Source organism: Muntiacus reevesi, chromosome 3 (assembly GCF_963930625.1).
Source record: "Muntiacus reevesi chromosome 3, mMunRee1.1, whole genome shotgun sequence".
NCBI lineage: Eukaryota > Metazoa > Chordata > Mammalia > Artiodactyla > Cervidae > Muntiacus > Muntiacus reevesi.
The window spans coordinates 26,923,381-27,067,559 of record NC_089251.1 but is presented as its reverse complement, the minus strand read 5'-3'; the positions used below and the strand labels follow the sequence as shown (position 1 = coordinate 27,067,559).

General features: G+C 38.0%; 1 protein-coding gene across 7 annotated transcripts; it reads left to right on the top strand.

Moving 5' to 3' along the window:
* The first annotated feature begins 37,605 nt into the window (after positions 1-37,605).
* On the top strand, positions 37,606-133,253 carry PUM2 (pumilio RNA binding family member 2). Of its 7 annotated transcripts, none has more exons than XM_065928624.1 (21): positions 37,606-37,741; positions 62,135-62,203; positions 69,367-69,475; positions 72,212-72,399; positions 72,962-73,131; positions 76,088-76,358; positions 76,601-76,694; positions 85,538-85,663; positions 88,585-88,727; positions 90,218-90,347; positions 101,804-101,947; positions 102,063-102,353; positions 106,379-106,615; positions 121,005-121,272; positions 122,109-122,238; positions 123,388-123,516; positions 126,922-127,059; positions 127,735-127,860; positions 128,102-128,223; positions 128,928-129,120; positions 130,308-133,253. In XM_065928624.1, exons 2-21 carry the CDS (start codon positions 62,153-62,155, stop codon positions 130,437-130,439), a joined length of 3,192 nt encoding a protein of 1,063 aa, XP_065784696.1. In that variant the 5' UTR covers positions 37,606-37,741; positions 62,135-62,152; the 3' UTR covers positions 130,440-133,253. The 7 variants fall into 7 exon arrangements, with proteins under 7 accessions (XP_065784696.1, XP_065784694.1, XP_065784699.1 ...); XM_065928622.1 differs by having other exon boundaries at positions 123,388-123,522; XM_065928623.1 differs by lacking the exon at positions 37,606-37,741 and adding an exon at positions 57,524-57,542 and having other exon boundaries at positions 123,388-123,522.
* Positions 133,254-144,179: the final 10,926 nt, after the last annotated feature.

Here is a 144,179-nt window from a genome sequence, read left to right as displayed (position 1 = left end):
TAGACAAAGATATACATCAGATGTTACATTTTGAGTACATGTCAAGAGTTAAAGGAAACCATGCCTAAAGGATTAAAAGAAACCACAAGATAATGTCTCATGAAATAGAATATCAATAAAGAGAAAGAAATCATAAAAAAGAAATGCTAAAAGTAGTCCCTCAGGCCAAAATGAAAGGTCACTAGCTAGTAACTCAAATTCCCATGAAGAAATAAAGAACACTGGTAAAAGTAATAACATAGATAAATGTAAAAATATATATCTTAATGTATTTTTTTGTCTTTACATCTTCCTTTTTCCTACCTAATTTAAAAGATAATCACACACACACACACACACACACACAAAGACAATCACAGATGGTGCTGGGGCACTGGATAGATACATGAAAAAGAATAAATTTGGGCTTGCATTTCATACCATATGCAAAAAAATAACCCAAAATGAATCAAGCACCTAAATGTAGGAGCTAAAAGTATAAAACTCTTAGATGGAAACATACTTGTAAATCTTCATGACCTTGGATTAAGCAATGATTTCTTAAATATGCCACCAAAAGTACAAGCTACAAAAGAAAAAAATAAATAAAAATAAATAGGATTTGATCAAAATTTGTACATCAAAGGACACTATCTTGAAAGTGAAAAGACAACCCACAGAAAGAGAGAAAATATTTGCAAACAGTATATCCAATAAGAGTCCAGACCCAAAATACATAAAGAACTCTTAAAATCCAACAACAAAAGACAACCCATTTTTAAAATGGGTGAAGGATTTGAATACACATTTCTTCAAAGAGGACATTCAAATGGCCACCAGGGACATAAAAGATGTCCAACATCACTAGTCATTAGAAATGCAAATCAAAACCACAATGAGATACCTGATCACACCTACTAGGATGGCTACAAGTAAAAAACAAAAATAAGAAATATTGAGGAGGATGCAGAGAAATTCACACATTCAATACAATTGAATCTTCACCCGTTCCTCACATAGGAATATAAAATGGTACAGCTTCTGTGGAAACCAGTTTGAAGTTCCTCAAAAATTTAAAGATTAAGTTACCACATGACCCACAAAGTCCATTTCCAGACACATAACCACTAGAATTAAAAAATTATATTCACACAAAAACTTATATATGAATTTTTATAGCAGATTATTCTTTTAGCCAAACAGAAAAAACAACTCAAATGTTTATCAATTCATGAATGGATAAATAAAGTGTGGCATACCCATACAGTAAGAATATGATTCAGCCAAAAAAAGAATGAAATACTAATACATGTTAGTATATTGATAAACCCTGAGAGTATTATGCTAAGTGAAAGAAGCCAGACACAAAAGGCCACAAGAGGAGTCAGACATAAATGCCACTGTGACTGCATTTATATAAATCATCCAGAATAGGTAAATCCATAGGAAGTGGATTATTAGTTACCAGGGACTGAGAAATAACTGCTTTAATGTGAATGAGGCTTCTTTGAGGGGCAATGAGAATATTTTGGAGTTAGATAGTACTGATGACTATACAATATTATGACTATACTAAACAGTTAAAATGGTAAATTTTATATATGGATTTTGTCTCAATTTTTTTTAGTTAAAAAAAAATTAGCTGCTGAGCTTTGGAAGGGGAATATACAAGTTCAGGGTCCCAAAGCCTGAGTTCTGTTAGCTTTAAGGAAAATCTACCCTGTCTCTCCAACACCAAGCTAGCAGGAAGTCCAGTCTTTTCCTGTGGTTCTCCTCGTCAGTTAGCCACCATGTCCCTGGGCTGTTTACTGCTGTCGGTCTTCTTGTCCACCAGCTACTCTGCTGGAAGAGTGGAAAAGCAGACCTGCCCCTCACGGTCAGATGCTGCAGACAGCACAGCAGGTAGGAATCAACGCACAGTTTGGGAAAAAGAAACTAGGGACAGAATTAAAGTTTTAAAGATGGGACCAGGGGACTAAGACCTCTTGGATCAAGAGCCCTGTTCCTCAGAGCCACATCACTTATTTAGCATCTTGGCAAGCAGAAAGTATCTGTTGTGCTACGATGAAGTCAACCTCCTCGGTCCCCAGTCATGTCTCCCATCTTATTGATTACTTCAAACTATCTTTGTTATTTTCTTATACAAGGGGTATCACCTAGCTGGAGGTCATAGACCTGCATATGCCTTGGGAAAACATCTTGGTGTGTACATAAGAAGCATTCTGAGCTTGCGCTGACCTGGTGTTCCCAGGTTCACATTATGTTTTTCCTTAGCTTAGCAGGGCATGACAACCCCAACTGATCAACCAGATGTACTTTTATTTGGGTTATGCTGTATTGCTATATTTTGCTTTTATTCTTTTCCCATGGTGATTTTCTTATGGTTTAGCCAGAGCAACAGGCAGCTGACTATTAACCCCTGCGGTCAGACCCTCATAATTACTACAGAGAGCCCTGTCTGCATCATGTACCCACAAGTACCCAGAAAATGCAGTGCTGTGGATACATGAGTGTTTATAAATGCACACTTTGTATCTAAAACAAACTAAATATTAACATATCCTCTGTGAGGCATTATCTTAACCCCCTCATGAGCTACGGGAAGTAGAGCGTTGGCAGGGCCCTGGAGCTGAGCTGACCCAACAACATCCTGTTTACTGGTGCCGACAGTACAGGGCAGTACAGACTCCTGGTCTGGAGCTAGCCAGTGACTCCAGCCATGCTGGGTGGTGACTATAGACTCCATGCACATTAGTGAACTCTGGTCTCAACAGAACAGATCAAGACCAAAGTGGCCATGTCAGATGGCCCTTCCAGAGATTTCTCCCTCTTCTGAATTCCAGTACTCTTGCCTGGAAAATCCCAGGGATGGAGGAGCCTGGTAGGCTATAGTCCATGGGGTCGCAAAGAGTCAGACATGACTGAGCGACTTCACTTTCACTTTCTTTCACTTTCCAAACTTCAGTAGCTTCTGTAGCCCTTCCATGGCACTTACCACTTTCTCTTTCATTTTCTAAGTATTTGTCTCCTTTTTTAGCTTCTCCTCTCAGACCCTGATGCTGGGAAAGAATGAAGGTGGGAGGAGAAGGGGACGACAGAGGATGAGATGGTTGGATGGCATCACCAACTCAATGGACATGAGTTTGAGTAAACTCCGGGAGTTGGTGATGGACAGGGAGGCCTCGCATGCTGCAGTCCATAGAGTTGCAAAGTCAGACACGACTGAGTGTCTAAACTGAACTGAACTCACCAGGTGAGCTCTTGAAGATGGAAATAGGTCTCATTTGTTTCTGTATCTCTTACAGTTGAGTCCAGCTATAGAGATCATGAAACTTTTCCTGGAGGGGTGAGAGAATGAATGAATGAGTGAGCAAGTAAAGAAATCTATTAGAGCTAAGCGAATGAGTCAAAGTATGAATAAGAGCTTGTGTGAATGCACAACCTCCCCACTAAGCTCTGAATTCAGAGATCAGTCTGAGAACCAAGTGATGGTGTCCATGGACTGTCTGGGATTTTATTAATACTACTTGGGTTGCCTGGGTGAGGTGGGAAGGAGCTTGGAAAGAGCTATCAGCACTACACAGCCTTGGGGAAGCGGCCCTGAGAAGCTCAGGGTAAGGAGACAGTAGAACGTACCCCTGGGCAGAGCCCCCAAAGATGCTACCTGGAACAGACCAGAAGAGGTTTGACTGGTCCTTCTCATTGCTGACCGGACAGCTCTCAGCACAGGCTCGTCTGTGTGGTCCCTGATCCATGCAGGGTGATTCAACCTCTTTCCCTCCCATGAGCTTGGAAGTGCCCACACCTAATGAGAAGTTTAAACAAGGCTCCTGCTAGGTCCTTGTACAGAAGTGCATGCCTCTCTTGCTCCCTGAATGTCAAGGATCCTGACCCCCGTGTGCCTCAGTCTCCAGATGGTCAGCCCCACGTCCTTTTTTCCTCCATACCCAACCCTGGCTATATAGAAACCCTGGGCTGACCTGGCTTATGGAACCGGTCCTCACCCCTCTGCCTTCTCAGCCCTTTGTCCATATATTCTACCTCCAACTTGACCCCTGTGCCCAGCTATGACTTGTGCTTTGGACCTTCCCAGAAGGAACATAAGAAGGAGCAGATAAGTGAGATGTTAAAGATGTTCTACCTCTTCTACTTGATCAGAGAAAAGACCAGGGTGGGTGTTTATGGAGGGAGTTTGTTCTTCACTTACCAAGAAACTCCATAGTAGGTGGAGGGAGGGTGGAGAAGAACCTATGTAAAGATAAGAGGGTCTGAGAACCTGGGCCAGACAATGCACTAGGCTCAGAGGGAAGGAAGGACGAAAAGAAAAAGCACCTGCAATTTCAGTACCCTGCATGCTGTCACATGTTGACATGTGTTCCTGAAGTCTTTTTCCCCTGCATATATGTTCTGTTAATTTATAAATACCAGATTATACTGGATATACTATTTTTGTTATTGTGGCAAATATACTTCACATAAAATTTACCATTTTAAGTATTTCAAGTGTAAAATTCAGTGGCATTGTGTATGTGCTAAATTATTTCAGTTTTGTCCAACTCTTTGCGACCTTGTAGACTATAGCCTGCCAGGCTCCTCTGTCCATGGGATTCTCCAGACAAGAATACTGGATTGGGTTGCCATGCTTTCCTCCAGAAGATCTTCCCTGACCCAGGGATCAAACCCACATCTCTTATATCTCCTGCATTGACAGGTGGACTCTTTACCCCTAGCGCCACCTGGGAAGCCCCTCAGTGGTGTTAGTTAAGTCCATTCAAACTGTTGTGAGACCTTTTACTATCACCCATCTCCAGAACTTTTTTATCTTCCCAGCCTGAAACTCTGTCCCTTAAACACTAACTCTCCCTTCCCTGCCTCTGCACTGTTGTTTAACCTTTTGTTTTGTTTTCACTTAAAAATACCTTAAGAGTTGTCTTCAGTGGCTTTCCCATGACTATTCTCAATAACAAACTAGAACTTTCTTTCTCTGGGTCTCAGCCCATGTGACAGGTTGGCTCAGCCATGGCGCCCTCTTGGTAGGAGATGTCAGCATGAGTTAACCAGCTAGCATTAAAGGAAACTAAAATTTTGATCAAGAGTCTTCCGGGCGTATATCTACTGAACACATCTTCCATCTGGCCTAAAGCTTAGCCTGGCCATCCCTCAGCCACTTTGGTGACACCACATTGCCTCCCCACAGTGGCAACCTACTGATTTCTCCACAAGGACGAAGGGCATCCTGCTACAGAGCATGCAAGAACGTCCAGATCTTTTCCATTCTAAATGGGGATTTGGGAGAGCACTAGCTCGGGTTCTGCCTCTAAACAATTATACCATTTGGACATTTGCAGGGTCTGTCCCCATTTGCCAAGGTCACTGCGCATACTTTTCTCCTCCCAGAGTTCCCAACAGGGAGCAGGGTAGAAAACCCTTTTGTTTTCAGTTTTCCTTTTAATCTGCGTATCTATCTAGCTCCCGCATCTGATATGGAGATAGGAAGAGGAAGTCCAGACACATATGCCCAACCTCTTGTTTCTCTTATCTCTCTGTTATCCTCCCTATATACCCCTGGGCCAAAGAGCTCAGCTCTCCAACTCCAGTCCGGGTGGAACATCCTGTCCTTCTTCATCCCTCTGGCTAGAAGCCTTGTGGGAGCAGTAGCCATGGACTGAATGGAAGCTTTTCTTCTTTAAGGGAGATACTCTGTGGTGAGTATATCAAGCTTATTCCTTGAAATGAGAGCTAGAGAACATCCAGAAAGCATGTGTGTTTGCGCTTAGTCATTCAGTTGTGTTTGACTTTTTGCAACCCCATGGACTGTAGCCTACCAGGCTCCTCTGTCCATGGGATTTTCCAGACAAAAATACTGCAGTGAGCTGCCATGCCCTCCTCCAGAGGATCTTCCCGACCCAGGGATTAAACCTACATTTCTTGCTTCTTCTACATTGGCAGGTAGATTGTTTACCACTAGCGCCACCTGGGAAACCCAGAGGGCATCCAGAAAGTAGAGGTTACCAAAGACATTGCTTCAAGATCTCCAAGTACTACCCTCACCCATGACAAATAAGCAAGATCTCAGCAGGCCAGGGAGGCCCCATTCTGTGCTACTTTAAGGGGAAGATGGCAGAGTCTGATGAAGGGTGGGCCAGCTACTAGAGAAACAAACACTTATTCTGTTTTGCCAAATTTAAAGAAAAAGGAAAAACCGAAATGAGACAAATTTTTGAAAAATGAAAAGAGAGAGAAATTTGGAGAAACCAGATGCCCACAAAGCCTCAGGGCCCAACTTTCCATCAGGGACATCATGGCTGTTGCTGAAATGAGAGCAGTCAGGCTTGTGGAATTGTGGGTGAGCGGGGCTGGCCTTGCATTGGCCCATGTGTGCAGTTTTGCCTAGGCCAGCCGCCAGAAGCTCCATTCCTGGCCTTCCCAGTCTCCAACCAGGGAAGTTGTATTTCTTCTGTAAATGGTGTTTCTTAGACCTTGCCCCTTGCTGGGCTTCCACCTTCTTTTGGAAGGAATAGGAGCCGCAGAGCTAGCCATGTCAGCTCAGCTAAACCAGGAGGAATGGACTAGTTCTGCAGATTGGTGTGGCTGAGCTCAGAGCAAGTGACCCCAGGATCCAGGGATCTTCAGGATGCTGGTCAGGGGCAGTGACTTGCTACCAAAGGCCCTGGTCTCCCAAGCGCAGGTCCTCAAACTCCTCTTGGCTAGGGCTGTTCTCAGAGTCCAGAGGAGCTGAGGCTGCCCCTGGGTGGTCACAGCTTTGAAGCTGGCCTGTGTATGCATGTGTGTGTACATGTGTGTGTGTGTGTGTGCCTGTGTACATATGTGTGTGCATGTAAGTATGTCTGCATGTTTGGATGTGTGCATGAATATAAGTATAGTATAGGGGAGTTGAGGGAGAGGCATGGGTTGCAATTGGGGCCTGACCTCAAGTAAGTACTCTGTTGTAGGGATTTGCTCCCAGTATGCCCCGTCTCCCACCATTATTCCATATTTTCCCCTTCATCTGGAAAAACTTAGTTTCTCTTGGCCAGACCATGCACATTGCCTTCAGGAATGCAGACCCAGGCACACTGCTCAGATGCAGCCTCTTTGACCTGTGGTCACACGGAGACTTTGGGGTTCTCACACATGGGGTCTCACACACCCAGGCAACCAGGCCCAGGTGAGGCTTCCAGGTGGGGTGGGATGGAGCAGCCCTGGGTCCAGCCTGGGCTTTTGACACCCTGGACAACCTAAGAGCCTGTATTTCCTGGAAGAATCCTTTCAAAAGCACCCTGGGACATGAACGGTGGGAATAAGGCCCAGTTCCAATTTCTAAGGCTCTGGAGCCCTTGAGAGAGCAGGGGAAAGGGACTGTCAACTCAGAGATCTTGAGGAGGGCCCGGCTCTTCTCTGAACCCGAAACACCCCATCTGTTCAAAGTCGTTCAGTGGCTACTGTGTCTCTCTGCTGCCCTCTCTACTGGGCGTGGTGTTCCTACCTCACCCCATCTATCCTACCCCCAACCTCACCCCCAGACAGAGGCAGAGCACTGGCAGAAGCTGGGAGGGTGGACACTGGGTCTGGACTGTGAGTTGCTGCCCTCTAGTGGGCCCAGAGGGAGGGAAGGAGAGAGAACTAAATAGAAAGGAGAGAGTTGGGGAGAGGGAAAGGACAGGGAAAGGGAGAGAGAAAGGCCTCAAAGCAAAGAAGGGTAGAGGAGGTTGGGGTGGGGGAGGACACCGGAGATGGAGCAAGCTGAAGAGGAGAGGTCTCCGTGTGGGCATCTCTGCCCCTGGGCAGCGCTCTTTCCCACCACATGGTCCATGTTCCCACCTGACTTGTACACCAGCCACGGAGAGCTCTATCTGGTTGACTGCGACCAGGGCTCTCACTCAACTCCAAGAGCTCCAACCAAGATGGGAATTCCTGAACCCAGTGGGGTTTTTGCTGGGTCAGTCCAGGTGTTTCCTCTTGAGAGGCCTCCTCCGAACAGCAGGTGCCCAGCAGGTCAGCTAGGGTTTCATTTCTCTATGCCTCCAACTGCCCCATTGATCCCTCTGATTTCCACTTTGCCTTCATGTTTCTGCTAAATCTATATTTCTGTCCTTGAACTTCCTCCAGAGCTTCAGACCTATACACCCAGCTGTCTACTGGATTATCCACCTGCCTGTCCCTTAAACACTTCAAAACTCCACACATCTGAAACAGAACTCATCACCTTCCCCAGGCCCACTCTTCCTACCAGCCCTGCCAAGATTCCTTAATCATTCTCCATTTTTTCTAAGAGGAAGACTCTTTTGGCCACCAAGGTCACCCTCAGGAAGGACAGGTTTATTACCCAAATGCTAGGAGTGCTGCTGGCAGAAAGCCCTCAGCTGTCCATCTCCCTCAGGGATATTGTCAGCAGCAGGGACCCGTCTTAGCTATGCCCACTCCTTTCCCAGTGAGGTCTACATCCAAAGAACCATCACTGTGGGAACCCAAAGCCCCGCCCCAGTGCTGGGGTCGGCACAGTTCTGCAGGGTCATCCATGTAGGGTCAGCTGGGCTTGCTGTTGAGGTTGCATTGTGGCTCACTTGTCCATCTTCCCATCCTGCTTCCTTTCCTTCCCTCCTCCAGGTGCTGATGCCAAGAGTGCTACCTAATCAACCTGTGGAACTGGAATCTGTCTCAGAAGCCCCTTTCCAGGAAATGCATTCTGGGCGCAAACCTGAGTCCTGGCCAAAGTCTCCTCCTCCCCGCCCACAATCAAGAAGACCAGGCCAGTCTTCCTTGCCATATGTTCCAGGTCCCGCCACATCCCTCACACCCTCTGATCCCCTCCACAGATGCACTCACCCTCAGTTCCTTCCAGCACAGGGAGCCAGATTCATCTTCCAAAGCACCACCCTCCTCCCCAGAGATGCACTTTAACTCCAGCCCGCATACCTCACTCAGGGGTCCCCATTGTCTGAGACAAACTATCTCAAAGCCTTTCCCTCACTAGACCCACACATCCTCCCTGGGCCACCCAGACAGGCCCCACCACACTCCCAGAGCAGGCCAGCCAGGGGCCTGGTCCCATGTTGGAGCAGGAGGCCGGGTGGTACAGACTTTAGCCCTGCCTGGTTGCTCATAGTAACGGGAAGGAATCTCTGTGTCTGAGTCTGCCACTCAAGAGGCCCCTCTCTGGGCTGCGATGATTAACAGTCGTGAGCGGCGCCAGGATCCATGAATCACAGGCAGAGATGGACGCCGGGAGCAGGGTCAGGGCACAAAGGCAGTAACTCAGGTTCCCCCAGCCTCATACGGTCTGCCCCTCACACAGTCCCCGGGCCCGAGTGAGGACCCGGGACAGGCCTGTGCCCAGTGAGAAGTGAGGATGAGGCTGGTGCTCTTCTCTGACAAACGACTCATTGTTTCTTTCCTCATCATCTAGACTTTTCTTTCTCTTACAGAATTGAACTTTATAGAGTCAGATCCTGTGACACTGACTAGGTCATATTGAAAGGTTGTTGCTCAACGAAAAGACACCGGGATTCTTGGCCTCCAGAGGAGAATAATTCAATCCAGGGCCAGAGCCTTGTCTTTGTGTAATAAAGTTTTTGTGTAATAAAGCTTTTGTGTAATAAAGTTTTATTAAAGTATAAAGGAGATAGAGAAAGCTTCTGACTTAGGCATCAGAAGGGGGCAGAAAGAATACCCCCCTGCTAGTCTTCAGCTGGGTGTTATATAGTCACTAGCAGTCTGTTAATGAAAGAAAGGAATGTTTTGCATCAGGCCCCTCATCCATAAGATGTATTTTGGGATAATCTTGGCACAAGACAATTCATCCCACGCCATAAAACAATTGACTTGTATCTTGTAGAAGGGCAGATTACCATACAAATAGTTTCGTTTACAAAGATTAGGGGGACAATATCTGAGTACGACATAATGGTTTGTCAAGTAGGTTCTGAGCCTGGGGTAAATGCACAATACATTAACATAGCTTAAGACAAACATTTTCTTTTTTTTTTTTTAAGACAAATATTTTCATAAGAAAAATTAATTGGTTAACTCAAGGTTTGAGAGTAGTTAAAACCTCATGTGAAACCAGGTGTCATTATGGCAACACAGTATTTTAAGAGAAACCTTTTAAATTTATATAGAGAAAGAAAAAAAATATCGCTAGTTTGTTTCCTCCTGCCACTTAAGAGAGATAAAAATGTCTAACACTTGCAGCCTATTTCCTCCATTTGGAGACCCCTGGTCTTCCTGCCTGTTACCCCCTCAATATATTTATCTTACTATCTCATATGTAAAATCAAGCCCTTAAAAGTCACTCAGTCTTAATCAGAATTCTTTTTCTTTCTATATTTTTGCAGGTTTTCATTTCTAACTTTGACGGGTATATAAAAATTGCTTTAATTTTTGCTCTTTACACTGTGTTTTTGAAAGAATAATGTATTTGCTCTTTGTTCTGTGAGTTTTGAAATGGAATTTAGACAAAATGATAAAATTCTGCTCTTTTAAAAATTAATGTACATTTTCACTTTCATAAATTATAGAAGCATTTTGCTTATAAATGAAAAAGATGTGTATATACAAATCCAAACTTTTAAAAGAACACTTCATTTTGATGTGATTTTCAAGGAGTTGTGTGCCTCTTCCATTATTTAATTGATTCTTAGTGTTCTTCCTAAATATTTTATCTTTATTTCCAAGGATTCTGGTTCCACGTTAAAATTAGGGCTCAGAGTGACCTGCTTAAAAAACCCAGTTATATTCTTTACTTAGAAAAGACATCCAAATAAAGGTTCTTTAAATCAATTAGTAACATATGTTTACATGTATGTTTATGTATGCTTGAAAATTTTATGGAGGGATACAGAAGAAAATGTTAACTATTGTTGCCTCTAAGGAGTGAGATTGAAGAGTGAATATATGGTTCTGTGGTTGCTGGCCTTTCTGCTGGCAAGTATGGTCAAAGGGATATTTTTTTTATAGCCATCTTATTTGTAATTTTATTTATTCATTCATTTATTTTTGGCCGTGCTGGGTCTTTCCTGCTGCTTGGGCTTTTTTCTAGTTGTGGCAAGTGGGGGCTACTCTCCAGTTGCAATGTGCAAGTTTCTCATTAGGCTGGCTTTTCTGGTTGCAGAGCAAGTGTTCTAGGGAGCTCAGGTTTCAGCAGTTGTGGCACATGGGTTCAGTAATTGAAGTTCCCAGGTTCTAGAGCACAGGCTCAATAGTTGTAGCACATGGGCTTAGTTGCTCCATGGTACGTGGAATCTTCCTGGACCAGGGATCAAACCCTGTGTCTCCTGCATTGAAAGGTGGATACTTTACCACTGAGCCGCCAAGGAAGCCCCGGTGTTTGTTTTTCATGTGGTTACTAAATCAGAAATCTCCTTGGCTGGCGTAACTTTGTAGTTGCAGAGAGACAAAGTACAGGGCATTCAATTTTTCATGTGAATTGCAGTGAAGATGATATATCCTTAAGCCAGCAGCTGGAACAATGACTTCCTTCGCAGGCCAGTTCTGTGGTGTTAGGGGAACCATACCCGGAAGCTCGGCCCCCAGTCTGCCCCTCCTGCCCTTCCAATTATTTTATAATCACCTAGCTCCCCTATATTAAGTCTCTTTCTATTTCAGTTGTCTGGAGTCATTTTCATTATCTGCAACCATACCTTAAACTGACACAGTGGGTAGAGAGGAGAGTTACAAGTGTCAGAGGTGCTCTTCATATGATATTACCAATGTCAATACCAATGGGTATGTTTGCATGATTTACCCCCCAAGAATGGACAAGATGATCTCACCCAGATTCTGTCTTTGCACAGCAATACTGGTCCCCTCCTTGTCTTAGTTTCTCTGCCTCTTCAACAAGATATCTCTGCTCATGTATTAGTCAGGACTGTTTAGTTGTGAGTGACAGAAACTGTTAATTCAGTATACTACAGGCAAAAAAAAAATATATATATATATATTTATATATACACACACACATATATTTAGGTATGTATATATATAATGTTAGACACAACCAAACAGCAAGAAGGGTTAGGATAGATCCATCTCTTCCTCTCTTCCCCTTAACTTTCTTTCTCTCACTGTTTTCCTGTCTCTCTGTCATGCAAATCTGTATATGTTAGCTTTTTCTCTCCCAGGCTGGCTGTCACCTACAAAAATGTCATTATGACTGTTGGCAGCTCTTGGCTCATATCATCATAATTTGTAAGAGAAAGGAGAGGGAGCTTCCTCCCTCAACTTCGGTTTGAAAAAGCCGCAGGGAATAATTCTGACTGAATTAATTTGGTTCACATGCTTGTCCTTTGGATAAATCACTATATCATGAGAGTGGCTTAGCCTGATTCAAGCAGGGTCTGTCACTGGAAAAGGTGAAACGATGCAAATGACTACAATAATGTGAACTACCGGATGCTTAACACTCAAACAATCCTATCTTTATAGGTATATATATATACACACACACACAGTTCTAATAATGGTCGTGCTTAGAAATACATTCAGTATGATAGATTGTTCCAAAAACAGCTGCAATATTTCTCTCCATGTGCCCATGTCTTCAGACAGTCCTAGTGACATACTGGTAAACTGATTCTCTGAAGAAAAAAAAAAAGCCCTGGTTGGTAGCATTTCCCAATTTCCATGGTATAAATGTTCCCACTGTGGGTGATTTCAAACCATGAGCTGCTTAACAACTAGTGTGCAAAACTCCTGGAAATTTAGCAATCAGTTCTCAAACTCTCATCACTCCATGCCCTCCCGTAGCAGCTTAGGGTTTGGCCTTATGTCACCTGGGGTGACAACAGCAAACTTGAAGCCAGCAGAGGCTTAATAAGTGCTTCCATGTTGAAGCTCGCCCTCTCTCACTCCCCTTGGAATCCTGACATCAACCGCACAAATGAAGTAGGTGATTGAGAGGGGTGGTGAGAGACACAAAACTGTCCTTTTCTCCTAGCCAACAGCTAGAGATGTGAGGCGTTATTGGCCTCCAGAACTGGAGGAAAGCCATAGAAGCTTATGTGAACCCAGCGAAGGCTCATGGAACTATCCACTGAACCCAGCTTAAACTGCTGACCCACAGAATCATTGATTTATCATTGTTGTTGTTGATTCGTCGCTAAGTCATGTCCGACTTTTTTGTGACCCCATGTACTGTAACTCGCCAGACTCCTCGGTCTATGGGTTTTACCAGGCAACAGTACCAGCGTGGGTTGCCATTTCCTTTTTCAAGGGATCTTCCCTGACCCAAGGATCAAACCCCTCTCTCCTACATTGGCAGGCAGATTCTTTACCACTGAGCCACCTGGGAAGTCCATATATCCTGCTGCAGAAGCTAAAAAATATTCCTCAAACTCCCTTCCAGCTTGGGTGTGGACATATGATCTTGGTTCTGCCAAACAGATGCATTTACCTTTTGAATCAGAGAGCTGTGATGTGAAGAAGTAGGAAACCCATTTGGTTTATTAGTGGTGACAGTTCTAGGGACAGTGTCAGTATCATTGGTGTGGGCAATGCAAACTTCAGGGTTTCTCCCAGTATCGTCATCACATAATCTCTATGTTATGATCTGGAATATTGTCCCTGTCTTCATATCCTTCAAGCCTAGTTTTTCAGTCTTCTCTCCTTCCTAACACACACAATACTCCTACCACCAGTTCTATAGAGTTTAATGGGCAACAGAGAAGCTCTGTGGTCCAACTGCCTGGGTTTAAACCTGAACTTAATCACTAATTGGCTGTGTGACCTTGAGAAAGTTCCCTAACCTCTCTATGCAATTTTTTCATCATCATGGCTATTAGCCATAGTATCATAGTATCAACTGTAGTATCATGGTATCAACCATAGTATCAATCACATAGTATCAATGTGGGGTTAACCATAAAATGGTAATACTATAGTAATAGATACATTACCATAAAATACATAGTAAATGATACTATGACAACAGTTATTATTGTTGTCATAAAGGTTGTGTTAAGTATTACATTGGTTTCATACAAGCAAAAAATTTCAAATGATAGTTGGCAAAGTTTAAATGCTTAACAAATGCTGTGTATGTGTTCAAGTCACTCAGCGGTGTCCAACTCTTTGCAACCCCATGGACTGTAGCCCAGCAGGCTCCTCTGTTCATAGGATTTTCCAGGCAAGAACGCTAGAGTTGCCATTAATAAATGCTAATAAAATTAATAAAAGTTGCCACTAATAAATGTTAGTATTGCTTTATTACTTAATGTCATAGTAATAAATCTTTTTATGCATAAATCAGTTTCTGTTGCTTACAACTAAGAATGCTGCCAAAAACAATGTCACCAATAGAGAGTTTGTAGCATAACTTGCTAAACAAGAGTTGTAAGATTCAGCTATTTATTAAATTTCAAGTGAGCCACTTGGCTGCTAAATGCTCTGTTGACAGGGGGTATTCACTTTGTCCAGGTCCTTCACAGCCATTGTTGGGATCTGCTCTGTCTTAACAGCTCATCTGCTATTGCTGCAGGTGTAAGAAGCATGGGGAAAGCTTTGATACTCCAGCACTACTCTGGAGCCACAGGGCACCAGAGAAGATGTCTTGAGGCATTTTGCCTAAATGTGTCATGCAGGCATTTCTACATTTCTATGCTGAATCATGCTGCTTTCATGATGGGGGAATTCTATGACTTGATGTGCTTTCATGGGCCTTCCCTATGGAAGTAAACACAAGTTCCTCCACCCTCATATCTAGAGTTCTCTTGTCTCCACATGACTCTGGTCCCAATATGTGCATGTATGTGTTACTGCAGGTCCTCCAAGGAGCAGATACCAAGATAAAATGTACAGAAAATTTATCAAAAGAAATTTCAGTGAAAGAAAATGAGGAGGAAGTCAGGAAAGGTGGGAAGAGATGTCAGTCCATGATATATGTCTGACCTGCAGTGAAGTAGAAAGTCTAGGAAGGAAGAAAAGTTGGGAGGAAGTTTGCTGTTCAGTTAGAAAGAAAGTTGAGTGGGGATTTCTCAGGCCACAGTCACTCTTCCAGGAGTCCTCTATCTCTCAGGAATAGAGTACCTGGGCCTGAGTACCCCAGCTTACTCAGTAATTGGCTGGGAGAGGTTGTGAGAAGCACAGCCCCACGAACCTGCAGAAATGGATATTAGAGGAAGGGGGAACTTTTCAATATAACATCCTGCTACAATTTGCTAGACATAATGAGAAAAAAAAAGCTAGTTCCTTTACCATATGTGGGGCTTCCCTGGTAACTCAGGTGGTAAGGAATCCACCTGCAATTTCAGGAGACCCCAGTTCAATTTCTGGGTCAGGAAGGTCCCCTGGAAAAGGGATAGGCTACCCACTCTAGTATTCCTGGGCTTCTCTTGTGGCTCAGCTGGTAAAGAATCCGCCTGCAATGTGGGAGACCTGGGTTTGATCTCTGGGTTGGGAAGATCCCCTGGAGAAGGGAAAGGCTACCTACTCCAGTATTCTGGCCTAGAGAATTGTAGAGTCAGACATGACTGAGCGACTTCACTTTCACTTTACTATATGTAATTTTTTTTTAATCTAGATGGATTAAAGAGATTATGCAAAAAGGTTATAAAAGAATGTGAAGAAAATTTGGAAGAATTAAAAGACAGAAATATATGGGGAAAAGATGTCTGAATTATAAATAGGAAAAAGAAGATATAGCTACCAGAGTCGAAAGTGATTCTCTCCGGGATAGAAGTGAGAGGAGTGGAAAGGAGTGGAACCAAGATTTGTAATATTTTGACTTTTTAAACAAGTAAATAAAAATAAAGTTAGTTCATGGACTTCCCTGGTGATACAGTGGCTCTAGGCTTTCAGTGCAAGGGGCACAGTTTTGATCCCTGGTCAGGGAACTAAGATCCCACAAGCTGCACAGCAGAGGCAAAAAAAATTTTTTTAATTTAAAAACAAAAGTTAATTCAAAAAAGAGAGTAAGAGGACATTACATACTACTTTTTCAACAAATTTAAAATTTAGGGAAAACGGATGACTTATATGCTAAACCATTAAATAAATTAAAGCAGAAGTTTAAAAAATTATAAGAAAAAAAAGTCTAGGTGACTTTATAGGAACAGTCTGTCAAATTTCAAACAATAGATCATTGTAATACAAATTATCCATCCTAAAGGAGATCAGTCCTGGATGTTCTTTGGAAGGATTGATGCTGAAGCTGAGACTCCAATACTTTGGCCACTTCATGCGAAGAGGTGACTCATTGGAAAAGATCCTGATGCTGGGAGGGATTGGGGGCAGGAGGAGAAGGGGACGACAGAGGATGAGATGGCTGGATGGGATCACCGACTTGATGGGCATGAGTTTGAGTAAACTCTGGGAGTTGGTGATGCACAGGGAGGCCTGGTGTGCTGTGATTCATGGGGTCACAGAGTCGGACATGACAGTGACTGAACAGAACTGAACTGAATACAAATTATCAGAGAAAAGGAAGAACTGGAAACATTGCCCAAATTATTTGATGAGGTTAGAATAGTCTTACCACCACCAGATAAGAACAGGTCAAGAAAGAAAAATTTTAAAGTTAATCCCATCTATGAACACAGATGCATATTTTCTGAAAGTAATGTTAGAAAATTGAATCCAACATGTGTCTTTTATTTTTTTTGGTTCATCATGATAAAAATTGGTTTATCTCACCAACGCAAAGATGTCTAAATTTCAGAAAGCTTATTATAATTAATTTACCATATTAACTCATTAAGTGAAAAAAAAATACTATCTCAACAGCTGCAGGAAACTGACATTTGCTAGAATTTAATACTGCAAACTGGGGCTTCTCACAGTCCCTCCTCGAGTTTGATAATTCGCTTGAATAGCTCACAGAATGCAGGGAAGCACTAGTTTACCAGTTTATAATAACGAACATAACGAAGGATGTGGATGAACAGTCAGATGAAGAGGCAAGGTACATAGGCAAGGTCTGGAAGAGTTCCCAGTACCAGAACTTCTGTCTCCATGGAGTTGGGGTGCACCACCCCATCCCAACCCAGGAGCTCCCTGAAGCCAGTACCTTAGGGATTGTTTTGGAGGCTTCATCACCTAGGAATGATGGGTAGTTCACTCAATCTCTAGTCCCTATCCCCTCCCTGGAGAATAAGGTTTGGGGCTGAGTTCTAAGCTTCTGATCATGCTTAGTCTTTCTAGTGACCCAGAAGCTCACCCAGAGTTCACTGAATTAAAACAAAAGATGCCTGGAGAAGGAAATGGCAACTCACTCCAGTATTCTTGCCTGGAAAAGTTCATGGACAGAGGAGTCTGGCAGGCTGCAGTCCATGGGGTTACATGACTGAGCATTTGTGCATGAGGGTGGAGGGAGATGTCTTGGTAGCAATAAACTGGTAGAACTAAAAAATAAAATAAATAAAACAAAAGATGCTCCCATCACCCAGGAAATTCCAAGGGATTTGGGAGCTCTGCTAAGAGGCTCTTATCAACCCCCATCACTTAGGAAATTGCAAGGATTTTAAGAGCTCTGTGTCAAGAATGGGGTCAGAGACCAAATAATAGCACAAAAGATGTTCTTCACACCTTTATTACTCAAGCAATGACAAGGGTTTTAGGAACTTTGCGGAACTGTGATCAAAGACCAAATACTAGCAGAAGCTGAAGGCTGAGACCAATACATGTTTTTCTTAGTATTTCACATATACCATTCTTCTTTCATCCTTACAGTGATTTATGTAGTTGACAATCCTCCATATTTACTTTCTATTTATTTCTACTTTATTTTTTTTTATTATATATTATAATTATTTATTATTTCTTTCTATTTATTTCTAGTTACTGTTAATAAAATTGCTGTGTGGTTTCTGTCACCTGATTGGACTGTGACAGACAACCTGGGACTTACAATTGATAGCTGGAATGGGAGGCAGTCTTGTGGAACTGAGCCCTTAACCTGTGGGGTCTGTTAGTGTCAGAATTAAATTGAAGGACACGCAGTTGGTGTACATCAAAAACTAGAGAATTAAAAAAAAAAAAAAATAGAGAATTGCTTGGTGTGGAAAATCCCTCACCTTCGGTGTCAGTGGTAGTGTGAGTAGTAGTAAAGGAAACAGGAATCTTTTTTAGCATAAAAAAATTTATTTCCTTTATGAAATTTCATATTCAGCCAAACTAAGAGACGTAAAATCCACAACTCAAAAATGCGTAAATGCTACCAAAAGCTGCTAAATTTACTTCAGAATCTTTATGAAGGTAATACACTGTGAAAGCCTCTAGAGTATTGAAGTGAAATGCAAACCAGCCCCAGGGTAACAGATCCCAGAAACCCCAGCATGAAGACTTCCTTTAGGTAAAAGGCTCAACCTGAGGTGATGAGTTGGTATCGCTCACGCACAACAGCTGTGTTACTTACAGGCTCCCCGGGTGGTGCTAGTGATAAGGAATCTGTCTTCCAAAGCAGGAGACATCGGTTCAAAATTCGAGTTGGAAAGATCCCCTAGAGAAGGAAATGGCAACCCACTCCAGTATTCTTGACTGGAAAATTCCATAGACAGAGGAGCCTGGCAGGTTACAGTCCATGAGGTCCAGTAGAGTCAGACACAACTGAGCATGCACACATGCATGGTAGTTAGTGAGGACAGGAGAGAAACTTTTTTGAGAAAAGTGAAACAACTTAGTAACAACTAACATGAGAAAAACATTAACAAAACTTTGTCCCTTGAAACAAATAAGTCAACAAGGGAAGTTCAAAGGCAGCAAGCATTAATTCAAAGGACAAAAAAAAAAAAAAGACAAGAAATTGCCGCAAAACTTACCAGCTTCGAGGAATCACCTGTTTGCCAAGAAACAGGTGAAAATTTTGACTGAACATGTGGCCATTACTTTCAAAGACTTAACAAAGAAATAGACTCAATAAGGAAGAATGAATAAAATAAATATGTAGTCCCAGAGAAGAAATGGTCAGAAAACAAGAGAAAATGATCTTGCACATTTGCAGAACTCAGAAAAGAGGTACAAGAAAAAAAAAAGAAAAAGAAAAAAAAAAAATCACAGAAATCAAAACAAAAGTAGAGAAGTAACAGGGAAGTGGGGGTAAAAATACAGAAAAAGTGCTTGAGAATAGAGATCAAACAAGCACAGAAAATGCAAAGAAATAATTTCTAAATAAATCCTAAAGACACTGATACACAGAGAAAACAGTAGATGCAACAAGCACAGAATTGGAGTCCCCAAAGAAGGAAAACAATATCATAGAGCTGGACAAATTGTGCAAGAAGTTCCTGAAATAAAAGGCAACTTGACATACTGTGCACCAGGGGAAGTAGACACAAAGTGGTCAGTAAGTGCTGGGACATATTACATATTAAAAATAAAGTAGCAATCCCTCTTCCTCTTTCTTTTCCCTTTCCCTTCTCATCAGTTTGGTCCAGAAGTCATTTGGTGACACTGAGCAAAACAGGCATGCACAGTGGTGGTCAGGGGTGGTGGGATAGACTACTGCAGCAGCAGCACTGGGGCATCAGCTGAGTAAGGAGGACATCTGGGTGGAAGAGTTCAGTGAACAGAATGTGTCCTCCCAAATTCATATGTTGAAATCCCACTCGCAATGTGATGGTATTAGGAGTTGGAGCTTTGGGAGGTGATTAGGTCATGAGGGTTACGCCTTCATGAGTGGGGTTAGTGCCCTTGAAAATAAAAGGGACTCCAGAGAGCTCCCTCCCTCTGTTTCCATGACACAGTGAGAAGAAGGCAGTCTGCAATCTGGAAGAAGGTCCTCACCAGAACCAACCCTGCTAGTACCCTGATCTCAGACATCCAGTTTCCAGAACTATGAGAAACTCGTCTCTGTTGTTTATATACCACCCAGTCCAAGGCACTGTGGACTTCAAAAAAAATATTCACAACCTAAACATTGAGAGTTACATTGCATTCAGTGGAAATTTTTAGGACTTTAGCCCAGGAAGTAGCATTTCAAGCAACCCTGAGAAAACTGCTCTGAGGAGGTGAAGGGGGGACCTAGGTTATTTAGAAGTTCTGCAACAAAGGGCAGGTAGTCTGAATATCAAAAGATTGTTGCTAATTAAAGAAAATGGGATATCCCAGGTTAATGAACTTAGCACTTTTGTACGTATGGGAAAAGATGCAAGAGTCTGGGCTCACTGAAATCATTCCTCTGATATGCACTTCACCTGTTTGAGGTCAGTATCCTGTGTTTTCACATCCTGAGTTTCCTCAGGGCTCACCATAGGGAGTGATTGCAATCTGATAGCTGCTAGATAGCAAGTATTCTGTTCCTTCTTGAGGGTCCTCAGCGCTCACTGGCTTACATTCAATTCAGTTCAGTCGCTCAGCTGTGTCTGACTCTTTGTGATCCCATGCACTGCAGCACACCAGGCCTTCCTGTCCATCACCAACTTCTAGAGTTTACCCAAACTCATGTCCATTGAGTTGGTGATGCCATCCCACCATCTCATCCTCTGTCGTCCCCTTTTCCTCCCGCCTTCTATCTTTCCCAGCATTAGGGTCTTTTCCAATGAGTCAGCTCTTCACCTGATAGGTGCTTACATTGGAGGGTTACAATCACTGATGACTGTGATATCCTTGTTTACCGATATGGCAGGAAATATTGCATTTCTCAACACTTTGTTATAGCAACCTGAACTAAGACAAAAGTGACTAGTCCTGGGAGGCTGGAGCCTAAGGAAGGAGCTGCATGGGGAACAGCTGGCTTGCAAAGGGTGTCCCAGCCTGAGTGGAGTAAGGTGAGGGTCCATGTAGGAGCCTAAGTGGATGAGGAGGACTTCCTTGTGGTGGGACAGCTCAGCACTGGGTGTTGAGCCCGAGCAGCATGAGAATGGCCTCAGCACAGATGAGAGGCAGACAAGCATCATATGTTTTGTCCTGCCCAGGGCCTGGGGCCATGAGGTGCAGGCAGGGTTAAAGGGCTGTGCATACTCAGCAAAGCGCACACATGGCAACACCAACGTGTAGGTGACAAGAAAGGCAGACACGGAGCCACGGATAGGGGAGATATCAATGGACATCACCTCTGGCCCCTGGACTCAGGAACCCAGGTGCTTAGCTCAGCACAGCACCTAGCACCCAGCATGACCGGGAGACCACAGACTGCTCAGACTATGGGGCTGGTCCCACGGCTGTCCATGGGGATCAACACAAATGCAGAGACACGAAGGTGCCAGAGTTGATCAGGAACCCTGTGTTGCAGGCCAATTTCCATCCCTTCCCAGGGTCCCACCCCCAGGCTCTGGTCTGCCACCCTCTCACTTTGATTTCTCCTCCCCATCCCAGGACTTCAGTAGAAGCTGCCTTGGGTTGATCAGAAGTAGATGATTTGAACCACCTGCAAGAGTTAATGACCACAGCAGCCCAAGGGCGTTTGAATCAGAGATAAGCAGGTGACTCTGAAGACTCCGGTTCCTGCTCTAGGCTCTGTGTCTGGCACCTCACTGACTCAGACTTATGTAAACTCAGCACACAGTTTCCCAGGACATCTCAGCCAAGTTCCAGAAAGGACAGGTTTTCATGCAAGCTCCCAGGATTCACTCTCTATAAAGCCATTGGTGAAAAACTCATTGAAGAGGATTCTGAACTTAAAATGTAAACTCCAAACAATCGCAGATGGAAGGACAGAGTTCTTTGTAAGGGTAAATCAGCAAAGATATTAGGAGGCACTCCTTCTGGGTCAGACGGCATGGGATGAGGGTTGCAGGTGAGAAAGCTACAGAATCAGATGAAGAAGATATGGACAGGACTGGAAAGGGGTGTTTTCATCAGTCACACCTGGATAAGGGTTTCAGCCGTTTCAGAGATTGGAGGATTCTATCACAGAGTGGTAATATATTTTCTCTGCCATGGTGGAAATGTTCTCTCTCTGCACCAATACAGCAGCACTAGGAACACGTAGCTAATGAGCACTTGAAATGTGACTGGTGCAGCTGAGGATCTGTATTTTTTTATTTTATTTAACTTTCATTCATGAAAATATTTAAATAGGCCTATGTGGCTAGTGGCGACCACAGCAGACAGCTCAGCTCTACAGAATTGGTGACCACTGTCTAATTGACTGCTGGGGTACTGGGTGAGTTGTTTTGGTTATTTTCAACTGTCTCAGATAATAATAATTTTAAAAAGTAATTCAGATACAATTTCTAGTTAAAGAATCCTTCTTAATTCGTGTAAGTCGAGTCTGCAGAGTTTTGGAGTCACCTGTAGGCAAGTTAAGTGAAGTCATCTGCTGCTCGTGGTCCAGACGGTGGTGTCCAGAGTGGGGGGAGTAAATGAGGAAGTGCTCCCCAATGGGCATTACTAGAGCACAATGATGACCAGTCCCTGTCTTGTGTAATGAAGAAGCTTGGTGAATAGGTAAAGTGCCACGGAGATTCCCCAGTGGAGTAGAATTCCCCAGGGATCGTGTCCCCACCTACACCTGCAGCGAGGGTACCTCTCCCTGGCCTCAGTACCAGCGCCCCTCATGCAAAGGCCACAGCTCCCAAGAAAGTTCTCCCGTGTCCAAAGCTGCTGCCTGAGGTGTTGGAGGAGCTGGGTTCCAGGTACAAACATTCCTGATTTTGTGAAATACTTTACCACCCCAGCCCTGGAGCAACCCTACTTGTTTCACCCAAATGCTCAGACTTCAGCTACTTCTGGATGTCATGAGAGGTTATTAAAAAAAAAAAAAAAATCAAACTAATTTCTAACAATCATGAGATCTTCCTCTACCTCCCACATCCCTCCCTCTCTCTGAGGTGGAAGCTCTTTGGGTAAGCCTCTCTTCAGGTATTTTGAGGCCCTCTGGAATGCCTTATTGCCTGTGGTTTACCCTTCCTGTCACTCACTAGCTTCCCCCACCTGAAGCACTGAGGTTCAGGCACATCCCTGGTGCCCAGATTCTGCAAATGCCAACCTCTGGCCAGGCCTGCTACAGATCTGAGCTCTTGCTGAAGAATCATATATAAATATGGCTTTAAAAAAAACAAAGTGCTGTGCCCAGAACTCAGACTGTTCTTAAAGGGAAACGGAAAATGCCAAAAGCCCAGTAGATGCCTCTCTCCTCTCTGATGTCAGAGAATAGCAGGGTTGGAAGCCTCCCCAGAGATGACCCAAAGTAATTCCATCATTCTCCTTGAGAGGACAGCCTCAGACTCACTGGGTTGGTCATTGCCAGAACTCAGGATGGGTTGCATGGGCCCGGCAGGGAGTACCATATTCTGGAAACCAGATCCCATCAGCCATGGCATGTTCTTAGCCTCACCATCTGGTTTCAGACATCCACCCAATTGTATACACCTCCTCTCGCTACCAGGGAGAAGACAGTTATCACACAAGTGCTCTCACTCCCAAAGTCCTACAGAAGTCCGGGTTGATCCTGAGGCCCCATGCCTGAGGGTGAATGAGTGAGACCACCTCAGGGTGGTCACGCCCTGCTAGAAACTCTGTGGATCTCCCACTGCCTTCCAGGCTTGAGTCAGGACTGGGTTCTGGGTGTCAGCAGCAAGGCACCATTCTAAATTCTCAACACCATTGACTGGTTTATAAGAAGGCTCCCGAGATGTCTTCACCCATGACCAGCACCCCCAAACCCCCTGCCCTGAAGAAACACACCTGGTTCCATTGTCTGTGTCCCCACCAGGCACATGCATGCATGTTTAGTCGCTCAGTCATGTCCGACTCTTGCGAGTCCATAGACTGTAGCCTGCCATGGGATTCTGTCCATGAGAATCTGTCCATAGGATTCTCCAGGTGAGAATACTGGAGTGGGTTGCCATGTCCTTCTCCAGGGGATCTTTCCAACCCAGGGATCGAACCTAGGTCTCCTGCATTGCAGTCAGACTCTTTACCGACTGAGCTACAAGGGAAGCCAGCAAACCACAAAGCCAATGTCCAGGCCAGGCTCCAGGGCAGCGAGGGGAGAGTCTGTCAGCAGGTGGAGCTCTGGGTACAACACACAGGGCAGCAGGTGAAGGAGCCGACCCTCCGGCATTCTGGGGGTGAGCAGCAGTTAGGGGGAGGAGCCGAGGGGTCCTCCTGGTGAGGAGCACTGGTAGGAACCTCCAGAGGCTGCCTGGTGCCTCCTTGGGTCAGCAGCACCTTGGTGACCCAGGCAGCGCCGATCCCTGCTGGAGGAGGGGAGGCAGCCATGATACCTCAGCTGCTTCCCTCACAGAGAAAAGGGAGACTGAGGGGGTCTGAAACATGAAGGGGGTCTGGGCACTCTCCTGAGCCAACTTGGCTCCCTCCCTACAGTCCACATCCCAGAATCTTCAGCTCCTAGAACAATCCTCCAAGGGAACGGTCCTCCACCTTGTTGGCACCAGGGACCGGTTTTGTGGAAGACAGTTTTCCCATGGATGGGGTGGGGTAGAGTTGGCTTGGGGATGATTCAAGTGCATGCACTACAGCCCTCCAGGTTCCTCTGTCCATGGAATTCTCCAAGTAAAAATACTGGAGTGGGTAGCCATCCCATCTCAGGGGATCTTCCTGACCTAGGGATCGAACCCTGGTCTCCTGCATTGCAAGCAGGTTTTTTGTTTTTGTTTTTTTACTGTCTGAGCCACCGGGGAAGCCCCTATTATTACATCAACTCCACCTCAGATCATCAGGCATTAGATCCTGGAGGTTGGGGGCACCTGCTCTAAGGCCTAAAATCGTGCTTGGCACATAGCATGTACTCAGGAAATATTTGCCCAATGAATGGGTGACTCTGAAAGTTAGACTCTACTCACCTGCTGCTGCTGATTTCCTGGCAAAACAAGGTTGCAGCTTCTATCTTTGTGTGCTGGGACAAGGTCTTGTACCCTCATTGCCTCAGTCCCTGGTCCCTGGGCCTTTGCAAGAACTCTGGCACCATCACAGTGCCCTTTCCGCAAGTCTCACTCGGCATGGACAGAATCAGGACTTGGGAAGCCTCCAAGATTCTCTAGTATGGGCAGAATTTTGACAAGTCTGGGCAGAATCCTGGAGTCACTCCTGTCAGACAGGTTTAGATGGCTCCATTTCACAGAGCCTGCACTCCTAAACAGTGGCATAAACATCTCACAGCCCTCCCTCATCTCAAATGCCCTTTCATGGGACAGCTGCCAGCTGCAGTGCGGACAAAAGTGGAGCCAGACAGCACCCTCCTTGACGGCTTCCCTTCAGAGGGTTGGGAGGAAATCCCCATGAAAGCTTTCTCCCCTGAGATGCTTAGGTGAGCATGAACAGACACTGTCTATGATGAATTCATCCATTCACTCCACACACTGTGCTCATGAGCCTTCATGTCAGGCACTATCCCAGGAGCTGGGGGCCAGCACTCAAGACCACAAAGTCCCCACCCTCATGGAGCTTACACTGTTGTGCGGGAAGACCGATGATAAATAATTCTTGGGACGGTGCTGTGCTACATGCCAAGAAGAAAAATCAATCAGAGTAAGGAGATACAGAATGACTGCGTGGGAAGTGTATGTGTGTGTGTGTGTGTGTGTGTGTGTGTGATCTAAGGAAGTGTCTTCAGAGATCTTTCAGAGAAAAGTGGATTTGAACAGAGACCTGGAGAAAGTGAGGAAGTGAGCTATGAGTGTATCTGGGGAGAAATGGTCCAGGCGGAGGAGTTAAAAACACAAAGATCCTGAAGCAATAGTGTCTGGTGTGTTTTAGGACCGGCCCAGCATCCAGAGTGGCTCAAGTGCAGGTGAAAGGAGTAGGTCTGAGACATAGCTGGGAGCCAGATTACGAATGCCATGGTAAAAACTTGGATTTATTCCAAGTGACACAGGCAGCTATCGAAGGGTTCTGAGCAGAGGAGAGACATGATCCAACTTGAGTTATGAAAGGGACGCACTTGCTGCTGGGTGCCGAATAGACTAGGGCAGGGCAAGGGTGAAGGTAGGGAGACGAGGTTTTGCAATGATCCAGCTGAGGGATGATGGTAGCCCAGACCATGGTGGTTAGTGGTCATCATGGAAAGAGTAAGAAATGGGTGGAATCTGAGTATATTTCAAAGGCGAACCAACAGGATTTTTCTGACAGATTGCATGTGTGGTATTAGAGAAAGATAAAAGTCAAAGATGACTCCAGGGATGACTCAGACTGTTGATCCGAACAAAGAGGAAGAAAGAAGCTGCCGCGAGGAATTGCCTTGCACCCTGGGATCTTGTATTTCTCTGAGAAGGAAATGAAAATCAGGACATGCCGAGGATCTTGACTTAGCGATTTTAGCCCACTGAAGATGGTGACCCTGCAAAGGTGTTGATGGGCATGTAAGTGCAATAGTGGCACAGTGAAGACAGGACACTGCTGGTGGGCATATGGGTGCAGACGCAGGTTAGCACACGTACACGGGTGTGTATCATGAGATGCATGTACCACCGTAAGGCACACTGAGAATCTCATTAAAGCAGGAGCCTGAAAGAGCATTTACTCATCTTAATTTTAACTAATGTATGCACTAGTCTTCGACTTGAACAGTTCAATAAGATTCACTCAGCTCTGTATTATCTATAGCGAAATCTTGAGATTATGTGGAACTGTGTGTAGACACTAAAAGGATTAGTTGAAAACGAGGAGCACAAACTGAGGAAGGAGGACCACAATCTATTCACTGTAGATTCCCATGGACATTGAATTATAAACACTGGCCAGAAGGTTCTGATCTTTGCCCTCAGTTTCTCTTCACTTAGAAGCTGGTAAAAATGTGTAACTAATGTGGCCAAGAGATTAATGTCTTCCCCTCAGGATTCCTCCATGTCCAACTTTGGGGCCCACACTGAGATTGTCCCAACTGATGTAGTTTGCTCCAGGGTGTTTTACCTGGTTTTTTTGTTTGTTTGTTTGTTTTTTGGCCACACTGCAGGGCATGCGGGATCTTAGTTCCCAGACGGGGGAGTGTCTGGTGTCTGGCCCCTGGTGTCTGGCCCCTGGTGTCTGGACCAGGGATCCAACCCATTCCACGCCCCCTCCCCTCCCCTTGTGCAATGGAAGGGCGGAGTCTTTAACCACTGGATTGTCCGGATAGTCCCTGGGACATTAACTTCTTGCTTCAAACCATTTGTTACTATTCATGGCCAAGGATTCTTAGTTTTTGCTTATGTCTGTATTTCAAAGGAGAATTTGTTTCTGTCTAATATGTTCTATGAAATGCTGAATGTTGGCTCTATTTATTGACCAGGCGACAGGGTAGTTCGGTGTTGGATAAGTTCTCTAGGATCAGCCCTCTCTGTGAGCATCAGAGATGTGGGTAGATGCAGGGGGAACTTAAAGTCCCTTTGACACAGGCAGCACACCGGGGACCATGAACACTGAGGGTGAGTGAATAGGAAAAACTCTTTGTTTCCTCTGCGTGTGTGCTAAGTCGCTTCAGTTACATCCGACTCTTTATGACCCTATGGACCGTAGCCTGCCAGGCTCCTGTCCATGGGATTCTCCAGGCAAGAATACTGAAGTGCGTGGCCATGCGCTCTGCCAGGGGATCTTCCCAAACCAGGGACTGAACCTGCATCTCTTACGTCTCCTGCATTGACAGGCGGGTTCTTTACCACGAGAGCCATCTGGGAAGCCTTTGTTTCCTCTATGTACCAACTAAAGAAAAAAACCTCTTTTCTCCCTCTGTTACTCTTAATATTTCACTTCTTGTCACCAAATATGTGTGTGTGGGGCGAGGGGTATAGTTCTCACACCAAGCAATTCTCCAGTTCTCTCTGGATGTTAACTGGTGTCCTATTAACATAATTCATTCAATTCTGACACTCTCTACCCAGTGTTAGGGCAGACTCTGCAGGTTAAGGGCCAGTCCCAGAAGACTTGCTCCACCCTCCCCCACTTCAGGTGTCAATCACAGGTCCAGGCTGTCACCTGTGCTTCTGGCCTACTGGCTACAAATCAGAGGTTCCCAGGTTTCCACAATGAGCTCCTTGGCTTCGATAATTTACTGGAGAGGCTCACAAAAGTCAGAAAAATAGTTTACTAGTTTTACTAGTTATTACTGGTAAATAGATTATCAGTTTATTTATAAAGGAATACTTCTCAGAACAGCCAGGTGGTAGGGATGCCTAGGATGGGGCACAGAGAAAGGGGTGCAGAGTTTCCACACCCTCTCCACATGTGCCATCCTCTGGCACCCCAACATCTTCACCAACCCGGAATTTCCCCAAACCCCAGTTGTTTAGGGCTTTTGGAGGCTTCATTTGTAGACAAGATTGCTTAAATTATTGAAGTTGGTGATTGAATTCAACCTTCAGTCCCTCCTAGTTCTGCTGGAGCTCAAGGGGTGGGGTTGAAAGTTTCAATCTTTTATCTTGATTACCCAGTCAGTTGCCCTGGCAACCAGTCAACCTCCATCCTTAGAAGGTTTCCAAAAGTCACTTTCATAAATGTAAACTCACGTGTGGTTGAAAGGGACTTGTTATGAATAGCTAAAGAAACCTTTATTTCTCTTTTCATGTAGAAAATTCCAAGGGTTTTAGGAGCTCTATGCCAGGAATGCAGCCTACAAGCAAATATATATTTCTTTTTTTTTTTTCTTTTTTTTTTTTTTAATTTTATTTTATTAGTTGGAGGCCAATTACTTCACAACATTTCAGTGGGTTTTGTCATACATTGACACGAATCAGCCATTGAGTTACACGTATTCCCCATCCCGATCCCCCCTCCCACCTCCCTCTCCACCCGACTCCTCTGGGTCCTCCCAGTGCACCAGGCCCGAGCACTCGTCTCATGCATCCCACCTGGGCTAGTGATCTGATTCACCATAGATAATATACATGCTGTTCTTTTGAAACATCCCACCCTCACCTTCTCCCACGGAGTTCAAAAGTCTGTTCTGTACTTCTGTGTTTCTTTTTCTGTTTTGCATATAGGGTTATCGTTACCATCTTTCTAAATTCCATATATATGTGTTAGTATGCTGTAATGTTCTTTATCTTTCTGGCTTACTTCACTCTGTATAATGGGCTCCAGTTTCGTCCATCTCATTAGAACTGATTCAAATGAATTCTTTTTATCGGCTGAGTAATATTCCATGGTGTATATGTACCACAGCTTCCTTATCCATTCATCTGCGGATGGGCATCTAGGCTGCTTCCATGTCCTGGCTATTATAAACAGTGCTGCGATGAACATTGGGGTGCACGTGTCTCTTTCAGATCTGGTTTCCTCGGTGTGTATGCCCAGAAGTGGTATTGCTGGGTCATATGGCAGTTCTATTTCCAGTTTTTTAAGAAATCTCCACACTGTTTTCCATAGTGGCTGTACTAGTTTGCATTCCCACCAACAGTGTAAGAGGGTTCCCTTTTCTCCACACCCTCTCCAGCATTTATTGCTTGTAGACTTTTGGATAGCAGCCAACCTGACTGGCGTGTAATGGTATCTCATTGTGGTTTTGATTTGCATTTCTCTAATAATGAGTGATGTTGAGCATTTTTTCGTGTGTTTGTTAGCCATCTGTATGTCTTCTTTGGAGAAATGTCTGTTTAGTTCTTTGGCCCATTTTTTGATTGGGTCATTTATTTTTCTGGAATTGAGCTTCAAGAGTTGCTTGTATATTTTTGAGATTAATCCTTTGTCTGTTTCTTCATTTGCTATTATTTTCTCCCAATCTGAGGGCTGTCTTTTCACCTTACTTATAGTTTCCTTTGTAGTGCAAAAGCTTTTAAGTTTCATTAGGTCCCATTTGTTTAGTTTTGCTTTTATTTCCAATATTCTGGGAGGTGGGTCATAGAGGATCCTGCTGAGATTTCTTAATATAAATCACAATTTCACAGTGAGCCTGGTGTAGTACCAGAACATTCTCAATAATATTCTATATGTTTTTTTCTCATGGAAAAAACATGCATTTCTCGTTTAATGACAAAATGAGAAAATACAATCTACTTTCAAAATCTCCATCCCTGGCAATCTATAAAGCAGAAGATTCTAGTAGATTTTCATAGACACTATGGACAGATGGTTATTTATTTTTGAATTTATGAGCATAGTTTGACTCCCTGACTCACCTCACTGCCTCAGAAATCACCCCAATGGAATGCAAGGCAGACTTTAGGAATTATGGAAGTCTGAGATAGTACAAGGTCTCTTGTTCCAGTTCTGCCCTTGCCTTGGTCAGAGACATTGGATAAAGTCAGATCTCACAGTCTCTAGGATCTACCCTTCTTATTTTAAGCGAAGAAGACTGTTACTCTCCATGATGCCCAAATGGCCAGGATTTCCCTCTGAAAAACCATGAAAAGCTGGGAGAACCCCACCCTATTCAGGCATGTTTATATTCAGGGATATGCCTCTGGCTCTCCTAATATTCAGTTGGCCTCTCCTTCAAGGGCAACAGAATGCATGAGATCACAACTGCCTTGGCTTTAGGCACAAACATTTAGAGAACACAAGCAAATAAACCCATAGCCACCACAGCTTATCCAAGCTAGAACAAGTGTTCCCAGAACCCAAAACATACCACAACCCAGATCTCCGTTGTTTAATTGCCTGTCATGGAAGAGCAATTGGCAGTCAAGCTTTAGTTGACAGCAGCAGTGGGAGGGTGGGGTGCGGATGAGGGGTTGAGGGAGGGGGCAGCATGGAGTGTCTTTATTTTGTATCAGTTTTAGGGCAAGGAGTGGAATTCAAGCCATGTGTTCCTTAGAATACCATTGTGGAAAAGACTTTGAGATTGGAAATAAAAGCTTTGGAGAAATGCTATGCTTGAGACTAGAGGCTTCACTTTGAGAGCAAGGGATTAATCCATGCTATGGAAATTCAGCAGATAAAGAACATCTAAGAAAAATTTCTCTTCGTAATTTTGAAAATAAGAAATGTTATAAACCACGCCTCTTGCTGTGTGCTCATGCTTAGTCACTCGGTTGTGTCCAACTCTTTGTGACTCCACTGCCTGCCGGCCTCTTCTGTCCATGGAATTTTTTAGGCACGGATACTGGAGTGGGTTGCCATTTCCTTCTCTGGGGGATTTTCCTGACCCAGGGATTCAACTTATGTCTCCTACATTGGCAGGCAGATTCTTTACCACTGAGCCACTAGGGAAGCCCAAACCCACACCTCTACAACTATACAATTCCTTAAGAAATTTGGCTCTGTCCTAGAAGGGGAAGGTGGCTTATTTCAGCTGTGTATGGACTGGTCAGGGTCTTGCTCCACTTTAATGGTGAGACAGGACTCTAATAGATGAGGATGCAATGATGGGGCAAGCCAGGAAGCAAAGTGCTTGTCACCATAGGTCACCATCTTCAGGACACTCTTAATTAACAGAACAAGCTGAAGCCCAGGTGAGAGGAATAGACCTTTCACCCAGTGTCACTGGCCTTGGCAGAGAACATTCAACAGACTCTCTACTGAGTAACCAGAATCTAGATCATGCAGCAAAAAAAAAAAAAAAAAAAAAAATCAACTTAGTGCTGCCTGAGCTCTTTCCCTCTCCCACCCTGGTTTCCTGGGGCTACAGAAAAGTGGCTTCAAACTATACCCAGTACTCAAACTACAGTTTTGAAGGGAAGACATCTTAGTCCCAGATGAGTGAGAACAGTATCAGAGATTTTACTGGCAGTCACTCAAAGCAAAAGAGAGCCTGCAAGTTCTACCCAGGGTGAGTATGAATAGCAAGAAAATAAAAGTGGTCTTTCCATTAGGCAAATGTACCACAGGGGGCAAGACAGGGAGGAATACATCACACAAAAGACAGCAAATCTCTCTGAGTAACCATAATCAAAGAACAGAAGCACTACTTAATAAAAACTTGTACATGAATGTTCACAGCAGTATACTGATAAAAGGTGGCAACAACCCAGATGTCTATCAATTGAATGGATAAATAAAATGTGGTATATCTTTGCAATGAAATTATTTGGCCATAAAAAGGAATGAAGTATTGACACAGGCTACAGCATAGATGAACCTTGAAACATTATGCTAAGTGAAAGAATTCAGTCACATACAAAAAACCCCACATTCATTGATATAAAATGTCCAGAATAGGCAAACTATATACACAGATAAAAAGTGAGTTAGTGGTTGCTTAGAGCTAGGAGATATGAGGGTGCATAGAGTGGTAGCCTAACGGTATGTTTTATTTTTAAAGTGAAGTAAATATCCTAAAATTGACTGGGCTAATGACTGCAAATATCTGTGGATAAACTAAGACCTATTCAATTGTACATGTTAAACAGGCAAACTGTATGACCTGTGAGTCATAGCTTAATAAAACTGCTTTAAAAATAAGAGCCAGCAAAGTTTCTAAGAAGAGAAACAAAACAAAAAGTAAGATTCAGAAAAAACTGACAATGAAGGCATGAGAAAAGAGCGTTAGAAAAGAAACAGCCACACTTTCTGTAAATGTTTATGTTATACTTTAATACCATGACTTCAAGAATATAAGTTCCAGATGATGTATCAACTCAGGCCCAGTCAGGAAAATAGAGACCACATTAATTACTTTAACAGAGAGTTTAACACAGGGAATTGGTTAAACTGGCATTCAAGAGCTGAAAGGGTGAGTGAGATAGCACAGAGTTATAAATACCAGGAGACTTGGACCTCCTTGGAGTGTGCACCCCAGTTACTCCTACTCAGGAGTTTAGAAAAGAGGCCCCAGGAGCTGCGCCTTAGACCTCTGTCTGAGGCGGGGCCCTGACCAGCGGCTGTGTACAACTTTGAAGGGTGAACTGTCCAGTTCTGGGAGTGTGCAAAGGAGTTAGAAATGAGAACCAACTTCTACAGTTGAGCTGAAGTGCTCTTTTGAGATCATTCTGAGAGGAATAACATGAGAACTAGAAGGGGCAAAAAGCCTCTCCTTTCTCTGACCTTTTAATCTCTCTCCAAGTGCCCACAATTGGTAATGTCTACCTCGGGGAGCCAGCTGGTAAAGAAGTGCTGTTTGCAGAATCCCAGCCTAAGCATCACAAAGTTTGGAGCTGAAAGACAACAGATTAACACTCAATACAGATGAGGATAACAATCTAAAATGAGATGAAAAGGAAGACTGGAGGATTGAGGAAACCCTGAAACCAAAACAGCATCGCAACACTGCACCATTGTACCATTTGACTGAAAGCTGAATTAATAACTTGATGAAAAGGCTTGATTTAAATATAATGAATTCTCAAGAAAAAGACAAAGATATTAAAGAAATTAGAAAGGAGATGACGCATGTGGAGGACAAGTTTTGTTTGTTTTTCAAAAATTCTTTTTAGGGAATTCCCTGGCAGTTCAGTGGTTAAGATTCAGAGCTTTCACTGCTGGGGGCCCATGTTCAATTCTGGTTGGGGAACTAAGATCCTGCAACCACATAAATTCTTTTAAATAGTATCTTTACATTAGTTTTACAATAGTAGTGGTACAAAATGTTTCAAATAAGAATAATCATTGTCCCTGAAGTAGAGAATCCATCAAAGATCACAGAAATAATATTCAGAGCTATTACACACAATAATTTCCCTGAAATGATTAAAAAACCTCAACTTCCAAATATCAAGGTTATGTTTTAATATCAGGAAAATATGTTAGAGACTGATTGACTGTGAGATACATTGTTGTTAAGACACTGATGTTCAAAAGTACAGAAAAAATTCTTAAGTAGGTTAAAATCAAATCTGCCTCAGGTTTTCCACAAGACTTTTCACTAAAAGCAATGTTTGCAAAGTCCTGAGGGGAAAAACAGCAAGACCCAAGAATAGTTGTTGCTTGAGTTTAAATAAAACAGGAAGACATTTTCAAGCATGAAATAACTTAGGGAATAGGAAATTATCATAAAGACTGCAAATGGACACAAATTCTCTGAAGCTTCTCTCATCAAAAGGTAAAGTCTATTTCTTTATCTTTTAAATCCATGCTGGCTTATAACTTGCTTTGACCAATGACTTGGAAGGGACACTATATAAGGTCCAAGCCTAAGCCTCAGGGGACAGTGCCACTTCTAAACTCCCTCTCCGAGAGATGAACAAGCCTGAGCAAGCTTGCGGGAGGGGCTACAAAGGGCCTCGGCTGACCACCAGATCGGAGCCCAGGCTCCCTGGTCAGCCACTAGCCAAATGCAATCACATAGGTGAGTCCAGGAGACATCAGCTGAAACTCCCAGTTGAATGCAGCCCATCTGACTAACCCACAGAAGTGGGATATAGGAAAAGATCATTGAGGATGGTTTATAACCCAAGTAGAGACTGATATGGGCTTCCAAGTTGGCTCAGTGGTAAAGAACCTGCCTGCAATGCAGGAGATATGGGTTTGATCCCTGGGTTTGGAAGATCCCCTGGAGAAGGAAACGGCAACCCACTCCAGTATTCTTGCCTGGGAAATTCCTTGGACAGAGGAGCCTGGCAGTCTACAGTCCATGGGTCTCGAGAGTCAGACATGATTTAGAGACTAAACAACAACAACAAGAGACTGATCCATGACAAAATCCATACTACTAAATCAAAATGAAGTCAGAAATGAAGAAGCAATAAACAATAATAAATACTTTTAACTGAAAAGGGTGTAGAAACAAGGGAGCCCTCTTAGACTGTTGGCAGGAATGTAAATTGGTGTAGCCACTCAGGAGAACAGTATGGAGGAGACTCATCAAAAAACTAAAAATAGAGCTAGCATATGATCCAGCAATCCTGCTCCTGGGCATACATATCCAGAGAAAACACTAATTTAAAAACATACATGCGCCCCAATGTTCATAGTAGCACTATTTACAATAGCCAAGATATTGAAGCAACCTAAGTGTCCATTGACAGATGAATGGGTAAAGAAGATGTGGTATATATGTAAAATGGAATATAACTCAGCTATGAAAAAGAGCAGAATAATGCCATTTGCAGCAACATGGATGGACCTAGAGATTATCATACTAAGTGAAGTAAGTCTGACAGAGAAAGACAAATATCATGTGATATCACTCATGTAGAATCTAAAAAAATATATATACAAATGAACTTATTTACAAAGTAGAAATAGACTCACAGACATAGAAATAAACTTACAGTTACCAAAAGGGGAAATGGGGGGCAGGGGGGTAGAATAAATTATGAGTTTGGGATTAGCAGATACATATTACTATATAAACTAGATAACAACAGGATCCTACTCTATAGCACAGGGAACTATACCCAGGATCTTGTAATATACTATGAGGGAAAGGAATCCGAAAAAAACAACAACATATATATATATATATATATATATATATATATATATGAGTCACTTTCTATACACCAGAAACTAACACAATATTGTAAATTAACTAAGCTTTAATTAAAAAACTAAAGAAAAATACATTTAAATGCTGAAATTAAGACAAATCAGTATGGAAATGATTTATTAATATAGCATGTCAATGTTATAAACCCTGAGAAAGTGAAAAATCATATAAGCAAAAAATTAGGAAGTGCAGGACAGAGGTAGAAGGAACTGAAAGTGTGCAGATCTATCTTTCATAGCAGGGAACTCATACCAATACTGAAGCATGTAGTTTGAAAAAGTTACTCTGCCCTATTAATGATTTTTATAATTGTGTTTAACCTTCGAGAAACTTCTCACGAGTCAGTTTCTCTTGCAGTAAAGAAACACGCATCTGAGTAGATCCTTCAGTTAAATTTAAGACTAAATTCAACACTGTACTTTAAAAACATGTGCAGATTGAGCTTACCACTGTTACAATCACTCTATGTATGTAGCTCTCTATCCACCTTTCTATCTGTATTTATCTATGTAATAATGGTGTTCACCAACCATGGTTATTTGTAGTATTTCTGAGATATTAAAATTGGGGTGATTTGAGCTTTTCTTTAGGATTCCCTGATAGCTCAGTTGGTAAAGAATCTGCCTGCAGTGCAGGAGACTCTGGTTCAATTCCTGGGTTGTGAAGATCCACTGGAGAAGGGATAGACTACTCACTCCAGTTTTCCTGGAGCTTTTCTTTATTTCTTGAAGCTTCTATAAAAGGCTTAAATGATTTTTATTAAAACCACAAAGTTATAAAAGGAGTTTACAAGAAGTTTCTTGAGCGAGCAGTCCCAGTGGAAAGCAGGTATTTGCATAAGGAATACTGAAATAGCATTATGCTGTAAAATGTGATCTAAGCTGGTGGTTCTCAATTGCTACATAGCATAACCACTGAGGAGCTTTTTAAAACCATCAGTGTCTCCGCTCAGACCCATTAAATAAAAATCTCTGGGATGGGGCCTGGAAATTAAGATCTTTAAAATGTTGACCAGGTGATTCTGACATGCAACTATAGTTGAGAAGCACTTGTCTCAACAGGCCACATAGACATAACCCTTAGATGCAATGCATGTGGCTGGAATGCAAAGGACAATTGTTCATCCTATGCCTTCTCTGTGCCACCAGATATGTTAGTTACTCTAGAAGAGGAGAATGAACACTCTTGAGTAGGCTACTTGACCCCAGTCTAGGTTCCCTTGTGGTCTAAGATGCCTGACAGCAGGAACTGAGGCAACATGCTTTCTTGCTGTCTTATACATTCAGAAGGAGAGACTGGCTCCTTACAGAGCCCCCCGACCCCCACCCCAAAGTTCTGAGTTGGCACCTTTGTGTCTCATTGGCTTTAAATGGATGACACACCCATTGCTGAAATAGTTCCTACTGAGATGGAATTATTATGATAGGATCACCAATGCTTCTTCAAATTCATTGTGTAGAGGAATTGCCTGGGAATCTTGTTAAAACGATTTTGATTCACTAAGTTCTGGACTGGGGCCAAGATTCTGCATTTCTAATGAGCTTCCAGATGATTAAAATGTCTGTCATGCATCACTGTCAATGACACGTACACTGACCACCTTAAATATCAAGCACACCTGATATTTACAGCAGCTGAGGCTGAACACAGGAAGGCTAACAAAAGAGCCTGCTACAGATATCCAGACTTGGGAAGCAGCCGCGAGAGAGAATCCCTGGCCTAGCAGAACACCCGAGTTTCCTTTGTGTTTACCGGGCCAAGTACAGAGGTTAGAGGGGTGGGGGGGCAGCCCCCCGCATAAGTCCACTTAAGGGGTTCACTTTTCCACACTCGTGTCCCCGCCCGCCCCTCCCACCGTCTTCCTTCGGGGTGAGGATAAGGGTGAAACCTAAGGGCCTGGACTACTGGTCCGGGTCTTGTGGGCGCCGGCACCCCGAAAGTGAGAGGACTGCACCGCGGTGGGGAGGGCGCTGACACCCTCACAAGGAAGTCGGGGTGTGCGGGGAAGAACAATGAACTACTGGACAGGAAGCGCAAGGCCAGCGAGTTCGAAAGACTAGGCCCCACGCGGGAAGACGGACACGACAGCAGCGTTCGAAGACACCACGCCTGCGCTGCCCGAGCCCGGCGCGCGCTCCCGCCCGCCGCCTCAGCCGAGCTCAGGTCCAGCCGCGAGCTCGCAAGGTGAGGGCGGAGACGCAGACGCTGGAGGGACGGCCGAAACGCGCGAGCGCGGAGAGCGTGCGCACGCGCAGAGCTGCCGCCGGCGGGCGCCTGGAGCGCGGGAGAAGCGTCGGAAGCCACTGAGAGGAGTGGCACCGTGGTGAGCACTCCCGCCCCGCCACCGCCTCCCTCCCTTCCCTTTTCTCCCGGAGTGCTTTGCGCGCGCCCGGTGGGCGGGGGGGAGGGGAGGGGAGGCGGCGGTGGCAGCCATGTTGTTGTGAGTCTCTGTGTCTCACCCTCGGTACTTCGGTGGTTCGGAGGAGGAGGGGGAGGAGAAGGAGGAGGTGGGGTGGGGGGGAGGGAGGTAGGTGGAGAAAGAAGATCTTGCCGCCACCGAAGGCGGAGGAGGGGGAGGACGGCCAAGAGCGACGCCGCCGTGTGCCCAACGGTCGGTGTCCCCGGCTGAGGCAGCGCGGCCGCAGCAGCCCCGTAAGTCAGTCGCGCTTGCACCCCTCTCCCCGTGCTCTGGCGCCGCGGGGCGGCTCCCCGGGCTTTGTGTGGCGGTCTCGGCTGGGGGCAGCCCGCCGGCGGGAGGGCGGACGGGGCCCGCAGGCAACTCTGGACGGCCGCGGCCTGGGGCCCGCTCGCACAATGCAGGGGGAGGAGGGGTGCCGGAAGGGGGTGTGCGCCCGGCGTGTGTGTGTTGGGGGGGGAGTGCTCACGCCTTTCCCGCTTCCTTTCCTCCCCGCGTCTGAGCCTCGCGGAGTTTGCGGGGGAAGTGGGGGGCCCTCCCGTCTCTTTCTGGGTCCCAGGGTTAGAGATCGAGCTGTCCGCCTGCCCAGCCCTTAAAGGCTCGGAACGTGCGGGGGGAGAGCGGCCGGGTGGATCCCGAGAAGCATGCTGCGAGTTGGAAGTGGGCGAAGAGGAAGGAGCGGGTTTATGAAAACAAGTGTGGGGATGAATGCTTGAGATCCCGAGCGTGTCCAGGAAAAGCTTCCGGCAGACAGGTGTAGGGACGAAAGGGACGGTGTATGGCTTATGGGTTCGTTGTGTTAGGTGCTATTGGTGAGGAGTGTTGTGTTTTTGTTAACTGGAACCGATATCGAGACTCAGGGAAATGTGTAAAAATTAAAACCAAAGAAGAGATTAAAACTTCACTCATTTTAGCCATTGTTTTGCATCTGAACTGGGCCAAGTTTGGGGAACATGTTAAATTTTTTTTTGCCCAAACACACGTGTTAAAGTTAGTGTTAACTTCCGAGACCACAGGTAGGGAAAACCAACTTTTCTTAGCTTTTCATTCTGACACATTTAAACGTTTGAATGGGATGGGAATTGCGGGGTTAATCTTGTATAATAAGACAACCGTGTTAAAATCTGGACTTAGTTCTTTGTGAGATTTTAGCTTAAAAATTGGTGACAGACTTAGGGGCAAAGGGTTTTTTTGGGGGGAGGGGAAGCTGTACTAGAAAAAAGCTTTTAAATGTTTGAGAGAAATGTAGTACTTGGAAAGGTATTGTATATCAAGAACATTTTAATAAAGGGTGTTACCTAAGAATTTCAGTAGACTTGTTTACTGCTTAGATTCGTGTTTGATAGGTGACTCTTCACCATGTGACCTGGAGCACTGGAGGATGATTTAAGGATTTCTGGCCAGGAATCCGGTTAAAAACACAAACATAAAAGAGTTGTAATTGGCTAAGTTTCTGTTCTTAGTTTTTTAATACCCTGCTTGAAAAAAAAAATGATTTGCTTTTTATCTGTACAGTCGTCCTAAATAGTTGCTGGCGTTTCCCTTATTTCAAGCATGTCTTTTAAAAGCCCAATTTCTGGTGACATTGAGTTGTTTGTAATTGTCTTTTGGTGTTCCAGAGGGCGGGTTTTGTATGAGATAAGCCATATTAAAAAAAAAAAAATTAAAGTTATATTTCAGAATCCTGGTTCTTCAGTTTTTAAAGTTCATTTTTGTTATTTGCACAATAACTCTTCAGGTTACATTTACAATTAACAAATATCTTCAAACAATTTAAACTTTAATTTTAATACATAATTTTCTTATTTTGAGTCTAAAGTTCTCCTAGATGTTTTATATTAATAAAATTTCAGCTTTTTAAAGCCTAAATACTGCCACATTTAAATTGATCATACAAGGTTGTCACTTTAATAGGTCAGTTTTTTTAGGCATTACAAGTATGTAATAAGCCAAATAAGCAGTCTTAATACAGATACTAATATTAGGATTTTGTTTCTCTTAAACCTTCCATACTTGTTTATAAATCTTTCCGGTGTTGAAAGATAATTTATCTTCCTATGTAGTTTACTTCCTGTGTAGGTACTATCCACGTTAACAGAAGTCATTACTTTCAGAGATTAAGGCCAGGTGTGACATCCAAAGCCAGTCTTCTCTGTGACCAGACTGCCTCCTTTTTATTGATACTGATAGGATCTTCATAGTTTTAAGTGGAGGTTGGGTCTGTCTTCTAGATTCAAGTTCTTTGTACTTTGTAATTCAGCGACCTTTGAATTTGTTGGGTTTCTAAGACAGGAAAACACTCTGTATTTTTTCATGTTTTTATAACTTGTGGATACCTACTTGAAATATCTGAATGGCTTTGTTTAGCTTGCATTCACAGTTTGAGGCCATTTTACTGACAGGTATGATTAAGATAATAATTGTACATGTAACATTGTAAATTGACTTGTTACATACTAGATTTTTTGCTGTCTTTTAGAAAGCATAAAAATAGTCTGACTTGCTCCTATTGTCCCACCTTCTCACTTTTCCTTTTGATGAGTTTATAAGAAGGAGCTGATCAAGTATATGGCTCAGCCCCTTTCCCCTTTCTCTTTGGGGGCCTGCCCCCTTGCAGAAAGCACTCTGCTTCTTCCTGAGGTCACCAGTGATAGACTCTGTCCCTTTCTGGAGGAGGACTGTGGTTGACCAGTGCTACCTGTGACTGGATTAGGATAATTATGAAGTGTGGTTGTTAGGATGCTGTCTTGGTCTAGGTTTAGATTTTGCTTTTCAGAAATAAAGGAGCTATATGGATTACCATCAGTCTTAACTCCTATGTCTCTCACTCCTGAATTCTGATGTGGCGGGAAAAAGGTTTCTTCAAACCCTATGATGTGGTGGGAAAAAGGTTTCTTCAAACCCTATTATTTAGAAATTAATACTTAAATAGTGATTTTTATATTTAGCAATATAGATAGAAGACATTTTTATTTAGTTGTTGCTTTTGTAGTAGAAAAAGTGAATTTACAGAGAAATAATATCTCACACTTTTCCAGTGAAATGCTGTATAGAATTATTACATAGGTAGGTGCATGATACATGCTGCTGCTTCTCAGATTTTCATATAGCAATATGCTTAGAGACATATCACAGATTTTCACTTCTTATTCTCTTACCATTATCTTGTGAGGAGATAAAAGATTTTACAGCACTGAAAAACTTCCAGATTGTGTCCACCTTACATACATACTCCAGAATTTTACCATACCTGTCAGATACAAAAGCACCTAAGAAGTGTGAAGGGAAAAGGGATAGTTAGGGTGTCAGAACACTTTAACCGGAAGTGGGACAGAAAAGGCAGTCATTTTCACCTACCTAGGATGATATGTGTATTTGGATCGCAAAATTCTGCTTCCTGGAAGAGTTCTGGTGAAGTTGACTGTAAATTGACAGTACAAAACCATCTACTCAGTGCCTGCCTAGGAGAATAAAATCTGTAGCTGACTTCCAGAGTACGTAAAAAATAGTGTGAGAAGGGGTTGGTTTTTTTAAGTCCCCCCAAAAAAGTATGTGAGACTTAATTTTAGAGATGTCTTTGTGGTTTCTGTTTGTGGAACATTTTATGTCAAGAGTAGCAAGTTCTAGATCTCTTAAGTGGTGATCTCTGATTTTAGACACTGTTTCTGAAAGGCTTACTAGGGAATCAGTGGGAGATAGTCTTTCACTGTATAAAATGGTTTTCTTCATTCTGACATTAAAAGAAAGTAAATGAATAGCTTCCTGGGTGGCTCAGTGGTTAAAAAAAAAAAAAAAAAAACTGCCTGCCAATGCAGAAGACATGGGTTCAATCCCTGAGTGGGGAAGATCCCTTGGAGAAGGAAATGGCAACCCACTCCAGTATTCTTGCCTAGAGAATTGCAGGGACAGAGACGAGCCTGGTGGGCTACAGTTCATGAGGTTGCAAAGAGTTGGACATGACTGAGTGACTAAGACACACACACATAGTATTTTATTAACACTTTTAGCGTGATTAAATGCAAAAACATTACACTTTCCATGGCAAAACCTGAGTCATTTAAAACTGATTCAGCATAACCAGAATTAAGATTTGAAATGTAGAGAATTTAGAAATTCAGGGTTTCCTATGATGTTTTCTTGGACCACCTTGCAGTAGGAATAATAATTGATTGCTTTTCATCCAATTTGTGTTTGTGCATCCTCAGTCTTCATTTAAACTCTAAATTATGTGGCGCCTATACAAGCAAAAATAGGAGTACTCAAAGATAAATCGTTTGCTAATTTTTATCCCAAGTCTGGTTAAGAAGGTACCCATGGAGTATTAATTCCCATTCAGTCCATTTGTTACTCTGGATAGTCTAAGTTGTATCATTTCATCAAGCTAGAGTATCAGAAACTTGCCTTCATTTTTTGAGGTTTGCAGGCAGGCCTGTCATGTGCTACAGTGTTTAGATGTTGGTGGGGGCAGTGGTCTCTGGTCTTACTGTTTTACTGCAACTATAAGGTTATGTTTACAGTGGAGAGGAAGTTGATAAAACTCATGTTTACACAGTGCAATACACTAAGTGCCACCCTAGGTGGTGGTGCAGAAGTGCTGTGGACTCAGGTAGGTAGACACTGCGGGGGGTCAGGAGAAGCTTTCCAGGAGAGGTCAAGTGGACTGTAAGAAGACTTAGAAATGTTAATTTAGTCAAGAGATGGGTGAAATGGCATTTAGCCAGAGGGATTAGTGTGTGTAGTGACCCAGATAGGGAGAATGGCAGAGCTAGAAGGGGAGGTAGGGACCCACTGGATTTAAGGGCCATTTTAAATTTGAACAATTCTGTGCAGACTTTGGAGATAATGTCTTGGAAAGATTTAGACCATTATTGTCCAGGAACCCATAACATATACTGTGAGTCGCTTTCCCTGGATTGTGTTAGAGGAGTTAGACACATGACTTTCCCTGAAGGATTGGCTAAAAAATGAGATTATGAAACCTTGCATCTGCTAAGCAAGTCGTTGAGTATATTTTCTGTTACAACTCTTGAGTTCTCTATAATACTGTATATAAGAATTTTCTTTTAAAGCTTAGTGTTAGAAATAAGATTACCTCATAAAAAAAAAAAGAAAGGTTGCCTCCAAGGAACTGGATACTGAGAGTTTCATTGTATAATATACTGTGTCCCCCCATCTTTATGACTTTAGAAGTTAAACTTGAGTTTACTACTTTTGTTATTTAATATTTGCTTAGGTATTTTCCTAAGATTAGTTTTTGTTGTGTACATTTCCTATGAATCACTTGATATGTCTTCCAAAATTTTTTATTTTGTGTAGAGTGAATTTCATTTAGATTATACTCAACTATTTCTACCACAGGCACTTTTTCTGGTATGTACCTTGAAACTGGTAGTCCTTGAAACTAACATACATTTGGTTTCTCTTTTCAGAAACTGCAGTGTAGGTGCTTTTGAGTTTTTGTTGTTTTCTAAGTGAGAGCTTAGGGTTTGTTTTACTTCTGTATCTTTAGGAAATTGGTATGGTCATCTCAATTTAAAGTGATTGGGAAGCAGATCATGAGTCCAAGGCTTGTTCTTGAATATTTGAGGAACCTGTTTAAAAAAAAAAACAGTTCATACTCATCACCTAAAAGATTTCCTTATATTTAATTCAAAAATTTGCACTGCTCATGTTTTTCTTACACTGTTCATGATAGTCACAGTAAACTAAGCAGTTAAAACACTAAACTGTCACAGGTTATGACTTTTCCTAGAGAAAAGTTAAGAAAATTGAAATAGATAACTCATTCATTTTTCTTTTTTTTGGACTAAACTAGAATGACTGCTTCTCAAAATATCATCTTTTGTGTTAACATGTTTATAGAAAGTTACAGTCATACTAGGTTAAAGTGAAGTAGATTTATTTATTTATGCATGTGTACTTGCCACACTTCAGGGCTTGTGGAATCTTAGTTCCCCAACCAGCGATGAAACGTAGGCCCTCAGCAGATGAAGTGCGGAGTTCTAACCACTGGACTGCTAGAGGATTCCCAGTTAAGCAGTTTTAATTGTGGGACATCTCAGAGCCTTTACTATGCTAATATCACAAAGAATGGATTCCAGAATGACCTTGTGCTAAGCTTGCAAAAGAACAAATGGGTGCTGGGGAGCAGTGTGTTCTAAGTGTGTTGGACAAGGAACCTCTTATTTTAAAGAATGCTGTGCGTTGGTGATTAAGAAACACACTTTGGAAAATTTTTGTCTGAAGAAGAAAATCTTCTAAAAGTTGCACTTAAATCTGCTGCTTAAAATGGTTTTTGCTTTTTCCAGTTGTCTCGTACCACGAATTCAAATGATTTCCTTTAATTCTCTGTTAAAACCTAATTAAGATTTTTTTAGTTATTTCCCCTTGGTGCTATGTTGCCTCTAATTGATAATGTGTAACAATTGAAAATTTCTAGATCACCATTGGAGACAGATCTTCATCTGTTGGGCATTCAACCTAGTACTAAAATAAATTGAAAGTAGCACAAAATTGCTTGTACTCTGTTTTGTGATAAAGTTTCTAAACTGTAATAGATTTAAACTGTATTAATATAGAACCTTTTTTAAAAAAACAATTTATTTTGCTTACAAGCCTTAGAACACAGAAATACAAAAGCCTGAAGCCAGCAGTACCCAGTCTCTTACCAAACTTGGGTGTTTATTTTTTCATACTCCACACAAACATATACATTGCCCCTCTTTTATTAAACAAAACATGGATCAGATTACACACCTCAGGCAACCTGGTGTTTTTATTTAATATCATGGATATTTTACTGTATTAGTACATGTAAGTTTAATTTTAATAACTTGTAATACTGCATGACTTTATTTTTGCTAACCCATTTTTTTTGTTTGTTTAGGTTCTTTTTTTAACTATGCAAGCAAATGTTGCAGTAAATACCATTATTCAGTTCATCCTTTTATGTTGTTTGTATAAGTTAAATTGTCAGAAGAGAAATAACTGTGTCAAAGGATTATATATTGATTCTCAAACAGGAAAAAAATATGTTTACTCATTATGATTTGTTAATACACTAGAGAGGACTTATATTGCAGTTTTACATGTTATCTAGTCTCCACAATAACGTTATGAGGGAAACATTGTTACTGTCATTTGCAAACGGGAAAACAGAAGCAGAGAGTTCAAGTGCTTTGAGTTCATTTAGGTACTTAGAGGCAAACATGGTACCATATTATAGATCTTCTAGTTCTGGTTTCTGTTTCTGTTATGCCATGATGAATGATACAAAACTTTTAGTTGGAAAATCACTAGGGTCCTTGTGAATTAAACCCTTGTACAAAAAAGATCTTCATGACCCAGATAATCACGATGGTGTGATCACTCGCCTAAAACCAGACATCCTGGAATGTGAAGTCCAGTGGGTCTTAGGAAGCATCACTACGAACAAAGCTAGTGGAGGTGATGGAATTCCAGTTGAACTATTTCAAATCCTGGAAGATGATGCTGTGAAAGTGCTGCACTCAATATGCCAGCAAATTTGGAAAACTCAGCAATGGCCACAGGACTGGAAAAGGTCAGTTTTCATTCCAATCCCAAAGAAAGGCAATCCCAAAGAATGCTCAAACTACCGCACAACTGCACTCATCTCACGTGCTAGTAAAGTAATGCTCAAAATTCTCCAAGCCAGGCTTCAGCAATACGTGAACCGTGAACTTCCAGATGTTCAAGGTGGTTTTAGAAAAGGCAGAGGAACAAGAGATCAAATTGCCAACATCCGCTGGATCATTGAGAAAGCAAGAGAGTTCCAGAAAACATCTATTTCTGCTTTATTGACTATGCCCAAGCCTTTGACTGTGAATTACAATAAACTGGAAAATTCTGAAAGAGATGGGAATACTAGACCACCTGACCTGCCTGTATGCAGGTCAGGAAGCAACAGTTAGAACTGGACATGAAACAACAGACTGGTTCCAAATAGGAAAAGGAATGCATCAAGGCTGTATATTGTCACCCTGCTTATTTAACTTATATGCAGACTGCATCATGAGAAACGCTGGGCTGGAGGAAGCACAAGCTGGAATCAAGATTGCAGGGAGAAATGTCAATAACCTCAGATATGCAGATGACACCATCCTTATGGCAGATAACCTCAGATATGCAGATGACACCATCCTTATGGCAGAAAGTGAAGAAGAACTAAAAAGCCTCTTGATGAAAGTGAAAGAAGAGAGTGAAGAAGTTGGCTTAAAGCTCAACTTTCAGAAAACTAAGATCATGGAATCTGGTCTCAATCACTTCATGGCAAATAGATGGGGAAACGGTGGCTGACTTTATATTTTGGGGCTCCAGAATCACTACAGATGGTGATTACAGCCATGAAATTAAAAGACGCTTAGTCCTTAGAAGGAAAGCTATGACCAGCCTAGACAGCATGTTAAAAAGCAGAGACATGACTTTGGCAACAAAGGTCCGTCTAGTCAAGGCTATGGTTTCTCCAGTGGTCATGTATGGATGTGAGAGTTGGACTATAAAGAAAGCTGAGTGCCACATAATTGATGCTTTTGAACTGTGGTGTTGGAGAAGACTCTTGAGAGTCCCTTGGACTGCAAGGAGATCCAACCAGTCCATCCTAAAGATCATCAGTTTTGGGTGTTCATTGGAAGGACTGATGTTGAAGCTGAAACTCCAATACTTTGGCCACCTGATGCGAAGAGCTGACTCATTTGAAAAGACCCTGATGCTGGGAAAGATTGATGGCAGGAGGGGAAGGGGACAACAGAGGATGAGATGGTTGGGTGGTATCACTGACTCAATGGACATGGGTTTGAGTGGACTCTGGGAGTTGGTGGTGGACAGGGAGGTCTGGTATGCTGTGGTTCGTGGGGTCACAGAGTTCAGACACGACTGAGCAACTGAACTGAACTGATACAGGTGGTATGGTATGTATAAGGGTCTCAACCCTATCTGCAAAGGGAAGCATTACTTGGAGAACGGAAGGAAAGAAAGAAAGAAAGTGAAGTTGTTCAGTCGTGTCCGACTCTTTGCAACCCCGTGGACTGTAGTCTACCAGGCTCTTCCATCTATAGGATTCTCCAGGCAAGAATACTGGAGTGGGTTGCCATTTCCTTCTCCAGGGGATCTTCCCAACCCAGGGATCAAACCCGGGTCTCCCATATTGCAGGCAGACGCTTTACCCTCCGAGCCACCAGGCAAGCCTCCCCAAATTTGTGCCTGTCTCCCTTCTAGGACTAATTCAGATAAGTCTTAGATAGGTGGGATGTGTTTGTAGTTTTCAAACCTATCTAGAGCCTCATGCACTATGAGGATATGATAACCAGTGACCTTAACACTGAGATGCTCATATCCCTGAGGGGTACATGAAGAATTTTCAAAATGTTAGCACGTTTAGTTTTCTGAGGGTCAATTAACAGGTCCTCGCTATATGTATGGGAAAAAACACATCTTTGATCCATCACCCATCTTATTTTAGTGTATTCTACCCCAGGTGGTCTTCCCTAGTGGCTCAGATGGTAAAGAATCTGCCTGCAGTGCAGGAGACCTGGGTTCGATGCAAGTGAATGATTAACACCCCAGGTATTAAGCCTTTGAGAGTCCAAACTTAGAGGTAGCTTCCTGTAGTGATTAAACTTACTGATTCACATTGATGATAGAATGAGATAATAGCCTAGAACTGGAGTGTTTTGGCTTTCTTTGGGAATTTCTGAATTAGATCAGTGATGGTCTTGAGTGGTAGAAGTAATTGTGAATTTTTCTTAAGCCAGTTCCCCTCTTCTTCCCTAACCTTTTGTCAAAGAATACTTACAAAGCAAAGAACAATACTGTGAAATGTTTTGAAAACTAGAAATATGTAAATCATACTGTAAAATATGTTGAATTTTAATGTATAGTTTCTTTTGCTCCTTTTTTTTTGAACACTTTGGAAAGTATATCGAAGAATTAGGGTGAAAAAGTAAGTGCTAACCAGAAGTGCAATTCCTTTAAATCAGATGATAGAATATTTAGATCTACAAATTGGGTTTCCTTTTTTTTTTTTAACCTAAAATATCATGAAGATGTGTCTAGAGGTAATTGCTATAGAAGGTGTGCTTGTACATGTTAATTGTTTCATAACATTTTTAAAACCCTTAGAAGTTTACAGATAAGGGGCAGGATTGAACTTGGGCCCCAGAGGAGTGAAAGCAGCAAGTCGTAACCATTGGTTCTTCAGGGAATTCTGGAGAATATTTTCTTTTAAGTGATACTTAATTTACTGAAAAGATGTTTTTCTGTTATGTTTCTTTATAACTCATGATACCTTTTTCATGTATAGATGTATGTATATTTGAGTTCTACCATATAAAACATTGTTTTCCAAGCCGACTTAACCTAGTGATTTTTAACATGTATATATTTTAAATGTTTTTAAGATATAAGTATTCAAAGAGTATAGAACTATAAAAAAAATCATGAATATCTCTTCCCTGACATGACCATTATTAGCGGTTGTATCACTCTATTTTCCATGTATACATACGTATGCATGTGTCCTGATTTTACAGAAGTGGAAAGATAGAATCACTGGTTTTTACCTTGACTTTTCACTTAATAGTCTAAAATTTTTTCCATGTATGCATAAATACACCCATCTCATGCTTTTAATGGGTGTATAGCTGATAATTTTATCATTTTCTTTCCCTCCTTATTACAGTATTTAGTATCCTTTTGGTCTCCTCCCTCATGACTGTTAACATTTCACAGAACACTAGCACAACCAGAACAGTATGCAAAATTGTGGTACATGATTCTGATGCAGTTTTAAATTCTCATGGGTAAGATGATATTAATACATTGAAAAATACACATTAAATGTCAGGAGAATTGAGAAAAAGATTATTTGGAGAAGGTTTTAAAGGAGAAAGTGGCATTTGAGCCAAACAAATCAAAAGAATTGTAGGATTTGCACATGAAGAGATAAAATGACAGGGCTGTCCAGGGGACTGGAATAGTTCAACAAGAGGAAAGTTGGAGAAGAGAGTGATGGTTTATGCTTGGTTGGTGTGGAAAATAGCATGGTGCTTTTGGAGTCTTCATATTCTTGAATCCTCTGCCATTTTAATAGCTTTGTCTACTAGGGTGGAGAAGTTGAGCACAGTTTTCTTGTTTGTAATTAGGAATACAATACCTACTTTGCTGGATTGTTGTGGGAATTAAATATAACATGCCTACTGTGATCACTGGGCTAAAATCAAGTGCTCAGTAAATTCTGTTTTCTCTTTAAGGGATGGTGTCTGATAGAAATTAGTCTAGAGAGGTTTATCCTCATTTGGAAATAGTTCTTTGTTGTTGTTGTTTTTAGTTTCATATACTCCTTGTCAAAACTGCAGTTGAGGAAATAGGTGATGTTAGGTTTAAACAACAGCTTGGATCATAAGTCAGTTAATCTTGTAGAGAGTAACCCCCTTTACAAGCTGCAGTTGATAAATGTTTTGTCTCAAGGTGTGTGGGAGGGTATCCAAAACTTACCTATCCCTCAGAGCCCAGCTTAAATACTTAACAAGGGTTTAAATGCTTCACAAGGCTGCTGGTCATATTGTTATCTTGTTAAAATTACTATGGAAGTTTTCAAACTCAAGTAGAATAGTATAGTATACCTTGGAGTACTAGATCATCCATGTGCAACGTTGTGTGAAATCTTTATACCTATATTTTACTTTTTTAAAATATTTCAAAGCAAATCCCAGACAATAGCTAGTTTAAGCATAAATTCTCATGCTTATGCGAACTTAGTAAAAAATACAATCTTACTATTATTACTGCTAATAAAATTCCTTAATATCATCTAATACCCATTCTATATTTAGATTTCTCTGATTTTCTCAGAAGTCTTTTTTATAGTTGGTTTGTTAGAATCAGGATTCAAGCAAAGTTTATACAATATATTTGACTTTTAAGCCTGTAGTTTATATAATAGTCCTTCCTCTCCCCTCCTCATAACAAAATTTCATAGATAGTGAAATGAAGGTGAATTTTTTTCTTTTTTCCATATTCTGGATTGGGCAGTTGCATCCTTGTGTTATCTATTGATTTTGCATGTTCTCTTTCTCATATTTCTAATAAATCAGTATTTAGATCTAGCAGCTTTCTTAGATTGGTGTTTACTGATTTACTTTTTTTAAAAAAGCAGTTTTCTTCATTTTTTATTACATGTATCATGAGGCGTATAAATGCTAGTTCCACTTTCAGAATGATGGCATATTATATATAAAAACATTAACTTAGAAATACTGCTTTTTGAGGTGACTCATTTAATAATTTGCATTGGACATTTCACATGTATCTTGGTCTGATTAGAACCATTTTGAGTTATCTAATAGTTATCTTCATTTTCCATCTAAGTTATTTGACCTACTGCTCTCAGGTGATATGTAAAAGCATCAAAAACTAGCATTGAGGTTGTTTTAGTGTGTAGATTTTCTTTGAGCAGTATTCTGTTTTTCAAAAAGAAATTTCAATAATCAGTGTTTTATTTCTTAACCAATTGAGAGAATGCCTTGTAGTATAAGAGACTTTGTAAGGACTAAATATAGTGATTCTCCTTTGGGAGAATTCTAAGGAAAAAGTACCTCACCTTGCAGCTGCAAGTATGTAAGTATGTATTTATCCCCATTATGTCTCCTTGAGAATATGTCTGAGATTGTGCCTCAAAGAGCTACAAGTTTTCTTGCACATAAATATTTGGTAAATTTTTATTTAATGTCTTAATGCTTGTGTTGGAACAATCTTAATTTCTAATCTTAGAAGATTTAAGCTAGGGTCTTTGAAGATTTCTAGTTTCTGGGAGTCTGTATATAGATAACACATTTTTTTGGCCAGGTTTTATTCAAAACGTAAAATTTGACTTTTCCTTAATATACAGTACTGTTCTTGATGGTGGTAAAACAAATATGTCATTCTCCCATGAAGTACATGGACAAATGAGTAGCATATATCAAAAAAAATTTGTGGCTTCTGGCTCAGCCACCACCTCAGTGACTTGTTCAACACCTCTGAAAAAGTGTGTGGCTCAGTTTGTTCCCCCAGATAAATAACAAATGACTAGATGTTGATGGTGATTCCTAGAGACTTCAGATGTTAAGTTGGTGAAAGCTAATAGTCTACCAGAAACAAACACAAACCTGGATTTAGTTTACCTTTGTCATACGGATAAGAAGAGGCATTGCTAAACAAATTAATTTTGTTGGAAAATTTGTGAAAGTGATTTCCTGTGCTGAAGAGATTAAGGTATTCTTAAGGACTTTAGTGCCTGTTTTCAATGCTCAGAAGCTCAGTTGTGTCCGACTCTTTGCGACCCCATGAACTATATAGCCCACCAAGGTTCCTCTGTCCATGGGATTCTCCAGGCAAGAATACTGGAGTGGGCTACCGTTTCTTTCTCCCCTGTTTTCAGTGGATACTGCTAATTTATGCTCAATGATTATGTTTGTTAAAATCAATCCAAGGAGTTTGACTACTGTAGGGATATTTTATAAGCAGCTTAAGTTACTCTTTGTGTATATTGACTTACATCAGTCAATTAAGTTTTCATGTACTTTGTTCTTGTAGTTGATTCTTGGGGTAGCAACAGCCTCTATATATTAAAGGACCAATTAGGAGAAGTAGTGCCAATGGGAAGTTGCACTCATTTTATGTTGGTAAATGTTTTCAGTTGTACATAAAGTCTGAGGAAGAACCTTGTTTATGTCTGTTAAAATGAACATTGTGTATAAATGAAGGCACGTATAAACAGTCACTATCCAGATATTAGATGATTTCATGATCTGAATTTTGGGCTTCCCAGGTGTCGCTTTATTTTTTGGGCTCCAGAATCCTTGCAGATGGTGACTGCAGCCATGAAATTAAAAGACACTTGCTCCTTGGAAGAAAAGTTATGACCAACCTAGACAGCATATTAAAAAGCAGAGACATTACTTTGCCAACAAAGGTCTGTCTAGTCGAGGCTATGGTTTTTCCAGTGCTCCCGTATGGATGAGAGTTGGACTGTAAAGAAAGCTGAGCAGAGAGGAATTGATGCTTTTGGACTGGAGTGTTGGAGAAGACTCTTTAGAGTCCCTTGGACAGCAAGGAGATCCAGCCAGTCTATCCTAAAGGAAATAAGTCCTGAATATTCATTGAAAGGACTGATGTTGAAGCTGAAACTTCAACACTTTGGCCACCTGATGTGAAGAAGTGACTCACTGGAAAAGACCCTGATGCTGGGAAAGATTGAAGGCGGGAGGAGAAGGGGACGACAGAGGATGAGATGGTTGGATGGCATCACCGACTCAATGGACATGAGTTTGAGTAAACTCCGGGAGTTGGTGATGGACAGAGAGACCTGGTGTGCTGCAGTCCATGGGGTCGCAAAGAGTCAGACATGACTGAGCAACCGAACTGAACTGAGGTGGTACTAGTGGTAGAGAACCCGCTTGCCAGTGCAGGAGACAGAAGAGATGTGGGTTAGATACCTGAGTCAGGAAAATCCCCTGGAGACGGGCATGGCAACCCACTCCAGTATTGTTGCCTGGAGAATCACATGGACAGAGGAGTCTGGCGGGCTGTAGTCGTTACGGTTACAGAGTCAAACACAGACTGAAGCGATTTAGCATGCATGCATGATCTGAATTTACAGTTCCTAAAATAATTTTTTCATTAAATATATATTGAGCATTTTGGTGGCTAAGACAGTTCGTCACCCCTTTAACTCCAGAGTTTAGTAGCTACTATGGCTTTAAAATAGAACTAATTATAATGCTGTGAAAATGTGATTAGTATTATATGCTGGTGCTTTTAATACCTTTTATTGTAGCTCTAAATGGTTTTTGCCCCCCAACCTATTTTTTATGGTTTTTGCCCCCCAACCTATTTTTTCAGTCGCTCAGTTGTATCTGACTCTTTGTGACACTTTGTACTGTAGCGCACCAGGTTCTCTTATTCATGGAATCTTCCAGGCCAGGGATACTGAAGTGGGTTGCCATTTCCTGTTCCAGTTTTTTTTTTTTTTTTTTTTTCTGTTCCAGTTTTTTTATGGTAGGCATATGGTAAGGAATTGGATCAGATGTTCCCTGAGAAAATAATGTATATTCTTGGTTCATTATACAGACTATTTGTAAACTTCGGATTATGCATTAGTACATATGAAAACTCAAAAAATTTAACCAAGTTGTTATTTGTGGTACTTTATCTGTTTTTCTTACATAATTAGTAATAATGCTGTCCACAAGAAAATCAGCCAAAACTGTTCACTTTTAGAACCTAATAAAGACACTCTTTTGTGACAATTGTGTTAAAAAGACTCATAACCTGAAACACTATAATTTTTTAGTTCAATTTACCTCAAGATTATACCGAGTCTTGGCCATAGATAAGTTTCTATTATGTATTTTCTGTATTAGCAAATTGTAGTTGTTTAAGGAAATAAGCTTCATGGCTTAATAAGGCAAGCCAAAAAAATTGAAAACAGACTTTACACCCCCAAGCAGTATAGTGTGTGCCATAATTTTTGGATACATTTTCCTGAAGGGAACAAAGTTCAGTGTTATTTAACTGAGAGCCTGCTACTCCATTGCTTGTTGGAAGAAAGGGGTTGTTTGCTTTCTCCTTTACATCTAACCATGCAGGGGAGAGTTGTTACATTATATCCAGATTGTTTTCCCTTGCCCTCAGTTGATTCCAGCAGACATAGTGTTCAACATAACAGTTTGGTGTTTTGCAAAAATTTTAGTCCTTCTTAGTGGCATATGTGTGACCTGCTGCTCCTGCATCTTCATTTTAATATGAACTTCATTGCAGAAGAATTGAAACAGTGTTTATTTTCTTTCTATCCCATTATTTTGCCCACTTTCTCATCCATTCTCTTTCTGATGATTGAAATAACACCTTAAACTGAAAAGCTGAGCTTGAGTCTTGTTTTGTGGGTTTTGTTTTAAAGTCTTTTCCCTGTAATCTACCCACGTTATTTGAAAGGAAATGATAACACCACCTACGTTTAAATGTAATCTGAAATCCTTGTTCATTATTAAAATAAAAAATGTGCATGGGGATAGTATAAATGGAAAGGTTAAAAACGAAGCTCTGATGCTTAACTTTGGGTTTGCTCGAATTTGAGAGTGGATTATCTGCATTTGATGTTTTGTGGAGCAATCAAGAGTAAATGCAGTAGAGCCCAGGTCAGAAAAATTTGGCCTACAGGTCAGATCTGGCTCACCACCTGTTTTTGTTTGAACTGCTCTCTAGGATTGACTTTTAGAATTTTTAATTGTTGGGGGTAAAAAGGCAAAAGAAATAAGATTTTGTGACACATCAAAAAATATGGTATTCAGACTTCACTGTTCATAAATAAAGTTTTATTAGGACACATCTGTGTTCATTCATTTTCTTATTGTCCATGGCTGCTTTTGTGCTACAAATGCATACTTGAGAAGCTTAGGGACTGTATGACCTGTAAAGCCTAAAATGTATATATACTGTCCAGCAGTTTCTTTACAGAAAAAGTTAGTTGACCTCTGCACTAGGGCATGATTCGCCACAAAAGTATGTGGATCCATAAAACTAAGAGACATCTCTCAGTTTGGAGTCTCTTTAACTTATGAGCTCATCTATTTGGACCACAGATGAAAACTTAGAAGTAAGTGAAAAGGGGACTTCGGTAAAGCTCTGATGCTTTTACTTTTGAGAAGATGTAAGCCTCTTCCTATTTTTCCTTCTTAATAAAAGTCTTTTCTCATTTGTATATTGTACAGGCTTATTGTAATAAAATAAAAATGGATGGAACAAATTGGTGTGCTCTGATCACTTAAGGACTGTACAGATACTGGTATATTTCCTTTTTCTCTTAACATTGCTATTGTTAATACAAGCATTTCCTTACAAACTCAAATATTGTTAATAGCTACACTATTTATACTTGTGTTGTATCACTTACTGTGAGACAGTTATGCAGTTTATACTTTCAGGGATCTGTAAGCAACACTACTACAAACATTTTTCTACATAAAACATTTTTATATTTAGGTTTTATTCTTTGGATTGATTTTCAAAGTAAGGGAAACTGGTTCAGAAGATAAGAACCTATATATATGATACCAAATTGCTTTCCTAAGAAGGTATTGAAACTTCAGAATGTGTGTTTGTGTTTGTGTTTGTGTTAGAGGTAGTTTCCTTCTTAGAGCTAAAATTCTTCCATAGTTATCTGAGGCTACAATTTACTGCAAATTAAAGGCAACCTAGTTAGAAAGGTCGGAAGTAATATGTTCCAAGTCAAGTAGTGTTGAACCTGAAAACAAGGCAGGAGACTGAAATACTAACAGAAGCTTTCCTACCAGAGACACAAACATTGAGCAACCTGAGTTTCAGAAAGTGTCAGTTCTTTCTAGAATAGTATGTAATGCTTTTAATAATAACAACTAGTTACTTGTTGAGCACTTTTTATTGATCACTCACAAAACACTTTTGATACATGTGATCTTCACAACAGATAAGATTTAGAGGTTAGGCAGAATTTAAGACTCAAAACTCTGTATTCTGAATCTAAATCACGTATGGTTTGTACTCTACCACATCATCTTAGGAGCTTCCCTGGTGGCTCAGCGGTAAAGAATCTGCCTGCAGTGCAGGAGCCTCAGGAGACACGGGTTTGACCCCTGGGTCAGGAAGATCCCCTGGAGAAGGAAATGGCAACCTACTCCAATATTCTTGCCTGGAGAATCCCACGGACAGAGGAGCCTGGCGGGCTATAGTCCATGGGGTTGCAAAGAGTCAGACACGACTGAGCAACTTAGCATGCACACACATTATCTTACATGTAAAATTTTATAACTATTTCCATCCTAAGTAACAAGAATCTTACATTTTTTGACCCTAGTGGAATAATTAATCTTAATAAGAACAATCTGTTCTCAGAGAATACAGATAAGTATGATGTCACACAGAAGTTTTTTTTTTTTTAGTACCTGTAATTGGTATGATATTTGTGTATTGAGCCTAGACTTCAGGGCTTAATATCATTTAATGTATATTGATAAATTGAATTATGAAGTCAGAGTTATATGGCTGCATTGTCAAATTGGTAGGATTTAAATGGAAGCATTTCTAAGAAATTGGAAGACCTCTTTAGGTGGTTGAAAACACTTGATTCCTGATAGTATGTTAGCAGTATCCCAAAGCTTTCAGATGATTGGCCATTAGGTTTGGGAAATAGTTAATGTTTGGAAGAAGTTGAGGCTGTCATGGGATGGGAGATCTGAAAATACAAGGTCTGTAAGATACATGGTATAGGAGAAAGTAAAATCACAAATGTAAAAAAGATCATAAAGGACACTGAGTTTACGGCTGTATGGAGATCTTAAGAAGCACTTGCAAAAAAATGAAATGGACCCTTCCACAATTTAGAAAATTTTAAAGAAACAATGGAAGTCAAAGATGGTTTGAGCAGACCATACTAAACATTAGAGTGAATTGTTCACGGTAAGATGTAGAACTTTGATTGCATGACTGAGAAGTGTACGACACATTTGGTCCAAGATTCCCTTTACTTATCATATAATTGGGGTCCCTCCAAAATATATTTATGAATGTACAGTTGTTCATCAGTATCTGCAGAGCATTGTTCCAGGGGCCTCCCCAGCCCAATACCAACATCTGAAGATGCTCAAGTTCCTTATGTAAAGTGGTGTGCATATAATCTGTATGCACACTGGGGTGTACTTTAAATCATCTCTGGATTATTTAGAGTATCTATTACAATGTCAATGTTATGTAAATAGGTGCCAGCCCTCAGGGGATTTGATTTTGGGAACTCTTTGGAATTTTTTTCATACTTTTGATCCCTGGTTGGTGAAACATGCAGATGTGGATGGATATTGAGGGCCATCTGTAGATGTTGGGTGGTAAAAGAGTGCTTTGATCTTGAACTTCTGTTTTAAATCCATGTCATGATGGTATGGCTAGAGATGTTTATTATAGTTAGGTATTGGATGTGTGTATAAATAGTTCATCTAACTATTACGTTACCAAACCCATAATGAAATTTTTGCTTTAAGTGGGAATATATACTTTGAAGAAATAAAGAGGGGAAAAAAAATAGTCCTTTGTGCTTATGTACATACTTAGCATTTTTGGTACTCTTCCTTTCTGATGATCTGAATTTCCATCTGATATCCTTTCCCTTTAGCTTAAGAATTTTTAAAGGACTTTCTGAGGTAGAAATCTATTTAGTAGTTTTTTTTCTTTTTGTCTATAAATGTCTTCTAGCCTTTATTCTTAAAAGATATTTTCACCAGATAAAAATTGTAGGTTAGCATTTTTTCCTTCTTTCAGCTCTCTAAAATCTGATCCTATTTATTCTGGTTCCCATTGCTTCTAGTGTGAAGTAAGTGGTCATTCATCATTTTTCCCCTTTTTGTAATTTTTTTCTGTCTGCTTTCAGGATTTTCTCTTTGTTCATCACTTTTCAGTGCATAGGGGTGAGGTTTTGTTTTTGTTTTTTCTATTTATTTTACGTGGAGTTCATTGAGCATCATGAATCTGTAAGTTTTGCTTTCATCAAATATAAGGGGATTTCTGGCCATTATTTCTTTAAATAATTTTTCCACTTCATTAATTGTTTCTCTTTCCTTTTTTCCTCCCCTTCTTGTTAGATTGGAAATCACTATTGATCTATGTTCAAATTCCCTTTTTATTTTCAACTTACTGTTAAGTGATCAACTATCAGTCCTAAAGGAAATCAACCCTGAATGTTTATTGGAAGGACTGATGCTGAAGCTCCAGTTCTTTAGCCACCTGATACGAAGAGCTGACTCACTAGAAAAGACCCTGATGCTGGGAACGGTTGAGGGCAGCAGGAGAAGAGGGTGACAGAAGATGAGATGGATAACATGGTTGAATAGCATCACCAACTTAATGGACCTGAGTTTAAGCAAACTGGGAGATACTGAAGGACAGGGAAGCCTGTCGTGCTGCAGTCCATGGGGTTGCAAAGAATCGGACACATCTTAACGACGAACAACAACAACTGTTAAGTGCATTCAGTGAAATTTTTAAAAGATATTTTTCAGTTTTAGAAGGTCCATTTGATTGTTCATAGTTTTTTTTTCTTTGCTGGAATTTATATTTTCATTTATTAGTGTGTTTTTCCTTTCATCTTTGAGCACAGTTATAATAGTTATTTTAAGATCTTTGCTAATTCTAACTTCTAGGTCATCTTGGGGTTGGTCTTTCAGTAGTTGACTTTTTCCTTAGTCAAGGTCACACGTTCCTGTTTTTCTATGTGTCTAGTTATTTTGGATTGTGTTTTAGTCTTTATGATTGTTTTTGTTCTCATGGAACTCAAACCCCAAATTTCCATAACCTCTGTGGACATCAGCAGCAGACATTTCTGCTTAGTCCTTTTATCCATAATTGGGCTGCTTGCAGTCAGCCTCACACAAATGCAGTTGAGGGATTGTTTAAACATCTGAGTTGAATTTATGCACAAAGTTCAGTTCTAGACTATCCTCCAGTTTGTTATTTCCATTGCCTTCAATTTGTTTTTATATTTTTTCAGTTGTTGTTTAGTTACTAAGTCGTGTCCAACTCTTGTGATCCCGTGGGCTACAGCCTGCCAGACTCCTCTGTCTCTGGGATTTCCCAGGCAAGAATACTAGAGTGGATTACCCTTTCCTTTTCCAGGAGATTTATGACCCAGAGATTGAACCCACGTATCCTGGCATTGGCAGGTGGCCAGGAAGGCCCATTTTGTCCAGAGTTAAATGCAGGAGGGTTTGGCCTGATAGGAGCTACTCTTCCAATTACCAGAAAATGTGACTGATTTAAATTCTTTGAGGACAGTGACCATATTTTAATTCATTCTTTTCTCTGTAAAATCTTGCACACTGAAGATGCCCAATAAAAGCTTATTAATGGAAGGATGAATAAAATTATCACTTTCTAAGAACTGTTAATGAATCCAGCTCTTCTACCAATTTAAGAGAAAAGGATGGCTTATTTGCTATCCATACATCTTCCATGTGTCTTCTTTGATGTAATACCTGTTTAAATCTTTTGCCCATTTTTTAATTGGGTTGGTTGTTCTTTTATTTTTCTTAAAGAATTTTAAGTGTATCTTGGACACAAATCCTGTATCTGACATGATTTGCAGATATTTTCCTCCTATCTGTAGTTTGTTTTTTCTTTCTCTTTATAAGTATCTTTTGTAGAACATTTTTATTGCTGACGTCAAATTTTTAGACATAAGTTCTTTTGTGGACTCTGCTTTTGATGTTGATCTAAAAACTCAATACCAAATTCAGGGTCACACAGCTTTGCTGTTTTCCTAGAAGTTTTATAATGTTAAGTGTTGCATTTAGGTGTATATCCATTTTGAGTTAATTTTTATATCATGGTGTGTGTTGAAGTTCATATTTTTGCATATGGACTTCCAGTTGTTCAGGTACCATTTGATGAAACAATTGAAGAACTTTTCTAGTAGCTAACTTTTGAATGCTTACGTACCCAGACTTTTGTTTTATGTTACCTAATTCACTTTTCACAGCATGCCATGTGGAAGCTGCTGCTGCTGCTGTTTTTCCATGCGGAAATTGAGAAAAAATAATTTAGATTAGTTGTTTAGAGTTACAGAACTACTAGCTGTCAGAACTGTAATTTGAATCCAGTTCTCTCCCTTTCTCAGCCACATTAAGGAGAAGTCAAGGATTAAAATATGAGATTCATATGGTCAGAGTACAATTTAGAGAAATGGCAGCTTACTACATTTTAGAGGTTAGATTGTAGGGTGGGAAGATAGAAGATTGCAAGAGATGGTGGTGGTCTGACCAACCAGACAACTGAAAATTAGATTTAAATAAGGTAGGAGGTTGACTTTAATGATTGGATATTGGTATAAGAAAGGAAAGAATTAATTTGTAAGTGTAGAATACAGAAGAGTAAGATTGGAATTTCCTATGCTACCTCCAGGGAATGGGAGAAAGGAAATACTTGGAAATACTGAAGAGGGGAGAGATTTGGTTTATAAATACAAACTGGGAGTGAGGTCCTGTGGATATACCATTTAAGTATCAAAGCACTTCGAGTGGGTTAGATTGCTTGGGCTAAAGGATAGAATTCTGAGGAACACTGACATTTATGAGTTGAGTAGGCAAATAGGAGTTTGTGAAGAAGCCTGAGAAGAAGTAACTAGACACATAAGAAAGTAAAAAGAATTTTAAGAGAATGCCTAACAACAGAACAGCATTATAAGAAGAGAGGCAGTGCTTTGTAATATCAAATACTATGGAATTGGAAAGCGAGAGAACTGACTGGGAAAAATACTAAATAGGATTACATTGTAAGGCTCCAAAGTTTGAAGGCTGTGAGTTTGTAGTGGCTTCAGTTTTGAATGGTTTTCTCCAGCAGTACTTAACATTAGGAGGCAAAGAGACTATGACTTAAGAACACATTGTCACATGAAAGGTAAAAAGCAGTTTAAACTGTTAGAAATGGAAAAAGAAAAATATGCTGTAGTTTAGTTTGAGGAGAAGGGAAAAGAATTATTCTTTTAAGTTATGGTTGATTTACATTATTAGTTGCAGGTGTACAGCATAGCGATTGATGATCTTTATAAATTCTGCTCCGTTGAGAGTTCTTACAGATTGTAATGACTCCCTGCCCGTGCTGCACAGTGTGTCCTGTTGCTTCCCATGTCATGCACAGTAGTTTGTACCTCCTCATCTTACACCCTGGTCTGCACCCCCCTTCCTTTGGTGACCAGTAGCTTGTTTTTTTGTATCTGTGAGATTGTTTCTGCCTTGCATGTATATTCATTTGTATTATTTTTTAGATTTCACATGTAAGTGATATCATAAAATACTTTCTGTGACTTACTTCACTAAGCATAATACTCTCTGGGTTCATCCACATTGTTGCAAATGGCAGATTTTTGTTCTTTTTATGATTGAGTAATGTTCCATTGTCTGTAAACACCACATGTTTTTAATTCATTTATCTGTTAATATGCATTTGGGTTGCTTCCATGTTTTGGCTATTGTAAGTAGTGCTTCTGTGAACATTGGGATACATGTATCTTTTTGAATTGATATTTTCTAGTTAGATACCCAGGAGTGAAATTGCTGGATCATATGGTGGTTCTATTTTTAGTGTTTTGAGGAACTAACATACTGTTTCCATAGTGGCGGCTGTACCAGTCTACGTTTCCACCAACAGTGTACAAGGCTTCCCTTTTCTCCACATCCTCTCCAACATTTGTTATTTGTAGATCTTTTGATGACAGCCATTCTGATAATTGTGAGGTGATATCTCATTTTGATTTGCATTTTTCTAGTAATTGGTGGTATTGAGAATCTTTTCATGTGCCTGTTAACCATCTGTATTTCTTCTTTGGAAAAATGTCTATTCAGATCCTCTGCCCATTATCTGATTTGAGGTGTGGGTTTGCTTGTTTGTTTTTGCAGGTGGTGGGTTTTGGTGTATTTTTATGTGTGGTGTATGAGCTGTTTGTTTTGAATATTAACCTCTCGTCAGTCATATTATTTGCAAATATTTTTCTCCCATTCTATTGGTTGTCTTTTCAGTTTGTCGATTTTCCTGTACAAAAAGCTTTTAATTAGATCCCATTTGTTTATTTCTGCATTTATTTTGTCTTAGGAGACAGATCCAAAAAATACTGCTGTGATTTATGTCAGAGTGTTCTGCCAATGTTCTCTTCCAAGAGTTTTGTGGTTTCTTACATTTAGGTCTTTAATCCATTTTTAGCTCATTTCTTATGTGAGATAATATTCTAACCTCATTGTTTTATGTGTAACTGTCCAGTTTTCCCAGCTTGTTAAAGAGACTGTCTTTACATTGTATACTCTTGCCTCCTTTGTTGTAGATTAATTGGATATAAGTGCATGGGTTTATTTCTGGGCTCTTTATTCTGGTCCATTGATCTCTGTGTTTATTTTTGTGCCATTTCCATGCTTTCTTGCTAGTTGTAGGGAAAGGAATTGTTTTTAAGGGAACCTTTGAATATTAAAAAAATATCAAAGCTGATTAATTTTTTTATCATTGGTATAAGATCTACAAATAATAAAATTCTGAGAAATTTTGAGAACTGAAAAAAGTAGTACAGAGTAATAATTTTATAGTAGGAACTACAACATTTTTTTAAAAAGAAGATAACTATTGGGACTTCCCTGATGGTGCAGGGAAGATTCTGGGCTGGTTAAGATTCTCTGCTTCCACTGCAGGGGGTCTGGGTTCAATCCCTGATCTGGAAACTAAGATCCCAAATGCCTCATGGCATGGCCACACACAAAAAAGATAACTGTATTATAGTACTTGAGCTCACTTTTTCTGTTCGTTACTTCCCATGTATTCCTTTGCTCAAGAAACTAGTAGCGATTTCTTTTGGCACACAGAATAATCCAAGAATCCTTGAACCTCCTGGTTTTCCCACAAATTTTAGTGTTGATTGCTATGGTACTTTATTTAGGAAAACCTATCTTTATAGAGAAACGGATTCTTGTCCATCTCAGCTCATACTGTAACATCAGTAATAGCAGAATGTAATATAAAAATAGTTGATGCAGTCTAAGATTTTTTTGTCTAATTTTGTTTTTGTTATTCAACAGGTTTGATCTGTGGATGAAATGAATCATGATTTTCAAGCTCTTGCATTAGAATCTCGGGGAATGGGAGAGGTAAATATTTATGAATACTAAGGATGTGTATCTCACTTTGTCTTTGAGCCACTGAAACTTGTTTATTAACTGTAAATCTTTTGAAAATAGTGGTGATATCTTCCAAATGATGTGGGCTTTTAAAATCTATAGTTGTGGAAATCTCAGCCTTTTTTTTTTTTTTTAAACTTTTAGCAGTAATGTTAGTGGGATTATTGTGTCTAGTTGATTTGATTGACCTGGTTAGATAATGTCGTATTTTGGTAATGGACCATAATAACTTTGATCAGAAAAGACCTCTCCTTGATCTTTGTCCTGCTGTTTTATATATGTATGCTCTGTTTGCCTTGGCCACACTTAATTGTTCACTATTCTCTCACAAAAATTTCTCCTTGTTCATTGTTTGCTTAATAAACTTCTAATCCTCTGCAGGACTCTACTGAAAAAAAGTCTCTTTATCTGTTTGCTATTTGCAGTAAAGTTAATTACTTAATCTGACTTCTCGTGGATCTTCATACATACTTTTATTATAATACTGGTTACAGTTTTATTCATTTTATATTAGTATCCTCTGTAGATTGTTAGCTTTGAATGATTAGCACACAGTGAGCACTCCTAATACTTTGGATTTTATCAGTCCTGTTTTATCATTTTCATTGGGGCATCCCATTTAACCTCATCATTACATAATTTAAGGCATCAAAAATAACTTAGTTTTCCATATACCTAAATGAATGTTTAGAAAACTTTAATTGACTATGAAAACCCTTGTGGTCACATTTTTGATTTGTCATGTTCTGTAATACTATCATAGTGTGGACTTTGATAATAGAAAATAACCATGAACAGACCTAAGATGTGTAATTAACCGCTTGCTCCTGGAGATTATTTTACTTTGGTAGACCTTCATGAGACTTACTCCATCCAATGCTGTGCTCTTCAGATGCAGAAAAAGAGTCCAGTCACTCCTCTGGGCCACAAGAGGGCACCCTGCAGCTAGCTAACCCTCCCCTTCTTCAGAACAGCGTTTTCCAAAGAGTTTGTCATTTTCAGAGGACTGATTTAAGGGTGAGTTAAGGTGCTTAAGCATAAGTGTTGCCAAAGTAAACTTGTTAGTCCAGTGCTTAAGGTAAAACTCTGGGCCCTAAGAAAATTTGAGAGAGGGAATAATTTTTTAGTTAAAAGAAGACCTTGCAGCCTCCCCGCAGTGCAGCGGCTGCTTAGGCATTGTTTACACTCTGGGTGAACAAAAAGAAACAGTTGAAACGGCTTTTGTTCTTTTCCTTGTTACTTGTTTTCTTTAGTCTTTAGAAAGTAGGATAACATATCTTAATTGCAAGTTTGAACAGTGTTTCAGCTTAGTCTGTAACAGACTTGAACTTACTTTTTTTTAATACCAAATATAGTCACACCCTTACCTTAGTTCTGTTTAGACCCCACAACACTTTACTTTCCAGATCTACCTTGAGTGTGTATTTACAAATTGACTTTTTCCCTCTCTTTCTAAGTAGTAGTTGATAAACCCAAAGACATCTTTGCAGTTTTAAAAAGGGTGTCATGATCAGAAGTAGTACAGAGAGTTCAGTTATTTGGGGGCTAAGAGGAGGGGTATTTGAGGTTTCTGGGAAAGAGACTGGGTTTTTAAATGATCTAAAGCTTAAATCTAGGCTTTTCTTAGTGGAAATGTCAGATATACAGAGTAAAAGTGGTTAGGGTTAAGCTGTCTGGTTTTTTGGCAGGTAGTTAGAGGGTCATGCTTCTGTGACCATGTAAAAATGTATTTTTTTTAATAAGCTGTTATTCACTAATTAAGTTTTTTTTCTTAACAGTTTACCAGCTAATTCTGTCACTCTAAGAGATAGTGAGAAACCTTTTGAGGTTTTTGTCTCTGGGTTCCCTCTCCCACAAGCCTTTCTATCTTTCCTCATCTCACAGGCAGCAGGGAACCTTCTGGGATTTCCTTCTTTGCCTGTCTCTGTCTCACCAGTCTTCTCCTTTCCTGACAGGTGAGGCTTGTTGTTTTATCCCAGAATTCATTCATTTTAATAAACTAAAAGCAGGCTTGAGTTTTCTAGAATTGCTTATTTATTTTTTCAATGCAAAATCCTTTTCTAATATATTGCCCTATCTTGACTTTTTTTTTTTCAGTAAAGCTTTACTTATTTATTATGTCTTAAGTTGTAAATCTAATGTACAAAGCACTGCATTGCATATAGGGTTATTTTCAAATGTACTGGGTTATGTAGATCATGATAGCTCTTACTGACTCATCATCAGAAGGACAGTTTCTTCTGGTTGTTCATCCAAAATAGGAATAGATTTGTAATCATCCATTCATAAACTCATTCTTTCCAATTTATTCCATAGCACATTTTTGCCAGAAGGCCTACCCGTTTGTATTATGTCACGTGGCTTAAAAAGAGCAAAGCTAACCCATAGGAAGTTGAACTCATTTTCGTTAGCATGTTGTTTTAAAACTATACTACAGAGACACATACCCACCTATTTTTATATATAAAAATTAACAGGAATTCTGTGTGTGGGTGCATATATATACTTACACTTTTAAATAAGAAAAAGAGGCTCCTGCCTGAAGTTCTTTAGGGAACCCAAAATTTAACTTTAAATCATTGAGTTAATGTTTTGGGGGAGTATTTCATACCTTAGTGTGGTAAAGCGCTCTCCTTTCTTTTCTGACACAGTAATATTTAAAGAAAACATTAAGGAAAATTTGTGTAGTAAGATCCCAGGGAGTATGGTGAAGTGGAAAACATATTGGAGAGAAGTTTAAAGAGACTTCTGTTTTCTCTCAGGTCTGTCACTAGTGCTATATGACCTTGAGAAAGATTGACTCTTTGAAGGTAGCAATAAGAATAGCATTTGTATGAGTCACACACATCTCTCAGATGCTCTGATCTGAGATGCTGGGGATAACTGGAGTGGAAACCAGCTGATTAGAGTTATGTCTGTAAATTCCTGTCTTAGCCATTCTGTCTGAAACTTTATCCACTCTAATGAATACCCACATTACATGGTCTGAATATCATGATAGTATCTTAAGCTTCTATTTTTTTCATTATAGTTATTTGTGGCCTAATAACTGGATATTTTTAGAAATACTGATAAATTAGACTACTGTTGGAAAGAAACATCTTCTGTGGTAGTTAAGTGTAAAGAATATGGGCTTTGTAATTAAGCAGTTATGTATTCAACTCCTAATGCTGCTTAACTAGCTATACATGTATGTAATATTATATGTAATCTTGGACAGTTTACTTAACCTCTAATTCTGTGTCCTTATGCAAAATATAACTATTAGGCAACTGTTTTTTATAAGTGTAGTTTCATGGTCCCCCTAGGATACTCTAAGATTCATATTTTTGGTCGTGAAGGTATTTGCTGCTTATTTTGGCATATGCTTGATGCTAAATAGTTTATTTATATTCTTGTATTCTAACCTCATATAAACTCTAAAACAGTAGCTTTATTATTGTCCGTACTTTTCAGATGAAGAAACTGAGGCTGAGTTAATTATCTGGCCCAGTACAGTGGTGCTTGGACAACAGATGGAACTCTTGATTGCCTTGACTGTTTGCAGTACTGCTTCCATTGGAAGTGATGACATCTAATAGTATTTGCTGTGATATTAAGGGGTATTGAGAATGTAAAACATGTGAGAGTAGTGTGATTTGAAAATAATAAGTATGGATATCTTTTATTAACAGAGAGGACTAAAGTCTGGAAAAGCACCATTCTGCAGTTATAGAGAACTCCCTTGTGGCTTTTGTTTTCGACTTGCCTAATTGTTAGCATCTGTACCTTTTATTAACTTCATTGTAAATAGAGTCACCTTATATCCTGATTTGTTCAGGCAATCCAGATACATGTTATCATGGCATAATTGTTATTAGTACTCTCTTTCTCAAAACTGTCCCAGTTTGGATGTTATATGAACACTATAATGTAGACATAGAGTCTTCAAGTTCTCTTAATTCTTAGATTATGTTAATTTTTTTGGTTTGGTGATTTTACTTGACAATTTGTATTAGAAAAATCTAAAGTGTAAGTGTAACTCATAGTATAAATTGTAGCAAGAATTTTATTTATTATTTATTTTGAAGTAGTATAGTAGTATACTGGAGTGTTGACTGATTTTTTGGAGATAAAAAGGGCAAAGCATAAGTGCTTCTTTAAAGAAAGAACTAATGAAACGGTGGATAGTGGGGATTTGAATCTGTATGTCCACCTAATCATTTCTGAATTGGAAGGACAGGGGAGTATGTTCTTGACAAGAAATGCCAAGTTGTTTGACCTTGGTTTAGAGCTTTTGAGAATTAGGGAAGTAATACGAAGCAGTCTTGGACGATGTATTTTACAGATCTTCAAGATCTCTTAGCGTTTCTTTTCTGTAATGTGCTTTTCCATTTCTGCTACAGTAAAAGAGTCTCCAGGGGCAAAACACTATTTTTATTGCTATTCTAACCACTGTACCTGTTAATCTTTTTTTTAAGCTGTTCTGTTTATTGCCTTCCCCTATATTTAGTCCATTTTAACTTAATTCTTGGCTAGTAGTTTCTCTAAAAATATTTGAAATCAGTGTCTGCATTGTCACAGCTGTCTCTGGAATGGTGATAAAGGCCTTTGTTAGGAGAACTGTTAATTTCGTTAACTACTGAATTGTTTGTCCATGATAATTTACAAGTGCTTTTGCAAAATGGAGAGAGAGTCATAGCACAGTGCTTGGCAGAAAGTAGGCACGCTGAATAAGTCCTTGGCACAGACTCCCCTCCAGGTTTTATAGTTTGGGTGTCAAAGCAGTGATCTGTGAACTGTTGTAGCACTACATGGAATCTTACCCCAAAAGACTGGAATAGTGTCCTCAGAAAGATTCTTATTTCTACTACCTCACAAGATGAGATTAGTTTGTTTTAGCCACTTCTGTGTCTAATAAATGCTTCTATTAATTTATGATGACTTCATTTTTGATTACTTATTTGTTATCCTTATTTTGATATTAAAACACTTATCTTTATGAAGTATAGGATAAAAGTATTACTCTTTCAAGAACCATTTTCTTCTGCCTGAAATGGCTTATTTATACAGTACTTTAAAGGGATTAACTTGGGTTTCACTGTGAATAGTTGTTCAATAATTTAAGTATATCAAGAGCAGTGTTTTAGTATTATATTATCATCTTTACATTTTGTTTGAGTATTTGCATGAAACTTTATAGTGAGATTTTTTAAAAAAATCAGAACAACCAAGGTTGTATTTTACTGGAATCTTTGTTAGTATAGATTATTGTTTAAAATGCCTGTACTTTAGGGAATTCCCTGGTGGTCCAGTGTGTACGGCTCTTACCTGACCTCGGTAGGGTTCAATCCCTGGTCAGGGAACTAGTATTCCGCAAGCCATGTAGATGTGGCCAAAATAAATCAACAGAATATCTTTTAAAGTAATAATAGAAATAAATAAAATGTCTGTATTTTAAATACAAATCATTTGCAGCTCAGGAAGATCCTAACATGCAAAAAAATATTTTTTTTAAATAGAGAGCTTAGTTTCCTTTAAAATTAACAGTATTTAGTTTAGCAAAAGATCCATAGATTAGGCATATGCCCAAATTGAATCCACCCCACTCCCCTCAAAAGCTACTTATCCTGTTTTTGTGTTTGTTTTGGTTGGTAGTACTATCATTTACCTTGTTACCCAGATTGTAAAGTTTTATTCCTTTTAATCAGCCTCTTATGTTTGTTTGTATCCTACTGACTCTCCTGAATGTCTCTGAAATCCATTTTATTTTTTCAGTTCTTTCTGTCAGTGCCCTGTTTCAGTTCTTGTCATCTTGACTCTGTTGTAATTCTCCTGAATGATTTCCTTGCCTCTGGTCTAGAATATCCATTATTCTTAGAACTTTGAGGTTCCTCATAATCTGCCTAGATAGCTTTCACAGCGTCAGCTCCCACATCTGTTCCTCCATCTCACACCCTGTTGTACAAACTATGCGTTTTCTCAAGTTGTGCCTTTGTCCATCACTTCTTGTGTCCTCACCTTCCGTTCACACTTTAAACCCCTGACACACACATAGTCTTATCTCTCAAGACCCCATATAAGTTTCACTAAGTTAATTTTATTATAGGTGTTACATATTTGTGAGCTCTCTGAAGATAAGGTCACCATGCCCTTAAGGAGGCAAATACAGGTAATTTAGTATTTTAAGTGTAGCAATAGAAGTATATACAAGCTTAATTATGAGGACCTAATTATGAGCATGGGTTTGAGTAAACTCTGGGAATTTACTGGCGTCCTGTGATTCATGGGGTCGCAAAGAGTCAGACACGACTGAATAACTGAACTGACTGAACTGAATTATGGACTGAGATGGATGAGAGTCTTACACATGCTTACTTAAATGTCACATACATTGTTTAGAAAACCAGTCTGTTCTTTTCAAACAAACATACCCTCAGTCTGGTTCTTCTGAGTATCAGGAAAGGTAGACAGGAGAGACCTGGATGAACACTAAAGTCTCATTAGGAGTTGACCAAATGTACATTTTTATTAATCATCAAATGGTTATACCAACACAATTTTTATATTCTTGTGTGTGTTACAACATAGGATTGGACACAGGGCTTTGAGATTATCTCAAAAAGTATTTTAAGGGTTTTCTTAATGTATCTCTTCCACCATCCTGCTTCCTGCTTTAGAATTAGATCGCTACTGTTGAGAACATAGGAAGAATTGCGAAGTTCACTTCCATTGAATTGTTAAATAAGAAGAATTGTTTGTCATTGAAGCTGTAGGATAGGAGATATTCCAAGAGCAGTACTTGGAAGTAGAGAGAAAACTTTAATCATTTGTATAAATATTTTTATTATCTGTTTTAAATTTAGTAGGTCTTTTGAAAGAATTCATTAAAAATACCACATGACAGTAAAACCATTTGAAAAATGCAGAAGTATGAAGTTGACTTTTCAGGTCTAGAGTTATTAGAACCAGTATCCAAGCATAAATGGGGAGGAGTTATTAACTAGACAAATTAGGAAACAGGGCACTCTTGAATTTTTGTTAGCGTTGAAAGCTAACGTATACCTATTGATGGTAAGTTTGCTTTCTGCTGTGTTTTTGCTCTTCGTAATTAGGATGAAATTTAAATGTAATTTTTTTTTCCCTTCCAATAGCTTTTGCCTACCAAAAAATTTTGGGAACCTGATGATTCAACAAAAGATGGACAAAAAGGCATATTTCTTGGGGATGATGAATGGAGAGAGACTGCATGGGGAACTTCTCGTAAGTTATTGGTGTATGTGTGAGAGTTCTGAATTTGTTTAATACTTTAATTTTTTTAAAACCCTACTGCCCCCAAACAATACCTTCAGAAACTTTGTGGTATCTTTGAGGATTTCATGTGTACTCATAATACACATTTTCTTATGTAAAGTCAGCCATACCTAATGGTCCACTTATTGATTAGAAATGCTTATCACAGTAAGATTTTATGAAGTTTTATTTGAGGTTAAACTCTGATTATAAAATTCTGAATTTCCATTAAAATACAGGACACAATTTAACCATAAGAATTTTTAAGCTTGAATTGTATCAGTGGATACTGCAGCTCAGACTAGCTTTATTAAACATTAGCCACACCCATAAAGGAAATAAACCCCCATAGTAAGATAGAATTCCCAGAAAGGGAGCAGACTTTGAATGTTTTTGATATCCATAGGTAACAAAGACAGGTCCAAGAAACTCTTAAGGGAAAAGGAATTGGAATGTAAGGAGTATAACTCATGGGGGTGATAGTATTTATTGGTAAATTATAGAGCATACTTATATTCTTAACATACTACTGATTATATTTTTAAATGTTTCTCATTAGTAAAATTTGAGATGTACATGTGAAACTTTGAACATGTATTTAACAAATAAGTTTCTGCTTTATAACTGAAAGCAGCTGATTAAAATTATTCAAGATGACCAAAGTAATATAAGATCAAGTTTCTGGAATTAATTTTATATTTGGAGTGTAAATTGCCAGGTACTTTTTTTCTCTCCAAATCATTAAGAAGGTTTTAAGTCCTTTACAGTTTTAAATTTTGTTCTTAAAAGTAATTGTTAAAAAGTTAGGAAAAGCTGAAAATTTTTAGTACTATTTATAATCAAAATGGAAAGAGATTGAAAACTTTGCTAGATACTAAATTAGACTAAAATACTGGGAATTTTATTTGCGTTCAACTGATATGTAGTATAATGTGCCAGATTTGGAGAATACAAAGATAAATGAGATACGTGATCCCTGCCCTCAAGGAATTTTTTTTTCTGGATTTGTATTAACCTATATGGATTGAACTTATATAATTTAAGTTATTCAGTTATTTGGGCCAGGATACATATTCTCCACAAAAGGCACTTTCTTTTCTAAAACAACATTCTTGAAAATTGGGTTGATAACGCATGTTTTGATTTTTGTTTTGAAAGTTAAATGGTTACTTGCTTTATTTATCAGAACCAAATATTTTTAAAAGCATTCCAAAGCAAAGCATTTTGAGCACAACATGGTAATGAGAGATATTTTCAAGATGAATGTTAGGGAGATATTTTTGGTATGTTGTATTTGGAAGACAGCTGGTACCAACAGTAAAACATTTAAGCAACTGTGTATATATTCCTGATATATCTTTTTAGTGTCAAGTTTATAATTTTAGTTAATTCCTTGTATCACTCCCTCTCCCAACATTTTTTGTTGTATGGATAAAATTTTGAAGATGAATATAAGTTTTTACCAGGAGACGTGAGAAAATTAGAAATGGATTATTTTGTTTACTGAGTAAACATTTATTGAATGCCAAACGTACAACTATGAAAATGACATTCGTTGTCCTAAAAGAATTGTCATTCTATAGTTCTTTCCATGACCACAGGAGATTTTACCATACACATATTTCCTTCTCAACTGAGCTGAATTGTTTGTGGTTATTAATTTCATTGTGTTCTCCTGGCACTTTTAGGCCTTTGAGCATACTGGTTTCTCTAACCAGAGTGCTTTCCACCCCCATTTTCACCTATTTTTTGCTCTCTATCCTTCATATCACTTCCTTTGGGATTCACTCTAAGACTGGGAAAAAGTGATGAATATACTTTCTCTTCCCCATAGTATCCTGGATTATTTTTATTGAAGTGCTTTTACTCTTACTATGATCACTTTCTGTTAAACCTATAATCTCTTAGAGTTCAGGGACTGTTGTGTTCTTAGATCCCACATACATACAACAATGTTTAGCATATTGGTTCAAAATTTTTTTCTGCAAATCTAGGTGAGTCTTGCCTAAATGTTTTTATGTTCATATTTGCTTTCAGATCTTAAGTATTGCCTTTTTTATCACAAAATATGTAGAAAAGGTATTTGTACCAGATGGATAATTTTTTAAAAAATAAATGAAAAGCTTTTAGACTAGAAGGATTTATTTTCCTTTAATCTTTAAAAAAGGGATCTTTTAAAAAAAAAACTAAGTGATACTTAGTCTTAAAGACTGTGATATTATTGGCTTTTTGAATGAACTTAGTCATCTATGTTTATAGCACTACAGCCATGTATTCTGAATCTGTCCAATACATGACTGTGATCCTGAGAAGTGCCTCCATCAATTTAGGAGGAGTTATTTTTATTTCAGGTTTTATCTCTATAAAGTTTTTTGGTTTGAGTTGTTCTGAATTGACAGTAGAACTTTTTAATAAGAGGCTTAAAAGCAGTGGAGAATTCAAATTGTTTCTATTGCCAGTGACTTTTGAATTTGATTATTCTTCAGATAGCCTTCTACCTGCTTTTACCAAATGACTTTCTTAATCTGTATTCTCAAGAAATGTCTAAAGGGCAGTGAGTCTAAACAGATTGAAGATGTTTTTATAAAGTTTACAGTAACATTCACAATAAAACAATATGCTGATTTTTCTTTAGTATATTGCTATGAATACATTTTGGTTAGCTTAAAAGTACAAATTTGTAATTGTTTTCTTTTTTCCAAACAGACCATTCAATGTCCCAGCCCATTATGGTACAGAGAAGATCTGGACAGGGTTTTCATGGAAACAGTGAAGTAAATGCAATATTGTCTCCGCGATCAGAAAGTGGAGGCCTTGGTGTGAGCATGGTAGAATATGTATTAAGTTCTTCTCCTGCTGATAAATTGGATTCTCGATTTAGGAAGGGAACTTTTGTGAGTATTTTGAATTAAGAAATGTTTTTAAGTTGCTGGATGGTTATTTGATTTTTAAGTCAGTTTCTTATTCTGGCCCTTCCTAGAATTAAAGGTAATTTTATAGCTATTGGTGCTCTTGTTTTCTTCTCCTGGCCACTTCTTGAAATACACGAAATTGTAGAACCACTGGGAATATTTATAATCTTAATCATGTTACCAAAACAATCATATTAATTAAAAAACAAAGTTTGTAAGATTAAAATTGCTTATTTGTGGTAGTACTTGATATGACGGTTAAAAAAACAAAATCATCTTTCATTAAGTAGAATTTTAATTTCACTTGTGGTGTTACTGCTCTTCTAGCACCGCTATAGTTAAGGTTGCCTTAGCCCTTCTGTTATAAATCACTGGTTTGTACTCAATTTTTTTGGCCTTTGATAAATTCGTTGACTACAAATTTAAAATAAGATTCAATGTTTTTATTGTTTACATGCACTATAGTGTAGTTTTAGGTCACCTTGTGGTGCCTTTTTTTGTGTTCTATTAAATATTCAGAATCAAACAGATTCTTTTTCCTCAGGGCACTAGAGATGCTGAAACAGATGGACCTGAGAAAGGAGATCAAAAAGGCAAGGCTTCTCCATTTGAGGAGGACCAAAACAGAGATCTTAAGCAAGGAGATGATGATGATTCTAAAATAAATGGCAGAGGTTTGCCAAATGGAATGGATGCCGATTGCAAAGATTTTAAGTAAGATTTTCACTTTCTAAAGAAGAAAATCATATCTCTTTAGGGATTATTGCTACTAGCTGATATGACTGATTTAGGTGTTTTTCCAACTTTGGGTTTTTTTATTTCCCTTTGTACCTTGTATTAATCTGGAGGAAGACTTAAAATTTTTTATAAGGAGTATTAGTTAATGATTATGTGCCATTTTTAAAAAAGATAAGTCTTCAAGTTTCTCTAAAACAATGCATTCCATTAAGTAATGTTAGAAGTTGCTATTACCTTTCTACTAATATGGTAGTCTAAATTTTAACTGTTTTCTCCCTGCTAAAGTTTAGTGAATTTAAGGTTTAATCTGTGATTTTTCTTGGCAAACTCTTCTTGAGTTTGCTCTTAGCACCTTTCTGTAGAGTTTTCTCTTCCTTCTATCTCTGTATTGTATCCTATCCCCCCTTTTCTGAGTTTGTGCTGATACTTAATCATATTCCTGAAATTGGGACAGGAGGAACATATCAGACTTCTAAAAACTAGTGTTAAGTTCAGAATTTAAGTTCAGTTGTAGATTTTTTGTTGTCTCTTTATGGCAAGTATTTCTTTTGTTCTAGCCTTTGGACTTAGATTAGGCAGTGCACTTTCATCTAAATATTAGGGAGTTGTTTCTTCATATCCTGAACTTCATACTTCAGTAATCAGATGCTTTGGGGCCTATCCCTGAAAATAGTTGTTTCTTTGCGATCTTCTGAACCATGAAATATCAGTTAGTTGTTAGTTACATGTTTATGTTTATTACCTTTAATTATCAAAAAATAGAGTAACAATACTTCTTAAAAACAGTGCCATTTAAATCTGTTCTAATGCAAAAAAGCATCCAAAACCAGTAAACCTCTTTTGACAAGAAATAAATTTAATGCTACTCAGTTTGTTTTAGAACCTTATTCTGATTTGCTCTTCTGCTATTACCTAATCTGTGTTCAAGGGCATGCATTTAAAACTGAGTTGATTATAAACCCTGCAGAGTATACATTTATAATTGAAGTGTTAATACACCATTAACTATAGCAAGAAAATAGCACCACTCATAGCATAATGACTTTTTCTTTTGAATCCTCTACTTTTTTTTTTGCTGTATTAGAGTTGTTTTGTATGAAAGACTATATTTCTCCATATTAATATGAACTTTACATTCGATAGCATTCTAATTCCATTAAGTTTGTAGTATTTTTTTAAGTTGCTTATAAAGTATTTCTGATGCAATATTGTCTTGAACAGTATAAAAACATTTCAGAGTAATAGCTGTGGTCATATGGTCACTGTGGTAGCACATCATTATTACATACATTAACTGATACATCATCTGTTGGAATAGAACTGAAAGGAGTGAAAGAAATATATCAGGCTTTCGTTCTTTGTTGTTGTTGGAATATGATTGCTTTACAATGTTGTGTTAGTTTCCGCTATTCAATGAAGTGGATCAGCTATATATATACACACACACATATACTGTCTCTCTTGGACCTTCCTCCCACCTCTTTCTTTTTTCCAATGGACTGATTTTAAAGAAGATCCTTTCAGTTTTATTTTTCTTCCCATATATTCTGAATGAAAAGCCTTTGGATTATTCACATGAAAATTTTAATTGTGGATAAAGGGGAAAGGAGTTTGAAATTTCTTCTCATGTTGCAAGGACAGTGGTTAATTTTGAAATAAAATGTAAGTCCACAAACCTAAAGTATCTGGAAAACAATTCTTGTAATTAATTGCTTTGTGAAATGTTCTGTACGTGTTAGCAGATTTATTCCATTGTAAAGTACCTAAAAGCGGGGCTGTTACATATGGATAACCGTTGACATTGAAAGACAGGTTATAATAGTTACTACCATTTATTTAATGTACTTATATTTGAATATACTATGAAATGATAGTTCCTCAGAACGAATTTACTTCTTGTGAAGGATAAGATCTTATATAAATTATTTCCACAGAAGGAAGGGGACTGTTAATAAGGATCACTTATGTCCAGAAATTAAGTAAAAATAGTTTAGACTGTAAAGGATGTTGATAAAAAGAGAAGAGTCGGTGCTTAAAATTTAGTGTTAATAAATTTCTTCATAAAATTAATCAGTAGAGAAAGTTGCTCTTTGTATATAAAATTATACTTTTCATTGATGTGCATGCTTAATTTTTGATAAATATTCATTTTTATTTATTTCTGGTGATTTAAACTGAAACAATTTGGTGTGATAAAGATAGTTTTTGGAGAGCTCATAGAGGGTTTTTACAAATAGTCTTTTTGTTTTTGTTATTATAGAACTACAGTGTCACCTCTGTTTCAAGGAAAGTGAGACCTGGGTGTTGAAATGATTGACTCAGAATATTGTTTTTTAGAGTCAGGAGTCAGCTTTCTGTCTTGGTTCACTGCCCTTTTCTTTTGTATTCTGTATTATACAGTGTTCAGTTGTGAAGGCTATATGATTCTTTCTGGCCGGGTCCCCCCCCGCCCCCCCCCCCCCCCCCGAAGTATTAGGCAAGATGTTAGGACAGCTATGCTGGTAGACAGGATGGGAGTAGGGTGGGTAGGTTTTGGTTTCAAGTCTTCTCATATTTGTTGCATGGTAGTCTGCTGTTCATACCTACTGCTCATTTTGTCTGTGATTTGAGACAAAAGTTTTGAGTACCCTAAGCCTAAATCGTGATATTGGACAATTTCCTTATCTGTAAAATTGAATTATATCTTTATGCTATTAAAATTGGGGGCAGTTGTCACTAATAATATTTAAAAAGGAAACTATGTCAGCTTTTAAGTGTAAGCTGGATTAAACAGAAAAAAAAAAAAAGTGATAAAGAGGAATGCTTAGTGACCTAGGGTCCCTAATTTGCTTTTTGTGTTTTACCACCATCTGTTTTCCATGATTTTCCTACTTTCTGATAACACCTTTTGACATACTTGTTACTTTTACTCATTTCTGTTTTCTTTACACAGTCGTACTCCTGGAAGTCGTCAAGCCTCTCCAACTGAAGTAGTTGAGCGCCTGGGCCCCAGTACTAATCCCCCAGAAGGATTGGGGCCTCTTCCTAATCCTACAACTAACAAACCACTTGTTGAAGAATTTTCAAATCCTGAAACTCAGAATCTGGATGCCATGGAACAAGTTGGTCTGGATTCCTTACAGTTTGACTATCCTGGTAATCAGGTACCAATGGACTCCTCAGGAGCTACTGTGGGCCTTTTTGACTACAATTCCCAGCAGCAGGTAAAGAATACTCCTCCTTTAGCAATGTTCCTCTTAGCTAGTAGTAGTATAGCCTGAAGTGCTGTGAGATGTTCACATAAATAATAGGGGTATTTTTAAACCCTTTAATGTTTTATTGAATAAAATGTCCTTATAGTTGAGAAAGTGATTGGAATATGTATTTGTAATACTCCATTCTTAGCTTTCTGACAAAAATGAAATGCTGTGAGACTGATCTCTATACTCAATGCTTTCCTTAATAGCTCTTTCAGAGGACCAATGCACTAACAGTTCAGCAGTTAACTGCAGCTCAGCAGCAGCAGTATGCGTTAGCCACAGCTCAGCAGCCACACATAGGTGAGTCTTTGTAAGTTACCCTTCTCATTACAGTGCTAGAAAGTCTTGTGTTAAAGTGTTGAGATCTTATTTAATGGTGTTATTTCATTACTTTCTGAAACATCTCATTGAGATAAAACAGTAGTAGATTACATGGTAAGAGTAAAGGTTAGGAAAGAACAGTTTGGCGTTTATTTTACTTGTATTCTTGGTGAAATAAAAATCTGTAACTTGATGAAAGCTGTCAGCACATAAGTTTTGTTCTTAGTGTGAAGTGGAGAGCATTAAACACTTGGAAATTCAAGCATTGTTTTGGGTGTTCATATCAAGTCAGAGTGTTTGTTTTTGAAATGGGTTGGAAGTAAGAATCACAAGACAATTTCTTTAAATTTTTTCTTCCTTCCTTCATTAAGCTATTTAGTCTTTGAGCTTTATAGTAAAGACTATAATTATGTGAAATACTATGATTACATATATCTTATTGGTAGAGTTCAGCATTAGTACCTGTTTTTCTGTTGAGGTGTTGTTTTTTTTTTTTAACTTATTTTGAAATAATTACTGATTCACATGAGGTTGCAAGGAGAGTACACAGATTCCCCACCTAGTTTTCCCTAAATGACTACACGTTAACATAATTATAGTATATAGTACCACAGCCGTTGGTAAATGTGTGTGTATAGATGTGTGTCATTTTATCATGTGTATAGATTCATGGGAACCATTCTTACACCTGATTTTGGCCAACCTTGATTTCTTTCCACTCTCAACATCAGGATGTTTGGGAACCGGGGATGAAATAAACTAAGTTAGTTCTATTCCCTTAACTTTGTTTTGTTTTGGGTCAATCCAAGAAGTCTTTCCAGGTCCAAAATTTTATTTTCGGTTTTAATCGAAGGTGACCACATATTTCTAGATGACTTCTAATAGCAGCATGCACTCTGGACTTGTTTTTTTACACTTTTCCCCAGCCTTATTTATGCCTGTATATAATGCTGCTTCACTCATTGTTAGAAACATTGATTCCTGTCTACTTGTGGACCATTACAACACTTTTTATTTCTTGACACTTCATTGTATGATTTATATGTGGTTGACTGGGATACCTATTACTGCTCTTCCTTTTGGTAGTTTTAAATTTTCAGCTCTTGCCTTTTCTTTCGTATGAGCTTTAAAATCCTCTTATTTACTTCCATATGCATGTGTGCTCAGTGTCCAACTCTTTGTGATCCCATGGACTGTAGCCCACCAGGTTCCTCTGTCCATGGAATTCTCCAGGCAAGAATACTGGAGTGGGTTGCCATTTCCTCCTCCAGGGTATCATCCCCACCCAGGGATCAAACCCATGTCTCCTACATTGGCAGGTGGATTTTTTTACCACTGAGCCATCTGGGAAGCCCCTGTTTACTTTCAGATCAGGTTAAAATCTTAAATTAACTTATGAAAACTAACATCTTTATGACATTAAGTATTCTTCCAGAACCTAGTGTGTCTTTAATTTTGTTAAAGTTTGCTTTTGTGGTGTTTATGAGTGCTTTAAAGTTTTTCTCATATAAGTTTGCATATTTTTCAATAGGTTTGTTCTTTGGTATTTTATCTTTTGCTATCATTGTAAATGACTTCCTGACTTTCATTATATCTTTAAACTGGTATCTGTGAAGAAAGCTCTTGATTAGTGTTTATTAAATTTTATTAATGCTGTTTTCTAATAAGTGACTCATTCCTGTGCTCTTAGAATTTAAAAGAATTGTATATAATATTGAGCTCTTTTAATTTGCTAATTTTTTAAGGATTTTTATCAATATATAAATGAATTTAGCCTGTGTGTGTGTATGCATTTTTTGGTTAGATTTTGATATCAATATACTTGCTTCCTAAAAATAGTTTAAAAGTGTTTCTTTTTTTTAATGCCTTGGAGTATTTTCAGTTACATTTGACCTTATAAAAGATTTGGCATAAGTTAGAACTTCTTTGTGAAACTAGGGAAACTATGCAAATAAATCTGAAAACTTGAATAGAATGGAAATTTCTAAGAAAGTATAACTCAACAAAATGGATCCCATCTTTGTTCCATTGTTAAATAGAGAAGAGTTGATCATTAGTCCTTTTATCCAGGTTTGCTGAGTCATCTCTTAGCTGGCTGATAGTTCATTTAGATTCAGTTCAGTTCAGTCGCTCAGTCGTTTCCGACTCTTTGTGACCCCATGGACTGTAGCATGTCAGTGCTCCCTGTCCATCACCAACTCCTGGAATTTACTCAGACTCCTGTCCATTGAGTCGGTGATGCCATCCAACCATCTCATCCTCTTTCATCCCCTTCTCCTCCTGCTTTCAGTCTTTCCCAGCATCAGTGTCTTTTCCAATGAGTCAGTTCTTTGCATCAAGTGCCGAAATATTGGAGCTTCAGCATCAGTCCTTCCAATGAGTATTCAGGACTGATTTCCTTTAAGATTGACTGGTTTGATCTCCCTGCAGTCCAGGGGACTCTCAAGAGTCCTCCAACTCCACAGTTCAAAAGCATCGGTTCTTCTGCACTCAGCTTTCTTTATAGTCCATTCTGTCGTTTTTGAGATTGCCTCCTAGTACTGCATTTCAGACTCTTTTGTTGCTGACTATGATGACTACTCCATTTCTTCCAAGAGATTCTTGCCCACAGTAGTAGATGTAATGGTCATCTGAGTTAAATTTACCCATTCCAGTCCATTTTAGTTCACTGATTCCTAAATTGTCTATGTTTACTCTTGCCATCTCCTGTGTGACCACTTCCAATTTACCTTGATTCATGGACCTAACATTCCAGGTTCCTATGCAGTATTGCTCTTTACAGCATTGAACTTTACTTCCATCACCAGTCACATCCACAACTAGGTATTGTTTTTGCTTTGGCTCCGTCTCTTCATTCTTTCTGGAGTTATTTTTCCACTGGATCTCCAGTAGCATAATTGGGCACCTACTCACCTGGGGAGTTCATCTTTCAGTGTCCTCTTTTTGCCTTTTCATACTGTTCATGGGGTTCTCAAGGCAAGAATACTGAAGTGGTTTGCTATTCCCTTCTCCAGTGGACCACGTTTTGTGAGAACTCTCTACCATGACATTGTACCAATAGAAATATGTGCTCCATAGAATTTAAAATTCTCTAGTAGCCACATTTTAAAAAGTAAAAAGAAATAATCTGAAATTAGTTTGAATAATATTTTATTTATCCCATTATACTTAAAATATCTCAAATGTAATCAATATAAAACTTAGTAATAAATTCTCTTTTTTATATAGTCTTTGAAATTAGGTGTGCTATATATGGCAGTAACTACCATAGCAGACAATTCATGTTCTAGAATGGAGGTTGACAAACTTTTTTATAAGGTAAACTTTTTTATAAAGTCCCAGATAACAAATATTTTAAATTCTACCTGCTGTATTTTTTCCATCACAACTGCTCTACCTTCCTCTTAGAGGGCAAAGCAGCCATAGACAGTACCTAAACGAGTACAACTGTGTTCTCTTCAACTTTACTGTGGGCACTGTCACTTGAATTTTGTATAATTTTCATTTGTTACAAATTACTATTTTCAACCATTTAAAAATGCTTAAATCATTCTTAGCTAATTTATACAAAAATAGGTAGTAGGCTAAAACTTGGCCCATGGACTGGACCAGAAAGAGGTGATAGATATAGTATATTTTATGTTTTAAAATGTACATCTACACTCAAAAGAGGGAGAGAAAGAGAAAAGAAAAAGATGGGGTTGTTTTGATGGCTGGAGAGTTTCTGTAGGGTAGGAAATTGAGATGTGATCCATAGGAATAAACTGGAAATAAACTATGAGACCTGAGAGGGCTGCAAGAGGGATAGATAAAATGGCCTGCTCATCCCAGGACTGGGGTTGAGGGGGTTAGATCCCCAAACCACTAATAAAGACTTGATTTGGAGACTTCACCCCACAGTGTGTATTTGTCAATTGGGACGGATAAATGTAAGAGAATCTCTCATATAATATAGTATCTAAGACAGAAATTACAATGGAAACAACAAAGAGTTTATACCCATGATACAGAAATAAGAGAACTTTATAAAGTTCTGAAAAGAATTTTTAAATATTTATTTAGAATATTAAGAGATAGAAGACACAAGTCATCAAAGATCAGAGGTCTTAAAACATCAAAAAAAAAGTTCTGAAAAGAATTTTTCAGTGTTTATTTAGAATATTAAGAGATAAAGGACATAAGTCATCAAAGAACAGAGGTCTTAAAACATCAAAATGATGTGAAAACAAACCATTTCAGAACCTTGTAAATAAAAACACATGGGGTGGGCTGCATAATTAACTAGCTATCACCTAGGAGGAAATAGACCAGAAGATAAAACTTAGGAAATCTCTCAGAACACTGAAAAGTTACATATAGTAATCAGGATGTGGGATGGAGTAGGGAGTAACTAAACTAGTGCAAGGCTTTTTCTGAAGGCTTGAATAAATGGGGACACATGCCCTTTGGGGGAAATTCAGTACCTTAAAGATGTCAATTCTCCTTAAATTGTGAATTTAATATATTGATTGGAATCCCAACAGGACCTTTTTTTTTTTTTTGAAACTTAAAACTTTGCTTTTGATGTTTATCTCAGAAAAGTGAAACCAGAACGTTAGTAGAACACTAAAGTGAGAGATGGACTTAGCCATATTTCAAAGTAATTATTATCTTCAGTGGTTAAAACATTGTGGCGCTGGCTTAGAAATATATAACTAGATCAGTAAACAAGAATACTCTGAAGTGAGGGTGTGTGTGTGTTTGGGGTGTGGTGGTAGTGTGATTTTTAACCTTAACATTGCAAATTAATTAGAGTATCTTTGGAGAATGACTTGGAGATAATTGGGTCATATTCCGATGGATAAGAATTTTAATGAAAAAATAGAAGTATAAAAGAACTGATAAAGTTTGTCTCTTTGATAGCCAAAGAACCATAGATCAAAACCAACTAATTTTAATACTTTATTTTACTTCTCACATTGTCAACTTTAAAAAAATTCAATAGTACCCTGTTTCATCTGAGTGTAGGTGGTATTCTCGTATACTCATGGCAGTAGTGTAAATTGGTAAAACTTTACTGGAGGGTAATCTGGACAGGCGGATGAAGATTAAATATATAAGTTTCTCCATTTAAGTGAATTTTCATAAGGATATGATGCTAATGTATACTTAGAGAATAATAGCATTATTAATAGCAAAAAGTGAATCATCTGTATATCTGTAGTAGACTAGTTAAATCACGTGCCTTTTATGTAGTGGGATCCAGAATTCGGCAGCTATAAATATTACTAGGAGATTCCCCGGCAGTCTAGTGGTTAGGATGCACGCTTTCAAAGCCGAGGGCCAGAGTGCAATCTCTGGTTGTGGGAAATGAAGATCCTGTAAGCCAGGTGGCATGCAGCACCCCCCTACACACACCACCAAAAAAATTAAAATGAATAGGTATCCCTTGACATGGAAAGGGATCTGTGTTTAACTGGCAAGTGAGAAAAACATATTAAAGTACCATTATACCCTATAATATAAAACTTATCAGTGTGTTTGTATATATATATTCATTTAAAAGTTTAGAAGGACATGTGTTTATACATATGCACATATAAACATAGATTCAAACACGTGTATGTGTATACATGCAAACATATGCATTTATGTGTACACACACACAATAGGCTTCCCTTGTGGCTCAGCAATAAAAAATTTGCCTGCAGTGCAGGAGGTGCAGGTTCAATCCCTAGGTAGGTGAAGTTCCCCCGGAGAAGGAAATGGCAACCTACTGCAGTATTCTTGCCTGGGCAATCCATGGACAGAGGAGCTTAGTGGACTACAGTCGTAGGATCGCAGAAGAGTCAAACATGACTTAGTGACTAAACAACAACAGGAACACACACAAGCATATGGCTTGAGATCTCATATGTTGTAAATATTTCTAAGTGAATCATGTCAGCTTAAAATAAGTTTTCCCTTTTTTGGCAGAAGTTTCAGTATATATACATTGTGCTAAGTTGCTTTCAGTCACTCTTTGAACCTATGAACCATAGGTCACCAGGCTCCTCTGTCCATGGGATTTTCAGGCAAGAATGCTGGAGTGGGTCGCCACTCCCTCCTCCAGGGGATCTTCCCAACCCAGGGATCAAACCCACATCTCCAACAGTTCCTGCATTGGCAGGCGGGTTCTATACCACTGGCACCACCTGGGAAGCCCTAATAAATCCATTAGGTCAAACTAATTCCTTCTTTTTCAAATATTTGAAACCTTCCTGCTTTTTGTCAGCTTTGTAGTATAAATATGGAGAGAGCTATATTAAAATCATTTCTGAAGTCAAAAAAGAAAATTGAGAAGGCTATAAGCTAATGGTCAGTAAAAGTTACATGAGGACTTTGGCTTTCCACTTTTTATACTTAAATATTAATAGTATTTTGAATTTTGAAAAGCAGTCTTTTTTAGTAATAAAAATATAGAATATAAAGTTAGGTCCTGACTTCTCAATTTGTAGTTAATAGGAGTAGAACATGTACATCAAAACATCTTTATTCTTGTCGTGATCATCAAAAAAGCAAGAGAGTTCCAGAAAAACATCTATTTCTGCATTGTTGACTATGCCAAAGCCTCTGAATATGTGGATCACGATAAACTGTGATCAATAAAATTCTGAAAAAGATGGGAATACTAGACCACCTGACCTGCCTCTTGAGAAACCTATATGCATGGCAGGAAGCAACAGTTAGAACTGGACATAGAACAACAGACTGGCTCCAAATAAGAAAAGGAATACGTCAAGACTGTATATTGTCATCCTGCTTATTTAACTTAAATGCAGAGTACATGATGAGAAATGCTGGGCTGCAGGAGGCACAAACTAGAATCAAGATTGCCAGGAAAAATATTAGTAACCTCAGATATGCAGATGACATCCCCCTTATGGCAGAAAGTGAAGAAGAACTAAAGGGCCTCCTGATGAAAGTGAAAGAGGAGAGTGAAAACGCTGGCTTAAAATTCAACATTCAGAAAACTATGATCATGGCATTTGATCCCATCACTGCATGGCAAATAGATGGTGAAACAGTGTCAGACTTTATTTTTCTGGGCTCCAAAATCACTGCAGATGCTGATTGCAGCCATGAAATTAAAAGACGCTTACTCCTTAGAAGGAAAGTTATGACCAACCTAGACAGCATATTAAGAAGCAGAGGCGTTACTTTGCCAACAAAGGTCCATCTAGTCAAGGCTATGGTTTTTCCAGTGGTCATGTATGGATGTGAGAGTTGGACTATAAAGAAAGATGAGCACAGAAGAATTGATGCATTTGAACTGTGGTGTTGGAGAAGACTCTTGAGAGTCCCTTGGACTGCAAGGAGATCCAACCAGTCCATCCTAAAGGAGATCAGCCCTGGGTGTTCATTGGAAGGACTGATGTTGAAGCTGAAACTCCAGTACTTTGGCCACCTGACTCGAAGAGCTGACTCATTTGAAAAGTCCCTGATCCTGGGAAAGATTGAGGGCAGGAGGAGAAGGGGACGACAGAGGATGAGATGGTTGGATGGCATTGCCGACTCAATGCACATGGGTTTGGGTGGACTCTGGGAGTTGGTGATGGACAGGGAGGCCTGGCATGCTGCGGTTCACGGGGTCACAAAGAGTCGTACACGACTGAGTGACTAAACTGGACTGAGCTGAATCACAGTAGAGGCACTAGAGGGAAATCTCAAAAGCCTTTGATGTAGGGCATAACTAAGAATGCAACTCTGAGCAAATGATTTTTTAAATAGTGCAGGGATTTAATTGAACCCTCTGTTTTATTCAAATGGCCATGTGTTGCCTGGCCATGAAATCAGTATTGTAGGTTGTAGCCATTATTTCTTAAAATTGGCAGTTTACTTTAGAGTGCATTGAAATTTCATAAGGGTAAACATTTTTTTGAGATTGTTTGTGGCATTTGCGTGTATGGATGCTAGGTTCATGTGAAATAATATTTTATGTTGTGCATCACAGTCCAGAAACATGAAAACCACTGTAATATAGTAATCATAAAAGTTATTTTATGTCCACTTGCTTTTTATGCCTATATCCATCCCCCACCATCTTTTCAACTTGAGCCTTTTTGAGCTCCTTTAACTTTAAACATGTTCTCTTTAGCTATTTCCTACCTTGTACTTTTCACATTTACTTTCCAGAAGAGGAAATTCTAGCATAAATCTTCCTTAACCTCCTTTACCAAGTCTATATTGGCATATATTAGACTCAGAAGTGGGTTTATTCTCCTGCTTAAAACTCACTGTTTTTCTTTTACTTTCAGAGTAAAGTCCCAACTGCTTAACATGACCCAGGAAACTCTTCATGAGTCTTCATTCTGATTATGGCTCCAGTTTTATCTTACTACAACTCCATACCATCCTACCAAAAGCTCCTTTGATGTCCTGTCTCTCTGTGCTCATAGCACTTACACTGTATTCTACTTGTTTTTCTGACTAGATTGTGATTTGTGAGGGCAGATCATATCTGTCCTCCTCATTGTTGAATGCCTAGCTCATAGTTGACCTAATAAAGATTGAATGAAAAACCAGTATTGAACAATAGTAGTTCTAGCTTTAAACATTTATTGTGTGCCTGTTAATGTGCTAATATTATACAATCATTTATATTTAATTTGAACAGAATTTACCTGTTGCATACATGAAAAACCCCAGAACCAGTTTGCGTTACATGCTCAAGGTCACTTAGGTAATAAGAGTTAGAATCATCATATACTCTCTCCTCCCCAACCCCAATTTCAGAGTAGAATTTTTTTTCCTAATGAAAATCACGCATATGTTTTTATTATTTCTCTCTCTTTCAAATATAGCTGGTGTATTTTCAGCAGGCCTTGCTCCAGCTGCATTTGTGCCAAATCCATATATTATTAGTGCTGCTCCTCCAGGGACTGATCCATACACTGCAGCAGGATTGGCTGCAGCAGCTACATTAGCAGGTAACTCACTGTTCATACTTGTTGCTTGTTCTGGATTTAGTTTTAATTTGGGGGTAAGCTTTACTTTTGTCTATTGGGGCAATTTGAAGTTCCTAGGGAAAACTGAAACATATCCAGAGTGAAATGAAGTTTCCAAAGTTAGTTTATTTTTCAACTGTAACGCTATAGGAGAAAACCTAAGTATGATAACTCTTTTCCTCCTGGGCATAGTTGGTTTACATATTAGTTTCATAGTTTTCAAAAATCTTACATTAGCAAATCTTTATTTTTGTAACTGATCCCATTTACCCACAGAGACAATGCAAATAAAGTTACTTCTCAGAAAATAAGCTGGACACTCACAGGCGTCTCTATCGCAGCTACCCCCAGGTCAGGAATAGTAAATACCCAGGTCAGGAATAGGACAAGGTAAAAAGGTTCAGTCTTGAGTGAATGAGTATCTAAAAAGTAAAGTTTAGTTAGCAATATTAGAATAAACAGGCAAGCTGAGGGATGAAAAGGTGGGATTGAGTTGGAAAGAATATATTAGTAAATGTCAAAGCCTGATAACTGCCACTCAAAATCTGGACTAAAAAGCGAAAGGACACAGTGTCACGTGTCAATTGTATTGCACTTAAGCGGAAAAAAAAATTTTTTTAAAACCAAATTGTATTTCCTATTTAAGTAAGAAAGACTTGCGTACTGGTTTGGCACAGTATTATTGAGCAAAGTGGTTTGTTGTCTAGGGTTTAGAGGGAGAAGTTGTTTTACATTGAGTCAGTTATAGAGACAGGAATGAATTAGCCTTAAGCATGATTTATGTTGGTTACCACGACAGGAGCAGGGAGATATAAACCATGGAAGTGTGTTTCCTTGGTTGAGGCTGCTGATTGACTAGCTTTTCATAACTTGAAGCTGTCAGTGATAAATTCACTGAATTAACACTGATCAATTAATGTTATATCTGCTTTTGGTAGTTATTTATTATCATGCCTGCAAAACAGGTATTTTTTTCTTAGGCATTTATGGGTTTCTTAGGTATCTGTGAGCCTTTTTTTAATACACAAGAATTTTAAGACGTGGGGAAAAATGTTAATTTCAAATTCCTGCTGGATCCCTTAGTTAGCCAACTGAAACTAACCTGTCACAATGAGTACTTTTGGTGTAGATCTGCCTGTGATTCCATAAGGATGTGAGCTTTCCTGGTACCATTTAACTGGATGTTAATATGTAAAGTACTGGTGTATCTTAAGTACAGAGAATCATTAATCTGTGAATCTGTGGAACCTGAAAGAAGCAATTTAAGTGATCATTAGTTTCAAGATAAGGATTCGTGGCATTCTGGACTTACTTAGACTTTCTGAGATCAGCACTGTCCAGTAGAAATAGAACATGAGCCAGATAATGTTACTTAGATTTTTTTTTTCCTAGTAACCATATTATAAAAATAAAAAACATGAACAATTTCAGTGATCTGTTTGGTTTAACTATTGATTATTGATAGTTTTTATAGATAGGTACTTTTTTATTGATAGTTTTTATTGGTAGGTACTTTTTTTTTAATGCTAAGTCTTCAAAATCCCCATAGTAAGTATGTATTACATACTTAGAACACATCTCAGCTCAGACTATTCAGCTTTCAACTGTGTAGCCACAGGTGACTTCTGACTACTTTTGGACAGAGAAGTTCTAGCTGGATGTCTGATTCTTTTGTTTTGTTGTGACAGTGTATCCTTTCTTCATAAATCCTTTTCTTATGTTTTAAGAGTCTTTATTGTAGATTTTGCTTAAAGTGTCTTTGAATTTTTTTTTAAGCTTTTCATGTTAGCGGTTCAGTTACACCAGGCTTTATTTTCTTCTAAAACAAAGTGAAACCAAGAGTTTGACTTTGTAAAATACACGTTAGATACACTAATATGTAATGCTGCCCTCCTAGCTGAGTTGATAAAGAATCTGCCTCCAATGCAGGAGACCCAGATTCAGTTCCAGTCCATGGGGTCGCAAGAGTTGGACACGACTTAGCGACTAAACCACCACCACCACCAGATACACTAAAACCATATCAGTGGAATTTAGGACATGTTTGTTTTATCAGCCAGGAAACATGACATGTTAATTATTAATTTAATGGCAGGTCTTATTTTGTGTGATACTACGTACTGACCAGAAATTAAGTTTTATCTTGAATAAAGTAGATAGAGCAAGAATTTACTATTTTTCCTGGGTTGCTTTCTTATGTCTTTGTCCCTTTATGATTATATAATATAGTTCATTCTTGTCTTAATTTACTGGTTCCAGTTTCCTAATCACATAAGCACTGACGTTTCATTTGTTTTTATGTGATTTTCAATTGCTTTGTGAGAGTTGTAACTGATTTTGTTTCAGATATGAAAAATATTTTAAAATTCTGTTAGCAAATAAAATATACTGTTAGCAAGCTTAGTACCAAAATGTTCCCTAATTTTATGTTATATTTTACAAATTAAAAGCCAAAAATGTTTTCAGTTAAAAAAATTCCTTTTTCAAAAGAGTGATGAATTGAATATAGGAAATCTTTATGTTGTCTAATGTTCCTATTTGCCAGTGTCAAGTGCATAAACTAGCATTCAATAGCTGTTGAAAAGGTGATTAAGTGTTCTGTCAGTTCATTTGTCCCTCTTGAGTTTAGTTTCATATCTTTTCATTAATACCACCTCTTTTCATTAATGTCACCTCTGAATGCTTTCTTTTTTTAATAATCCATGCCTCAGTAGGCTTTGTCTCTAGTAGAATTGGGAAAGGGGAAAGCAATTCCATATGGATATAGGATTGTAAGGACATCTACTCTTAAGTCTAATGCACTGTTCCTTTCTTTATGATCTAATGGTAACTGACCAACCTTATTCTATAAAATGTAGTGACTTTTTTTAAATTTTTTTGGGGGGGTGGGATGTGGGGTTTAGGTCCGGCAGTGGTTCCACCTCAGTATTATGGTGTTCCGTGGGGGGTGTATCCAGCCAATTTATTTCAGCAGCAAGCTGCAGCTGCCGCAAACAACACAGCAAATCAACAAGCAGCATCACAAGCTCAGCCTGGACAGCAACAGGTATAGGCTTGCCTTCATTAAATAATATCTAAAGAGTCTTTGAAGTTGTATGAGCCCCTTACATTCAAGATCTGTGTTTTTTCTCTGTTTATTTTTCCCAGTGTGTTTAGCATAGTACCTATCACAAAGTTGATACACAAGTATTATGGGTTTTTTTTCCCTCTAGTTCTAATTATATGAGTTTTAATATTTAGTTTATTCCACTTCTACATCTCCGTTTTTGAAACTGTCTTGAAATCTCTTTAACAGTTTTTAATTTTTTCTTCACTTTCTGCCCCCCCCCCCCCACTTCTTGAAGTGTACTCACAGTGTTTCTATTAAAGTGATTGTCAGTTCATTTTCTTCTGGGTATTTAAATTACTATTTTAAATATCAACAATATATTTCTGACCAGAAAAAGGAGGTTACTAGGTTCTTTGTTTTTAAGCAAGGAAAGATGAAATATTTTCAGTAAAGGTTAGATTTAATTTCTTAAAACAGAAAATGTTTATCTTGAAGATTTTGTTCCCAGTTTCCACTTTCCTGAAGCTATTTTTGTAAATAAATGTCAAAGTAAAATTCTGATAAAAGTGCCAGAATGCTGGTTGTCAAATTTATCATACTTATACCAAAGAAGCAACTTAATGACAAGTACAGTGTTTGTTACTTGGCAATTGAATTTTCTTTTTAAACTATATCGATGTTCTGTTAAAGCTGTCCTTTGACTCAGTCCTTGTAGATTATACCATAGCACCATTTAATACTCTTAAAATCTGTCTTCTTCGACTAAACAAATGAATCACATTGCCTAAACATTACCCATACTTGTGGCATGATGCTTGCTTCCATGGTTGTACTTGAGATGAATCCCCCTCGTCCTGAACTGTTGAAGTATTTACCTTTGTGAAATTAATGTGTATCATGGTTGTGTTTTATCACTGTAAGAAGAGCTGTGTATTATGAAGTAGTAAAGTTTGACCGTTCTTAAGAGTTTTCACATTTTTTGATGAAATCTTTGTTCCTTTTTTCACCCTAAGATTTTACAATAATGAGCAGCTTTTTGCTCACTTTAATAAAGCTTCTAAATTCTAAAAACTGGTTAAATTTGAAGTTTTCATTCTGCATCACAATCTTGTAAGAGACTAATTGAGTCGTCATTTAACTTATAGTTTTCAGTCTTAGAAAATTACAAAATTTAAACTTTTTTCTTCATCTAAACTTTTGCCCTTTCTCCCCAAATATCTTTCTCATTTTAATGCTACTTTGGTAAGTTAAAGAGCACAAATACTAGAAATAATTTTTTGTGAAGACCTTATAAAATCTCCATGTTGCTTAATAGATTATGTTCTTGAATTACATAATTTGTACTTTTTAATGGTAAACTGACATTTCTTTGAATGTAAATATGTTCAAAGAATACCCAAAGGCTTTCTGCAATATAAAGTTGTCCAAGATAAATTAATTTGTTATTTTCTAATATCGTTTCTAAGGAAATCATTTGTCCTTTGTAGGTTCTCCGTGCTGGGGCAGGTCAGCGCCCTCTTACTCCCAATCAGGGCCAGCAAGGGCAGCAAGCTGAATCACTTGCAGCAGCAAATCCAACTTTGGCTTTTGGTCAGGGTCTTGCTACCGGCATGCCAGGTATATAGTTGGTTGATTGTGGAAATTTGGATAGATTTAAAAGTTTTAAAGTAGATTGTCACACCGAGGAGTGAGAAAAATCAACACACCTTAAAATCCTACACTGCAATAAAATTATTTAGAATTCAGGTGCCAATAGGTGAAATCAGTATCTTTTGTGAGACTTAATGACAGGGATGACAAATGTACATTAGAATTCTCAAAAACATTTTTTATTAGTCTGTTTATAGTGTGAATCATAGCATCTTTCTAATGGAGTGTAGCTCAGAATTCTTAATGCAGTGCTTTAATAAAACCATTTGTTAGCATGTAAGACAAAACCTATTTGCCTTTTCTGCCTTACAAGGTTAGTCATTTAATTAGTTAATGTTGAGAAATGTACAAACATTTTCCACTTAGGACTTAGTTCAGCCTTATTTAGTACATTTATAGTATTTTAATCTATTGATATTTAAAACCTAATGGCATCAGTATTTAGTAAATTTTCTGCCCGTTGCTGCAGTACAACTTTTAGAAAAGACCAGCAAAATATATTTTTTGTGAAGTTAATTTGTGTGGAAATTACTACTTTAATAGTGAAAGATGGAAGGTATTTTTCTTAAGCTAATAAAGTGGCACTTGTTGTGTTTTTAAAGTGAAATTTAAAGGTTACATTTGAATGTCTGTAGATAATGCATCACCTCCTGTTCTATCCCTTCATATCTCTGCACTCCTAAAGACCCACTTTTAAGCATGCTGTTTTTCTACATTTAGTTTAAGAGTACTCCTTTAACTGTGTAGAGTACAGCTGACCCTTGAACAACCACCGGTTTGAACTGTGTGGGTCCACTTGTACTTGAATCTTTTTCAGTAAAGATGTACTATAGCACTGCAGTCTGTGGTTGATTCAGTCCTGCAGGTGCAGAAGAGTGGGTGTGGAGGACTGACTGTAAAGTTAAATGCAGATTTTTAGTTGCACAGAGGGTCAGTGCCCCTAATACCTGTGCTGTTCAAGAGTCAACTGTACTTATTAATGAAATACATGTTCCAGTTTCATTTAATTGTGCTATAGATGAATTTTCTCTTCAGATCATGTAGTAGATGTGTTTAATGCATTGGAGAAGGTCCTGACTTACATGATTCGACAGTTTTTTAATATGCTGCTAAGTATTTCTTTATATTGTTTTGAGGAATTCTGTATCAATTACATTCATTCTGTTCTCTCTGAAATTCTAAGGTCAGAATTTACCGTCTTGTTTAGCCTACTGAATGAAAAAGGATGTTAATACTGTCTCTGAAGTACAAATGATAGTAGAACAGGGCTGTTCTCATTATTTTCCTTTTTTACCCCAGCTACATCTTGCTTCATGGAAGCTACTGTCCCAGAGCTGCTGTAGATTAGAGACCTGGCAAAAGCAGCTCTTTGTGAAATGGACTGTGAAGCTGAAATTACAGGCATGTGTAGGGATGGAACAAAGCTAAAAAGATCTGAACTGGGAGTTTATGAAAGCCCCTACTAAGACTGTTCTGGGTCCCTCTTGTTTCTTAGCTGTAAATAGGAAAGGGAGAAGAGTCACAGAGTACCATAGTCCTGGCTTACTAGATTCTAAGTAGGACTGTGATTTAAGAGAATGCTTCTGGCCTGTGTATATTTGCTACTCCCTTTTACTGTTGCTAATTTTTTTTAGACTTTTGATGCTGGTCCTATTATTTACTTCCTATAAATGGCTTTGCTCCTGTTCCTCATGTTCAGCTCTTGTTCTTGTTGACTTAAAAAAAACATCAAGGTATTTTGCTATTAATTTTATCAACTTTATCAATTTTATTAACTTTATCAACAAATAATATCAACTTTGCTATTAATTTTATCAAGTTAATTTTATCAACTTTTATCAACTTTGCTATTAATTTTATCAAAGTTGATAAATTTATCTTCTCAAAATTTATCTTTATGTTCACTTCCGTTCTATAAGAAAGCACTTTTTTGTTTTGTTTTGTTCACCAGTAACTCTATGTTGGTAATCCTAACAGAAAACCACATTTTACAGTATATTTGTCTATAAAGAATTGACTATATTTGGAGTGATGAGAAATTTAAAAGCAGGTAAAACTTTTAGGAAGAAATCAGGTTATTTTACCTAATCTTTTGAGCCACAACATTTAGTTCCTTTATGACTATAAATGTAAAAATCACTCATAAAAAGGGCTTTACTAGAATTAATATTGTTGTTCCCAAGTGATGTGTTGATTGTTTATATCATTCTCTCACTATGAAACTTTTCTCTGTCTTCTATACTTCATTCTGCCCAGGACTATGATGAAATAATACTCCTTTATTCAAATAGTTACATAGTTATAAAATTTTATGTGCTAATAGAGGAGCTTGCTTAAGAAAATTGGTGTTTGTTTCTTCAAATCCCATAGAATTCTTAGCTTTTCCACATTCTGTGTTTCACTTCTCATCCATTAAATCCCTATTCCTTGTACTATGTTGATTATAGACTTTCAGTCCTTCTGCATGACTGTATATGTTATCCATTGTTTCTTAGTCTTACATTTTCAGTCTTTCTCCCTCTGCCACCTCCTTTTCTATAACCACTATGATACTAGTCTGCCTTTTCATCGTAAAAAACTTTCTCTCTTGTGCTCCCCTCTTACTCTATTGATCCCTTTCAGAACTTATATTCTATCTGACACTGTTTTTTTAAGCCCCGCCTCCACGATTCTTTTTCAGTAGTTCTAATGTAACTCAATGCCAGAGTATGAGTTCCTCTCTCCATCCTAATTTTTCTTCATTCTTCAATTCTTGGTTGTATGTCTAACTTTGTGAAACTCCTCTCCCCTACGTTTGTGTGATATTTTACTCTCCTGGCTTTCCCATCTTTCTCATTGCTTTTTGTCAGTCTCCCTTTCCTCTGTATATCAATTAAACGTAAATGACAGTCTAGTCTAGTTGACTAGATACTTTTGGAGTCAGATCTGCCATGTTGCTCTGCCATGTGATTGTGTGACCTTGACCAGTTCGCTTTTCTCTTTGAACCTCAGTTTCTGTATTGGAAAAATAGAGATGCTTTATATACTTCCTGTGGGAGAATCTTAACTGGTTTCACTTTTCACCTGTCATTCCTGTGCCAGTACACCAAGTGAGTTTACATCTGCATCTTGTATTCTTTTCTGAACATGTAACACATTACTACCTTTGTACAAAATATTACCATGTGTATGTTCCTGCTGTTCCTTAAACTGAAAATTTCCCAAAATGAACTCACTTCTCCCAAATTTGCTTATCTTACTATTTACCCTATTTCACTATTAACTTCCTTCTCTTCTTGAGCTAGAAATTTTTTACTTCATCCTCAGAGTCATCTTTAAGTCTTAATTTCTTCTGTGCCCACATTCAATGACTTGCCAATTCTTGGTTATTCTATCTCATGTTCACTTCTTTTCATCTCAGCTATTCTTGTTCAGCCTCTCCTGTGTCCTCCCACTAACTCTGTAAGCCTCTAGTCTCTTCAGTTTATTTCATCTTTTTATTCTTTTGGTTACCTTTCAAAATTCCAGGTTAGTTTATACCATTCTGGTTGCTAACATTTCCATTAATCGAGCTCCAAACTACTTTTTAAACTCATCAGCAGTGTCCTGGTTCTATACTTCAACATACTAGACCACAGACTCTTCCACAAACATTCTTTTATGCTTTTAGCTCTAGCCAACAATTTACTTTAGCATACCTTTTTATAAATTTTAAGCAAAATTAGAATATATAGTTTTACATTTTCCTTTTTAAAGCCTTGCTTTATACTTGTGATTAACTTTCTTTTTGGTCTTCTAATATGATCCTATTCATGAAGCCTTTCTGAATCTTTACCAGTGCTTGTTCATGAATAATTATTCCTTTTGGGACTTCCCTGGTGGTCCAGTGATTTCAGACTCAAGTGTTTCCAATGCAGGGGGCATGGGTTCGACCCCTGGTTGGGTAACTAAAATCCTGCCTGCCATGAGGCATGGCCAAAAAAAGAAACAAAATAATAATCATTTCTGCTTTTGTCATTCTTGTGGCACATAACTTGCTCCTTTCTTTAGTACTTCTGTCTGCCTTGTGTTTCATTTAGCTGTTTGTGATTTGTTAATTATTTTAGCATGTTTGGAGGTAGAAAGTGTCTTAGAATTAAAGTGAAAGAGTTATGTGTTTCTCCCTAAGGGAAGTTATTTGATCAATGTCAGGTCTGCAAATAAGTGGCACTTTAGGATTAAGAATACAATATGTTACCTTCTCTATGAATTGTGTAATTCTTGAGTGTGAGGAGTGTGTCTTTTTTAGTGTCTTGTGTTTTATCAAGCTCTTTAAGTAACAAAGATAATATAATAGAAATTAGAAACTTTTGAACTGATTGATTATGAAAATACTGCATATTTAAACTTGTTTACTACACCTAAAAACAAAACATAAGAGTATATTATGCCTTTTCTTTTTAATTGAAATATAGTTGATTTACAATGTTGTTAGTTTCAGATGTACAGCAGAGTGATTCAGTTATATGTGTATATTCCTTTTCAGATTCTTAAAGGCTATCACAAAATAGTATAGTTTTCTGTGCAACACAGTCGGTCGTTGTTAGTTATCTTTTTTGTATGTGGCGTATATGTTAATCTGAAACTCCTCTGTTCCCTCCTTTCCCTTTTGTAAGTTTGTTCTCTGTGTCTGTGGATCTGTTTTTGTTTTGTACATAAATTCACCTTTTTTTTTTTTCTTTTAAAGATTCCTTGTCTTTCTCTATCTGGCTTACTTCACTTAGTATGATAATCTCTAGGTCCGTCCATGTTTTTGCAAATGGCTGGAGTATATAGGCTTGAATACATACATTAGAAAATAAATTTCGATCTGGGAACCGTAAAATGAAGAAAATAAATTCTAAGAATTAAAGAAAGAAATGAAATAATAAAGATCGAAACTGATGTAGATGAAATAGATGACAAATATACAATTAAAAAGGTCAAATTATCCCAAAAGTCTTGCTTTTTTTAAAAGACTAATAAAATTGATAAACCTCTTAGAGATTCATCAAAAAAAAAAAAAGGATAGAGAAGACATAAATAACCAATATCAGAAAAATTGAATAGTCATAACAAGATATTAGGTATCAATCTCATGTTAGGAAATTGGAAACTGTAGACAAAATAGACAAATAATGAGAAAAATATTATCAAACAGATTCAGTGATATATAGAAAATTTAAAGTTCGTACTGTTAAGTCAATTGAGTAATCAAGAAGTCTTACAAGAAAATTCCAGGCTAACACAACTTTTTTGGTGAGTGATACCAGGCATTCAAGAAAGAAGTAGTTTCTAAATTTTAAAGCTCCAGAGGCCAGAAGAACACTGGCCTCCCCTTGCCGTTTTATGGCGCTGGCTTAGTCTTGGTAGTGAAACTTACAGATGTGCAGAAAAGGAACTATCGGCTACTCATGCTTACGAACATGGGTTTAGAAGTCCTGAAATACTCACAAACCAGATCTAGCAATATAAAGCAGGCTGATACATCATGAACAAGTTGGATTTTATCCCAAGAATGCAAGATGAGCATTAATAACTCACACAGTATAATTTTCCACATTAAATGATTAAAATAAGAGATACAAATCATAAGAATTTCTCAAAAGATGCAGAACATTATAATAAATTTACATATTGACTTACTGATATGAATCAGAAGATTTAATATGCTGGGAAATCAAAGAGAAACAACCCACGCCACCTCCAAAGGATGACAGACTTCCTGTTTATACTCAGTATTTGAAAGTTTTCCATCTAGGATTGGGAAAAAGACAAGGAGTTCTGCTAACGATACTTCTCTTAAATGTTGTATTAGAGATCCTAACCAGTGCTATATAACATGAGAGAAATTTGAATAAAATGAAAGAGCTCTGTAAAGAGAGAAATAATTGTCATTTAGAGAAAATATGATTATAGTAACTGAATCTGCAGATAAAATATTAGAATTAATGTTTTTGCTGCGGTTTTCAGATGTAAAAATCAAGCATAAAATCTTTATTGTCAGCCAGCAGCTTTTTTTTTTTTTTTGGTCAAGTTAGTTCCCCACCAGGTATTGAACCAGGCCCACAGCATTGAAAACACAGGTCCTAAAAAGTGGACAGCCAGGGAACTCCCAACACTATAATGTTTTAAAATGTAAAGTTTGAAGATTATTTACAGTAGTAAGTACCTAGGAATAAGTCTTAAAAAGTGTACAGTTTTCTTTGGGAAAACAGCTTTGTTTAGACATTAAGTTCAGTTGAGTTCAGTTGTCCAGTCATGTCCGACTTTTTGCAACCCCATGGACTGCAGCACGCCGGGCTTCCCTGTCCATCACCAACTCCTGGAGCTTCCATTGATATGGTGATGCCATCCAGCCATCTGTCTCATCCTCTGTCGTCAGTTCTTTGCATCAGGTAGCCAAAGTATTGGAGTTTCAGCTTCAGCATCAGTCCTTCCAATGAATATTCAGTACTGATTTCCTTTAGGATGGACTGGCTGGATCTCCTTGCTGTCCAAGGGACTCTTAAGAGTCTTCTCCAATACCACAGTTCAACAGCATCAATTCTTTGGCACTTAACTTTCTTTATAGTCCAACTCTCCTATCTGTACATGACTCTTGAATAAACCGTAGCTTTGACTAAGATGGACCTTTGTTGGCAAAGTAATGTCTCTGCCTTTTAATATGCTGTCTAGGTTGGTCATAACTTGCCTTACAAGAAGCAAGTGTGTTTTAGTTGCATGGCTGCAGTCACCATCTGCAGTGATTTTGGAGTCCAAAAAAATAAAGTCTGTCACTATTTCCATTATTTCCCCATCTATTTGCCGTGAAGTAATGGGACCAGATGCCATGATCTTAGTTTTCTGAATGATGAGTTTTAAGCCAGCTTTTTCACTCTCCTCTTTCACTTTCATCAAGAGGCTCTTTAGTAGTTCTTCACTTTCTGCCGTAAGGGTGGTGTCATCTGTGTATCTGAGGTTACTGATATTTCTCCCAGCAGTCTTGATTCCAGCTTGTGCATCATCCAGCCCGGCATTTTGCATGATGTACTCTGTTTCTAAGTTAAATAAGCAGGGTGATAGTATACAACCTTGACGTACTCTTTCCCAGTTTGGAACCAGTCCGTTGTTCCATGTCCAGTTCTAATTGTTGTTTCTTGATCTCCATACAGATTTCACAGGAGAAGTTTCTCTTGAAGAATTTTCCACAGTTTATTGTGATCCACACAGGTTTTGGCGTAGTCAGTAAAGCAGAAGTAGATGTTTTTCTGGAACTCTCTTGCTTTTTAGATGATCCAGCGAATGTTGGCAATTTGATCTCTGACCCTTCTGCCTTTTCTAAATCCAGCTTGAATATCTGGAAGTTCATGGTTCACATACTGTTGAAGGATGGCTTGGAGAATTTTGAGCATTACTTTGCTAGTGCGTGCAATGAGCACAATTGTGCAGTAGTTTGAACATTCTTCAGCATTGCCCTTCTTTGGGACTGGAATGAAAACACATTTTCCAGTCCTCTGGCCACTTCTGAGATTTCCAAATTTGCTGGCATATCAAGTGCAGCACTTTCACAGCATCATCTTTTTAGGATTTGAAACAGCTCAATTGGAATTCCATCACCTCCACTAGCTTTGTTCAAGGAGACCTAAATACCATTGGGCAACTCGGTGTTTTAAACATGCCAATTTGTCCCATATTAGCCTTTAGTTTCAATGCATTTCCAATCAGAACCCAGTGGGTTCTTATTGTGGGATTCTTTGACAGCTGATACTAAAATTTAATGAAAATGCAGAGTCAAGATTAGCCACAATACTCTTATTAAAGGACAAAAGTGAGTAGAAGGACTTGGTCTATTCTGACTTATACTCTAGGGTAAAATTTTACTCTTAAAGCTGCAGTTGAATTACTGCATGGAGAGACATAGAGACCCCAAAAATGAGATCCCAAAAGGAAGGGACACCTACCTACCTAATTAATTCCCCCCCAAAAACAGCAAAAAGCAGTAGGGAGGAAGAACTTGTTTTATAAATAAGGTGAAATAAAGAAAATTGATTCTTTGAACAACAAATTGTTCAAATTGGGATCCATGACTTACCCTGTGTTCATTAATCATTTACATTTTGGATTTTAGACCTGTGTGGGAAAGTGGAATTTTAAAGGTTATTAGAAGATAATATAGGGAAATTTTGTTATGAAAATAAAGGAAATAAAAAATTTGAACCCATTACTTCAAAAGTCACCATAAAGAGAATGACAGGTCAGGCTAGAAATGGAAGAAGAAACTGTGGAACACTTGAACACAGCATACATGAAGAGTTATAAATCAGTAAGAGAGCTTCCCTGGTGTCTCAGTGGTGAAGAATCTGCCTGCCAGTGTGAGAGACACAGGTTCAATCCCTGATCCCGGAAGATCCCATATGCCACGGAGCACCTCAACTCCGTGCACCACAGCTGTTGAGCCCTTGAGCCGCAACTACTGAAGACTTCATGCCATAGAGCCCATGCTCCTCAACAGAAGCCACTGCAAAGAAAAACCCTCACACCACTAGAGAAAAACCCTTGAAACAACAAAGACCCAACACAGCCAAAAATAAAATTATTTTATAGAATAAATAAATTAAAAATAAATCAATAACAAAAGACAGCCAGTAGGAAAATGGGTGAGAGAAACTTTGAACAGTTGTTTTCCCAAGAGGAAATGCTGAGCCACAATTAGCATATAAAAGACATCCAACATCCTTCTGAGGAAAGAAAGTCAAAACCACAACCTAATGTTTCTTCCTGTCTTTCAGATTGGCCAGTTTTTAAAAGTCTGATAGTTTATCAAGTATTTTTAAAGTCATTGTATGGCAAAAACCACTACAATATTGTAAAGTAATTAGCCTCCAACTGATAAAAATAAATGGGGGAAAAAAAAGTCATGGAGCAGTGGGAACTCTTAATACCAAGGTGGTCAAGTGTGTAAATTTGCACAACCACTTTGAAGATAGTTTGGTGTTATTACCAAAGTTTGAAAATACGCATACCCTTTAACTCAGGGTGTCAGCTGCTGTACATCTTAGGTTAGAGAAATATGTACTCATAACACACTAGCATACACATATAAAAATGTTTATGGCAATACTGTTGGCAATGACCCCAAACTGGGAACAGTGTAAATGTAGAATGGATAAATTTATCCTGGTGTTTGTTTAGTGAGGTGCTACACAGTAGTGAAAATGGAAACAAAAGTATAACAACATGGATGACTTGCATGTAAAATTTTTTAAATAAGTCAAATGATTGTTTAGAGAGAGAAGTAAGGTGGGAAGTAAGATATTGTGTAACTCTGAAGATCCCCTGGAGAAGTGGAGAAGGAAATAACAGTGCCACTCCAGTATTCTTGCCTGGGAAATCCAATGGACAGAGGAGCCTGGTGGGCTACAAGTCCATGGGGTCACAAAGAGTCAGACATGACTTAGGGATTAAACAACAAAGGGAAAGAGAAGATTGCGGTAGAGCAGGGACTTATAAGAGGTGGGTACCAGGCAGTTTTCTATTTCTGTTACTGACTTGCATGGAGGTTATACTTTTTTGTGTTGTAATTATTATAATGTACTTTTGGTTTTTGCACTTTTTCTGTTTTATTTCACAATAATAAATGTTTTAAACACTTAAGAAATATCATGCTCTGCTAAACAAGAACATTTTCTGGTTAAGAAAAAATTTATTCTCAGCCCCTTTTCTGTAGCTCTGCTCTGGTCCTTTTTACAGCAAAATTCAAAAGCATTTCTACACTTGTTATGGTTCTCCCATTCTTTACTAAACTCATCACACTGACTATCATCCTTACCAGAATGACTTCCATATTGTTAAATTCATTAGTCTGGTTCTCAACTCTTAATGCCTTTTAGCAGCATTTTGCATTGTTAATCGCTCAGTCTTCATTCAAATTCTTTTTTCTTTGGCCTCCAGGAGACCACTGTGTTCTGATTTGGTTTTTTCCTTCCTGGCTGTTTCCTCTCAGACTCTTCTTTGGTTCCTCCTCTCTCCAGCCTCTTAATGTGAAGTACCCTCCAGGCCATAGGCCCTACACTTTTATTTCTTGGTGGTTGGATCATTTTTAGCTAATATCATGCTTATGTTGACCACTCCCTTATTTGTAAATCCAACCTGAACCTCTCTATTAAACTCCAGACTTGCATATTCTATATGACAGTTACAGTTGGATATCTGATAATTTCTCAAATTATCATGTTCATTCTATGAGGAAAGGTCTTTGAAAATTATTACCAATTAGTTCTGAGAGGAGAGGTCATTCCCTCCTAGATTTTGCCCTGTGCAGCCCTTCATTTGGCTGGTCCTCCTCTAATTCATATCCATTGTAATAAAGCTGCAATTGTGAATCAGAGTTACTGCATTTTATTAAAACGGCGTTTACATGTGAAAGTTTTGGTCCTAGTTTGGAAGGTGGTGTTTAAATTTAAAAATATCCAATATTGCTAGTACCTTTTTGCAAGTGGTCCTCACACTTTTGAGCCTGAGTCTTTGTTACTGTATAAGACAGCGTTTCTTAACCTGACTCCTGGGAGAGAATAAACCTATTGCCTTAAAATAGCCACTATATGAATGTATGTATATGTATATATAAGAGAGAGATATATAGAGAGATATAGTTAACTTCTCTCCCATGCATCCTGAGTGGTATTTGTTATTTTGGATCATCTTTGAGAAAATTGGCAAAAAAGTCAGTTTTCTGTTCGAAATAATCATTTTCTGTTCTGTGGTTCAGATGAGGAACTAAGAAAGTCTATGAAGAGAGAAACTACTCTTCCTATAGTTCTGAACAGTGCAAATTGTCACCTGCCTTGTGGTCAAGGCTGTAATACAACTAATGCCTATGTGATTTTTATTCAGACTCTAGCTTGAGACCCTTTACAAATGGACTGTTAAACTTTATGATTTTAAGTTACCTGTTTATATCATGATTTTATCTTTAAAGGATTGCTTGCAAATGAAAATCTAAGGAAATGCTATCAGTGAGGCACTTGGTTTAGAAATTTACTAAAATTGCCTAATGAATGTTACACTGCTTTCTCTCAATTCCCTTAGTCTTTATCCATTCTCCTCTCAGGAGAACTAATTGGTGGTAATAATTTTCAAGCATCAGCCCTTGATTACTTAACAGTTTCAAAATCAAAGACTATTTCTCATCATTCTGTGGTCCATAAGCAAGAGGTATCGCTGTCAAAATTTAGGGAAAAATTTTACTTAGGCTTTGTTAGATTTTCTTTTATTTAGTAATACCTTCTCAGATGTGTTTACTTTTTATATAGTAACTAATGGTTTTATATTCAGTAAGAATAGCTGTGTTTGCTGGTTGATAAAAACAACTGTGGGAGAAAGTAAATAACATGCTTTCTATATTAATGTTTTCATTGGTAAACATTTATTTTGCTGTTATCTAGGCTATCAAGTACTAGCTCCAACTGCCTATTATGATCAGACTGGTGCCTTAGTGGTTGGCCCTGGAGCAAGAACTGGCCTTGGAGCTCCAGTTCGGTTAATGGCTCCAACACCTGTTTTAATTAGTTCAGCAGCAGCACAAGCTGGTAAGTGTAACTGACATTTTCAGGGATAATAATTTTCTGGTGATGTTTGAGATATTTTAAAAATAGAAAATGGTTTCTGGGTAGTTACAAGAAGTGTCTGAAATTTATTTTATAGCAGCAGCAGCAGCAGCTGGAGGAACTGCAAATAGTCTCACAGGCAGCACAAATGGTCTGTTCCGGCCAATTGGCACTCAGCCACCACCGCAGCAGCAGCAGCAGCAGCCGCCAAGCACTAATCTGCAGTCTAATTCATTTTATGGGAGCACTTCTCTGACTAATAGCTCCCAGAGCAGTTCTTTATTTTCTCACGGACCTGGCCAACCTGGAAGTACATCTCTTGGCTTTGGAAGCAGTAGCTCTTTGGGTGCTGCTATAGGCTCAGCCCTCAGTGGATTTGGTTCATCAGGTAAGTTTCTTTTTAAGATGAGTGTACTCTGCTAATTGGACATGAGGTACATGTATTTGTTTTTAATATTATACTAATATGAACAATAGCTAGTAGTGTAGAAAGGACAAGAATAAGATACTGGTTTATTGGCTTAGTTTTGTAGACAGAAACCTCTTGCAGTGTTTATGAATGTTTAACCCGTTTCAAGCAGCCCATTCTTCACTCAAATATAATATATTTTCCCCTGGCCTTAAGAATTACACTACTGTAATTTTTGTTTTAGTAAGATTTGTTTGGGCTAACATACATTATGCTCGTTACTAGCTCTTCCCTTTTCCCTATTATATTAATGTTTGAGGCAGTAAAAACTTTGCTATCTTAAGTTTCTGATATTTTAAAGTAATAATTATCTGTGTGCTCATCAGATGGTTTATTCTTATTAAATGTTAATGAATATGGTCCCTATTAGGTATAATATATAAAAATAAAATATAATGAAATGTTCTAAACAGAAGCCCCTACAATAAGGATGCCTGTCTTTATTTTAGGTTAAACAATTTAGCCTTTATCACTAAAAATATGTTTAAAAAGACTCCTCCCCGCCTTGTATCCTAGTTTTATACATAATACTTAAGAAGTCCAAATTTTAAATAGCTTCACAAAATAAATAATGTACCCACAGAAACTGATTTTGTAACTGAGAAAGAGCTGAAATCAGAAGAGGCCCACATTGACACCCTGTTGACACATGTATTATCAGTCTCTGGTATTTCCAGAGTGTTCAGGAAACATTAGGGAAAAAACAGCTTACTGTCATTCTCTTGGTATAATTGACAGCCTTTTCCTTATGAGGGACATTTATTCACACCTCAAGAAATGTTTTATTTCTCTGGTGTCCTTGAGTCTTTAGAATCTACTTCTAGTCTGTTTTCCCACTACGTGAAATTATATTCTTTTCTGGTGTGAAAAAATGGCCAAACTAACACATGCCAGTCATTACTATTTTTGCCAGATTTCTAAGAAAGTATCTTCTTAACTCTTTGAACGTTTTCAGTAGGGATGGTCCAGAACACCTATTAACTTTTAGGTGCATAATTCTTTTCTGATATAATGAGATACAAAAAGGAAATATCGTATTTGCCTAATAAAAAAATTGCCTAAAGAATGGGCATGGGAACTTCTTAGGAAAAATCTAGTGAACTTAGAGACTATTCAGTCTTTTAATTTTCCTATTTGATTTGTTGCATTACGTTTGGAGCTTAGTATTTTAATATGTAGCCCAGGCACTCTCATAGACTCACTTTTTTGTTTCTAACAGTTGACAAGCAGTTGCCCCAGATAATCCTAAATTGCTGAAGAAAATCAAAAGAACAGATAACTTAAAAAAAAAAAAAAACTTTTGTGGAAATAACTGGTTTCTGTAGATTTGTAGACCCTGAATAATACAGGAAAAATAGAGAAAAGATAAATATCCTGTTCCCTTTGTAATAATAAAATGTCACTGATAGTCTGGTATACTCCCAAATTTCCCTGTCTCTTTATTTGTTAAGACCCTTCCCCCTGTATTCAGGAACTGATTAGTCATCAACATTTTGTTCTCTATAGTTGTCCCCTGCAGATGCCTCTGCCAAAAAATTATCTTCATTCTCCCTTATTTATGAGCATTGCTTTATTCCATTCTGATTTCCAGCTTGGGGTACCTCTCTTTTACCTTGCTTCAGAGGACATGAATGATTGCTATCCCTAAATACCAGTAAAAAACCTATCATCTCCCTCCTCTTGGACATCTTGTGAGCGTTCATTCAAGTGCTGCACTTATGTACCTTTGAAATCTACCCATTACCATTTCACATTGTGGCAATTCCATATCTATCTGAGATCTGAAATATGCTTATATGCAATTGTACATACACAGTACCATGTACACAGCCATCCTCGTATCCGTATGATGAAATCATTAATGCTTAACAGTGTTAAATACCCCGGTTTATAACTCAGATCGCCAGGAAGCTTAGCCATTGTAATATAGAGATTAAATCACCATTTCTATAACCTGCTATTTAAAATGTTCTTTTACAGTTGAAAGCTCGTGATTTAACATTTTAGCCACAATTGATATATGATTAGTGACTCCACTGTCATTATCTAGCCTCTTAAATATTTTAGGTATATTTTGTTTTATATTTTATAGTCATGCTGTTGCAGATAATTTAGGCAAATAGTAAAATTTAAGAAGCCAACGTGTTTATGTTTAAAGTAAAGCTATTTCTTTTAAATGTTTTGCTTGGCTTTTCCTTTTTAGAGGAAAATGATATTGCATGTGTCAAAACTGTGGTTTCTTTGATTATTTGCCAGGGGAATGATAGTACTGCTGCTCTCATTTAGAGGGCTTTTGTCTTTTTCCTTGTCAGTTAAATGTTTTCTGAAATAAATAGAAATTACAAATGTAGCCATGTTTTAGAAAAATCACTTTGACAGTGTCCTTTTAAATTAGCATAGTTATTATAGCATACATTGACAGTTTTGCCACAACCATTCTTACAGTAGTAGTAATTTGTTGTATTAAAAATGCATATAGTTACTTAGTATTTCCCTATAATATATCTTAAAAAGTGAGAATTTCGTTAAAACCCGATCAGTCCTTCAGAAACCATATTCACTGATTTAAAAGGTTGAATACTGTTAATATTAATATTTTGCTTAATACAGTAGTATGAGCCTGGTATTTTTCCTTTATAGGATTTTTGTTTTGGTAAAACCAGTGTAATTAAGTTTTCTTTCTGTGTTAATAAGCTTACCTTGGTCTCCCATCATGTGCTCTGCTCAATTTTTCTCTTTAATCTATACCCTTATGACCTATTTATAATTGACCTATTAAAATTTTCTTTAAAAGAATTAACCATATTGGTCCGAATATAGAGCTTGTCTTTTAAAAACTTTACAGGTTAAAAAATGTAATATGATATTATCTTGAATATAAAAAGACTTGGTTTAGGAGGCTTAGAGACAGTTTAAAAAAAAAGTGTAGTTGAAAATACAGGCTCTAAGTGAGACTTGTGAATTGGGAGTTTTGGACAACCCTTTTAAAAACACTTTGTAAAGAATTTGATTATCCAAGTATATGTTGATGAATAGCCAGATCTCGGGTTGCATAGCTACATGGTAATGTGAACCTACCATTCTTTTATGATTTTATAAAATGAAAAAAGGACTAGAAAGTTAATAGTTGAATTGGGGATTAAGTGAAAAACAAAAAATTAGTGTGTAGTACAGTAAGGGATGTAATACCTTTACCTAAGTAAGCAGTTCACGGGGCCAGACTGTCATCTTAAGAATGGAAGATCTCGAGGGGTAAGTGAATGCATGTCTTTGGTTGAAAACAGCTAGCAGTTAAAGTTTGGTTTTTCCAGTATGTATTTTGTAATTTAGCTGTTGAAGAATCAGGAGAATGTGTAGTGCGAAAAGTACTGAGGAGTAAGCTGCCACTGTATTTCACAGCTGACTAATATTCGGGCCAATATGGACTTAAAGGACTGGTTTGAACACAAGCTGGAACCCAAATCAAATGTGAATGGCAAGGGAAATGTGTTAATATTCTGTTTATCAGTATAATCTTTTCTTGGCATTGGGTTGAAGTCTAAGAACTTGGTTCCAAAGGTTAGGATACTACCAAAATATAACCTTATTGGAATTTAATCTCTAGCATAGCAGACAACTTAAAGTTTCAGGGTTTATAAATCATACCAGGGTATTAAAGCACAGTAATCATATGTGTCAGTGGTAAATATGTGTGAAATAATGATCATATGACTGCTGGTAAATATTTGGTCATTTTCCTGGGGTGCATTTATACCCTTTTATGATTAATAAGTTAGTATATATACTTATCACAGTATATATAGTTATCACAGTAATTATCTTCTCTGTTATGTTTCTAAAAATAATTATTGTGATCACTTCTGTTATTTCCCAGCAAGAGTTGGGGATAGGTTTTATTCAGTTAACACTGTATGTAATTAGGGTTTTTTTTATTTCTTCTTCAGTTGGCAGTTCTGCAAGTAGTAGTGCCACAAGGAGAGAGTCTCTATCTACTAGCTCTGACTTGTACAAAAGATCTAGTAGCAGCCTAGCACCCATAGGGCAACCATTTTACAATAGTCTGGGATTTTCCTCCTCTCCAAGTCCAATAGGCATGCCTCTGCCAAGCCAAACTCCAGGACATTCACTTACGCCACCGCCATCACTTTCATCACATGGATCCTCATCCAGTTTGCATTTAGGTAAAAAAAAAAACCAAAACCCTTTTTATTCGTATGTATACATGTAAGTGTGTTTGTGTGTATGTTTTATGATATGTGTAAAATATTTAATGTTGGATAAAACATGCCAAATTGCTTTTGCTTTTAGATATTATCCTTTTGAAAAAGTTCTACTTTTGTGAAAATTCAAAGTGAGGGTCTGATGTACAGTAAGGTAAAGACCCCTATTGTATTTTTTATTCCTTTTATGAAATACAGTGGTGTGTTTTTTCTCGTCTGTGCTTTTGATTTGTGTGTGTTTTAGTTCATCTGAAAAGTCAGTTATTTATATGTGATAGTGAAATAAATTTCACCATCAAAAGTTTGTGCACACCAAAAGCAAAATGTTAGTCACATAGTTATTGAACTTTAAATAATTTAGTTTAGTATGATGGTCTTTGCTTTGGCCTTTTACCAAAGGGTTATATCAGGGTATATGAATTGAGTATGTTTGTGAGTTAGAGAATCTTAATATGTATGGGTTTGGTCCATGTACTTCTGTTACTTTTGAATATGTTGTTTAAGAAAAAATGTTCTAGGTTTTTTGTACCCTTGTAGTTGGGACATTTAGAACTTTGGTTTATATCTGTATATTAAAATTGCCCCAGCCCAGGATTATTTGAATTGGTGGTTCCCTTTTTGCTGCTCCAAGATGTATTTAACCATGTAGTTAACAGGATATTTTGAGGGGTTTTTGGATATCAGAGGCTGTGTATGAATCCCTGTCTCTTCAAAGTATTTTATTAAAATTAGGTTTTGGATTTTTCTGATTCTAGTCATTTCTACTTAAAATTGAGGAGTTCTGTTGTTGATTTTTATATATGCTTGGAAAGATATTAATCAGCTTGTGATTTAAAGAGTAATGCTTGCTTTTGTAAGCAAATATAAGTTAGTGATTATGTTTGAGCCCCTCCCCCAGTCATAAGGCTATAGCTGTTTTTTCTGAAAGCTCGGTAATGTAGTTAAGTGTCCATGTAACAAAGGAATCTTTAACAGTGATCATCATTTAGATTTATATTATTACAAAGTGGGCTAGATTCTTTTTTAAAAAGACTGGTCCCCCACCCCAGTTCTGAGCCTTTGCTCTTTTGGGGATATTAACTATATACAACCAATTAATTTATGTGAGTGGGGTCCTCAGACCTGGTTTGTAGCACTGTTTGTGTAAACTTAACCAGTTTTTAGTCTACCACGTTTCTTCATTTATCTTTTCTCAGTCACAGGAGCTATTCAGTTCTTGATTTTTATTATTTCTATTCAGACCCACTCCTACTACTCCCATTTAAAACATTGAAACATGCCTTTGAGACTTTGACACCAAAATTTGGAACAAAACATACCTAGGATAGACATTTCATAATAGTTTTGTGTTTTATTCGTTAAGATTATATTTGTCATGTCCTGTCATTTTTTTCATAGGTAAGTTTCAGATCAGGTTTCTGTCAACTGTTAACTGCCTATGTAGTGCTTTAGTGCCTGTGTAAATGGCATTATTATTCTATATAACTTGCTTAGAAATTGGATTATAATGACCTTTTAGATGTCTCTGATTAAACCACAATCTAGATTTTTTTGACTATAAAGAATCCAGGCATATAAATGCTTATGGAATGAATTCTAGTCAGTTATGAGGAGTAATCATGTGGGCCAGGAGTTCTACATTGTACTCTGATACTTTTGTGTCCACAGTTTAAGCTTAACTCCTTAGGTTAGCTTCACCTTGAAATCTGGCATTTTAATACACCTCTGATTGAAATTGTCTGTAAATTATTTTCTTTTGAGGTTCCCTAGTTTCTTTTAGCTTTAGTCGTACTATAACTAGCAGCCTTTTTTGGTAACAAGGAATAGACCCTGCCAAATTGAAGTAATTCAGTAGATTTCATAAATGTGCTTTTCACATAGTGTTCATGAAAATAATCTGTCCTTCACTTGCATATCATTGACTCATGATGCAAGACTTAACATGCTCTCTGGTCTAAAAAATATATTTTAAATTGTGTATTCCTGAAATGGATTATGCCATAAGTTAAGCTATCAAGGCTGCTGATTTATAAATTACCTAAGGAAATGAATTTGCATAGCCATTTAAAAAATAATCTTACTGTGGTCATACACTAAGAATATAATACTATAAAATAGAGATAAATTTTCCATTTCGTGAAAATTGACTGGAATTAATTAGTTCCAGTTGATTTTCTTATGAGATGTTAAGACATGTAACCGTTATAGTTATTGGTAGGTCTAGCTATCTACAGTCTTAAAATACTGGATGAAGCATCTTTCTTTTTCTTTTTTTAAGCCACCTATCCTATGCCTTTGCTTCTTCTAGCTACTTGATTCACAGAAAAAGCTAATAACAACATTGTGTGCTTCTGGTTTTCCAGGAGATGTTTCATTTTTAAAAAATAGTTGTAATTTTCCATGAACATAAATATTTTTAGTAGGATGACTAGTAGTCACCTTGTGATTGAAGAATCAATATTTCAACTGATAGATTTTGGTTGTTCCATTTTTTTATAACCTAAACATTTTTGTTAAGATTTGCAGCCTTTTTAAATATACTGAAGTCTGAAGCATGAAAAAGTAATCTTAGATTCCATATTATAATGTGAAATTTCTAAGAGATTCCTTTTTAAAAAACATTTATAGCCACAATATCAAAATCATACCTTTTAACATTTATAGTTCTCATTACTCTAATTTCCCTAATTTACCTAAATGTCTTTTTACAGTTGTGTTTACATCAAGGTCCAAGTAAGATCCATTATTTGTTTGATATGTCTTTTGATATGAACCATTTTTCCATCCTCTTTTTTCTTCTTCTTCTTCTTCTCTACATGTATTTGTGAAAGAAACTTTGTCCTATTGAATATCCCACATTCTTGACTGATGAATTCTTCCTCATGATGATATTTAATGTGTTCCTCTGTTCTCTGAATTTTCTGTAAAATGTAATTAAATTTAGTGGTTCGATCTTGTTGTTTGTTTGCTTTGTTATTTGGTTATATAGTTCTGCTGCACCATATCAGGAGACACATATCTGGTTGTTTCCATGTGAGGTTGTTTCCATCAGCCAGATCCACTTAACAGCTTAGCAACCTTTCATCATCACCTGAATATTTCTTCAGAGATTGCAAAATGGTGATTCTCTAACTCTGTCATTCCTTTTGCATTGGTTAGCTGGAATTTTTCTGTAGAAAAGAACTTTCATTGGTTGTGAGGTTACCCTGAAATACATAGTTCATATAGGAATCATGATAATGCCTAATTTTTTTTCCTATATTTTGTAACTTTATTAAGTTGATGCCTTAGCAACTTCTGAAGGTGACTTGTAGGGGTTTTTTGTTTTTGTGTTTAAATCATCATACACTACAGGTAATTGTTGTGTAAATTGATAGCTTTTAGGGTTGTTGATATATTTCAGTCCATTGTAGTTTGGAAGATAACACTTTTTATACCTTTTTTTGATCCTGTATTACTATCTTTAACCATTTGGAGTCCCTTCAGATTGGTACCTGCTTGACCATAACTTGTTAAAAGCACTTAAAACACTGGTTAGAGAAGCAAGTGGAAAAGAACAAGCAAAGAGAACAACTTTAAGATTAGTGGTTTTTATTTTGAAATGCAAGGAGCTCTGTCACATTCTGGGCTTTACATTCAGCATTGAATATTAAATGAATTATTTTCTCATGTTGCATTGATTTATAAAGTTGAGGGAAAAATCTTCTACCAGTAGTTGTGTTTTAAATTATTCTCTATGATAGAAGTCAGCCTCTTATTTTGAGATAGTTCACTCCCTGTAAAAGAAGATGAAATATTTCCAGTCTTATTTTGTTTGTCTACCTGGAGCTAGCTAACTAGTTGTTTCCTTTCTTGTTTCCTTTCTTTTTCTTCTTTGAGTAAATGTTTACAATATGTTAATGATTTCTTATTTAATCTTTATTCTCATAATATTTAGATTGATACGGAACTTCTTGGGTATAAAGTAGTATTCTGTATTTTTATTAGGGTTTGACGAACAAATGGCTTTCTTCTCTGTACCTCTTTTTGAACTGGCTTATTTTTTTCCTTAAGGATGCCAAAAAGTCTAATGACAGCTATGAGCGCAGGGAAATTAGTTAATTCAAAGGTAACTATTAAAGTTTTGTTAATGTCATGTATTCGGTAATCAAATAGTGTATTCAGCAATCAAATAGTGCAATAGATTTAAAAACTTTGTAACTTGTCTTCTGTCCTAATCACAGAAAATCTTATATGAAATGTAGACAGGGTAATATTAACTTCTAAGGTCATTTTTCCTATTTAGTGGTAGTTTATCTGTTGAAATTGCTGACCTTTAGTAAATTTGGTCATCTACTTTTCTCAGAATGAGATGTTTAAGAGTTAACACAAGAATGGCCAAATCAGTTGTTAAGGCTATGTACAATTTTGCTGAGTTTCATATTTGGTCCTTGAAGCAGAAAACAATATGAATTATTTTGAAGTTTTCATTGAAAATACTCTTTAAGTAGCAAGTTCCCTGTAACTGAATAGCTGCTGCTACTGCTGCTAAGTCGCTTCAGTCGTGTCTGACTCTCTGCGACCCCATAGACGGCACCCATAGATGGCAGCCCACCAGGCTCCGCCGTCCCTGGGATTCTCCAGGAAAGAACACTGGAGTGGGTTGCCACTGCCTTCTCTGGTAGTTTTCTGAAGCACCTTCATATTCATGATTTCATTTCATTCTAATTGTTAACATAGAATGGCTGAATCATATGCCCATTAAAGAGATAGTTATAGGTCATATGAGCCCAAAAAGCTTGACCACACCCATAAATGACAGAACTGAAGCTGGAACATTGTTCTAACTCCTGTTACTATTTTTTCTGTTCTGCTGTTCTATAATCAACTGAACAGTTTTGCAAAGTATGCCAATAACGGGATTCTAATCAGCCTCTCAAATTATATTTAACATGGGCATGTGTTTTTTAAATGTTTATAAAAGATTGCTAGGCTTCTAGATCCCTTTCATTTTTTCAGCCATTCTTGAGATTTATAGGAAAGCTCTTAACTAGCAGTTTTAAAGTCCAAATATTATCTACTCTTAGAATTTGTGTTACTTATAAGGCAGGTGACTCAGGAACTGAATATATTGTACGATATAGGACTGAGTAGATAAGACAGCATAGTCAGCTTGAAGCGAAATGTTATTTACAGATTCTTGTGGTGGTTTTAATGAACGCACTGCTTCAACCCATTGGTGTGTGTAAAAGTTACTTATTTGTTGATGAGTATGAAATATGTTGTGAAGAAATTCTATTAATTATTACTTGTGTAGAAGAATTTATTATTTTATGTTTCATTTCTGTATACAAATCCATTAGTCTTGAGTTCTGGTTTGGGGTCTCTGATTAAGTTTTGCCCTTATGTTTTGTTCATTATCCTTTAATTATGTTATCTGTGACTTTGTACTTCTAATGATTGAAAAATGTTTTCACCAGTTAATTCAGTTAAGATAATCTCAGATTTGAGACTAGAAAATACTTGATGCTCCTATTCAGTGGTTTACCATATCAGATTCACTTGGGCCTGTTTAAAATACTTCTAATGAGGAGGTGATTGATTTGGAATTGTATGACAGCAGTTTTTGCTTGTCGTGATGATTATGGGGATTCTGTTGACATTAAATACCTAGCAGCCAGATGCTAAACTCTTCATTTTAAAATGATTATCCCACTGAAATTTCCAGTAGTACTCAGCTGGAGAGAGAGACCACTTTGGAACAATTCATAGTTTACATTAGGGGTTACTCCAATTCGTACATCTTTTTGACTCATAATTCCTGGATCTCGTTTATATGAGCCTTTGATGTTGTCTCCCGTCATCTCACTAATGGATTTTTTTTTCTTCCTGCCTTCTTTCCTTTCCATTTACCTGAAATTTGCTTACCATTGCATGTTTTAAATTTTTTAAGTTTTAACTTTGACTTCTCTTTCATACTACACACACAAATAAAACTTCATTCTCAAAGTGCTCAAATAACTTGCTTCTAGTTGTCAAGTTAGTAAGGAACAGAAATTTTGAGCCCAGGTCTGTCTGGTTTATTCCAAGATATGACACTGCTCCTTGAAGAATGCTTTTATTTCTGTCTACTACTTCTCTGACTAAATAAAAGATCTTTTCCTATTCCCTGAGTTTAGAATTTTTGTGAACTTCTTATAAAATTGTGGTAAAATATAACTTAGCCTATTATGAGCTGGTGGTGAAAGTGACTTTGAATGTCAGTATATTGGCAGTTTTTACTTGCTTGCAATTGACTTTTAATCCTCAAATAAATACTTTTTACTTCAAGGATCTCTTAATATATTTTATTACTAATCTTTAAATTTAAATTGATCAGATGCTATTCTAATTAATAGAATAGTAATAAGTTTAATTATTATACTGAAACTAATACTATTTTATGTTTCTCTTTTATGTGTAGCTTTGTTGTGTTTTGTTTCTGGCCTCCATTTAAGAATTTTGAGGTCTGATCAAAATTTTTACCTAATTTATTTTACTTAATTCACTTAATAAATTTATTCAACCAGTGTCAGATACCTACATGGCATACTGAACTTGACTTTAGAGACACTGGTGAAGAAAACATTCGCCCACCATCATCAAATTTGACTTTTTTTGTGGTGAATACAGACAAGTAAACCAGTGATTGCAATATAATGATTGTAGTGCTGTTGACTTAGTTACTTTATTTAACATAGTGATTCTCTCCCTTAGAATCATTATCTTTCCTTTATGGGTTTTTTTTGTACCAAGTTAACCGCAGACTAGATTATATTAGGGTTGTTTTGGATTTTTTTTTTCTCTCCACTAAATTAGAAATAAGAAAGCTGAGACCATGCTCCACAGCTTTTAAGAGTACAGTTGACCCTTGAACAACACAGATTTCAGCTGCCCAGGTCCACTCATACATGGATTGTTTCTGTTCAAATCCTAAAAGATGATGTTGTGAAAATGCTGCACTCAATATGCCAGCAAATTTGGAAAACTCAGCAGTGGCCACAGGACTGGAAAAGGTCAGTTTCCATTCCAGTCCCCAAAAAAGGCAATGTCAAAGAATGCTCAAACTACTGCACAATTGCACTCATCTCACACACTAGCAAAGTAATGCTCACAATTCTCCAAGCCAGGCTTCAACAGTACATGAACGGTGAACTTCCAGATGTTCAAGCTGGATTTAGAAAAGGCAGAGGAACCAGAGATCAAATTGTCAACATCCATTGTATCATCGAAAAAGTGAGAGGGTTCCAGAAAAAGTATACTTCTCCTTTATTGACTACACCAAAGCCTTTGACTATGTGGATCACAATAAACTGGAAAATTCTTCAAGAGATAGGAAAACCAGACCACCTTACCTGCCTCCAGAGAAATCTGTATGCAGTTCAAGAAGCAACAGTTAGAACCAGACATGGAATAACGGACTGGTTCCAAATTGGGGAAGGAATATGTCAAGGCTGTATATTGTCACCCTGTTTATTTAACTTATGTGCAGGGTACATCATGCGAGATGCTGGGCTGGATGAAGCACAAGCTGGAATCAAGACTGCTGGGAGAAATATCAATATCCTCAGATATGCAGATGCCACCACCCTTACGGCAGAAAATGAAGAGGAACTAAAGAGCTGCTTGATGAAAGTGAAAAGAGGAGAGTGAAAAAGCTGACTTAAAGCTCAACATTCAGAAAACTAAGATCATGGCATCTGGCTCCATCACTTCATGCATATAGATGGGGAAAAAGTTGAAGCAGTAACAAATTTTATTTTCTTGGGCTCCAAAATCACTGCAGATGGTGACTGTAGCCATGAAATTAAAGGAGTCTTGCTCCTTGGAAGAAAAGTTATGACAGACCTAGACAGTGTATTAAAAAGCAGAGGTATCACTTGGCTGACAAAGGTTTGTTGTCAAAGCTATAGTTTTTCCAGTAGTCATGTACAGATGCAAGAGTTGGACTATAAATAAGGTTGAGCACTAAAGAATTGATGCCTTTGAGGTGTGGTGCTGCAAAAGACTCTTGAGAGTCCCTTGGACAGCAAGGAAGTCAAACCAGTCAATCCTAAAGGAAATCAGCCTGGAATATTCATTGGAAGGACTGAAGCTGAAGCTGCAATACTTTGGCCACCTGATGCAGAGAGTCAGCTCATTGGAAAAGACCCTGATGCTGGGAAAGATTGAGGGCAAGAGGAGAAACAGGCAACAGAGGATGAGATTGTTGGATGGCATCACTGATTCAATGGACATAATTCAGGGAGATAGTGAAGGACAGAGCAGCCTAGCATGCTAAAGTCCATGGAGTCCCAAAGAGTCAGACACAGCTTAGCGACCAAACAACCAAAAATATCCTTGTGTACATGTGTCTGTCAGCTCTCTATGTTGCTGATAAAGCTTCTGCTCAACAGCAGTCTGACTGTTGGTAGTTAGGTTGGAGGAAAGTCAGAATTTATACATATATTTTTGGTGGGGTCAATGCTTCCAGCCTCTGTGTTGGTCAAGGGTCAGCTGTATACCTATCTCAACAAAACGAGTAATTTGACTGGCTTTGTTTCTTTCTGTTTTATAGATAAATTTATTTTTGAATACTAGCTACTTTCTTATTTTAAAAAAATTATTTTAACATCCTACATTTCTACATTAAAGCATTATTTGACTACTGTATTGTCTGAGGAGTGTTTTAAGATCATATTCTGTAGAATACTGCACTTTGAAAAGTTTTATGACGGTTGTGAGTTCTTACTTTTGCGTGTGTATTTTGTTGGGGTAGGGGTAGGTTTTAAGAGTCCTCATGTTCACTAATCACAGAGATAATTTAGTTTTCACTAAAGATGTAAGATTCAGGCAGTCTTGAAATCATACAGGGCTTTTTGATGGAATAATGGATATTGGCAAGTTGAGTAGAGATAGGAATGAGATATAATACTAGTATGAACTGCATAGTTAAAAACAAGCTGTTTAAATGCTCTTTGATGAATGAAGATGGTTTCCCTCTTACCTTTGTATTTTTAAAAAACTTGAAGCATTAGATACTAAAAGGTAGATTAATTTCTTAGTTGCTTTTAGAAAAAAGTTACAAGTAGTAGAAACGGAAGCAGCAGATATTTATTTTGATTTATAGTTTGTTCCTTATATTGTTTGCATACTTATTGTCATAAAATGTATAAATTTAAGGTAGCACACTTGACAGTTACACTTTTTGCCTTTTATGTTAGTCTGTTATGATGATGTGGAAGATTATACTTTCAACTAGAATTATGTTGGTTTTAAATTCATTGAAGCCTTGATTTTTTCCCCCAGTAAAAATTGTCTTTATATGGCAAATATATAGTTAAAATCTTATAGTTAAAAAATTTGCATGGTTTATTTCCTCATGTAACCTCAAACATATCCTAGATTTATGAATGGTATATGGCATTAAACATTCTTCATGAGGCAGAATATTACTGAAAACTTTAAGTGAATTATTCAGATATAATAGTTTATTTATAGTTTATAGCAGAATATAATATTTATATTTAAGTATAAATATTATAATAGTTTCTAGCAGAATATAACTGAAAGCTTTAAGTGAATTATTCAAATGTAGTTTTAAAAAACTCAGTGTAATTATTAGCTGTGCATCCTTGAATGAGGATTTAGCTTCTCTAAGCCTATTGTTTCACAGGTAAAATGGAGATAATATGTTTGTCTTGGAGGGTTGTTAGGATAGCATATATTTTTGTTCTGAGGCTGCAAATTACTGCAACTAAGTGGCTTAAAACAAAAGAGTACACACTGGCAAATACAGTTCAATATGATATTACATTTTATGTAGAGTCTATACTTTCTCAGTGTCCAGTTAAGAATGCTCAACAAGAGTTCATTATCTCTAAAAGAGTTACTGTGTACAGGACAATAATAAGTCTATATTAATGTGCAGATCCAGGTTGAATGGGGCTCACAGATAGCTGCCTTTTTGTTTCTCAACAAAATAATACTACATGCCGTGGATCCTTAGGATCTAGTGTGTAATATCAACTCTGAATATGAAATCATTAAATGGGCTTTCTAAAATAGGTGAAAAAGCTGATTGTATTGAACATAGAAAACCTGTTTAAGACAGTATACCAGAACACAGGATAAAGGTCTAACTGATGTGTATTATTAGAAATGTGTAGCCAATATCCTGAAGTGATTTATGTTTGTATTGAGAAGCTCTGCTCTCAAGTCTTTTTCCTGCTGAAGTCTAGGGTACTAAGTGGATCAGCTATGGGTTAGAAGTAATTAAAAGTAATACCTTAAAGTGAAATAGACATCCTCATTTTAGACTTTTTCAAGCTATGCATTCTTTATTATTTACCTATTCCAACTAACTAGTCATCTTTCATTATCATCTTATCCTTCTTGAGCTTTCCAGAGCCTTAATTTCTGAAAAAGACCCTGCCTAGTAAGCCTGGGTGTAGTTGTACCCTTTTTAGGGCCCCACATCGTCTAGTTGGATTAGCTTTTTATTTATTTATTTATTTTTCAAAATTAATAGTTGACAGCCTGAATCCAAAATGAAACCTTAATTTAACTTGATTCTAATCCATTAGTCTCCAAACTTCTATCAGAATAATCTTCAAGTAGACCTTTTTTCTTTTTTGAAATAAAAGCTATCTACTGGGAAAGAATTGGGAATCTATGTTTTTTAAAAAACAGAAAAAAATAATAGATTCAGGAGCTGCCTTTTCAGAGGTGGAAAATGAGATTTATTTTGTGGTGGTTTCAGTTGTATATTTTTCTCCCCTGTCTTTTTGTCAGTATCTTAAGATCTTTTTGATGTCTGATATTTAATAGGGAAGGATTTTAAAGCAGTGGCCTTCTCAAGGAAATTAATGAAAACTTGTAAAATCATACTGCTTTTGCTAGTATGGTTATTAGGTGTTTGCCTTCATTCAGTTGTCATGAATGAGCTTGATAGATACTGTGTAAATAGCATATAAGGGGCAGCATGCAACTGTGTGATAACCTCTGGCCTAAGAGTCCTGGTTGACTAGCTACATCTCACATCACTTTTGGACCATAGTGACTTTATCTGTGAAATTAATAGCACAGCTCTCCCTGTCCCGTATGTCTTTATTAAGCTAGTGATTAAGGAGTCATAAATGTTAGGGGTGAGGTCAGTGATAAATTGAAGGGAGTGTTATCCCTTTAACACATTTGGTGGAGAACACATCTGCTTTTAGATGACCAGTAGCAGTAGTATGGTGGGCTTTCCCAAATGGCTCAGTGGTAAAGAATCCACCTACCCAGCTGGAGGGAGTTCAGTTCCTGGGTCGGGGAGATCCCCTGGAGAAGGAAATGGCAATCCATTCCAGTTTGCTTGCCTGGGAAATCCCATGGACAGAGGAACCTGGCAGGCTACAGTCTGTCAGGTTGCAAAAGATTTGGACATGACTTGGCAACCAAACAGGAGCAGCAGCAATGGTATGAATATAAATGACCAATTTGTTTGCTTTTAATAATTTTGAAATGATTTCAGACTTAAAGTCATTAACAGTTTTTAAAAAATCTAGTTTATCCCAGATTTTCCAAATAATAGTGAATTTGCTTTATTGTTCTTTCCCTCTGCTCTATCCTCCTCTGCATTATGTTTTCCTTCACACCCATTTTTTTCCCTGATATTTTGGAAAGGAAGTTGCAGACACAATGTCCCTTACTCATAGACATATCCGCGTATGTGTGTGTGTCCTAAAAATTTAATCTTGAACTATTTCTCAGTCTTTTATGACTTCGACATTTTTTAAAGGTATAGGCCAGTTTTGTAAAATGTCCCTAAATTTCATACTATGTTTTCGATGATATGCTTTCAGTGTTTAATTCGCCCCGCCCCATCTTTTTTTTTTACTTTTATTTATTTATTTTTTTTGGTTGCATGGCTTGTGGGATCTTAGTTTCCTGATCAGGGATTGAACCTTGGCCCTTGGCAGTGAAAGCGTGGAATCCTAACCACTGGATCAGCAGGGAATTCCCTAAAAGCAGCCACATTTTAAATGTTTAACATATATTTTAAATTGAGTTTAAATGCTTGTATTTAATTACTTTGTAAAGAAACAAAGGCATCTTGACCCTTTGTGAAATTAATTTTTCAACTTTATATATGAAAATGCTAATTATACTTAGTTTAAAACTGAAATTTCAAGATTTTTAAAGCTCAAAGCAGTTTGGCATTACTAGACATTTTATGTTGTCAAAGAGTACATCAGGAGTTTGATGTATTAGGAGATGATAGAATATAATCAAGAAATATCTAGACACGGGAGGAATTCGTGTTGGATATTGATAGGACTATTTGGAAGGTACTAAATAAAATTATCATTTTCTGGGATGTATGTATGTATTTTGAATTTGCTATTGAAATCTTTAGTTCATTAAAAATAAAGAGGTAGGAGTAGGCCTTATGTTTCAGGTACTGATAAGCAGTGGTACAGACATAGTAATGAGTAAGAAGGAGAGAATTGAACATTAGGATACTGTTAGGAAATTTATGTGAAAAATTGGTTTGGAATACAGGTTTGAAAAGTAAGCTGAAGAATGTAGAGCAGGTACTCTATCAGGATGCTGTAGGATTTTAGTATAAAATGACATCGTCGCGGTAGCCTTTGAATGGGAAGACATAATCATTGTTTATAAAAACAAATTGGAATGATAAGCAGACTACCCCTTCCCTATGAAAAGGTTAAAGAATTGTTAGAGACTCAAATGGGCTAATGATCAGTTATTGCTGTGAACAACTAATAGTACTATAAACAGATTAAAATAGGAAGCTGGAAGGATTAATAGTAGCGAAAAGGTCGTGACAGTGTTAACACTGAATTCTTTTCCTTTTTAGAGTTTTTATATATGAGCACAAATTTATGGTAGAACTGGAATGAACTTGAGAATTTGATGTTAATGACTTTGGTGTATAAAATTACACACTTTTAAGGTATTACAGAACTAGACCATAGGCAGTTGATGCTACATTAAATATTTACAAATATGTGTGTACTCACCATGCATCAGATGCTGTTTTAGGCATGAGATATCTAGCATATAGGTGAATATAGCCCTGTGGCACATGACATTGGAAATGGGGCCGAGGAGTCAAGTAAATAATGAATGTGTATAATATCCTGGATGATGGGAAATTTAATGAAGAAAATTAAAGCTAGAATAGTGGAAACTGAAAGTTAAAGAGGAGTTTTCTAACCCACTTCACTCTCCAGGATTATAACTTACTGCTCCTTGTCCCTGTAAGTCTTTTTGGCCTTCAATGCCTTTCTGTAACTTTGCACTGACAGTGTGTCCTTGGCACCATTGTACTCTGGCCTGGATTGTACATACAACACTAAACAGAAGTAATGTGCAGTAGTATAAAGCTGACAGTGGATTTTGTTTATCTGAACTGCTAAGTATGCATTTTCCAATTTTCTATACATTTTTCTTTTTTAAAAGGACACTGTCAAGTACTTTTAAGTGGTTATTTGTTGTAAGAACAGTTACCTGCTTCTATGTATTTTTGTTTTTATCAACTGCCCTTTAGTATTCTTTGGAATAGGATATAAGTTAAGAGGTTTTTTATTCATTTGTTTTAAATGACTGACATAAAAACTCTAGAAATAATAAATATGTTTACTGCTCCTATTTTTCATCTGTAAAACAGTAGTGTTTTATGGAGAGTGTTTAAATAAAAATTTTAATAATTAGTTGTAATTTAGCTTTATTATGTTGTGGGTTTTTTAAGTTTGAAGTTTAATTAGGTTAACTGAGAAATTTTTCTTTACATACAAGTGTATATGACTTAATAAATTTTTATGTATTCCAGAAAAGTAGATTTAGTTGTTGGTATTCATTAACATTGTAGATAAATTTCAATCAGCCTTTATTTTAGTGACTTGAAATCTGAGTTGGCTATAGCTATCTGTAACTTGTTTGTTAATGTAACTGAAAATTTTGTTAGTGGTTTCAATATTCTGGTATTGACACTACTATGTATGACATTAGTTGTTGTAATTATGTTTTAAATTAAGCTTCCAAAAGCAAATATAGGTTTTGTGTATGATGTTAGATGTTTTTAAACTAAACTGCCAAGAACAGCTACAGGATTGGTTTGTTTGTTTTTTTTCCATGTTTTCTAGTCTCTTTTTTTCCCCATATATTATAGCCACACATATTAAGTAAATGTGTGAGAGTTCCCCTTCAACTTTAACTTTCTGTTATACCATATAGGAATTAGTAGGATGAATATTTCTTTATTGACTGCCTTTTTAGTTTAAGTGACTTACTTAAGGAATGACTTTGTTGAAAATATTTGCTGACCACAGTTGCTTTGTTGTAGGAGGACTGACAAATGGTAGTGGTCGATATATCTCTGCAGCACCTGGAGCAGAAGCAAAATACCGAAGTGCTTCAGGCACTTCCAGTCTATTTAGCTCCAGCAGCCAGCTCTTTCCTCCTTCTCGGCTTCGGTATAATAGGTCTGATATTATGCCTTCTGGCCGAAGTAGATTATTAGAAGATTTCAGAAACAACCGCTTCCCAAACCTTCAACTTAGAGACTTGATTGGACACATAGTTGAGTTTTCTCAAGACCAGCATGGTTCTAGGTAGGTGATTATGATTTATGATACTTTCCACTGCATTTTTGCTTTGAAAGAGCCAAGATTTTTCTTGACCAGGATTATTTAACCTATATAAAAATTGGAATTGTTTTAAAAAATAAATATCCAATATGGATTTTTCTTTCATATGAGGATAAACTATAAAAATATAAATATGTATTTTTTTATGGTTCTTCAGTTTTCTATAATCAAAGATAGTCATGTTCTTTTGTTGGATTTTTCTTATATTGACTGAATAAATTTAATTTCTTTAAACTACCTTTTGAAAATAATGCTCTGAATTACATTTATGGACTTGTGTCCCTGATGTGTATACTTGTCTAAAAAAATGTTTAAAACAAAGTTAAATGCTTTGTGTTCCTTTACATTAAATAGGATATGTGTGTACTATAATACTTGAAGTACATGCAAATTAGTGTTCTCAAGATAATACACAGAAAATAGTATTCAAATTCTAACACATTTGCTAAATTTGAGATATCTCAGTAATAATATAATTATTAAAATAAATGAATGACCAGTAATATCTTTGTAGTTTTTTTTTATTGATTACAATATAACCAGAACTAACTTATGCATTAAACATCCATATGTCCAGATTTTTGCCAGTCTGACTAGAAGTTTTAAATTAAGGTGTCAACAAAGATATGCTTCATAACTTTTGTTCTTTTTATCTTAAATGTATAGGATGTATTAATACTGTTTCTGGAAATGACTTTATATGGATATATATTGGGGTGTGTTATATTCAAATCAGACATGGATTTTGCAGGAGCTTATAATTAATATACTGTCATGGCATTAAAATGTTTCCCACATAGATTCATACAGCAAAAACTAGAGAGAGCTACTCCAGCTGAGCGACAGATGGTTTTTAATGAAATTCTACAAGCAGCCTATCAATTAATGACAGATGTTTTTGGCAACTATGTCATACAGAAATTTTTTGAGGTAAGCATGCATTCATGTTTGTTCATGCTGAATGCTTAGAAAAGCTCTGCAAGTTTATTCTTCATAGAAAGTTTATTTTCATATAAGAATATATACTTGGGAGAAAATATGTAGAGAGTCTATATCTAGAATGTATGAAATTCAACAACAAAAAGACAGCTTGGTTTAAAAAGGGGGCAAAGGACTTGAACAGACATTTCTCCAAGAAAGATACTCAAATGTGCACATGAAGAAAAGCTCAACACCCTTAGTCATTAGGGAGACTCAAATCAAAACCATAGCTAGTTCTTTTTTATGTCTTCTAGGATGGTGGTATTTTAAAATATAGAGAACAATAAATGTTGGTGAAGGTGTGGAGAAATTAGAACTCTTATACAATTGTTGATGGGAATGTAAAATGGTGCAGCCACTGTGGAAGACAGTTTGGCAGTTCCTTAAAAAACTAAACATAAAATAAGATATAGCCCAGCAATTCCATTCTAGGTATATACTCAAAAGTATTGAAAACAAGCACTTAAATGAGCTAGTGTTCATTTCAGCATTATTCACAGTAGTCTAAATGTGGAAACAGTCAAAAATGCCTGACAGATGAATGTATAACCAAAATGTGGTATATACATACAGTAGAATATTGTTCAGCCAGAAGAAGGAATGAAGCTTTTCATACATGCTTACTCATGGATGAAACTGAATGAAATAAGCCAGGTACAGAGGACAAACATCATAAGGTTCCATTTATGTGAAATACCTAAAATAGACAAATTCACAGAGACATAAAGTCGACTAGGGCCTACTATTCTACTAGTAGACAGGTAGGGAAAAGAGTGGGGTTAATGAGTATAGTGTTTGTGTTTGAGGCAATGGAAAAGATTTGGAATCAAATTGTGATGACTGTTGCACATGGTAAGAATATAGTCAATGCCACTGAAGTCAAAATGTTGTATTTTATGGTTAAAATGTTATATTTTATGGTATATATTTATTTTTTAAGTGTATGGTCTTTACACTAAATGAGAAGTTTAATACCTAAATGCTTTCTCGATACCTACTTGCCAAATGTAGTATTTAAAAATAGATTCAATAGACTGAAAAGAGTGAGTTATTCAAGTTAACAAAGTAATAATAAAATCTTTTTTCTTTTCCTATCAGTTTGGGAGTTTGGATCAAAAATTAGCCCTAGCTACTCGTATTCGTGGTCATGTTCTACCTTTAGCATTACAGATGTATGGCTGCCGTGTTATTCAGAAAGCATTAGAGTCTATTTCGTCTGACCAGCAGGTAATTGTAAGTTAAGACAAAATTTTTGTATTATTTTATCCAGTTTTTAAGTTTTATCTTACAGTAATCTTGGAGTGAAATGTTAAATATTTCCACAGACTAGAGTATTTTTAAAAATCTATCTTAAATTATACATTGTTAATTAAAAATTATACAACAGATCTTTGACCTGTCTTCTATTTAGTTCTTCAGCATCTTTTCTAAGTGAAAATATTTGAGTACCTACTATGTGTCAAGTACTAGGTGGTAGATGTTTCTGCTACCGTTTATTCATTTGATTTTCTATAGTATAAAGGGTACATTTTACTACTTCCAGTGTTTATTTGGATTATATTTATATTTCTGTTAATAAGAATGAATATTTTAACAACCAGTTGCATATCTGTATGCCAGTTAAAAATGTATTTACAGGAAATTGCCTGGCGGTACAGTGGTTGGAACTCCATGCTTTCCCTGCCAAGTGTGCAGATTCTGTCCCTGGTTGAGGAACCAAGGTCCCATAAGCCATGCAGCATGGCCAAAGGGGGGAGAAAAAAGTATATACAGAGTTTTAAATGTTTCACTCAACAGGAAAAGTAGCCTAAGCATCATCTTAAGAAGATTTACAGTTCTTTAAAAGAAGGAGAGCACATATAAATTAATTAAATAGGAAATATACCATATTCTAGGATGGAAAGATCTAAGTGTTTTAAGTTTAAAGAGTTAAGTAGTTTTAAGTTAAAAAAGGATTAGTGCAATTCCAATTATGTACTCATGAATTTTTTTGTAAATGATCAAAATAAATTTTTTGATGTGAAGTATTTTTAAAGTCTTTCTTGAATTTGTTGCAGTGTTGTTTCTGTTATGTTTTGGGTTTTTTTGGCCACGAGTCATGTGTGATCTTAGCTCCCCAACTAGGGATCGAACTCACTCCCTGCATTGGAAGGCAGTCTTACGCACTGGACCACCAGGGAAGTCCCCAAAATAAATGTTTTAATTATTTTAAATAGACAAGGATATTAAGGAGAGTAGGGGATGAGGAGAATTGCTAATCTACTAGATTTTTTACTTTGTGACGCATCACTAATTAATTAATATGGTTTATGCATTAAAAGACTTTTAAAATAAAATTCATAACCTCCCATAGATACTGTTTTGTATATAACTGGTTTATATATTACAGTGAAATACAGTGAGTGAAGAAAGCAATTAGTTCTTAAAAGGTATTGGTAATTAGTAAGTTTAGAAAGTTTGACTCTCAAGCTACACACATACAATAAATTCCAGAATTAAAAACAATAATATGTATGTATATATGTATGTAATCACAGCAGTGAACATCTGTGAAAAAATAACATTATTTCTCTTGAGGAAATCCTGAGCTTTAGTGTCATTGAAGTTGTGTCATAATAGAGAAAGATCAGTAGTTTGTATAGATACTTAAGAGCTTCTCTGCTCTTAACTCTCAGACTGGTAAAGATATTTTGGAAACAGTTTCAGAGCTTTCTGAGATGCTCTTCCCAGGTTATAATCCTCAAGTTTGCTTTGAATAAAATTTTCAAATTCTTTCTTTAAAAAATGATATTTTATGTCTCTTTAATATTTGAAAATATAAAGCATTGGGAGTAAGCTTTAGATGAACCAGTTCATGAATAATGGTGTTACATTCTCTGTTTGGATTTTTTTTTTTTTTTTTTTTGGTCCACTCTGCATGGTTTGCAGGATTGTAGGTCCCCAGCAAGGGATCAAACCCAAGCCCCCGGCAGTGAGAGTGCAGAGTCCTAACCTCTGGACCGCCAGAGAATTCCCTCCTGTTTGGATTATTTAGTATATTTTCTTTTGTAATTTAGTCCTCTTTTAACTAAACATTTGTGTAATATCTTGAATTCAAGGATTCCTCTGTCAGAATACAACTGAGATTTTTTGGGTGAGAGAAATTTTAAATATGAATACTGGAAATTCCCTGGTGGTTCAGTGTTTAGGACTCTGCTTCCACTGCAGGGGACAGGAGTTCAGTGCCTGGTTGGGTAGCTAAAAACTCACTTTCCATGCAGCATGTCAAATGAAAAAAAAAATGAATACCTTTACACTAGGTGTACTCCATTTCTTCACAATCCTATTTCCTATTACACTGATTAGGTACACAGATTATTGTGTGGTTACTTACATTTTTTCCCTAAGGATTAAGATGTGTGTTAATGAAGTCTTAGAATTTTGTGGGAAAAATAGTTAAAAGAAAATCCACTGTAAGTAAGTTTAACCTTATTATTGAAAAGTGCAAGTAAAGTCGCTCAGTTGTGTCCAACTTTTTGCGACCCCATGGACTGTAGCCCACCAGGCTTCTCCTTCCATGGAATTTTCCAGGCAAGAATACTGGAGTGGGTTCCCATTTCCTTCTCCAGGGGATCTTCCTAACCCAGGGATCGAACCCTGGTCTCCCGCATTGCAGGCAAATGCTTTACTGTCTGAGCTTATAAATCAAATAGAAATAGAAAAATGTCATCTTTGCCCATTAAATGAGTAAAGATCTAAAATCTCCTGACAGTCTGTCCCTGAAGAAGGTATAAAATGTTAAAGGAAAATCTGAATCAAGTTGTGGCTGGTCCTGTGCCCACCCATCTGCGTACATGAGCTGCCACTGCTCCCTGCCCCCCTCCCCAACCCCAGCCCCCGGAATTGTGTAGCTTGAAGGGTCTTCGTTCCCCACTCGGGAGAGCCTAGGTCCCCAGCAACAGAAGTGAAGAGTCCTAAAAACTGAACCACCAGGGAATTCCCTGAATCAAGTTCTTTATTATAAGATTATTAAAAAGAAGAATAAAAATGCTCAATAATAATGTTTCATAATTGATATATTACATGAAAATTACACTGCTCTTCACGGCTCACTCAGCTCCTTACCCTTTTCCGTGTGCTTGATAATCTCAAATACCCATCGATAATAACTACTTGTGGAAATTCCCTGGCAGTTCAGTGGTTAGGGTGCCACGCCGCCACTGCAGGGGGCACAGGTTTGCCCCTGGTTGAGGAACTAAGATACTGCATGCTGCATAGCACAGGCAAAAAAATGATGATGATGATAATTTGGGGGAAAGGGTGTGCTTAGTAGAGAAAAGCATAGAATTCTGACATTATTAGTTGTCAGCTGAGAAAGATGAGTGGAAGATATATACAGTGAAGACAGTTTAACTATAGCAGATTGAGTATCACTAGGTTATATTTTAGCAAATATCATTTACATTATAATTCAGAATATTTTAGTAATTCTCACCTTCAGTGGCTTCTGCTTATTAAAACACTTGAGAATTTTAAACTTTGTTATATAAAAAATTGCAAACAAATTTTTGAATATACTTTTGTTCCCATCTCAGTGCTTTTACTCCTTTTATGTTGTTTGGTAAGGTAATTTAAATGTCTTCTCTTTTGCAGAGTGAAATGGTAAAGGAGCTCGATGGTCATGTACTCAAATGTGTGAAAGATCAAAATGGAAACCACGTTGTACAAAAATGTATTGAATGTGTTCAGCCACAGTCACTGCAGTTCATCATTGATGCTTTCAAAGGACAAGTGAGTTTGACTTTTGTCTTCTAGTTAGAATTTGTTAACACATTTTTTTTTATAAATCACAGGATAATACCTAGTATTTTCATACAAGGAGATAAATACTGAATGTGTGTTAATTTCTGCCTCTTTCATAGAGTGTGAGTGAGTCAATAGTTAGCTTCATTTTTGCAGCTGAAAAATGTTAGATGAGTTTAATTATATTAGTCTAAGAAATAAAGATAACTGCTGTTAGCGTTGTTAGCCCGACGGTGTTTTCCAAGTTTCCTGGGAGAGGGGGAAGGAGAGAAGAAGACTTGAGATTGCATAATAAAAGACAGAAAAATTAAAAAATAAATAAATAAATAAATAAAAGACAGAAAAATACATATAAATTAGTAACTAATACATAATAATAGTGTCTGATTACAGTGTGCACTACCGCTACCCCACCATCCATTCTTTGTCATTATTTACATGCCTCCCTTCTTCTGATTAGGTTCCTTTTGATCAAAATATCTGTTAGCTCCTAAACTGAGTACCCTGTTTCCCAGTCTTTGCCAATGTGGCAGTTGACATATTAAATGTAAATTCCTTGTTCTTGTATGTTAAATTAACTCAACATGTTATCAAAAACCTGTCTAAACCAGTCTTTCCAAAAATGTCACAGATTGGAAGTTTATTTCTTCTAATTGTTTTAAGGTATTTGTACTTTCAACTCATCCTTACGGCTGCAGAGTAATCCAGCGCATCCTGGAGCATTGCACTGCAGAGCAGACCTTACCTATCTTAGAAGAACTCCACCAACATACGGAGCAGTTGGTACAGGTATAAAACCCCTAAAATTTGAAATATTTATATACTTTTGCAAATGGTTCTGATTTTTTAAAGGAAATATAATTTATTGTTAACACACTATAGAGTTAACACACAGTGAAACAAAAGCCTTTTGTATTCTCTTGATTGTACTATTGGGTTTTTAGAAAAATGATAAACATCTTTTTAAAGAATTACTGTTATTCCTAACGAATGACTTTAAGGAAATCAATTTTTAAATGTCTGCACTCAGGATCAGTATGGCAATTACGTTATTCAGCATGTACTGGAACATGGTCGACCTGAAGACAAGAGCAAAATTGTTTCTGAAATCCGAGGAAAGGTCTTAGCCTTGAGTCAACACAAATTTGCCAGGTATTGCATTATTTTCTCATTCCAAGGGAAAGGTCTTTTAACACTCTGACTTTTTAAGCACAGAAATGCATATAGGCTATAACATTGGAATACAATCTCTCTCATTTTTTTTAGTAGAGGCAAAAGGTACATCTAGAGTGTTGCTTTTGTTCTTAAAGAATCTACATGACAAATTGGTTTGCCCACATATATTCCATTTTTGAAATCTGTGTTTGGAAAATTATTGGTTCCCAAGATGTGTGGATAATTGCACATTTAATTTATCATGCTCATGAAAGCCTCAGACCTTATTAATGACCTAGTCTCCCCTCCTCCACCCCCCTTGAATTATGGGTCTTTGATTTGTTTTTGTTTGTCCATACCACATGGCCTGTGGGTTCTTAGTTCCCCAACTAGGGATCAAGCTAATGCCCCCTGCATTGGAAACTCGGGGTCTTAACCACTGGACTGCCAGGGAAGTCCCAGTAGTTTAATTATTATTTAGTTATAATTTTAAGAGGCCTGTCATTAAACTTGGGGATGTCCCATATGGATTCTTCCATGATACTAATTTCTGTTTTAGAAGTAACTGGAGAATTACAAGAGAATCCTATTTTGACTCTTCTGCCTTCCAATGCACTGAACAAGTTCTTTCAGAAGCCAGAGAAAGTTTTCTGTTAAAAAATGGCAAAATAACTTTCTGTTTATGTACTTTAATTTTTTAGCAATGTAGTAGAAAAGTGTGTTACTCATGCCTCCCGTGCTGAGAGAGCTTTACTGATTGACGAAGTTTGCTGCCAGAATGATGGTCCTCACAGTGCCTTATACACCATGATGAAGGACCAGTATGCCAATTATGTCGTTCAGAAGATGATTGATATGGCTGAACCTGCTCAGAGAAAGATAATCGTGCACAAGGTAATACTGTTTGTAGCACTTAAAATAGATGATTCAGTTTGTTCAGGCTACTCCTTTAACTTCCTCAAAATGTCTGAACTACAGAAAAAGTTTAAAATCAGTGGAAAACCTTTGGCAGATGTAGGTATGCTGTACCCTTTTGTTAAGTTCTTAAGGTAATCAGCTCAATAAAATCGCATTCATTTCTCATATTTACCTGCCAATAACTTTGTCTTTCCCTTTACCTAATCAATTAAGCTGTTTTCTCTCTACCCTTTTTCTATAGTCTAATGATTCTCAAAGAAATCATTACTTTCCACAGGAAAACTTACTGTTAAAATGAACACTGGTGGTATTTTTGCCCTCTTGATTTTGTTTTTAAAATTTAATATTTCTGTTTAAGAATATATACCTGTAACACTTTTTTCAGTCTTATTTTTTAACTGCATTATTTATTTACCAATTTCATATTTAGGGCATTTCAATTACTTATTTTTTAGTAACTGTTCTTAGCAGTGTTTTATGTCAACATCTTTGCATAATTAAATGTTTTTGTAAGGTAAATTCCTAGATGTGGAAATTGGTGGCATAAAGTATGTGAACATGTTACATTTTAATAGATTCTGCCAAGTTGCTTTCCAAAAATTTTGTACAGGTTTGCGTATCTGTCTGATATTTGCCTGTTTATCATTATCTCATCAATACCAGTTATTGCTTATAAAATCTTTTCCAGTCTAGATGGAAAGATAATGATACGATTCTTCTCATAGGTGTTTTTAAAACCATTAGGGAGATATTGAATATCTTAAATGTATTAGCTCTCACACATCTTGCTTGTTCATGTCTTTTGCTCCATTTTGTATTGAATTTTTGTAGTTGCTTAGAGTTATAGAATTCTGCCCTCATAAACTTTGTAAGAATATACCAGCTCATTAGTGATACTTCTCTGCTATGTTTGGAGTTTCTCTGTTTTTTGCATCTGTAATAGTTTATGGAACTAGTGGCTTGTTTTATTAACTAGACAGTTTCCAAAGTAGAAGTTTGGAGAGACTGAGTGGAACAGAACTGCTTTTGCAAACGACTTTCTTTGGATTTTAATTTTGAAATTTCAGTTGTTTCTTCCAAACCACCCAGATTTGGGGGCAGTTTTTTTAGGAATCAGAAACTAAAATAACTTAGATTTCCTAAGCAGATTATTTATTTTTCAGATTCGACCTCATATTACTACTTTGCGCAAATATACATATGGAAAGCATATACTGGCCAAGTTGGAAAAATATTATTTGAAAAATAGCCCAGATCTAGGGCCTATTGGAGGACCACCAAATGGAATGCTGTAAAGGAAAAAAAGAAGATAATGTAACCATGTGAGAGGAACGTTACTTTTGTGAATTATCAAAACACAACTCAACTATGAATCTTCAAATTTTTTTTAAAACAAAACTATTTATTGACTTTATTCATCCATTTGTAAATTTTTTAAGGTTCTTGTGTATATTTGGGGGTGGGGGTGGTGAATTATAAATTATATTCAGCCCTGAGTGGAGACCTATCAGATTGGATTGCTGGCAAAGCACAGAATGCCTGTATATGATGTAACTGTATCAAAAAATGCTGTCACATATTTTGTAAATTTTTACCTTGTAAAGTCACAAAAATAGTTTTTAAAGGAAAAAGTACAGTATTCTTTTAATAAACTGGCTTACAGTCTGGTAGGTCTACGGACCCCATAGCACAACAGGTTTATAGAGATGTATATAGAAATATAGTCCTTATTTTTTTTTTGTCCTTTGTGTGAAGCCTTTTATAACAGATTAACAATCAACTGCATAAATATTATTAATATTTTAAAAAGAAAGTTAAGTTGTATTTTGGTAATTCACAAACTATCATGCAAATAAAAACTCAGTAAGATAAGAATTAAGTGATTTGAAAGGAAAAGAACTTATAGTATTTACAATGGATGTGGTTTTAATACAAATACTGCCCTAAAATGTCTCTGGCAATGTACAGAAGTATTGTATATACTTACATATGTAATTGTTATAAGAGGTAGAAAAAACAGAATCATGGTGACACTTCCATCCAGTTAAGTATGCTAAACGAAAAGTTAAGTTCCATTTTAACTTTTCAGTTTGGTTTGCAATGAGAAAGAGTGGAGATTTGTATATTATTTTGCTTATAGAATTACAAGGACATGTTGAGAAAGCGTTGAGCTTTATTTTGCTTTTTCATAGTAGAATCAAAAAGTAGGAACCTGATAGAGGTGAAAAGGGGCCACTGAAAAGTGATTTTGATAGCTCAACATTTAAGCATGATTACATATTCAGATAGCTTTTTTTGCTTCCTATAAATATATGCATTGTGTGTGTAGTAATAGATGTAAGTTTACACTTGGAAAGCAAATCTTGTTTCAGTGTTTATTATAAAAGCCTTGCTAATTTGGTAGTGATGCTTTCTTTGGTTGTACAGGTGTATATTTGTAAACCTCAATGCTGTAAATGGAATTTGTTTTATCTCTTTGGGAAACATTTGCATTTTGGTGTACATTTATGTCCCTGCCCTCTGACCTGGCATATAGTGTTGTATAATGTAAATTGATTTCTCCAAATTGAGAGTGATTTTTTAAAATTTTTTATCTTTATATGGTTTCAGAAGTATGAACCAGCTTTCTTTTTATTATTGTGAAAAGCATTTTGTTTTATAACATAATTGTTGACTCTGTTAATATGGACATGCTAGGATTTGGATCACTTTCAAGAAGTCAGGGTATTGTGCATAATAGAAAGTATTGGACTGAGATATTTGATTACCATGGAGGCCAATGCTTTTTCCATCTTATTAAATGTGATGTGACTTTTTTTCTTTGTACAGAAGAGTACTGTATTTTTGAATAGCCTACTCCCAAGTAATAGCAAATCTGTATGATAACATTTTTTCTCTGGACATAAGACATAACAGTAACATGATGTACATTTACAAGCGGCCTTATGTACATTTCCCAACAATCTTTTTAAGGCAAAATTGTGACCATATGTGTATAATTAAAATCGTTTTTAATCCTTTGCCTATGAAAATATTTTGGAAAAAACTTGCTTTGTATATTCAGTTTCTGAAAGATAAAGAAAGTGCTTTGTATTTTGTTGAAGTCAGTATTTTGTATAAAACTTTTATGTTGACCCACTTATGTTTAGTGCTAAAAACTAATGAACCATGCTATCTCTTTCAATTGAATATGTAAGGGATTTTTTTATTGGAAGTCTGCAGAAGAATACCAGTCTTCTGAGCACAATAGTGAACATAAAGGTTTTTCACATAGCTGTTCATATCATGAACCTAAGAATAACAGCATGAAGTTTGGGGTGCCAGGCATAGTTTTTCATGTTTTTTGTTGAGTTATTCTAGTTTTCTAACCCAACATTCCTTGTTGAGGCCATTAAATTTGTTGCTGTCCCTTCTCACAGTCACACTTGTTCATCAGCATGTCCCAGCCATAGTGCAGAGCTTTTTTCCCTCCATACAGGGCTGCTCCCTGCCGCCCTGCCTGCTTTGTTTTGTCAGCCTCAGAATGTCTTGGCCCTGTGTTGGATTTTTGTTCCCAGTATCAGCTCATGGTTTCAGGATCAAAGTTGTCCTTGTTGGAGATTGGTGGTGACTTTCCTGGATTTGCAGTTAGATTCCTGGTTTTCCTTTAGCTTCTGTTCACACAGACAGATTATTTCTGCAGATTTAGAAAGTCCTAGAGAACAGCACATTGGGAAACTGGACCATTGTCTTGGATTCCTGATGTTCTGTGTGTCCCATTATTAACAACCCAGTCTTCCCAGTATTTTAGGGCTTATCGTAGAAAAATATCTGTTACTCTAGAAATTTTGATCTGCCATTTTTGATGCCCACTTCTCTGGTTCCACCTTTTAATAAATTGGCATGAGGTTTTGGTATAATCCGAAAATGACATTTTAGAATAAACTTAATTGGGCAGAACCACTTAGGCATTACTCTTGGTTGTCTTTTGATATGAATTGTCTCTGGACCAGTTTTGTCTAAGTCCTGGCTCTTATTGGTTCATATGAAATAATGTTATCTTCACTTCTTTGTATATTATGTATAAATTAGAAAATGAAAAATGTGTGAATAACATTGTATGAAATAAATTTGGTCTTGTGTTTTTCTCTACATAAAATACCCCACTGTACCTCAATTACAATTCCCATTGACCATTCAAGTTTACCCTGATTTAAAGAAAACGAAAATATCTTTATCACATGGATGCTAGCCTGGGGCCAGTGATTGCACTGATGGTATGAATCCTATCTTATAATATTTATAATCTCTGTCTAACTACATAGAGTCATTACGCACTTCATATGATGAAACTTTAACCCTGTTTCTTTATTGATAAAATGACACTTCAAAGTTGTTTTTGAGGATTAAATTAAATCACATATCTTTACCCACAGGTGTTTGTTTCCTTTGCACATACATGTACTTTAGGAGACTGTGTTGTCTAAAAGTACAGTCTGGGTTCAGGCCTGTATTTAAAGTTAACCTCACTTTTCACAAACCTTGTGAATTTGATTGTGTTATCTCAGCCTTAGTACCTTCATTTTTAGTATGAAGTGAAAGTCGTTCAGTCATATCCGACTCTGCGACCCCATCGATAGTCCATGGAGTTCTCCAGGCCAGAATACTGGAGTGGGTAGCCTTTCCCTTCTCCAGGGGATTTTCCCAACCCAGTGATCGAACCCAGGTCTGCAACATTGCAGGTGGATTCTTTACCAGCTGAGCCACAAGGGAAGCCCTCATCTTTAGTATGGGATGGAGCTATTTTTAAATCCTCAGTCATTTTAAGAATTGAAGATATATATAGAGAGACCTAGAACCTAATTCTCAACCAGTGTTACTACTGTTTCCATTTTCCTGTGCCTCCAAAGCTGATTTTTTAAATCTGTATAGATAATTTGGTAGAATTCAAAATGGATATCTTCATAAAACTAAGTGGGAAAAGGAATTTTTCTCATACACATTGTTTATCCTCCATTTTTGTTTTATCCTGGTTTAGTTCTATTCGAAACTGCTAGCCCTTCTGGAGTGTTTCACCTACCCCACTATAGTGATGAAATTAAAGTTCCTAAAAGGGAAATAAATGTCACATCCTCCCACCCTAGTCTATCAACATCACAAAAGTGTTTTTCTAAAGTGACCTGGGTAGTAGTCTATTTGCCCTCATAGCAATGGTTTCTCCAAAGCGGGTGGGTGAGTAGAGGAAGGCGGAGAAAGCCCTAAGGAGTAGTCTTCACGCCTTACCCATCTGACTTGAAAGGACTGAATCAACATATGGGGTTTGAATGTGCAGCCATTTGGTAAATTTATCTCTAGACACAGTGAGAAGGAATAGAGCTCTCGGTAGAGGCTCCAGTGTGCCTCTGGAAGGCACTGCTGAGGGAAAGGAAAGGGTCAGGCCTAGGTTGGGCCCTGAGGTGTGTGATTTGTGTGGTTACCCTTTAGGCCTCTTACGTGAAGTTATCTGCCTGTAAGTAGAAATAACATCCTGACTTCCTGTAGAACCTCAGATCTGAGAGTACTTGATGCTAAGAACCTTATAAGTATAGAGTAGATCCTGTGGGAAGCTCAAAATTCAGTGGAATATTTGTTGAACTTTTATTATCTGTCTATGCATGCTGTTGATAATTTGTTTCTTTTTGTGCCAGTCATGCAACTTTTTTTCCCCTGAAGTTTGGTCTTTTAAGAGAGAAATTGGGTACATTTAGATTCAAATTTTCCTGGGCATAAGAGTGTAAATAGTTCAGTGTTTGAACTCTAGAACTGGACTGCCCAGGTTCCCTTAGTTTTACATTTTTAGACAGGCATTTTCATCTTTTAAGCCTTAGTTTCCTCGTGTGTAGGCAAGGGATAAAACACCCACCTCCTAAAATTGTGAGGATTAAAAGAGAATATATGTGATGTGCAGAGGCAGTGAATGAATATTCAGTGCCCTCTGTTACAGTTGGGTTTTGTTTTTAATTTGCCTATGTACCACCTCAAAATATTGACTTAGAGCTCTTGTTCTGCAAATGAGCTCTTGATTCAAGTTGGCAGATAAATCACTAGGAAGTAGGAAGAATACTAGAAGAAGACATGAGTAGGAAGCTATAGCATTTTAATTTTTTTCTTGGTACATTTAGTCTTTTTTTTTTTTCCCTTGGTACTAATGGAGGTATTAGTAGCTTTGACCTGTTGGTGAATGGATACCAGGATGGAAGCAACACAAAGAAATGAAAGGCAATGTGGTAGAGAACTCTGTCTCTCACACACGCCTAGAAAAGCATAATAAGAGACTCAGAAGGCACAGAGGTTTTTGGTCTCTACCATTCCTCATGCCCATCCCTTGCACCATTTTCACTGAGTGAGTGATTCAGGAACCCTTTATGCTGGGGTTATACTTCAGTCAGAGGAGTGCTCTGCCAACATATTAATGTTTTGCTGAGTGGTTAAGGAGTTGCTCTGGATCATTTCTGGGTATCTACTTGCTTTGAGAGCTAGCTGTAGTGATAGCCCAGTGTGGAAAAGCTTTCTGTGACTGATGTGACCTAAAGGAAGCCACAGTATCATTCCCCAGTAATTTCTGCCAATTTGGCTTATTCTAGTAAGGAGAGCATTTAATGGAGAAAAATGCCCCTGTCGGCCTTCTAAAACAATCCCTCCAACATCTGCCTGTGCAACAAAGTTAAGCAGAAATCTCCTCTCAAAGCAGTAGGTATGTAGAAATCAGACAGAGGGTCTCACCCAGGTCTTGATACCAGTCACAGAATTTAGCCTTCAAGGTCTACGTGATAACTCCTAGTGGACAGAACCATCTAACTTCCTAGGCTAGTTAATGGCTGCCTGAGAAGATTGTGATTCTCGTACCCCGACACATTTTAGGAGCAGTGCTGGGGCCCATGCAGTTGAGTAGGAGGTTCTCATAAAAAGTTCAGGACCAGGCCGTTACTGTGAACCCAGAACCTAAGTCATGGTCAGGGTTTATGGAAAGATTGGTAAACAGTGGAGAAAAAATATACCACAAACCATTCCATGATCAAATGATGCTGAGAAAGCATTGTGTCCTATTTATTGTTTGGAAAGAGTAAGGCTGAGAAAAAATTAGTTTGTACCTCAACAGCTTTAAATTTGGACAGAAATCAAGAATTCAAATATAAACACAGGTGAGAAGCACAGCACAGGATGCAGTGCCTTGGGCTAGGAAAGGAAAGGAAAAATGGATAGACTTACACTGGGATGAGTAGGTGGACCTGGGAAGTTGGGGTTGAGGCCAAGGCATCAGCTACCATGTTTTCTTACAGTTGTGTTTAATGAACACCTCAGAGAATGAGGTCCTTGAACTAATGCTGTGGTTAACAACAGGAAATCATCATAAATTCTTGAACAAGGAGTGGCAAGTGCGGTGCTGGAAAGGACTCACCTACATGATGGGCAGAGCTTTGGAAGTAGGGAGAAACTGAAGGGGGAGGGTGAAGTTACCACTATGAGTTACAGAGTTAAAGAATTCCCATTACAACTGCCAATTCCTCAGTCTCACTCAGGCCTTTCATGAGAAGCCTTGAAAAGCCAGAAGGTCTCAACATCTGGTGGACCCTTTTTACAGCAAAGGCTGGGAGGAAAGCTTGTGGATCACCCAGAGGAGGCGAGTGATATTTGGGAGCCCTCCCTGCCCCAACTTCTTTGAAACTCAGTTCTGAAATCATACAGGGCACATTCATTGAATGGACTGCAGAAGGATTCACTGAATAGAATTAGAAAAGGAGACCAAAAATATTCCTTAGAAGTATATCTATTACTAGAAATATATCTTAGGAGTCTTTAAAATACCGTTCATTCTTAATAGCTCCTAGGTAAAAAAAGAATCTACTCTGGAATAAGCTATTTGTGCTAACTTAAATCATGGTGAGAGTATTGTACAAAGCCTGGGAGATTCGAGCCAAAGGCTATTCGGAGAAAAATGTTTAACCAAGAAAATCTAATTTACTAAACAATTTGTTTAATAAAACAAAATAATTACCAAAAAAAGCAGAAGGAATTAGTAAACCCCACAAAAAAAATAGGTTCAATCAATAATGAATTAGACATGTTTTTGTCAAATTTGAATTTTGAAAAAGGACAATACAAACTATCAGATATAAATATATCTATATTTTATAGATATATAAATATATATATTTATCAGATATATCATATATTTTTCTAATTATAGGAGACCATTTATATTAAAAGTCTACCTGTAAATTAAAAATTGAAATGGGTAATTCTCTAGAGCAATATAAAGTTCAAGAACTGATTCAAGAGAAAGACAAATACAATATCGCTTATATGTAGAATGTAAAAAATAATGAAAATGAACTGCAATACAAAGCAAAACAGACTCACAGACACAGGAAACAAACTTACCAAATGGGAAAGGGAGCAGGTGAGGAATAAATTAGGAATATGGCAATAACCTCAGATATGCAGATGACACCACCCTTACGGCAGAAAGTGAAGAACTAAAGAGCCTCTTGAAACAGGAGAGTGAAAAATTTGGCTTAAAACTCATCATTCAAAAAACTAAGATCATGGCATCTGGTCCCATCACTTCATGGCAAATAGATGGGGAAACAGTGGAAATAGTGACAGACTTTATTTTGGGGGGGCTCCAAAATCACTGCAGATGGTGGCTGCAGTCATGAAATTAAAAGACGCTTGCTCCTTGGAAGAAAAGTATGACCAAGCTAGACAGTATATTAAAAAGCAGACATTACTTTGCCAGCAAAGGTCCATCTATTCAAAGCTATAGTTTCTCCAGTAGTCATGTATGGATGTGAGAGCTGGACTGTAAAGAAAGCTGAGCGCTGAAAAATCGACGCTTTTGAACTGTGGTGTTGGAGAAGACACTTGAGAGTCCCTTGCGCTGCAAGGAGATCCAACCAGTCCATCCTAAAGGAGATCAGTCCTGAATATTCATTGGAAGGACTGACGCTGAAGCTGAAAGTCCATTACTTTGGCCATCTGATGCAAAGAACTGACTCATTTGAAAAGACCCTGATGCTGGACAAGATTGAAGGCAGGAGGAGAAGGGGACAACAGAGGATGAGATGGTTGGATGGCACCGCCGACCTGATGGACATGAGTTTAAGCAAGCTTCGGGAGTTGGTGATGGACAGGGAAGCCTGGCATGCTGCGATCCATTGGGTTGCAGAGTCGGACACAACTGAGCAACTTAACTAAGCAAGGATACATGCAAATTCATGAAGCAGTCTATATTTTTAATTTTTATAAATATTTTGTGTGGAGGGGAGACAAGTGGATTCTGCAGTTATTGAGTGATTAGGTCAGTTTTTATAACTTGTTCTTCAAATAAATTTATATCTTTTATCTAGTGAGAGTAGTGTGTGTGTGTGTGTGTGCACTAAAGTCACTTCATTCTCGTCTGACTCTTTGCGACCCCATGAACTGTAGCCCACCAGGCTCATCATGGGATTTCCCAGCCACAAATACTGGAACAGGTTGCCCTTTCCTACTCCTGGGGATCTTCCTGACCCACAGATCAAATCATGTCTCTTCTTAAGTTTCCTACGTTGGCAGGTGAGTTTTTACCACTAGCACCATCTGGGAAGTCCATTGAGAGGAGAGTGTTGAAAATATCCCATCACAATTAATTTTTTACTGTTTTTGCCCTATATATTTTAAGGGCATGCTATTAAGTACATGTAAATATACTGTTGTATTTTCCCGATAATCTATCTGATAAAAGAATGATATTTAAGAAGGAAGGAAAGTAAAAAGAAGTTATCAAAGATATACTCTTAAAATAAAGGCACAAGCCCAGACTGTTTTGGGGGCAAGTCTACTGTAAACCTTCAAAGAGCATATAATTCCTAATTTATATAAAATTTTACAGAGCATGGAAAACAATGAAAAGTTCCCAAGTTATTCTACAGAACTGTAATAAACTTGAAAACAAAATGATAGTACACACACAAACAATAAATGGGCTATTTTCATTTACATGTATAGATACAAAACTCCGAAGTAATATGTGAATCTACCAAACCCAGTGGAATCATACTTCTTGACCCAGCATAATTTTATTGCAGGAATTCAGGATAGAAATTTTATTAATGTAATTTTATTGCATTAATACATAAGCAGGGAAAATAAATCAAATAATAGCAAAGGCAATTGATAAATTTCAATACTCATTTCTTTTTTAAAAATTTTTTTATTGAAATATAGTTGATTTATAATGTAGTATTAGTTTTGGACATACAACTGGATATTCATTTCTGATAAAAACTCATTACAAGCTAACAATGTTGAGAAGTTTCCTTCAGCTAAAAAGTAATATCTATCAAACATTTAAAGCAAACAGCAAATTTAATATTGAAACATTTGAAGTAATCCCATTCAAATAAGAATGTCCACAGTCATCATCGCTATTTAACATAAAGCCGGGGTCCCGATACGGTGCATTAAGAAAAGCATAAGAGATTTAAGTATTAAAAAGGAAAAAATGGTAGAATGGTTTACCTAAAAAATCCAAGAGGATCCACTGAAAAAAGTTTTAGAACTGTTAAGAGTTCAAGAAATTTGCTAGACAGAAGATTCATATACAAAAACTAATCAACTGATTGTAGTTACAGCTGTCTAGACACCAAAAAACTAATTTTAAAAAAATCATCAAAGTAAAAAAAAAACGCTTGAAAATAACTATGGAAAAAAAAAATAAGAAATTCACGATGTGAAGAGAATAATTTTCATTGAAAGATGGTAAAGAAAAATGGATTAAGTAGTGGCAGGATATTCCCAGATAGGAAAAGTCAATGCTACAAACTGTTATTTCTCCCCAATTTAATCTGTAAATTCAATTCACCCAAAGAGTTCAGACTGAGGTCTTCAAGTTCCATTTCTCATTGGCTAATTGCAGATCTAGGGTAGGAGGTATCCAGGATGAGCCTGGAACATTGTGTCATCTTCTAATGTGTCTTACCCATCTTTTGCCGTGAAATAAACCACCCCCAAATCCAGTGGCAGAAGCTTCGTCTTCCTCTTTCCCTTCCTTTTTTTCAAACTCACACGTTAGTAGTGTGGGCCAGGGTCAGAAGGCAGCATCAGCTGGGGCGGCCTGAAGGCTGGGAGCTGGAATCACAAGACAGGGTTCCCTCACGTGTCTGGCACTTGACACCCGCTGTCAGACAGCTGACACCCCCAGAACACCCACATGCGGAGGCCTCTCCTCGCAGCCTGGGTTTTCTCACTTTGTGATTACTGGGTTCTAAAGGGAGCTTTGAGGGGAAGGAGGCTGGGAGGGGAAGGGGATAAACCTCACCACCACCATCACTGGTCACCCTCACACCTACAATCAGGCCAGTATTATTGACTCTCTCCCAAGGGCCCATAGGGCTTGTGTGTGTTCCTTGGCTTCCTGCTGTGAACTCCAGAACAAGTCACTTACATCCTAGCGACACACTTTCCTCATTTGTAAAACAAGGTATGCCCAGGATTAGGGTGCGCCATTCGTGTTCTATGTAGTGTGTGCATGTTACTCGCTCAGTTGTGTCTGCCTCTTGGCAACCCCATGGGGTGTAGCCCACCAGGCTCCTCTGTCCATGTGATTTTCCAGGCAAGAATACTGGAGTGGGTTGTCATTTCCTTCTCCGTTCTATGCAGTATTGTTCGATTTCTTATGATGTGACTTTATTCATGTATTATGAAATTGAGTCTTACTATATGGTCCAGTAATTGTGCCCCTAGATATTTACCCAAATGAGTTGAAAATTTATGTCCATGCAAAAAACACCACACAAATACTGACAGCAGCTTTATTCATAATTGCCAGAATTTGGAAGCCGCCAAGATGTCGTTCAGGAGGTGAGTGGATAAACAAATTAATGCATCCAAACAATGGAATATTATTCAGAGATAAAGAGAAATGAGCCATCCAGTTATGAAAAGACAGGGAAGAACCTGAAATGAATGTTACTCGGTAAAATCAGTATGAAAAGGCCATGTGCTATGTGATTCCAACTGTATGACATTCTGGAAAAGGCCAACCTATGGAGACAGTAATAGGATCAGGGGTTACCAGAGGTTGGGTGGTGGGGAGGGATGAACAGGCAGAGCAGAAGGGATTTTTATGGCAGTGGAACTACCTTCTGGGATATTATAATGGTGTGTACGTGACCATATACATTTGTCAGAACTCACAGAATATACAAGGCCAAAGTGTATCCTAATGCAAACTGCAGACTTCGGTAATAATCATGTATCAATATTGGTTCATTGGTTGTAACAGACACACACCCCCCTAATGCAAGGTGTTAATAATGGGGGAAATGGGGGTGGATGACTAGGATATGGGAACTCTGTACTTTCTCCTCAATTTCCCTGTAAACCTAAACCTGCTCTTAAAAAATCTATTAATTAGAAAAAAAGGAAGGAAGGAGGGCAGGAAAGAAGGAAGAAAGGCAAAGGAAGAAGGCCCTTCACACAGGGCCTGCTTCATGGTGGGCTCTTAGCTGATAGGAGTTGATGCCTCTTCCCCTCGCCACCCTCCTAGATCAGCCTTGACCATGTGCTTGTGGGTGAGAGAGAGGTCAAGCATGTCTGCTTAACCCTCTGTGTGACCATCCTTGGGCGACAGTCAGTCTCCTAGCTTGGCATCACCTCCTGCCACTCACATCCCCCGTGGCCCTGAGCACTAAGGGGACGGCGATACTCACCAGGGCATGGCTGGCTTTGGCTCTCCTCCACTTGCTGCTCTGCCCAGCAAAACTGTGCTCCTGGAAGTCCTCCTTGCTCCCCTCTGTCCCCTGTCCTGGGCCCCCATGGCTCACTCCATCATAGGACCCTAAGACTGTATCCCTGGCTCCCTCTCCTGCCAGCCAAGAGCTGTGCCAGGACCTGGCTCAGAATAGGCGCTTGGGGCCAATGAGAACCCTGGGCAGGAATGTGGAAGCCCAGCCTCGAGGGGCACAGTTCAACAGGGTTCTCAGAATCTCTTGGGCCATCCCTCCACTTCCATCCCAGGCAAGGTTTATTCCCTCCATGAAGAAGCCCAGGTGAGGATACTCGGTGGCATTTTTTTGATAGCAAAGTTTTAACAAAAACACCCATCAGAAGGGAGATGGTTAAAAATCAACGTAGAGCCAAACCAGGGAATCTCCACACAAGACTGAGTCTGGTTATAGATACTGACATTTCTAAGATGTATTAAGTCAAAACGGTGAGTCGCAGATGTTAGTATAAGTACTACTTATGTGCGTAAATGCAAAGGAAAAGGTCTGAATAAACCCCTCCCTTCTTGTATTGCTAGAATTTGTTTGAATTTTTAAGTCTATTGAATTTGTTATAATATTGTTCTCCTTTTTTTTTTTTAATTTTTTGGGGATTTTTTTTTTTTTTGGCCGACAGACATGCGGGATCCTAGCTCCCTAGACCAGGGATGGAACCTGCATCTGCTGCATTGGAAAGCAAAGTCTTAACCACTGGAACTCCAGGGTTAAATTATGCAGTTAAGGTCACGCAGTTAAAGTAGTGCTAAAAATCTGTCGGAGGAAATTGCAAAGAGTTTTTAGCTGGGAAGAAGTGGCAGTGGGGGTGGGTTCTGGTGGTGGGCGGGGGGAATGGGCTTGGCCTGCCTCTTCCTGGCTCCCCAGCCCTCCACTACTCCACTGATGGGCAGCATCATTACCCCTTCCCCACCTAGGGCTGAGTCAGAGACAGCTAGACACACAGGGAGGGAGGCGAGGGACTGGTGGGGGCCGGGGGCAGGTGGCCCCACCCTAGGAGGTGGCTCGGGATGAATCCGCACCGGATGGCACCTGGGCGGGCATGGCTGGCATGGGCACAGCTGTCTGCTGGAGAACTTCTTGTCCAAGCCTCCCAGGCTGCTCCCTCCCAGGTGGCTCAGAGCTGAGTCAAGAGCCATCGCGAGGTTCAGCACCTGACCTCAGCGGCAGCGCCCACTTCACACACTGACTTGGGCTATTTGCAGAAGCCAAGTGGAAAGATGCCCACCACTCATTTTCAGAATCACCCGCTTCCCTCTCCCCCATCCATCACACCACAGTCTATCTACTTTCCCCTAGTTTTCCATCCTGCCCCTTCCCTCTCTTCAATGTCACCCTCTCCGGGAAGGCTGGTCCCCTCTCTCTGCTGTCTTTCCCTGTATCCCAAGCAGCAGTTTCCTTCCCTTCAGCCCATCCTTCCACGCAGGAGTCAGAGGATCTTTCTAACACACAACCCACACTGCTCCGTGGCTCCTCTGGCCTAAGTGTGACTGGGGAAGCTTTACCAGCTCTGACCTCTGACCGCCCCCTCCAGGGGGCCTGTGATCTGGCCAGTCCAGATTCCTTCCAGGTCCAGAACACTCTGAACCTCTTTCTTGCTTCCCTGCCTGTTCTTTGCTGGGTTCCCCTACTTGGAACAGGGTTGGGAATGTCCTCTATCAAAATTGCTGGAACTTGTGAATGTTACTTTACTTGGCCAAGGGAAAAAAAAAAGATCAGAGAGAGACATCTTTTGCAGATTTGGAGATGTGATTCAGTTAAGCTTTTTGAGATGGGGAGCTTATCCTGGATCATCCACGTAGGCCCTACAGGCGATCAGACACTTGTATCCTTGTTGTTAAGTCACTAAGTCGTGTCCAACTCTTTGCTACCCCATGAAGAGCAGCACACCAGGCTTCCCTGTCATTCACTAGCTCCCAAAGTTTGTGCAAACACATGTCCATTGAGTCGGGGATGCTATTCAACCACCTCATCCTCTGCTACCTCTTCTTTTGCCTTCAGTCTTTCCCAGCATCGGGATCTTTTCCAGTGAGTCGGCCAAAGTATTGGGAGTTTCAGCTTCAGCATCAGCCCATTTCCTGATGTAAGGAAATAGGATGTAAGAAGGAAGCGGAAGGCAATTTTATTATACTGAGATGAGAAGGCGATGTTAAGACAGAGTGGAGAGAGCCTTGAAGGCTGGAGTGAGGCAGACACAAGCCAAGCAATGTTGGCAACCACCCCTTTCTTGGGAGAGGAAAGGAACATGTTCCCTTA

Coding starts and splice junctions, on each gene's coding strand:
- PUM2 (XM_065928622.1), top strand. CDS start 62,153: ATGAATCATGATTTTCAAGCTCTTGCATTAGAATCTCGGGGAATGGGA. Junction 69,476..72,211: donor GACTGCATGGGGAACTTCTC/GTAAGTTATTGG, acceptor TTTTCCAAACAG/ACCATTCAATGTCCCAGCCC. Junction 102,354..106,378: donor CAGTGGATTTGGTTCATCAG/GTAAGTTTCTTT, acceptor TTTCTTCTTCAG/TTGGCAGTTCTGCAAGTAGT.